Here is a 144179-nt window from a genome sequence, read left to right as displayed (position 1 = left end):
ATGCTAGACCCGTCGTGTGCAATTTTAAAACTAAACTGGTCTTTTGACATAAACCTGACTATAGCCTAAGTGAATTAATTACTAGATGGGGTTTTTAACCTATTGAAGGTTTCAATCATGTTGAATTGTGTTTTTTGTTTAGATTTTAATTATATTTGATGTGGGTTTGACAGTTTTATTAGATGGAAGCGTGTTTATGATGGGATTGTTTATTGTCGTTGAATGTGATGTCTTTGCTTTTTATATGTTGTATGCTGCTTTGAGTCCCGATGCGAGAGAAAAGTGGCATAGAAATAAATAAATAAAGTGAAAAAAGATGGCACCATGAGATGAGATTCCTAAATCAGAAGGCATTCAACAAGCTACCAAGGAAGAAGCAAGAACAAGTGCAAGTAGTGCTGCGGCAACTGGACTCATCTGAAAGGATGTTCAGAGGTGAACAGAAAGTCCAAAGCAGCACAGCACATACAGTACATATAAACATTGCAAAACCTGGGAAGTGTATGCTAAAGTGGATGGAAATGGGGCATTTTGAGTCAGAAAATTATACAGTGTTATACTCAGAAAGTGAAAATCTAAAAAGAAAAGGGGTGGCATGAATTATGAGGAAAGATCTAGCAAAAGCAGTAAAAGGCTATAATGCAAAGTCTGTTTGAATAATATCAGTCAGACTTCAGGGAAAGCTCATATGTACTGTATAATGATATCGTCCAACCACAGAAGTAGAAGAGGAAGAAACCAAAAAGTTCAATGCTGGAGTCCAGAAGATTATAAATTACACACAAAATAGGTAGGTAATCAGATGATTTGAGCTTAAAAGCTGTTAATAGAGAAGGACCAAACATTGTAGGCAACTTGGCTTAGGATTAAGAAATGAAACAGAAGTACAACTGATGGATTTTGTGATGGTCTCTTATTTATAGGGTCACTATAAGTCTAAGTCAATTTGATAGCAGCTGAATACAGTTAATTATATAAATGTTACTTAGGTTCATAGCTTTTAAAATATATAAGCATACTTCCACTACCTAACTTATAACTATTAAAAATAATTCACCAGTTTCCTATTTCTCAAAAGTAAATATAATGCTTATTTTTAGTTACTTTGAAATTTATATCTAAATGCTAAGAGTTGCTAGCCTGTGATGCACTAAATACAGTCCCTGCCTATTTATCTTTTGTTGTCAGTTCAGCACTTACAAAAAAGGTACAAGCAAAAGCATGGGGCATAACACTGAACTAATGCTGCACCACATGAAATTTATCTCTCTACTATTTAGAGTCCTTTCACATTACAGAGTTATTACAGAACTATAATTCTACTTTATTGGCATGGTTCTTGGATTTTGTAGTTTTCAGATTTATTTGCAATAATAAAATAATCACAGTTACATTGCAAAAAGAGTGAAGTTGCAATAGAGATATTAGTAATGTAGCTATTCCTGAGCTCTTTCAAAAAGGTTTTAATCTCAAGTCACCAACTCTTTCTAATTAGTTGATTCCAAGCCCAAATGAAGATGTAAACTGTGTATGTTGCATTCACATAGAAAATGGCAATGTGTTGGAAAAAGTGGACGTGGAATGTTAATAAAATCGGCAACATAGTATCACTTGATGTTATCGATCTTTGGAGCTTACATTAAACATGTAGGCTCCAAAGAGTTACTTTAGGAGTATTAATGCCCAGTGAGACTTTGAAAACTTTGAACGGACATCTATAAAATATAGCAAGATGCTTTTGAAAGCTATTGTATCTCAGTTTCAAAAGGGGTTTGCCACGTGGTGTGAGGACTGCAGATTAATGATTAGGAAACAAAATTCAGATCTTTCTTGGACATTGCAACTAGTTGCAGAATCCTTTACAGACCTGGGATGTGGGGGATATTAAGGATATGGATTTCAATGCAAATCACATAACAAATATCATATATATTGGAAATCTCCCCAGATGCCTGGCACCGATGAGAAAATGCAAATGCTACAGCACATTGTGTCTTTGAAGATAGCTTTTTAAAAATGCTGTAGGGGAGGAATGCAAAATAGTGTTGAACGTGATGTTATATGAACTGAATCAGGAACCAGGAATGTAAAAACATCTCTGTGCTCGATAATTTATTTTCACCTCTTTAAATTAAGATGAAACATTTTTTTCAAGCTGTGAACAGAACTGGCCCTGCCATCAGGCAGGCAACTGTTCCAGAAAGCAAATGCTCTCAATGGCAACATTCTCTCTGTTTTAAATTCATAGAACTAGAAAGAATCCTAAGGGCTATCCAGCCATATAGGAATCCACTATTAAGGCATCTCTGAGAGACGGCTGTGTTTTAAAAAAAGAAGTGAGAGTTGTCCTCAAAGGTAGTTTATTCCGCTGTTGAACAGCTCCCACGATTGAGACATTTTCCTAATGTTTAGTTGGAATCTTTTTTCCTGTAGTTTGCAGTTTGGATCCATTGGTTTGAATCTTCTCTTCTGGAACTGCAGAAGACAATCTGACTCCATCCTCCCCACAATAGCCCTTTGGATGTATGAAGATGGCTCTTTTATCACCTCTGAATCTTCTTTTCTCCAGGCTAATTCCTCCAGCAATTCCTCATAAGGCTTGATTTCCAGACCTTGTACTATTTTGATTGGACTCCTCTGCATAGTACCGGCTTGCTAATGTGCTTTTTAAACTGTATTTGCATAAGGTACCATGTTCAGAACTCCATTGCTTCTATTGTTCATCAGCAGGGTTATAATAAATTTTAGTTATTTTTCCAATCAGATTTTGCTTACGTTGCTTGCAGAAAATAGCAAAGGTTTTATATGACTATTGATAAAAATGAAATAAAGTGCAAAATTATGTTTATGGTTAAATATTAAGAAAACAAAAATAATTATCATAGGTGATTTACATAACATTAAGGTGGGTGATGAATATATTGAAGTACAATAGAGTCTCACTTATCCAACATAAACGGGCCGGCAGAATGTTGGATAAGCGAATATGTTGGATAATAAGGAGGCATTAAGGAAAAGCCTATTAAACATCAAATTAGGTTATGATTTTACAAATGAAGCACCAAAACATCATGTTAGACAACAAATTTGGCAGAAAAAGTAGCTCAATACGCAGTAATGCTATGTAGTAATTACTGTATTTATGAATTTAGCACCAAAATATCATGATATATTGAAAACATTGACTACAAAAATGCATTGGATAATCCAGAACGTTGGATAAGTGAGTGTTGGATAAGTGAGACTCTACTGTAGTACTATATTTTTAATACTTTGATCAAAATTGAGGCTGCAGTCAAGAAATCAAAAGAAGACTCAGACATAGAAGAGCAGCTATCATGGAAGTAAACAATATCCTCAAGTCTAAATTTACATAGTTTAATACTGAAGTTAGAATCCTCCATGCCACAGTACATTTCTGATTTCAATGCATTGGTGTGGAAACTGCAAAGTGAAGAAAGCTGACAAGGAGGAAAACAACTAATTCAAAATGGGGTGCTAGAAGAGAGTACTATGGGTGCTATAGTCTGCTAGAAAGATAAATTTTGGGGCCCTAGAATCAAGCCCCAGTAGATACCAAGGGCCTACTGTATAATAAAAGCAATAAACATATTGCCTTTATTATATTACATTTTGATTGCTTCTGTAACCCCTCTTTTATTTGGTTCTTGGCACTAAGATGTTTTAAAACTTTCCCAATTGCATGATGACATAAATCACACCTAAATTCGCTTGTTAACGCAGCCCCAACAACATGGCCATTTTCTTGTCATTGGAGAACAGCAGGATCAATATAGATGCATCCAGTCATTTTGCTGTGGCTGGACATGCTGCAAAGATGTCATCAGCAGGGACTGGGGGGTGGGACAGGGTAGTAGCCTCCATGCCACATGTACATCTGTAGATGCAGGATTCCACTCGTTTAAAAAATTGTAGTATCAAAATAGCCTTGTTCAATTTGTGATGGTAGTGGATGATCTTGCTTTGATTTACACCCATACACCTTCTCCTTCTGGTCATAGAGCAATTTCTAGTCATTGCCCAACAACAAATTCCTCTTACTTCAACAACTGGGACTTTCAAGTGGGTTATTTTAGCTGTATTTTAAACTAAGCTTGGAAGATTGCAACTGGAAATTTGCTGTCAACTATATCTGCACAGATGTGTTTTAAGTAGTGTTGTCACATCATGATTTGCCTTTAACCCATAGTGGGCCTTATGGATCTGCACAACCTGGCTCCATGATTTCTGGTTATCATGTCTTGTTCTGCCCTATAATGGCAATGACATGAACATTAACACACTGAAGCATGAACATTCACATCACCACCATTTAATAATATAGAACATGATCATCCACTTTTTTTGTACCAGTGATGGCTCCTGAAAGCAAACCGCCACAGATACAATGGACCCATTGCACAGTGAGAATGTGGTTGCTATGTCTCTCAAGCAGCCTTTCTATGATCGTCTTTACCTTCCTTCTTTGCCAGTTTAGCTAGTAGAATTCTACAATTCTACTACATTATGAAAGAGGAATTCATTTCTTTAGATGGAAACATCAGTGCTTTAGACTCTTGTGAGCATAGGTGTTGTGTTTCATATATAAGGATTTTCGGTGCTCTCATAACTCCCAGCAACTGTTTGCATTCTTTTCCAGAAGTACTTCTTATGCACACAAAGGTTTTATTTCTTCTTTATGTGACGCTGCTTTCTTTTAACACTTTAGTTATGATGTCACCAGTGAAGAAAATAACTTGTTTTGTGAAGATGTTTTGGAACCAATAGTTAAACAAAAATATGAGTGAACCCCAGGCCCTGGACTTGATGGTGTTCAAAGGCACTATGGTTATAGCACTACGACCCTACTTTTGCTGCAAAGCCTGCACCATATGGCATTCTGGGAGTTTATTTGGTGGGGCACTAGAGAACTCTGGCTAAGAATTGTAACTTGCCTTCCTAAACTACAAATCCCAGGGTTCTATAGGATAGAACCATGACAGTTACAGTGATTTCGTAGCACTATATGATGTGAAAGGACATCAGAAGATTACAGCTGGAAGGAAATGGTATATGATATGGCAGTGTGTTGTTTTTCTTGCCCAAGGGGATTTCTAAAGATTTCAGGAGAATCAAAACACATACTGAGAAACGAAGGAGTAGATTAAGGAGGAGCCACAGGTTCCCCAGAGGGTGTGTTTTTTCATATCATCCTCTGAATCCTATCTAGAAGCAGTGCCTCTGCCCCCTCTACTGGACAGCTATAACTCTGCATTTAGGAACAGTTGGTAGGGTTACTCTTAAGATCTTCCGAATGCCGATCTCACCCATGATAGTTGTCTTGTTCCATCTGGGTCAGTTTATGTGGCCATCTAATGCACTGTTGTCTACTGGCAGCAGAATCCAGTTACTGGGGCAGAGACAAAATTCTATTTGATGCTGTAAGATTCTTAAATTTGGAGTCTTCTAAATGCAAAGTATGCACCTTGTTATTAGTTGCCATAATCCTTGAATTTGCAGTGGTATAGTAAAATGATGGCCTGTATATAAAGTAGCAAAATCAAGAGTTCCTGTTTTGATTTTTTTCTGGGGGAAGGGGAGAAGGATACTTTCAAGCTGTGGATATTTGAATATATCGATACAGAATCTCTGGATATGGAGAGCTGACTTTATATCTAGCTAGATGTAACTGTCATTCATTTAATGACATTGCTCCTAGATAACTGTGTGTGTATGTTCATTTAAGGATTGCACTGTATATCAAGTTAGATTTACTTCCAAGCAAATGCATATAGGATAGATCTCAACCTTATATTCCTTTGCATGGCAGCTTGTTAGTGCAGCATTCCACTTAGAAGAGCTGACAGGCTGACTTTGATACATATTTATGAAATGCCCAGATTTGAAATCTCTTGTGAATTCAAAGAGCTTTAAGTAGCTCAGATTTCTCCCTCTCCTGTTCTCTTTCTCCTTATTTCCCTCTCTTCCTTCTCTGTCTGAAGCATTTGGGCACATACAGGAGCACTGAAGCATTTAATTGAAGAATTATTCAGGATTTACAACAATATAAAGAAAATTGGATCTTTTTGGCTTTCTACCAATCCTGCCACCATCTCTTTCGGTTAAGTGTGTCTAGTCATCAGCATTGCTACCATAAAGAAATCTATCCATTCTAACATGTTCACAATTTGACAGAAGTTGATTTTTATCAACAAAAAACCCCCAAATAAAATGGATGTATGTGCAATTTTCTGACTTCAAAGGAGATGCAATGGTTATCAATAGTTCTTTGGACCAAGAGGCTCACAACATACCAAGACACACACATACTTACACATCATTTGCCACAGAATTTGAATTTGTTAGTAAGTACAATCTAGGAGTGACTCTAGTTTGAGTATTGAATTAGGACACTGTGTTTGAATCCTGAAGCCAGAGTCTGAATCACCACTCAACCATGGAAACCTCCTAGACCACCTTGGGCAAGGCATATTCTCTCAATCTCAGATGAAGGTAATGACAAAGCTCTCTCCTCTGAATAAATCTTGCCAAGAAAACCCAATTTCTGGTTCACCTTCAGGCCACCATAAGTCAGAAATAAAGTGAAGGCACACACAATAGCACTACAATCCAACAATATATTTTTTTCTACTTGAGACAAAAAACAGGATAGCATATTTTCCCCATCTGTGTCCAAAACCAAATTGGATGGGCAATTTAATCTTTTTTTCAGTTCTGGCTATGGCTCAGTGTCCTCCTTACTCCTTGAAGGTAGCAGGATAGTTTAGGAAGTTCAGGGAAAGTGACATGGCAGACATACCTGTATTCTCTAACAGAGATGAATGGTTGCATGATTGCCTTTGCCACCCCTTCAGCATCTGCCACTTAAGTTGGTGGCATAAGTGTTTAACATGATAGAATTGTCCTTGCTCCTTGCCAGTGGTATTTTTATTCAGTCCCACTGATTTCAGAGTTTAATCCTCCCCCTGAAACCAGTTGATGGGTGGCTTTTGCCCATCATAGTTGGTGGCTCTGCTTTAATGCTTGAAAATTTTAGCATTCAAACAGTCCCTTCAATTCTTGATCTGCACTGCAGTGATTACTGAGAGTGAGTACTGTTCCTTGCAAAGCCAATTTTGGGAAGAAGTAGCCAAACAGACTAGCTTGGAAAGGTTTCCAAAATACACTTTTTTCTACACTAAGCAGCAGGATTCAACCCCTTCAATATTAAGGAATTTTAAAGACATATCCTGTCTGATATCTCTCTCCTTGTATTGTATTATTTTGTTCCCAGGAAGTGGTGGTTTGCAGGGGGAGTGAGAACACTGGTGGGTTGGAGTTCGAAGTGCTTCATCCTTGCTACCATGAGCTCTTTGAAACAAGAAAATAAGGCTTTTAAGACTTGCTGTGGAAGAAGCAGATGGGTTGCCTGGCAGTGCCCACTCTTGTCCTCAAGCTAAGGGCAAAAAGATGGAAGGGAAAGAGGTGGGATGCAGGACACGTGGACCACAGCATGCTTAAAGATTTCCATGAAAGCATCCTCTGGTATAACAGTTTGAATGCTTAATTGGGACTGAGGAGACTTGCAGTGAAATCCTCACTGTACTGTGAATTTCTCTGTAGTTTGTTGCAGCTAATCAGGGGTGTTGTAAAGGCAAGAATGGGAAAAGGAAGAATGACCTTGTAAACTCATTCAAGGGAGCTTTCTTTCCCCCCTTTCTTTTATTACTTTATTTATATAATTTTAAAATGCTGTCAGGACAATGGATAATAAATAGGCAATAATTATCACAGAGCAAAACTATAAAACTGTTGAAGAGAATTTAAAAAACAAACAAACCATACACTGGATTGACAAATCTAAAATGCCTCAGGCAAACAGAAAGGCTTGGGCAGAATGCCAACATGATTGTAAGATTGACAGCTGTTAAATCTTCATAGGAAAGGAGTTTTACAAATTAGGTGCTGTTAACAGAGAAGGTGGATTTCTTAGTGGACGTACACTGAATGAAATACATTGTGATAGTGTAATAGCTAGAATGTTAAATGCTTCTGTCTTACCACACCTGTCAACATTTTAGCAGGCACATTATACACTAGTTGAAGCTTTGAGGTCACCTTCAAGGGTAAATAATGCAATACTATAGTCCAATGGAGAAGTTACAAGGACAAGCAGAATAGTCTCCATCCAGGAGTGGATGTAGCTGGCAAACCAGCTGCTACTGGTAAGAGGCTTGCTGAGTCCTTAATGATAATACTGCATCCACATGTAACTCCCAAGGTATATTTATTTTCAAATGCTGTATGACCCTCCCAAATACAAGTGGCACATGTAGTTTATGGATGTGAGAACTGCCTATCTCAGAAAAATGGTTTTCTTGTTGAGATCCACATAAGAGGTAAACTGAAATTCTAATTTTCTTCAGGACCACCTCTACTATAGTTGTCCTGAATTGTGGATTTAATTTTTGCAGATTCATGAATTTAATCAATATGCATTCTCTAGAAATCTCTAGGTCTTCCAGTGCAACTTTATGGTCAACTTTCAGCTGGAGGAACTAGGTATTTCTAGAGAGAACACTTCTCTAGTCTTTATAGATCTTCTAGGACAATTTGATAGCAAGTTGATCATAAAGTTGCATTGAAGGCCCTAGAGATTCCTAGAGATGTGTTCTTTTATGTGAGAAAGTGCTTTTTTATTCACTTTTTTTAACTTTCACCCACTACAATAAATGTGATGATTGTATTAGGCAGAGTGAGACCCCCAAACCATAAAAGATTTAGGCTGACATGAAAGAGCAACCCATGGGTTTTTTATTTTATTTATTTATTCATGTTGTCATTTTCTTTTTTACTGTACTGGGTGCAGAAAGTTGGTTGTGGGACATTTTCAAAGGCATGACCTGCCTCTACAAACTGTTTTTACCATAATTTTGGTGGATGCAGAGACTTTTCTGAGGCAGACAAATCTCTGAGACAGACTTTTTTCTCTTCAGCTTTTCCTCCTCGCCCCCATCTAATTTCTCCTGTTTGTGTGCCCCATCATTACAACTCCTGCAACAGGGGCCTGTCTTTTGCTCTGCAAAAGTGACTCTGCAAAGTACCTGGCGCAATAATGCTGCTATAAATAATAATGACAACAATGTATGGACATTTTCTGGAAATACATTGTCTGAAAGTGGGATTATTTTGCCATGATGCACAATTGAGGGAAACAGATGCAAACTCTTCCCCAGGGAGTCCCACCTCCCACTTTGCAAACCACTGAGCTCAGGTTTAAAGATGTTTATGGAGTGATTTTTCCCTCCACATCTGTTGCTGCATTGCTTTCCTAAAATGGATAATTCTGCTGCCGCTCAATGCAGAATTGGAAGTTATTATGAAGTAGCATGAAGTGCCCTACAGGAAATGAAGATACAAAATGTTTTGTGTTTTCCTTTCTTTTCCCCTTTTTTGGTTAAAGTTCAATTTGGAGTTTTACCCAGTAGTTTCTGTAAATAACAATGAGCTTTCCTTGGTGAAGTCATGTATCCCAAGCAAATGCCTGCATGTTAACTTGTTTTTTTGCCATTTCAGGATCCAAGCTGTCACATATGTTTTGCTGTTTTGTGAGATGGTGCTTTCAACTTCCATAGACCTTGTTTTGGAGTCATTACTTTTGGGTCCCTCTTGATTGCAGGAAGGTGAGGGGGAGAATGTTAATCTGAGAGAATCCAGGTGAAGAAACATCAGAAAAATATGAGAACAAATTTCATCTGCTTCTCCATATAGCTGCCTTTCTTGAAAGGCCCTGGATGCTAAGCATTAGACTTGTACACAGTGCCGGATCCATTTTAGCAATTTTACTTCAGCCAAACTGGCTTCTTCTGCTCTGCCGGGTGGCCATAATGGCTAGTGACCAGCCATCACATGTTCTTGTCTGTAATGGAACTACGTGGCAACTGATCACGGCTCCTCCTTCCCTATTTGGCACCACAATTGCATCCTGGCTTCAGTGTATTTAGTTACCTCTCCTCTAGAGTAGAAAGTAGAAACAGCTTTAAGAAAGCATTAAACCTGAAGCAGAAAGGTGTGAGGAGGAAAAAGGCAGGCAGGGCCTGCAGTGCAAATCAAAAGAAAAGAGAGGGCTTTTAAAAGGAAGCCCAGGGGATAGCTCCAGGTCATCGCTCTTCCTTCCCAGTGGGAACTGGGAAGCCTCATTAAAATGCCTTAATGGAAAATTGTGTGCTGGGAGAATGTGTGCGCTGTCACCTGTCTCCTATAGAGTAGAAACAGCTTTAATAAAGCATTAAACCCAGATCTATACTACAGACCAAAGGGAAAGAATTGCAGAAAGAGTGGTATTTTAACTCTGATGCTTTTAAATCCAGGTCTTAATGAAGGATATAAGGACAAATGATGCCATTGCCTAAAATGACAGGAAGGGGAGCCCGTGGAGCCCCCTCCCCCATCGCCACCAATGGGCCAGATCTAGCTGCATTTTTCGGCTGTGGTCCTAAACTTCATCCGGCTGTGCAAAAACGGATATGGAGATCTACTGGTATCTGGGCAGCAGAAACGGATCGAGGTTCAGCCGAAATGCACAAGTGTAGTAAGCATAACTATCAGTCCATGAAAACACATAATGTCAATAAAAACCCTTCTTCACTTGAATCTAGATTCTTGACAAATCTCTAAAATTGATTTTCAGGAGAAAAAAACTTCATATAACTGGTGTATCCTCTAATTTTCCCTGTCTTGCAAGGAGAATCCAGATTAATCTCCCACCATCTCACTTTTCATCTGCTTTCAAAATGTCTAAGTTTCTCCTTCCACTTTCCTCATTTGTCATAAACATAGTTCACTTGCTATAATGTGAGTTCACATACAAAGTAGTTTTTTCTCAATGCAGCAGGGGGAAAAGAGACAAGGGGATATAATATTGCCATTCCCCATTGGCTCAGGCAAAAGTAAACTGCTGCAACCTCACCGAGTTTGTGGCTTCTTCCTCACTGATAACATTACCAACTTGACCACACTCAGATCTTGCTTTACCACCCAAGTTGAAATGTTTTGGCAGCATGAAATAGCAGCCCCTGAACTTGGAGATACATCAGTAAATAAGAGCTTCTGGAAGACTATGTTCCAGGTCTGCCTGCTTGTCTATCTATGTGCTTGTCTGTCTGCCTGCCTGTCTGTTTGTCTGATTGTTTTTATTTAGGGATTTGATTCTATTTATAACAACTGCTGAGCAGCAAGATCTCAACAAGCACGTCCTGCATTGGTGCTTTGTGGGATGCATAGAACTTTAGGAGAATGTATACATTCTGAGTTTAATATATTATTGTCAGTTTTTAAAAACATGTATATAAATCTGCAAATTGTTTAAGATTTTGTAATTGTATTTGCAAAATCCACTTATTAGTGTCCCATAGAACCCAAGGAAGTGGTACAGAATTGGTGCCCAATGTGTGGTTAATGAGAGATTACAAATTCAAAATTGCTATAAAGGAAGTATGTAGAAAGTTGAGTTGTGAGCAGCACAAACTTTGTAGTTCACTGATATGGATGATGGAGATAATGCTGAAGGAGGGTTGCCTGATATCAGGGCCCGACCCTGAGTCTTCTGTTTTCATGGGCCATCTTCAAGTGGGAAGTTAGGGTGCAACGTTTCCAGTTTTGGTGGAAAGCCTGTGCCCAAATCTCTGCTAATACAGCACCATCTTGCTGTAAATTTGCAAGGATTCATTCATTTGTTGCTACAATTGCAAAGACTCTCTAGGAGGGAGGGGAGGGAGGGAGGGGGGGAAGGAGGGAGGGGGGGAAGGAGGGAGTACAAAATATATACAAATACTGTAAATAATTCCAGAACAACCATAAGAAATTTACCTTTTCAGTCCCTCTTAAATTCATAAGTTAAAATTATTGTAACTCATTCAAAATAATAAGAGGCTATTATCCTTGGCAAATGCAGGTACTCTCCTCTCCAGCTCTCTCTTTTTCTGGACCAAATTAGAAAATACAGCTACTTCTTTAGGATTTTCCACATCAATCAGGCCCAACTAATCATGAGAGTTACATTACCTCTGGGATTTGGGAAATTGTAATCCAAAAGTGACATTTTCCAAGCTCTGCTGTATTCCAATAAAGCAGGACTATATAAACTGTCAGTCATGTTCTTCACCTGAAAACATGTCAAGTTATAGGATTGACAAAAACTTTGATTTGAACAGCTGTCAATCAACAGCACCAGACAACTGTGGGCTAGTTGGACTGTTGATCTGACTCATGATAAGGTAGCTGGGATACTGTATCTATGGGGAGCTACTCAGAGGCTATATTAGATAATAGACAAATGAGAACCTACAGATGACTCATCATATGACTCCCTCCAGGGTAGTGGCAATAAAATTCCGGTGCACCAATGTTTAATTGATCTCTCAGCAAGCTCTTGAATGATTTATTATCTGAGTGTGATCCCGCCTGATTATTCCTCTCATCCACCATATATCAGACTCTGTGCTTTGCTTTGAAGAGAGTGCAGTTCATCATAGGTGCTATTATTCCTCAGAAGAAATGTATGAATTCTTCTCATCTGCCCAACACAGAGACCATTTTCTGCAAAAGCAAAAGAGAAAGACTTGGGTTAATGAAAATAATAAATCTGTCTTGTGCATATTTTATACTATTGTGACTACTAATTAGGGGTGCGTGTGTTGTTGTTTTTTTTAAAAAAAATCCTTTAGAAATAAGGTTGCTTTCTTTTGCCTTTTGCTAAAGTTTTGTGCTCAGATTAGGGGACTACAGTATTTGAAGGACTAGTATGAATTTAATGTCTGGTTTAGTGCTCCTGGGTTGCCAAGCCCAATATAGTGTATGTCTGGAAATTCTGGTGTAGACAAGAAATCACAAAGATATGCTAGATATGTCTGGCAATTATGGTTCCCAATAATTTTATTAAGCATTTTCAAATTTTAAAAAATCACACTCAGGGAATTTGGGGGGGGGGATTTGAGGGAAAATGAAAATAAAATAATAATAATATGGGGATAATAGAGTTGTTATTGATTAGTTAGACCTTTACAAATATCTAATATGTCACAAAAAAGCACAAGAAAGGAGAGGTTGTAGGGACGTGGGGGGGGGGGGGTTCTTATACAAATTATCAGTTTTTCATCTACATTTTCATCTTTATTCTCTTGACACACATTACATAAGATATTGAAAATTCTAAAAAATGTAATTTTAAATCCAATAATTGTATCTCCTTGTTCCTTCTTATATTGTCTCATGTTCTTATTTTATATTCCAGCTCTTCTTTATTGAAGATTAATCTTGATTATTCATGACATATTGTTTCATTTAAATCTTTTCTCTAATTATTAATTATTATCTAAAAAGAAAATTCTACAAATTTCATTTTAACTGTTAGTAGATTAGTGTTTATACATATAAATATATATGTATGTATGTGTGTATGTATATATATATATATATATATATATATATATATATCATTATATCATGCTTCTTCTCTTTTTGGATTACACCAGTGTCCTGCTCACTTCAAAGGATCAGTCTGAACGCAGATCAGAGATAGCTGCTCTCAAATCCAATCTTTATTGAAGAACACATGACTTTGGAAAAGTCAAGAATGACCCAATGTTTACATACAATCATTTTTATCACCTCTGATGCTACGTAACACCACACGTAAATATCATCATCAATTCCCACCCCCAATATCACATTACTACCATTTTCACACACTAGACCAATTATAATTGTTTATATTTTCAACCCCAAGTTCCCAGGCATATTCTATCTTCTTCTGCCAGGTGCTTCTAGGATTGTTTATGTTATGACTCCCAGTTCAGGGCTTGGTAATTCGGCCCTGTAACTGGGTTCCATGACATGGTGCCCTCCTTTTCTTCGTCCTCCTCTTCGGTTCTTCTTTCATCACAAATCTGAAACAAACCAAACAATAATTCTATGTGTCCATTTTGTCCAAAGTACCCCTATACTTTTTCAGTAAGCTACGATGGAATACAGGGTGTATTTTCCCTAAACCTTTTGGCAATGCCAACTGGAAAGTCACCTCGTTGATAACACCCTGTATTCTGAATGGTCCAATATATTTAGGGCCCAATTTTTTCGAAGGTAGCCCCAATTTGATGTTTTGGGTACTTAACCATACTAGATCTCCTTTCTCCAATTTATCGCCTTCCACCCTTTTTCTGTCTGCGAACGTTTTATACTTTTTGTGTGCTTCCTTTAATGATGCAGTCACTTGATCCCAGCATTCTAACATTTGATTTTTCCATTTCCCTGCCCCTGTTTCCTCATTCTCTGTCCATTTTGGCAACTGGGGCAGAGGTTGTATTTCATACCCGTAAACTATTTCAAAGGGAGTTTTATTTGTTGCTGAATGTATAGTCGAATTAAAAGCTAGTTCCGCAAAAGCCAACCACCTAGACCAGTCATTTTGTCTCATGTTAGAATACATTCGAAGGAACTGCCCAAGTGTCTGCTGAGTACGTTCCACTGCTCCGTTTGTCATGGGGTGGAAAGCAGAACTTAGACTCCTTTCTGCTCCCAGCATTTCCAAAAATTTTTCCCAAAATCTGGCTGTGAATTGAACTCCTCTGTCACTGACCACTCTACTGGGACATCCATGAAGTTTGTAAATATGATTTATGTATAATTCAGCTAGTTTCTCCGCTGATGGTAATTTCGTCAGTGGTATAAAGTGGGCCTGTTTAGAAAATAAATCTAATACTGTCCAAATATAACGATGTCCTTTGCTGACCGGCAGTTCCCCTACAAAGTCCATAGCTACACATTCCCAAGGTCTGGTAGGTTCCACTACTGTTTGTAACAATCCCATTGGCTTCCCTCCTCTCGATTTATTTCTGGCACAATCATCACATTGAACAACATGATTCTTTATATCCTTCCTCATTCCTGGCCACCAACAATGTTTTGCTATTGCCTTTGTTGTTTTTGTGATTCCCGGATGACCAGCGCTCTGGTTATTGTGAAAACGCTCCAAAATTTTAATCCTTAATATTGCTGGGATATATAGTTTCTTGTTCACGAACCAAAACCCCTTCTTCTGCTCCCCCTTTTCCGAATTGGATGCGATCCACTGATCTCCCTCATAAGACTGTTTCAGTTCTTTTCCCCAATTATTTTCCCCGTCGAGTTCAAGAATAGCAGTGTTCTCTTTTTGTGTTTGCGCTCTTGTCCTGACCGCTAAACCCCATTGTTTATCAGAGAATATTGTCCCCTCTTTTGCTGCGGCCAGGCTTTCGTGTTGAGGCATGCGTGAAAGAGCATCTGCCAAGACATTTTGCTTTCCCTGGAAAAACTTTAATTGGAAATCGAACCTGCTGAAGTATTGCGCCCATCTAATTTGTTTGGGGGACAATTTTCGAGGAGATTTTAAATACTGGAGATTCTTATGGTCAGACCAAATTTCAAATGGGATTCCGCTCCCTTCGAGGAAGTGTCGCCAGCATTCTAAGGCTTTTAATATGGCTAATGCCTCTTTTTCCCATATGGGCCAACATTTTTCAGTTTCACTGAACTTCCGGGACAAATATCCACAAGGTTTTAAGTTCCCATTTTGATCCTTTTGCAATAGTACTGCCCCGTATGCACAGTCTGAAGCATCGCAATGGATTATGAAAGGGCTTTTGATATCGGGGTGTTTTAGGATGGGTTCTTCTGTGAAGCATCCTTTTAGGGTTTCAAATGCCTTTTGGCATTCTGGCGTCCAACTCAGTTTGGCGCCAGGAGCTTTCACTTTGGCTGTCTCCCCTTTTCCTTTTGTTTTTAAAAGTTCAGTAAGTGGCGCGGTTATTTGTGCGAAGCCTTTTATAAAGGATCGATAAAAATTTGCAAATCCCAGAAACGATTGCAACTGCCTCCTTGTTTGAGGTACTCCCCATTCTTTTAGGTCTGATACTTTAGACGGGTCCATAGCTAATCCTTCTGGAGATATCCGATATCCCAGAAAGTCAATTTGAGTCTTATTAAATTCACACTTGGATAATTTTGCATACAGCTTCGCTTCCCTTAGTCTTTGTAAAACTTCCCGGACCAATTCTACGTGCTTTTCTTTATCTTCAGTTACGATCAAGATATCATCAAGAAATATGAATACCCCTCGATATAATAATGGGTGCAGTATTTCATTTATGAGCTGCATAAAGCAACCGCCGCCATTTTTTAATCCGAATGGCAAAATTTTATATTCAAAATGGCCGAATGCGCAGGAAAATGCAGTTTTCCAAGTATCCTCAGGTTTGATTCTTAATTTATGATATGCTTCAATTAAATCAAGTTTAGTAAATATGCTCCCTTTCTTCAATACGGTAATTAGATCCTTTACTAAGGGCATAGGGTATTTATTGTCCTTAGTAATTGCATTTAAATTTCTATAGTCAATGCACAATCTTAGGGAGTTGTCTTTCTTTCTCCTAAATAACACTGGGGCTCCGAGAGGAGAATTGGATGGCTTAATGAAGCCTCGCGCCAGGTTCTTATCGATATATTTCCTCAATTCCTCCTTCTCCTGAACAGACATGGGATATACTTTTGGTTTCGGTAAGGTTGCTCCTGGGGTTATTTCAATTTCTACTTCTACATTCCTCTTGGGGGGTAATTTACTCGCCTCTTTCTGATTGAAAACATCCACAAAGTCTCTGTATTCTGGCGGCAATAGCTGTGGGTCTATTTCGCCTGCTTCATCTCCCTCGTCCTCCTCTCCTGCTAATCTACTTATCTCCCATCGCGTCTGTTGTTCTTTAAACGCCAGGCTCTTCCCTCTCCAATCTACTTCAGGGTTTGCCTGTTCAAGCCACGGTATCCCTAGTATCACGTGGTATGAGGCAATAGGGGCTATCACAAAGGATATTCTCCCTTCCCATTTGCCTATTTTACATGGGACCCCTTGCATTTCCTTTGTAGATACTTCCCCAGCAGCAACTGATCCATCTAGCTGCGAAAATGCAATTGGGGAGTCAAGTTCAGTTCAGATGATTCCCCTCCGTATTCCAGTTTGAGATCTTCCCTCCTTTGCATCCATTCTACGGCCCGCTGCTGCTGTCTGGGAGGCATGGGGAAGGGTTGCATCGGGTTTCCTTGGACGGCTCCTTTTAACACGCCGCGCCCCACTCCGGCGGTCGTCCTGCGTGGCTCCCGAAATTCTGCCGCTGCTGTCGGTCCTTCCACCCACCCGAACTCGGGCCTCGCTGTAGCCCCCACATCTCGCCGTTCCTCGCCGTACGGCACATTCTCCTCCCCTTCCTGGATCTCCGGCTCCTCTCCGCCTTCATCTGCTAATCCACTGGACCCAATTCCTCGCCCCAGTGGTCTTTCCACCCCGACGCCCATCCGGGGGGTTGGAAGCTGGACAGGAAGTTCTATTGGAGTCGGTGGTCTCAGAGTTCCCCGAGCGTGCTGGTGCTCCACTTCGCGCGCCATTCTGTCCCGGAACTCCAGTTCCTGCCAGTATTCTTCATCCTCTTCACTCCTCGCCGCCATGGGACTCTGCGTTGAGGCGCGCTGGCCTCTTTGGCTCCAAACTCCTTCCTTACGTGGCTCTGTCTCGGTGCCATATCGGGTGGGTTCCTTCTGGAGATTTTCTTCCAACAGTGGCACCAACCTCCCCACGGTTTCCGACAGCCTGGATAAATTCGTTTCCAGGATGGATAACCGCAGGGCCACGGTCTCCGGCATGCTTCCTCCAGATCCCCAACTGGTTTCCGCCGCCGCCGGAACGCCTCTTCCTCCTCTGGGAATCCTCTGGGTCACGCCGTCCGGCTTGGGGTACCCCGTAGAGGAAGCTATGGCTTGCAACGTCTCTTCCGCCAACGGCCGAGCTCCTAGCAAAGGCCTCTCTGCTCCGTCATGGCTTTGATCTCCTTCTCCACTCATTATCACTTCACTGCGAATTCGCAGGAGGGTGAGAACGGGATTCTTGACTTAATTGTCCTGCTCACTTCAAAGGATCAGTCTGAACGCAGATCAGAGATAGCTGCTCTCAAATCCAATCTTTATTGAAGAACACATGACTTTGGAAAAGTCAAGAATGACCCAATGTTTACATACAATCATTTTTATCACCTCTGATGCTACGTAACACCACACGTAAATATCATCATCAATTCCCACCCCCAATATCACATTACTACCATTTTCACACACTAGACCAATTATAATTGTTTATATTTTCAACCCCAAGTTCCCAGGCATATTCTATCTTCTTCTGCCAGGTGCTTCTAGGATTGTTTATGTTATGACTCCCAGTTCAGGGCTTGGTAATTCGGCCCTGTAACTGGGTTCCATGACACACCAGACTTACATAATCCTGTATCACCAATCAGTTTTTATGTAAACCATCCCAATCTTAATAATTAATGCTAACTTATCCATAACATTTTTATTTTTGTATATTTGTATATGTTAAATTCTGTGCTAATGCTTTTATGCCAGGCTGCTTTGAGTCCCCTTTGAGGAAATAAAGTGGGGCATAATAGTAATAATAATAATAATAATAATAATAATAATAATAATAATAATAATAATTCAAAATTTCTTAAATTATAGATGGGTACTTAATACAAGAGAAAGGCTGAGCAAAGGAAGATAGATGCTTTTGAACTGTGGTGTTGGAGGAAAATTCTGAGAGTGCCTTGGACCACAAGAAGATCAAACCAGTCAATCCTCCAGGAAATAAAGCCCAACTGCTCACTGGAGGGAAGGATATTAGAGGCAAAGATGAAGTACTTAGTCCACATCATGAGGAGACAGGAAAGCTTGGAGAAGATAATGATGCTGGGGAAAATGGAGGAGAAAAGGAAGAGAGGCCGACCAAGGGTAAGGTGGGTAGATGGTATCCTTGAAGTGACTGGCTTGACCTTGAAGGAGCAGGGGGTGACAATGGCCGACAGGGAGCTATGGCGTGGGCTGGCAAATGAGGTCATGAAGAGTCAGAAGCGACTGAATGAATAAACAACAACAAATCTAATACAAAATACAAGTGTATATATGAATAATAACATTTTCCATCTTGGATTCCCTGGTCTTTAGATATATATTTTTGGTTAAAAGCCAAATTTCCATGCCTCAAATGTTTGGACCAAATTTAATTTGTTAAATTTGACCATTTCAAAAACTCTAATAACCTAACTAAAATTGCTCAGTATTATAGGTTCTATATAGTCAATTTTTGTAGACTCTACCAGATAATTTCTGAAGATCAAGTCTCGCAAACTTCTCATGTCTGGAGATATAGTCACTTCTGTAGGAATTTTGTTCCTTCTAACCTATTCAGTATTTCCCTCCAGCATCTGATTCATCTACTTCTTCACCACTGGTTCCCGAGTTGTGTGTTCTGCAATTTGGTTCCAAATCTTTCTCATATTTTTGGCACCATCTAAGGGCCTTTGTAGATGAACTAATTATTTTGACTGTATATTTTCTTGCAAGTCTTTTGATTGAAGATGCAGTAGTTGTTATTTCAATTGTATGCTTTCTTACAGTCTGTTCTCCATGCCATCCAGCTTTATTGTCATTCCAGTTAATTCCTTCTTCACAATTCCCTCTGAAGTCTCATGTTGTGCGCTCTCTGTGTTAAACTTTCTAATTTGTAATCCACAGTTTCAATCATATTCGATATATCTTGTAATCTGTTCAGCTGTATTGAAAGCTTTGTTCAAAATTCTAAGCTGTTGGCTTAATTCATGTCTCCAATATTTTCTTCCGTTTCATTTTTGTTCTAGGTCTTTGTAAACAGTCATCCTTTGATTTATCTTGTCCTTCTCCTGTAGAATTAAACGTATTAGTCTATAGTTCTTTAAACCACTTAATGTCATATTTTTGTTATATTTCTGCTATGTCTGACAATTATGGAGGCTAGAGTTTGAAAACCCAGAGAAGAAATTGTTCAGAACTCAGAAAACCTTTTTCAATCCAGATGCCAGAAGTCCCTCGTGTCAGAATGCATAGTACCTGGTGCCATTAATATTATTTTGGCACATGAGGCAGAAATGTCTCCTTGACAATAAAAAAACTTGAATACCAAATTAAACCAACAATTTGCCATCATTTCATGATACCCAAAACTGATTCTACACCTTTCAACATCTCAAAAATGAAAATTAGGACACATGTGGCCAAGTAACATCAGAGTTTGGGTAAGATACCAAAAGTTGTTAATGAGGGAAAGCATGTAAGTTTTGAAAGACTGCAGCAGTTTCCTTTTGCCTAAGTCTACTGGGAAAGGCTAAATTCCCTCCCTCTTCTCCCCTTTGCTGAACTGTGCAAAATAGTTGTGTGTGTTCAACCCAGTCTGCAGCAGTTGACAACTACAGAAAATGAAAGGTGAAAGTAAGAGGAAAAGCAAGAAATCAGTGGATTTTAAAAGGAGATGAAAAAATGGGAGGGCAAAGTGTTAATCAGGATGGTCACAGCCAGATTGAGACAGCTAGAGAGTATGTGACTGCCTAAAGTGACTGTTGAATGATACCCCAATTTTAGTGCTTGAAAGGTTACTTTTTTGGCCTACAGCCCCCAAGAAAGCAAGAACGATGGCTTTACCAATTACAAAATTATTGGAGCTCAAAAAAGTAACTTTTGTGCATTCTGACCTATGCTGTACTATCCAGAATTGATTTGGAGCATGAGAGAGGTGTTAACCAAGTCTTCCCATCTTTAGCAGGATTCTTCCCAGTGGAGGGTTTATTTGGAGCTCTGATAGCAGCAAGTGAGCTTGAAATCGAGCTAAAATTTGGAGGTCCCCTCCCGATAGAGAGGGACCTGAAACTCTTTCAAAAGGGTCCATTTTCCCCTGGCAAGAAAGAGAGAGAGCCGCTAAGAATCAGAGTTTACCAGTCCTAAATCGGCCAGGGCTTCGTGGCTGTTTCTCCTCGGAAGGAGAGGTAAACCCGCGTGTGGAGGAAAGCGGTGTAGCCTCCGAGGAGAAACAGCCACGAAGCCCTGGCCGATTCTGGCTGTTTGAAAAGAAGCGAGAGCGAGCGGGTTTCCTCCTCCCTCCTGCATTCATTCTTCAGCTGGCTGAGCTTCTGGATGTGGCGGGAAACTGCAAAGGGAAGAAAGTTTGCAAACCCATTAATAGTTCTGAAAAGGGCCTAATTTTGAATGGGTACTATGTTTAAAGGTACTACTGAAGTATGGCTTTTAACTGCATATAATAAATATTTTATCCTATACTTCATTAATTTTTAATTCCAAAACGTCACATATTTTCTGGATAGCCCTCATAAATCTCACCAGACAGCTGAAGAAAGAACCACCGAGTTTTTAATGCGATCCAGCTGGAAAGGATGTCAACCACAATCATTCACCAAGAAGACATGACATATAACGCAATACAGTACACTTTATAGCACAGAAATGGGGCGGTAAAGTTTGAATTTCCGGCCCTGCCTCCCTCAACCTGCTTCATGCTGATTGGCAGTCTTCATCAGCTGGAGCGGAGGCATGAACGCCTCACAAAATCATAGAGCCAGCAGCGCCTTGGCTCCTTAGCCAATCAGGAGAGAGAGGGCAGTCTGAGTAGAGAACAATGGGCTGTGGTGTAGAATCATGAGTGAATCAGTGGGTTTGATATGTACTTGATGGGCATCGATTACTTAGGAGTCCTCAAGATGCCCAGGGGTTATTTCCAGGAATGAAAATATACATATTGAGCCTGACGTGGCTTGTCAGATTCCAGTTTCTCAAAGGGCTGAATACTTAGCAGATGGGCGAGTTCTCTGTCAATGGGTTCAGCTGGGAAAATTGACAATAAGGAGAAACGGCTGGGCGATTTTGGCTTTCCAAAAGCTGATCGTCCCAGATCTGTATATGAGGAAAAAGCCAGGCGATCCATTTCCCTTCAAGTGGTCAGACTCCGAGACTCAAAGGGAAAGGCCAGTGTCTATTGTTCATGCAAATGTCTCTGATTGAGTCCTTTTTGTGGAGAGATTATTCTCCCCCCTTGGGAATGAGTGTAGCTTCCTGGCAGCCAGGTCACATAAAGGTGTCTTCTTAATATTTCATAATATAACTCACATATGAGGGACAAAAAGGGAAGGGAAACATACAAGGATACATGGGACATATTCAGAAATCATATCCACCCATCCCACCCCCCGGAAAGTCCAGGATAGACCCCAAGTTTCATAGGAAAGCATAAAACCCCAAGAAGGGAGGAACTGTCAGTAAATGTCCATGAGATACGGCCAAACTGGCCAAAATCCAGTTGGAAGGGTCAATGGGGCTGTGGTGGTAGCCTGAGGCATGAGGGGACCCTTGGATGACCCCCTCTTTGTGTCCATCCTGTAGTTCAAACTTCACAGGTTGAGGAACGGCTGCAAGGCAGGAACGTGGCAGGAAAGAGGCTCCGTTGACAATCAGCTGTTGCCTCTTTAAATGTATTTCTTATAGAAATAAAAATGATTCCCAGAGCAGAGGGGCCCAAGGTGCAAAGCAAGATAGCGGTTAGGCTTAGAATTAGTTCAGAATGATATGTGGTGAATTTGGTGACAATCCATTAACACACGATTTTGGGGGTCCTGCCAGCAATGCGGGAAAGAAAAGAGCACATGGTGGGAGGCTAGTTTTCAGCAGAAAAGGAAAAGTTCACAGGCTGGAGTCAAAGAAAGAGATACATTATAACACTACGAGAGGAGAGGGTTAGAATAAATTGATACTTTTATTAGGGATTAGTTACATTGTTTGGGTTGGTTAGAAAAAAGGGAAAGAAGAAGGAGTTCAGTCACGTTGAAACTGCTGCTGGATCACACATTTCATAGTTGGCTGGTTCAGCAGGGCTCTTCATTTGATCGGTGGAACTCCCTGCTGCAGGCCAGATTAGACTGAATGCAGGAAGACTATTTTGTTCGACCCCAAGCTAAGTGAAACACTGTTTATGGAGGCAAGGAAACTGCGAGAACGACAGGGGATGGGGTCTCTCTCTCTCTCTGAAATATAGCAACATAGCAAAAAGAAAGGTGTGCATGAGAAAGACAAATGAGGAATCTTGACTGGAAAGTGGAAGAATTCCTGCTTTTAAAAAGTTATTGTTTTCAGGCTTTTGAACAAAAGAGTGTAGAATACATTGACTTGCTGCCCAGAAAAAAAATCAATATTTAATTCTGGCCACATTGATTTGTGGTTTGCACGCTCCATTTATTTGGTTTGTTTTGAGTGGATTTCAAGGCCCTATATTAGAGAGGTTTTGCTCCTGGAGTACCATGTACTGGTTTTAAGAGACATCAAATATACTGAAAGTGGAAAAGACCTTTTCCTTAAATAAAATTAAAATATGAATTTGGAAAAAGGGAATGGGCTACTATGTGGAAGTGATTTTTATTTTGGATTTTGACCTTGCTTTTGGGAAACATAAATTTAATTTTTTTTTTGCATTTAAACTTCTTTGGGACCTTCAAATTTCCAATTGTGGGAAATGGTTCCTTAGGGTCATACAAATGGCTACAGCCTCACATGGGCTCACCTGCAGGACAGTGAAGGACACATCTAATATGTTTCCAGGATTGATCAGTAACTGTTAAGTTTCAAATTCAGGCCGTACAAATAAAAATAATAATTAAACCCCAAATAATTGAGGTAGTTTATAAACGAGTAGCCACTGCTTAATTAGGACTCACTTCAATTCTATGCTTGGGGAGGGAGGGCAAACATTGTAATGATAGGATTCAGAATCAATGTTTGTTTATTGGCATTCTTGAACAGATCCTTTTCTCAAAGGCAAAAGACAGACAGATAAGAACTGAAGTGAAAGATCAGAGGCTCATGATAAAGCCAGCATAAGGTGGACTCCTGTTAAAGGAAAAGTATTCTGAATCAAAGAGAAATTTGGAACCTGTTGAGTATTTTAATTATGCTCTGAGGAATCTCAAGGAAAAACAGATTAAGCACTACTATCTTTGACTAAATGGCACTTTCCACTAATAAGAATAACAACCTAAAATGAAAGGAAAAGGTTCAACATAAATAGATTTTACGTGCAACTTGCTTAGTACATTTCCATTAAGGCTTAATGAGTGTTGTTTCATGACTGGCTAATATATCTGCAGTATTCTCCACTGAGCTAACTATAAGTTGCTGTATGCTGTTGCTAGGTTGATTTTCCAGAACTGCTATAAATGGTAAGGTGTAGGTTTGCTTCATTGCAAGATTGTTTGGAGAAATAAATAAACCACTGCCTTCAATTTAGTATGCCTCTATTCTTAATACACATTGGGGCAAGTTTTACCTTCATTTGTGATAATCATAAAAGGACATGGAACCCCAAAACTGGAGGCACATTTACACTGGCCCATTATCCTGAAAGAACAAGGATGACTCGACTCCATAATTGCTGAATGACACAGGGAGCTGATTTGGGTTAACATGACCTTGAACTGTGTCAAAAAAAAAGCCCAGGTTGTTCTGAAATCTGAATCAAACCACAACCTTGGGTTCATGTAAGCAGTTGGGCCAGTTCTGAAACAGAACCAGCTGTTTACCTGACCATCTCATATTTCCAGGGCTCATCACACAACACATGGCAGGTCCCACCCACATTCCTCCCAAAGTGGAGGTAGCACCAAAAGGCACTTTCTCTCCCACTGCAGGAAGGAAAGTATAGTTTGGGTAGTTCTGATGGAGCTACCCACACTTGTGTGATGGGAGAAAGGGGTACACACGTTGCTGCCATTTCTGCCATCTGATGGGGAGGGAAAGGGTCCCAAGGCATCCTTTCCTGTTCCCACCATGTAATGAGGGAAAGAGGGAGGGCACATGGGGTGCCACGAGCCAAACCCATACACCTTCCCTTTTGCTGGCAATTGCTGGCAAAACGACATGGCCTGAAAGGGCCGTGTGAAGAGGTTCCAAGATTGCTTGCCTGTCTACATATATGACCTAAATAGATACAGATTCTCCTTTCTCCAAAGGTGAGTAAATAAAAAAGCAGAAAAAAACAGTAATAACAAGCTTAGGTGTTAATTGTCAATAAATGTGGACCCCAAAGAGGCCCCATGTGGGATAAATTAATATGAAATTAACATAAAAATCCAAGGTGTGAGGGAAAGGAATGGGGCAATCTAAACAAAGCCATGCTTGGCTGGTTGGTAGCAATTTGATCAAGAGCAATAATACCCTCATAAAAACGTATTAACGGGTTCTTATTCTGTCCTAGCAGTTTGGAAATGAGATATAATCAACTATTTATTAAAAGTAGAAGACTGAATCAGGCAAACTATATTCCTGTTCTAGGGCTTGAAAACAATTTTAGACAAACATTGTTTGAATTCCCCAACAAGAATTATTTGAGAGCATCTGAAAAATAGAGTCAATAAAGAATTTTTTCCTAACTGCCTTGTTGAGCTGTTCTGCCCATTAAGGTAGTGTGGAGGCAGGGGGAGGGTTCCTGTCCTGATGAAGAGATTAGTCTTTTCTTTTCCACTTGAAATATTCCATCATCATCATCATCATCTCACTTTTATCTCAGATGAGATGAATGTAGTGAGCAGGAGAGTGTGAAGGATTCTTCTATGAGTGTTTTGGCTGAACATGCAAAGATGTCTCCCTGATAAATGGAGTTCTCTATCATGGGAAGATTTTGAAGCATGTTGGAAAAGCCCCCCCCCCCCCCCCACACACACACACACACATCTTACTGCTCAATCTGGGAAGGTCAGAGTAGCATGGGAAGGATGCAGAACCAGCATGAGGTGGTTTCTTGAGCAAGAAGGGCATTCTTGGTGGTAATTCCTGGGCTCTAAAGTCCCCCTTCCTCTCCTTCTGTTGATAGGCTGAAACTTTTTTATTTTTACATAATACCTTCAAGAATAGAACAGTTTTAATAGGATGTTGTGCTGCTTTTAATTGCACTGCTTTTTGTTATTTTTAATTGCATGTTTGAGATTGTTTTCAAGGCTATTGACAGTTTAATTACATTTTAATGGTAACCTTTAGTATGTTTTAGTTATACAGTATTTGTTTTATTTTATGAGCCGTGTTGGAGTGGGGGAAGGCAGACAATAAAGTTAACAAGTTAACAAAAGCAAATAATGATGTGGCTTCTTCTATACAGCTACAATTTCCTGTTCAGGTATAATGCCTCAATGGGGTGTGTGCACTTGTTTTTCAATTAAGCTGAGCTTTGAGAACAAATGAAATGCATAATGTTAGCTGGGGAAAGAGAGGGATAAGTTAATAGAAGTTTATAGCAAAGCTTATGGAGATGAAATTAGGGTTCTGAATATATGTAATATATCCTTATCTCCAATCCATCTTACACTTTATAGCAGTGTTTTTCAATCTCAGGTTTACTCAGTATTTCAGACCTCAACTCCCAAAATGTTAGCTAGAATGGATAATGAGCAACAATTCTGGTGGCTGAAGTTCCAAGTATCTGGAAGACCAAAAATTTGAAAATGACTGCATACCGTCCAACTTTCTTGATTTGCCAGAAACAGTTTTGGTTACTGGTAGTTTTCTATCAATGCACTTTTTCAGCCTTTTTGAAATGTCCTGGTTTTTTTTCCTTCCTCCCACTTTCCCCTCTTTTCCCTCAGCTTACTTTAGCTGATGCTAATGGACTTAAAAGTGCAAAGGACATTTGCACTCGAGCAGTAAGGCAATAAAGAGAAGAGAAGCAGAATCTTGACCTTTCAATAGGCTCTAGAGAAAGCATAAGAATCATCATCATCATTTCCATCATCATCATCATCATCATCATCATCAACCTCTTCAATTTTATCCTGCCACCATCTCCCCGAAGGGACTCGGGGTGGCTTAAAAGTTACTCCAAGGTGGTTATAATTTCTAAAATAATTTTTTTTTAAACTCACTCTAAGGTGCACGTATAACATACAACAGGTAAAAATGGTGCAAAAGTATAAAACAAGTTACATAAGATTATAACAACACCCGTAAACACATAGAGCATAAAATTAAAAAAAATAGTTTTAAAACAACAGTAGATAACTGCCATCAATTCACAAAATGCCAACAGTCAGCTACATATGGGCCCATTCAGCTTACTTATGGCCAAAGGCCTTTCTGAGCAACCATGTTTTCAGACTGGAAGGATTGAAAGGTGGGGGCTAATCTAATATCTTTTGAGAGGGTTTTCCAGAGCCAGGGGGGGACCACAGAGAAGGTCCTCTCTCTTGTCTCCATCAACCGCACTTGAGATGGTGGTGGGACCTCCCCTGTTGATCTCAGAGCCCACAACAGTTCATAGAAAGAGATGCGGTCACAAAGATAGGTTGGATCCAAAGCATATAAAGCTTTATAGGTAATAACTTGCACCTTAAATTGAGCCCAGAAACTTGTTGTAAGCCAGTGGAACAGCTTCAGCAGGGGTGTGGTATGTTCCCTGTAGCTAGCTCCAGTTAGTAATCTGGCAGCCGACCTTTGCACTAGCTGCAGTTTCTGAACCGTCTTCAAAGGCAGGCCCACGTAGAATGCATTACAGTAGTCCATTCTGGATGTAACTAAGGCATGGACCAGCATGACCAAGTGAGGCTTTTTGAGGTACGGTCGTAGCTGGTGTACAGGTTTTAACTGTGCGAAGGCCCTCCCAGCCACCGCATACTGCTGCAGCTTCTCTTAGCTTGTCTGTTTTTCCCTGTCAATAAATGTTGCCAACTTGACCCCAATCTGATGGTGATTGGCCATATTTCTCCTGGTTTTCATCTGTGAAATGTTGGAAAGGATGATATAGAGAGGAAAGGGGAAAGAACATATTTTCAGGTGTCCAGAGTACTTTAATTTTTTAAAATTTATTTACAGTATCTGTTATGAGTCAGACGCCAGCCAATATAAATAACTCAGTTTATTGCAACAAAACAAAACAAAACAACAACACAAAAGAGCCTAAGAAGCAACCAAAAAAGGGCTCAAAACACTTTCTCTTCAGTGTGAAGTAACAATGTCCAAAAAGAACATGAAAAACCCAAATTCAGGATATAATCTGGATTATCCTGGGAAATAATCCATATTAAAACAAACTTAGTTGAAAAGGCTGGGAACTTGCTCCACCTGCTGGTTGGAGCTAAACAACACACAGGAAAGCTACCAGCAATTACCCACAGTGACCAATGGCCACACAATGCCCCAAAACGTAGTTAAAGCTAAACCGCATCGTAAAGGAGAAGTCACAGCAGCCACATCTGGTCCGCGTTGTTAGGAAGAAGTCACAGGCATTGAGTTCCAGTCCAAGTTGTCAGGGAGAAGTCACGGTCATCGAGTTCCAGTCCAAGTCGTCAGGGAGAATCACAGTCACCGAATTCCAGTCCAAGGTAAACACAAAGAGCCAAAGCGATGGAGGCAAGCCGGCAGCTAATGCATAAAACCAACACAGGACAACCCAGCACAAACCCACACAATGCCAGCCCCCGTTGCCACTAAAAATCCAGGTTAACACTTACATCCCAAAGCAGTCTTCCAGACACGTCTTCTGAAACAGAGATCCCGAAAGCACCCAACAAATACCTTGCCGATTGCAAGGCCGCATTAACTTACTTTTATTTATAAGTCCTCCTCAGAACTTGAGCCAGCTAACGCCCCATCCACAGCTGAACCTTGGTGCTGCAAATCCTCATCAGAGCTGGAACCGCCCAACGTCCCATCTCCAGCTGCTGCCCCTCTACAATCTCTCCAGCCAGTCCACCTTCTATCCAAACCCATAACTCCCCAGGATCCATCTGTATCTTCTCTGTGCCATCCCTCAAATGTACCACTGCTTGTGGGTTCCTCAAGAATCTCCCGGATCTCCTGAACCATAGTCTAATCCATCACTTCACTCCCAGAGTCTGACATCCTATCCTCCTGACTCCCAGCCCCATAATCTCCTTCATCATCAGTGGGCTCCATAAGTATTTCCCAGATTCTCTTCCTTTGTTGCTCCTCATCAGAGTCTTGCTCACGAGCAGTTTTCCTGCCTCTTCTAATACAACTAGTAGGATCTCTACTCGAAGACTCCATCACAACAGTATTTATATTCTGCCCTTCTCACCCCAAAGGGGACTCAGGGCATATCACAATGTACACATACAAGACAAACATTCAATACCATATGAACATAGAGACAGAGACAGACACAGAGGCAATTTGTCACGACCCAGGCTGCAGAGCACCAATAACCATACACAGAGGCCAGAATCTAACTAATATCTTATTATGGAAATATATAAGGTTAATAAAAGCAAGTGTAGGAAATAGTTCAGGAGTAGACCTTTCAGGGAAGGTCAAAATTAGTCCAAAGAAACAATGTCCAATATGAAATATTAAGGTCCAAAGTTGTAATCCAATAACCGAAACACTCACTTCGCCAAGCGAAGTGAGGGGAGATGACAAGGTCCTTTAGTCCATGAAACTTGAGCAAGGCTAGGTAATAACTTGATACTTGGAACACAAGGCTTGAACAAGGCAACAAGAAACGAGGAGCAAAACCAAGATCCGTGGAAATTACTTGGCAAGGTCCGGGAAGCAAGGCAAGATCCGTGGAAGTAAACAAGGCTGGGAACGAAGGCTTGGAAACAGGAACAAGGCTTGGAAACAGGAACGAGGCTTGGAAACGGAGTAGCTGTCCACACACGCTACTCCAGTAGCTGACGAATTGACTCCGCAAGATTCCAAAAGGGGCAAGGAACCTAAATAGGGCCTCGTTTCCCACCAGAGAACACTTTTCTGGGGAAACCAGAAACGAAAGTCAATCTCTGTGTCCAGATGTATGACTCCCTAAAATTTCTCATGGGAGCAGGCTTAATCATCAGAATGCTTTGCTGCGATTCTCAGGCTTCGGCGATTAGCCTGCTGAACTCCTTTTTGTTGTAGATAATAATTACGGCGAGAAAATGAGGGAGATTTTGACTCAGGGCTTGTTTGGCAGATTTCTGGAATACAAACCTCCTGCAGGTGCAAGGGCTCTAATTCAGGCTGGGAAAGTTCCCTTTCTGGCTGAAATGGTGGAAAACCCAAGTTTTCCTCTTCATCTGTCACAACAGCACTAGGAACGGGACTACATGGCCCATGAGTCATCACACTATCCCCCTCCTCAAGCCCCCTCTCAAACTGGTACTCTCTCCCCGAGGCGCGAGGCCGCGGCTTGGCGGGATAGGTCTGATGGAAACGGCGGGTTAAATCTAGGGCATGGACTGTGGAAGCGTCTTCCCAAGAGCGTTCCTCGGGACCAAAACCCACCCAGTCAATGAGATATTGAAGGCGGCGGCGGTGAAAGCGAGAATCCAAAATGTCCTGAACCTCGAATTCCTCCTCCCCATCCACCAAAATAGGAGTGGGGGCCGGCCGGTCTACATCAGGGCGCACACCTTCCGCCGGAAGGAGCAGAGAGCGATGAAACACTGGATGAATGCGCATAGAGCGTGGGAGTTGGAGTTTGAAAGTCACGGGGTTAAGTTGCGCCACCACTGGATAGGGACCAATGAAACGGGCATCTAACTTCCGGCAAGGGCGATGGGAGGGCAAAAAGCGAGTGGACAGAAGAACCCGGTCTCCTACCTTGATTTCGGGGCCCGGCTGGCGATGTTTGTCCGCGTGACGTTTATAGTCCTCCTTGGCTTGGTCTAGTTGCTGGAGCAAAAGTTGTTGCACCGCTGTGAGTTCCTGCAGCCAGTCTTCGGCTGCGGGAACTTCTGAGGTTTCAATGACAGGAGGAAAGAAACGTGGATGGAAGCCGTAGTTTGCAAAGAACGGGGTTTCTTTAGTCGAGGCCTGGACACCATTGTTATAGGCAAATTCTGACAGCGGTAACAGGGAAGCCCAATTGTCCTGCTGGTAGTTCACATAACAGCGAAGGTATTGTTCCAGAGTGGCATTGGTGCGCTCAGTTTGCCCATCCGTTTGGGGATGGTGAGCCGAAGATAAACGAGAGTCTATGCCCAATAGTTTTTGTAGTGCCTTCCAGAAACGAGAGGTGAATTGGGACCCACGGTCTGTGACCAAACTCTTGGGCAATCCATGCAATCTGAAAACATGTTGAAGGAATAAATCTGCAGTCTCTTTGGCCGTGGGAAGGCCATCGCAGGGAATGAAATGGGCTAACTTGGTAAAAAGGTCCACCACCACTAGGATTGTGGTGAATCCACAAGAAGGTGGTAGATCAGTGATAAAATCCGCAGAGATTATTTCCCATGGGCGAGATGGGGTAGGGAGGGGATGCAGAAGCCCTGAGGGCTTTTCCCTTCTTGTCTTGGAGCGCTGGCATACTGGGCAGGTGTTGACATATTTTTCCACATCCTTGCGGATCTTGGGCCACCAGAAATCTCTTATGATCAAATGCATGGTTTTAAATAGTCCGTAGTGCCCTGCTGGCTTGCAGTCATGACACAGACGAAGTGCTTTTTCCCTGCCCGGTCCTGGAGGAATGTAGACATGATTTCTATAGCAAAGTAGCCCATCCTTAAGCGAAAAGGGGAAATGTAGTCCTTGGCGAAGTTGGTCCTGTGCCCAGGCATCTGCTTGCTGACTAGCCCTGATTTCCTGAGCACAAAGGGGCCCTGGAGTAGAGGGAGTTGATTCAATGGGAGTGGATTTGGTGTTTCCCACTGTGAGCGTGGCAAAGTTCTCGGGCTGTAGCAGCTGGGACTCAAAGGTCTCTTTGCGCCCTGCAGCATATTCCGGTTTCCGTGACAGAGCATCTGCTTGCTTGGTCTGGGCTGGGGTTACATAATGGATTTGGAAGTTAAAACGTTCAAAGAATAAAGCCCAGCGTTGTTGCCTCTGATTTAGCTTGCAGGCAGTTCTTAGATGCTCTAGGTTCCGATGATCAGTATGGACTTCAATGGGAAATTTGGCCCCTTCTAACCAATGTCTCCAAGTTTCAAAGGCTGCCTTTATGGCCAAAAGTTCCTTTTCCCAAATAGTGTAATTCCTCTCTGGTGCGGTCAATTGACGGGAATAGAAGGCACAAGGGTGAAGATGATCTCCCACTGGTTGTAGGAGTACAGCCCCAATCGCCACATCGGAGGCGTCCGCCTGCACGACAAAAGGGGTTTCAGGATCTGGGTGCTTAAGGATTGGCTGGGACGTGAATAATTTCTTTAGTTGCTGGAACCCTTTCTCTGCTTGATCTGTCCAGCGGAAGGGCTGTTTCCCACGGATGCAGCTGGTGATTGGATCAGACCAGCGGGCAAAGTCTGGAAAGAACTTGCGGTAGTAGTTCGCGAACCCCAAGAAACGTTGCACCTCTTTCTTGTTGGTTGGCGCCCGCCATTCCAATACTGCTGCAACCTTTGCCGGGTCCATGGTGAGCCCTAGTGGCGAGACACGATATCCCAGGAAATCTACCTCTTGTAGATCAAAAGCGCATTTTTCCAGCTTGGCATAAAGTCCATGGTCCCGCAATCGTTGCAACACCATTCTGACGTGGTTCTCATGTTCTGATTGTGATCTAGAAAACACCAAAAAATCGTCCAGGTAGATAATCAAGAACCGGTCTAGATAATCCTGAAAGATATCGTTGACAAAATGCTGGAACGTTGCGGGAGCTCCACATAAACCGAAATTCATGACCAGGGTTTCGAATAAACCGAATTTAGTCTGGAAGGCAGTCTTCCACTCGTCCCCTTCCCTGATGCGAACTAGATTATAAGCTCCTCGTAGATCCAGTTTGGTGTAAACCTTAGCCCCTCGAAGCCGGTCTAAGAGGTCCGAGATCAAAGGCAGGGGATACCGGTTTCGCTTAGTGATATTGTTCAATGCTCTATAGTCCACCACCAAGCGTAGGTCCCCTGACTTCTTTTTCACAAACATCACCGGGGAAGCGGCTGGGGATTGAGAGGGTCTGATAAACCCCTTGCGGAGGTTTGTCTCTAAGAACTCCCTGAGAGCTTCTTGCTCTGGTTCAGTCAGGGAGTAGAGGTGTCCTCGCGGGATCGGGGCCCCCTCCACCAAGTCAATGGCACAGTCATAAGGTCTATGTGGGGGTAGTCTCTCGGCTTCTTTTTCATTGAATACATCCCAATATTCTGAGTACTTCTTGGGCAAGGTGATGATGGGTTCAGCGTCTGTGGCATGGCAGACCTTGGCTACAAGGCAATGGTTTTGGCAATATTTTGAAGCAAACTGCAGTTCTCTATTGGACCAGGAGATGTTTGGGTCGTGGAGTGTCAGCCATGGAATTCCCAAAATCACAGGGAAGTGGGGAACCTCGGTAACAAAGAAGGAAATCTCTTCCATGTGTTCCCTTATCCACATTCTGGTGGGCTCCGACCACTGGCTTACTGGACCTGTCTTGAGGGGGCGGCCATCGATGGCTTGCACCACACGGGCGTTCTTGAAGTCGTGATATTGTAATCCCAGAGAGTCGGCATACTCTCTATCAATGAAGTTGTTTGTGGCTCCTGAGTCTATCATGGCATGGACCATGACGGGTCCTTTTTTCACTGACCACAAGGTGACCACTAGAAGAAATAGGACCCCGGTTGGCGGCTCTTGTGTGGGGTTTTTGACCGGGTTGGCGAGCCTCTCTACGCCCGGTCGCTGGCTTCCCCCGCCGGCTGTGCGCCAGCCGCCTCAGACGTCTTCGTCTCCGTGGAGGACGCCGGCGCCAGACGAGCGGTGGGCTTCCCTTTGGCTGGACACTCTCTGGCAAAGTGGCCCCCGTTTCCGCAGTACCAACAGAGATTTAGGCGTTGGCGGCGGGCCTTCTCGGCGGCATCTAATCTGGGACGCACATTGCCCAACTGCATCGGCACCTCCTCGCTTCCTCTGGGGTATGGGGCTGGTGGCGGGGGTCTCCACACTGGACGCGGCTGGACGCCGGTGGGAGCGGGAGGTCTCGCTCCGGTCCTACCGCTCTGGCCTCGGATCCATTGTCTTCTGTTGGCAATCATGACTTCAGCTCGTAAACATTGATCAATGAGTGCTTCAAGAGAGTGTGGAGGATCCACCTTGGAGATTTCCTCCAGCATCTCGATATTGAGACCCTCCCGAAATTGTCCTCTGAGGGCTATATCGTTCCATCCGGTGTTATGGGCCAGCACTCGGAACTCGGCTATGTACTGGGACATGGGTCTGTCCCCTTGGGAGAGGCGCCGGAGTTTGTGGCCGGCTGCCTCCAAATTGTCCTCAATCCCCCAAGTCGCCTTAATGTGATCTAAGAATTGTTGCGCTGATCTTAGATGTGGGGAGTCTTGGTCGAACAGTGCCGTCGCCCAGTTGGCCGCTGGCCCGTCTAGGAGACTGTAGATCCACGCCACCTTGATGTCTTCTTGGGGAAACTCGGCATTACGGGCCTCTAGATAAGCCTGGCATTGGCGACGGAAAACATGAACCTTAGAAGCTTCTCCAGTAAACTTGGTTGGCAACGCCAGGGCCGGGAGACGGATTCCGCGTTCCTTCAATCCCCTTATTTCTCCCTCCTGCGCATTGAGCTTATCACGGATGCGGTCCACTTCATCCTTGTCGATGGTGTAGCTGAGTGGTTGGGCCCCCGGTCCGGCTCCGGTAGACATTCTGGCCTAGGTTAATTGGTGCTTAGGGCGGCGGAGTCAAACTGTCACGACCCAGGCTGCAGAGCACCAATAACCATACACAGAGGCCAGAATCTAACTAATATCTTATTATGGAAATATATAAGGTTAATAAAAGCAAGTGTAGGAAATAGTTCAGGAGTAGACCTTTCAGGGAAGGTCAAAATTAGTCCAAAGAAACAATGTCCAATATGAAATATTAAGGTCCAAAGTTGTAATCCAATAACCGAAACACTCACTTCGCCAAGCGAAGTGAGGGGAGATGACAAGGTCCTTTAGTCCATGAAACTTGAGCAAGGCTAGGTAATAACTTGATACTTGGAACACAAGGCTTGAACAAGGCAACAAGAAACGAGGAGCAAAACCAAGATCCGTGGAAATTACTTGGCAAGGTCCGGGAAGCAAGGCAAGATCCGTGGAAGTAAACAAGGCTGGGAACGAAGGCTTGGAAACAGGAACAAGGCTTGGAAACAGGAACGAGGCTTGGAAACGGAGTAGCTGTCCACACACGCTACTCCAGTAGCTGACGAATTGACTCCGCAAGATTCCAAAAGGGGCAAGGAACCTAAATAGGGCCTCGTTTCCCACCAGAGAACACTTTTCTGGGGAAACCAGAAACGAAAGTCAATCTCTGTGTCCAGATGTATGACTCCCTAAAATTTCTCATGGGAGCAGGCTTAATCATCAGAATGCTTTGCTGCGATTCTCAGGCTTCGGCGATTAGCCTGCTGAACTCCTTTTTGTTGTAGATAATAATTACGGCGAGAAAATGAGGGAGATTTTGACTCAGGGCTTGTTTGGCAGATTTCTGGAATACAAACCTCCTGCAGGTGCAAGGGCTCTAATTCAGGCTGGGAAAGTTCCCTTTCTGGCTGAAATGGTGGAAAACCCAAGTTTTCCTCTTCATCTGTCACAACAGCACTAGGAACGGGACTACATGGCCCATGAGTCATCACACAATTTAACATTCTCCAGCTTCCAGCTTCCTGAGGCTATGCTCGATTCTAGCCACAGGGGGACCAGCTGCTTCATCATCCACAGTGATTCCGACTTCCTCATTCTAAACGGTGCTGGACAATTTTTTTATGGTGTCATAAATTAGTTAAATTAGCCTCCCCACATAGTGGTGCCTAAATTTCCTACTTGATAGATGCAACTAACTTTCGGGTTGCTTCGGTCAACAATGAGCAGGGCTATTTTTTATTGTAATGGCCAGGTGCTCACTCCGCCATAGTCTGGCCTCGAACTCATGACCTCTTGGTCATAGTAATTTATTACAGCTGGCTACTAACCAGCCTGCACCACAGCCCAGAAATGAGAGTAGTCTCATTTCACACTGTGTAAATACAACATGCCTAAGTTTTCAGACTGGACGACTGTAATACCTTATAGCACAGCAAGAGAAAGTCTTGTGGTGAGAAGGGGTGAGGGAAATACTAACCTTTATTTATTCAGCAAGACTAAGAAAGCCAGAATTGCAATAAATCAACAATGAACACCATCAATAGTATTTGTTTATTAGCAAATAATAAAAATTAACTATACATAGTTCTAGAAACATTTAAATCATCCCTCTCTCCCAGACATTACAAAACACCAGAAGTGTTTTCTTAAAGAAAAAAAAACAACCCATTATGAGAAATGTAGTGTGTATGACACCTCACTGATCTGCCAGACCTTTTCATTTTACTGTATCTCTAAGCAACTTGGCTTCTCCTCACAACACTTTGGGTGTTGCTATAGCTGCTGCTGCTATGTTCAGCATATGAAGGGCAGAGAGTTGAGACATTGCTCTATAGATACGTGAGTAGATTGATGTAGAAGAAATCTAAGACCTCTTCTAATGTGCTAATTACCAAGCCACTCCTTCTGTCCTTTATGAAATGTAGGAAAATGGTGGTGCATCTACTGGCACATGGATACATGGATACTTCTGGATGGTCATAGCTGGACCCAAGACAGGTGACAATGGGAAAAGGTGTGGTCAGTACTTCTGTATGAAGACATCTGAAGGCTTTACCACACTGTGCTGTAGTATTAGTCACTTCAGAACCTTACTAAAGTTTGGATGTACAACAACCTGAATTAAGGGATTCTGCTTGCCATCCTTTATGAGAATTCTGAAAGTCCATAACGGCAAATGCATTAAGTGAAAATCTGTAGATGTATCAAAAAGAGGAAAGATTGCTGCGATGAGTATGATTGATTCAGTGTTGTGATAGTGTCATCAACAGCCAGACAAAGAACCAAATATGACACATATATTCTATAGGAAGGAATCTGTTACCCTGCCATCAGTTTGTTTGGCAGCCCTTTAAATTGTGGATGCCTTTCTGAGATCCTCTCAGAGGGCTATCCATATAAGAAGGCAAAATGGGCCTTATAGCTGCCCGTTGACACTACCATGTAGAAAGGCTGTAATTCTTCACTAGTTTTCTTTTTCCTCCAAGGAAGCAACAAGTAATTTTTAGCAATTTTCTTCTTGATGCAAGAAAGATTTCAAAAGCTGCACAGCTTTCGAAAACCATTACAGATTTAAAACTTCACATGTGGTTGTTTCGCAGAGGAGAAAAAAGCATGCATAGCAAATGTTTTCTGCAAAAACAAAACATCCCCCCCCCCCAATCATTTGCAAATGTTGTATAGATCAGGTCTCCAAATACAGCATTTTCTGCATGGAAGATACTATTTTCTGCTCAGAAAACAATATTTCTGCATTACCATGAGGTCATTTTATGCAAATGTGTTCCCGTTTTAGTCCTTCCTCTTCATTTTGGTGATACATTTCCTTGACGCCACAAGAATTAACACCTATGTCCAAAGCCATTTCAGTTAGCTAATAGAGAAAGAGACCTTACCCATCAAAGTGCTACCTGCTGAAGTTCCCACATACAGAAGCTAGCACTTGATGTTCTAAAATGATGTTTTAGTGGGCTGCTGGTTAAAAAGGGGTAATTTTGCTTATGTTGTCTGTGGGAATGTTTGGTTGGAAGGTCTGTGCCTTGTGTATGTATTTATTTGGCTGTGTAGGTGTAGTTTGTGTGAATGCAAAGCCTTTATTCTAAACATTTGCAGAGGATGCAACTACATGTACATTTGCACACGAGGAGATGTTACTTAAGTATACATATGCATCTATAAGCCACAGGAATTGTGTGGGCAGGAACACTGCTCTTCCCCCAGCTCCATCTATATGTCACATTTCTCCCGTTCCATTTCTTTGCAAGGAGGGGGAGTAGACAAAGCCCCTGCGTGGAAGCTGATCGAAGCAGATTAATATAATTATAATATTGCCAGCCTCACTCTCACTTTCCCCACTCGTTACCTAATGGTGATTATTATACTTATTATGTTCTCAGCCTCCAATGCTTATTGATTTACTCTCTTGCAGTGTTTTTAATCAGGCTTCTGAAACACACTATTATTGGTTCTGGGTGGGGGTCACCATTGAGCAAATGAAGGCGGGAATGACTGAACAATGAAAAGATCAAAAATAAAACACTAGCAGGGAAATCAAACTATGAAAGGAACCACTTGTTCTGCAGCCTGCTGTGAGATGCTGCTTTCCCCCAGACCACGTGAGTAGTAGGAACCGGATCTTGAGACCAAGTCTCCTGTATAGCTGTTGGAGGCTTAGCCCTCTGGAACTACTGGATTAGTAATTAATTTTGTCATAAGTTATACCTTTTGGCTTGGAAAGCAGAACAACACTGAGAAGGAAAATAAAGAATCAGCAGTTCAAAACCAGCTCTGAGTGAATTCCAAATTATATCCATTGGGGTATCAAGAACCTGCGTTCGACATCTTCCCTTCTTTCTGGGAGTTTCCTATCATTCATTTCACATTGACTAGAGAAAAGCAATGTTTGAATTGGGTGGGGGTGGAGTGGGGGTGGGGATGAATGATTCATCAAGTTCTTCCTTTCACTGATGTTATTATTTTAAAAAATCTAGTGTGGTAAATACTAATAAGCTAGCATTAATTTAACAGAAAAGAGTTTTATTGGGTTTGGGAGAAAGCTTTCCTGCACTCAAGTTTATTAGTGTTGAAACATATCCTTTTTATGGTTTGGGGCACTTGCCTGAATCAAAATCATAATGTTTAGACATTGTTTCATGAATTTTATTCTCTCCACTGCTTTTGACAACATCAATTCGCATCTTTGGGATCTGTTTTCGGTTTCATCTGTTATCACTTTTGGCTAGCCAAGGAAATCCTTATCACTTCATGGATGTTGTCACAGTTCTAGATGTAATATTATAGTGACATAGACAATGAATGTGGGTCACAGAAGCCAATGAAACTGAGTGGTGATGAAAAATGAGGTTGTAATGTATTTGAAAACACAAACAAAGTTTAAAAAACAACAACTTGGCATGATACTAAATGTCATTTGGCTAGTAGCTGGCCAGATTATTTGAGGAAAAATAGCTCATTTGAAATGTGATGCTAAAGAAGAGTTCTGATGATTAAAACAATATATTCACAGTAATTGCGAATGTATTGTTTTTAAATGTTTTAATTGTTTTAATGTATTTTATAATTTTTTAACGTTCATTTGAATTGTGCACTGTTTTTAAGGCATCGAATAGTTTCCTATATGTAAGCCGCCTTGAGTCCCCTTCAGGGTTGAGAAAGGCGGGGTAGAAATGTCGTAAATAAATAAATAAAATAAATGATACTACTAAAAAGACAAATAGATAGTGGTTCCTAGAGTATATCAAATCTGAACTCTCTCTATAAGCCAAGATGGATAAACTGAGGCTGTCATACTTTGGCCATATCGTGACTCACTAGAAAAGACAATAAAGCTTGGCAATTTAGAAGGTAGCAGGAGAAGAGGAAGACAGATGGCTATTAAAGATAAACAGACTCAATCAAAGAAGCCATAGCCTTATGTCTGCAATATGTACACAGGGCTGTTAAGCATAGGATGACATGGAGGTCTCTCATTCATAAGGCCATGATATGTTGAAATTAAATTGAAGGCAGCTAACAGCAACAAGACCTTTGTGGCGTGGATCTTGAGTTGTCCCTGCTCACATATATTCCTCCTTGCTATTTTCCTTTATCTCTCATTTACCACTGAGTCACCAAAAAGCTATCATGCAATTATAGGAAACATTCTAATTGCAGAGAGAATGCAGAAAGAAGGCTAGTTCTGAAAGTGCTGTTTTCAGTTAGAATCACCCACATGCATATTTATAACCTGCACCCCACATTGAAAAAGTGGTCTTCAGCAGCAGGCTGGCAACCAGGAGGCAGAGAACAATTGCAGAGCCGGAATATGGAATTCAGCTCTGGAAGGCGGAGGAGGAAGAAGAACCTTCTCCCACCCTTCCCCATGCAGCAAAGTAATCATTTTGCCACCACCTTGAAAAAGAAAGTTGCTGGGTGACTTAAATGGCTTTGTTTTCTTTCCTATTCTTGCAATAGAATTTTGTAAATAATACAAAGTGAAAATAGAATTCAAAGATATGTTAGTCTAGAACTTCAGTATGCAAAGGGATTTTATAGCACCTTAGAGACCGAGAGAAGAAAGTGGATAACATAAGCTTTCATAAACGTAAGTCTGCCTCCCCAGATGCACCTGTATCTTTATCCTCTCAGTTTGTCTCTAAGATCTCTGTATACAAAGTGAATTAAAAAAAACATATAAATCTAAATGCAAGGAATCCTGCACAGTCATTTCAAGATACATAAAATCCTTAGTAGAGAAAGAAAGTAAAACGGAACGAAGGAAGGGGAAGCATAAACATAAGAGCACACAGTGTTCTTATTTGAACAGATTTCTGTTGAGGAACAGTTCCATTAATAAAAAGTGGGCTATAATAATGCCCAAAAACTTTATATTCATTGAAGCTAGAACAAGTTGATCCAAAATTTCTTTAATTGTGTTATAGGTTTGTATATAGAAAAGTCTTCATGAGCAAAACATGAATGTATGCTAGATCTTAATAAATTTGTTGTCACTATTATATCTTCTTTGTTTTTTCATTGTGCAAGTTAATTTCCACACCCTTTGGTAGAGAGATGGCTTTTTCTAATAGTTATCTCTTCTCTCAAGCCAACGTTCCAAACTCCCACCATTCCTCACCATTAACTATGTTGGTGCAAGTTGCTGAAAGTTGTAGTTCCACAACATTTGGAGAATTGGGAGGACCACATGATCCTCACCCCTTTGCTGTATCCAATAGACCTTAGTTCTAAGTTGGATAGATTTCTCTTTCAACAGCCTTGATTGGTTGCTATTATTTATTTCAAAACCCGTGCATGGTTTTTGCCAGCTGGGTGGCTAAAGGAAGCAGAGGGAAGAAAGCCATCAGGATGAATGTGAAGATGGGGATTGGTATCTGTGGTATAATCTAGTTTAGGGTACCTTTGCACTCCTACTGCCAATGCTCATTATCAGGACAGTATGTGCAGTCTGGGCAGAATTGATCCTCTGATAAATCAATAATTCAAAAGCACAATGTGTGTGCATGTATATGTTCTCGCATATTTTTTATTGATGTGGCTGTGGAATATTGTCCCAAGTCTTTTACTTCTGAACACCTTCTCCAATCAACAATCCAACGAGCAGATAGCTTACATAATTTAAAGATACTGGGCCCCATTTTTCTTTTAAATCTTTGATTTGTGTTTGCTGCTTCTTCTTCTTTTGATTGATCTAACCTGTTTCATGTAGTCTTCTAGGCTAGCCATTTCTATATACTTCAATGACTGGCATGAATTCCAGCTTTGCACTCACTTCTCACATTCAAATTTCAGAGCCAAAATCCAATTGTGAGTCCTACTTAAGTTAGACCCACGGAATCAATGGGATGTATGTTGTTTTACTATGCTCCCAAGGATTTCGTAGTCTAGTTAGGACTATAGGCCTACAAGGGCATATTTTGAACTCTCATGGGTTACTTTGATTCCATGGGTTTCCACTGCTCAAAGCAAGCAACCCTCAAAACAACCAGAACCAGAAGAGGAAAAAATTATTTGAGTATGTGAAGTGACATTATTCATTATTATTATCTTATTCATTTTTATTCTGTTTCCTCCCCTCATATTGGGACTCAAGGCAGCTTGCAAAATATTAGAATCAATGCAGATGAAAATATAAAAAATAATGGATACACATGAAAGATATTTTAAAATACAATTAAATTATCAGTGTAATCAAAGCTTTTGAAGAAGTTCTTTAGAAGGCTGAATATAAAAATCAATAACCAGGCCACCATTAAAAGGCCATTGAAGATAGATAGAAAAATAGAGAAAGAAAGATATAAGACAGGTAGATATGCCATTTTATATGTATAAATGTAAGGGAAAAATCTGCTTTTTCAAGATGCAAAGTGGTGAAGGGAGAAATTGCACTACAGACCAATAACTACATTTTTGTCAGGGTTTGGGAGGAAGGAAGGAAGGAAGGAAGGAAGGAAGGAAGGGAGGGAGGGAGGGAGGGAGGGAGGGAGAGAGGAAGGAGACTGTATGTGTGTGGGGTGTGTGTATGTGTATGTGTATGTGTATGTGTATGGAGTCTTAACTTTAAAAAGGCTGGATTAATCAATATCCCATGGTAACTGGAACACTGGAATACCATCATAACCAAACAATACATTTTTCCCCCAGAATCAAAGAAAGTATGCACATTAGTTACTAGAGTACATTACTGGGGATGATGCTACTTCTTTCCCCTACTTGTTGACAAATTTGAGACAGTAAGCTCCTTTAGGGTAATAATACATCATCTTGTACTTTATAAATATCACTGACATTGATATGTCTCCTGTGACAGTCTTGAAGACAAGCTGATAAAGCTTGAAGTAGATGATGCCACAGGGAAATGGAATTGAGCAGCAGCTGGTTGATAGACTGAGTGCAAGGAGAACTCACCAATGATTCCTTGTCATCCTGGAGAGAAAACAATGAAGGTGGGTGCTGTCCTGAGTCCAGTTTTCTTCAACAGCTTAATGCATAACTTTGATGAAGGAAAAAAGAGGAACCCTCATAAAATTTGCTGATAGTACCATATGGGGGGGATGACTAATACTGTATACACTCACGTATAATTTGGCCTCACATAGAAATTGAGGGCCAATATTGGGGCCAAAATTATGGATTCTGTGATTTGTGGAGAAGTTAAGGATCATTCCATAGAGAGGGGAAAGCACCAGCATTGACTCAGGGGGACAGTTGCATCTTACCACTACAATTTTCCTGCCCGAAAAGGACAGAAACGGTACCACAGTGGAGAGAGTAAAGGAGTTTGGTGCTTCTTTTAGGTGCGCCAGAGATGGATTAAACCCACATCCTTCACTACTTGAGTCCCCCCAGGGCTGAGAAAAGCGGTATAGAAATGCAGATAATAATAATAATAATAATAATAATAATAATAATAATAATAATAATAATAATAATGCAAGTGGTCCCGGTGGTGATAGGCACACTGGGTGCCGTGCCAAAAGATCTCAGCCAGCATTTGGAAACAATAGACATTGACAAAATTACGATCTGTCAACTGCAAAAGGCCACCCTACTGGGATCTGCACGCATCATCCGAAAATACATCACACAGTCCTAGACACTTGGGAAGTGTTCGACTTGTGATTTTGTGAAACGAAATCCAGCATATCTATCTTGTTTGCTGTGTCATACAATAAAATTATTATTATTATTATTATTATTATTATTATTATTATTATTATTATTATTATTCAGCCACTATCAGGACCTCAAGATTAAACTTCAAAGTCTCTGGTAGAAACCAGTACAGGTGGTCCCGGTGGTGATGGACACACTGGGTGCCGTGCCAAAATATCTCAGCCAGCATTTGGAAACAATAAACATTGACAAAATTACGATCTGCCAACTGCAAAAGACCACCTTACTGGGATCTGCGCGCATCATCCGAAAATACATCACACAGTCCTAAACGCTTAATTGTTTTATAGTCGTGTTACTGATATTGATTGTTTTATCGGGCTAGGCCCCATGTAAGCCGCCCCGAGTCCCTTCGGGGAGATGGGGCGGGGTATAAAAATAAAGTTATTATTATTATTATTATTATTATTATTATTATTATTATTATTATTATTATTATTATTATTATTATTATTACTATGTTGTTGTGTCAACAACAACAACAACAATAAATCTACCCAGATATGGTTCCTTTTTTTGACGAGAATAAAGATACAGTACTTACATTGACCCATGGTTATTTTCTGTTAATTTTAGCTTGAAATTTCTAGATTTAAGTATCTCAAAATATGATGGACTCTCTTTTGTTAAAGGTTTTTAAACCCAAGCCTGAAGGTCATTTTCTAAGGCTTTTTTCGCTGTGATTTTTTGCATTAGAAAAGGACTGCGCCGGAAGACTTGGGGTTCCTCCTTATCATCCAATTCTATGATTCATTTCCATGTGCTTTAGTGTATGAATTTTTAATCTTGATTGTGGGCTGAGGTTTGTGCTTTTACAACAGCAGTGTGTCATGGAATCTAAATAAAAAGCAAATTGGTACCTGCAGACATGCAACATTGTAGTGATACTTCCATAGAGACTCTCCTGTATGTGGGGTTGTCTATATATTTGTATGTGTACATGTTTGTATATGTGTATTGTAAGTGTATTATAATACTAAAATAAAATTACTTTTAAAATACTAAAAACTAAATAATTTTCTTCAATATTCTTAGACATTCAACTTTGAAAGTGATTTGCAAATCTCTTGTTTGATACTTATTTTCTCTGTCCATTATGCAGATAAATGCATGTTCTCATCTCTGCAATATACTTCCCACATAAATCTCTTACTTTGTGGCTATTAAACATCATAGAAGATTTTAGAAAATAGTCACATCCTGGTAGAAATCTCTAATCTCAGTAATAATACTCTTGTGCAACCAGGAGTCCTCTGGTTCATTCCTGAAGAATTCATTTATACTTATTAGTATTACCATGCAAGGAAGGGATCATAGACAGAACACATGTTTTGCATGTAGAAGGTCAGAAACTTAATCCTCTGTGTCTTCATTAAAATAATAATATGTGTCTTTTTGGACCATGTAACAACTGATGCAACAAGTTTTGAATATCAGAGTATGTGGAATAGCTGGGCAATACTGGTAGAGCTTGAACGAGACTTTTTGGGGTTCCAGACTCCATTAAGGCCTCCCTTCCAACAGTTCTTTATGCTTCAAAACTGGGCAGATTTAGAAATAAAGGAGATTTTAAAATAGAGGATAGTTTTTTGTAATGCAGGACACACCACCACCTTGGTATTGAGTTGGGGTTGAGTCAGTTTAACATGTATTATATATAGAACTAATCATAATCCCAAAGGAAATAATTTTAGAACCCCAATTTTTGTCCTGGGCCAATACACAGATCAACTTTTGTATCATGATGGAAATGTGTGAATGTGTGGTTTGTTATTAAATATTCATTTTAGACCACAGAGAATGAAGGGGAGGGAAAACAAGGTAGCAAGCGGAAGCCATTTGGTGTGTGCAAGGACTACTAATATGCTGGGAGGCCATGCCAGCTCTTTGAGAAAGTGTTTGCACTGCACAGCTGAGAAAAGCTATCCGGGATGAGCTACATAAAATGCTTACTTACTGCATTTGCAACTGGCAAGTCAGAGGGGGCAAGAGAAGTGAAAGACAAAGGACCCTTCTTTCCTTCCCCACTGCCAGTTTAACTGTGAAACTACAATCAAAGGGGAAGCACATAATTCATATCAATGGGTTTGTGTCCTTGGCTATCCTTGGCAAATCGTTGAGAAGAGTTCCCTTCTGCCAGCAGTTGGTTCTTTCCTGAGTAAGAATCCACAGAGAGAAGTAGCAAACAGGCAGAAGAAACGTGAGCAGTACTGGGTAGAGACTTGACTGTACAAACCACTAAGGTCCCTTTTAAATAAAATAATTTGTAGAACTATAAGAGCAATTCTGGCAGGGAACAAGCCCATGTGTTATCAAGCGACGGTAACCCCCCCCCCCCCCCACACACACACACACAGGATATATAGTTCACCAAGGGCTCAGAAATAAATATATGATTTTCCCTTTTAAAATACCCTTTCCAAACTTGTGCAGGCTCAAAGCATCAGAAGATCAGGAACAAACCAGCAACAGCTATCACATCTAACCCTTTAATAAATTGTACCTGTTCCCCATGATTTTCTATAAAGGTATTTTATGTAGTTTCTAACATTTGATAATATGTATGAGTCACTGATCTTAATTTTTAGATATTCCAATTTAAATTGAATATATATGTCATATTTCAAAATGACATATCTCTTATTCTAAACATTTTAATAAAATTTGAACACAATTATAGATTTTATTATGTAGTTTAATTTGTTTTTATCAATGTAATTATCTTTAATAGTTTTTAAAATACTATTTAAAAATACCTGAAAGTAATCACATCACTCCTCTCTTACTCTCCCCCTTTTTTCTGTAAGCACTAAATTACCAAAGAAGAGTCATTTCCAGATGTTTTTTAAGACTTGAAACTTGTAACTAAAGTAGAAATTTGATTAAGTCTATATAAAATATGAAATGAATCATATAATTTAAATTATTTGTGTTATGGACCTACTCATCATAATTAGCTAAAAAATGTTTCAACCCCCCCCCCCTCCAATTTTTTTCTGGCTATGGGCCTGCCTGACATCCAAACCTATTTGTCTAGCTATATGGTTTACTTGAAGCAGAGAGATTGTTGACTACAAAAACAGGGGCTTATAATGTGCATGCGTTAAACCTCTTCGTTGAAAACCAAGCTTTTGAGTACCCAAGCAACATCTCTGTTTTGGACCTTTGTTTGACATAAAACTAGACATTGGAGATCCTCAGAGACCCATCCTAATATCTTTGTTTCCCAGACTGTGCTCTCCCAGGGGGGTGTCTCTGCAGCACGGTGGTCCTCCACTCTAACCAATCCCTGGCTGTCATTCCCCCGTCAACCAATTCTGGCATATATCCTAGTCAGCCTCTTTTCTGGCCAATCAGGGGAGGAGGTGGGAAGTCAGAATAGCTATCCGAACTGTATAAGATATTTTGTATTATTCTGTATATTTATGTGTGTACATTTTGAAGCAAAATTGTTGTACATGCATCCCCTTTTGGTCAAATTAAATAAATCTCTGTGGCTTGTCTTCAACTTGGTGAGTTGGTTTCTCTGTCCTGTTCTATCTGGTTTTTAACATAGGGCTCACCAGGCACAGATCCTCTTCAACTGCGGTCCTAGCTCCAAATTCGACAACACAGGCAGATTGTTGGCTTTTCTTCTGAAAAGTAGTGCTCAAGAAAAATGGACAAGCATCGATCAGAGAAGCTTTAGCTGAAGCACATCTTCTCCTGTATTCAGTGATACATAGGCAGGGGAGAGGGAGGAGATGGACTGCAACCAGAGGCGGTCCAACCGTCAGGCAATCTAGGCATTTGCCTGTAACGCCACCCCCCCCCCGGGGCGCCGTCGAGGCCCCCGGGGGGGGTGGCGCCACCCTCCACCTCCTTTACCTTCGGCACAGGCCTTCCAACCGCGGCCTGGCCCTTGTTGCCCCGGCCTGACTGCCTGGGCCTTGCCGTCATGCAGCCATGCTGTGCAGGAGGCGTAGCCACGCCTCCACGCTGCCTGGCCACACCTCCCACACCATGTGGCCTACCATGCCGAGACACCACCTTCCAGGGCAGCAACGGATCGCCAGGCCATGCGGACGCCTATCCCAGCCTCCGCATGAGACAGGTAGCAGCCGCGCCCTCGCCTCCACCCCCTCCGTGGTTCAAAACAGCACCTCCTGCCTCCTTCTTCCCTCCTTCCTTCATTCCTTTCTCCCTTCCCTCCTTCCTTTTTTTCTCCCTTTCTTCTTTTCTCCCTCCCTCCCTTCCTTCCTGCTTCCTTCTTTTCTCCCTTCCCTCCCTCCTTCCTTCCTTCCATCCCTCCCTGCTTTCTTCTTTCCTTCCTTCCTTCCTTCCTTCCTTCCTTCCTTCCTTCCTTCCTTCCTTCCTTCCCTCCCTCCCTCCCTTCCTGCTTCCTTCTTTTCTCCCTTCCCTCCCTCCTTCCTTCCTTCCTTCCCTCCCTCCCTGCTTCCGTCTTTTCTCCCTTCCCTCCTTCTTTCCTTCCCTCCTTCCTTCCTTTCTACCTTTCTTCCTTTCTGGATTCCTTCGCTCTTTTTCCCCTTCCCTCTTCACTCCTGCCTTTCTTTCCCCGTTTCATTTTCCAGTCGACTCCTTTCTTTCTTCCCTCTCCTCGCTCTCCCCTTCCCTTCCTCCTCTTCCCCACTTTTAACTCCTTTACTTCAATGCTTTCATGGCCGGAATCACTGGCTCGCTATGACTTTTCCTGACTGTATGGCCACATTCCAGAAGCATTCTCTCTGTAAGTTTCCCCTTTATCTATGCCAGGTACCCTGGCTGAGGCAAGTGTGAATGTTTCAAATTGGCCAGATTGATTAACACCTCCCAACAAAGGATTCCCTCAGGCAGGAAATACCAGGCTTTCAAGCTGCAAGGCTTTTCAATGGCAACAGTCACACTGGCCTCTAACAGCCTCAAGCCCCTTCCTTCCCCCCCATAGCTATTTAAGCTAAGGGGTAAAACCTGGACACAGTATATTATTTGAGAACATAGAACTACTGGACCACTCTCACAACCACCATGTCAAACTACACAGAGAAGCCATTGAAATCCACAAGACGCATGTGGACAATTTCAACAGAAAGGAGGAAACCATGAAAATGAACAATATCTGGCTATCAGTATTTTAAAACTCTAAAATCAGTACAGTAAATAAAGATCAACATACACAAAAACAAGGAATTCCAGACATGAATCAATCAGGGGCAGCTCACACCTCCCAACAAAGGATTCCCTCAGGTAGGAAGCAGCCAGTCTTTGAAGCTGCAAGGCTATTCAGTGCTAATCAAGGTGGCCTATTGCAACATTCACACTTGCTTCCAACAGACAAGAGTTCTTTCTCTTCCAACCTGGACTTTCAACAAATATTTAAGCCCCACTTCCCTAGTTTCAAACAGACTTCACAACCACTGAGGATGCTTGCCATAGATGTGAGCAAAACATCAGGAGAGAATGCTTCTGAAACATGGCAATACAGACTGGGAAACCCACAGGAAACCAGTGATTCTGGCCATGAAAGCTTTTGACAACAGGTTCCAGAAGCATTCTCTCCTGACGCCTCACCCACATCTATGGCAGGCATTCTCAGAGGTTGTGAGGTCTGTTGGAATCTAGGCAAGTTGGGTTTCTATATCTGAAATGTTTAGGGTGGGAGAAAGAACTCTTGCCTGCCTGAGCTTAAATGGCTAAGGGGGAAAGGAAGGGGCTTGAGGCTGTTAGGAATTGTGGGAGTTGTAGTTCAAAACACTTGGAGGGCCAAAGTTTGCCCATGCCTGGTAGACAGGTGCACTTGCTGTCACATCTGTGCTGGAAAATAATTCTGTGTGCATTTAGAAAAGCATAAATACTACATATTTCAAGTAATGCATCATCATTTGATCATTTCATAGAATTCCAGCAGATTCTGAGGATGTGTAGGATGCATGGGAGTGGGAATTTATGAGTGGCTGTCACATAGCCATATAACCCAGAATACCAAGGCAGAATAACCCACAATATCTGCTTTGAACTGGGTTATCTAAGTCCATAATGCCCTATATCCCTGTTCAATGTTTGGTGCTAAATTTGCAAATATAGTAATTCCTACATAACATTGGAGCCCTGGTGGCGAAGTGTGTTAAATCACTGAGCTGCTGAACTTGCAGACCGAAAGGTAGCAGGTTCAAATCCCGGGAGCAGAGTGAGTGCCCGCTGTTAGCTCCAGCTCCTGCCAACCTAGCAGTTCGAAAACATGCAAATGTGAGTAGATCAATAGGTACCGCTCCGGCAGGAAGGTAACGGCGCTCCATGCAGTCATGCCGGCCACATGACCTTGGAGGTGTCTATGGACAATGCCGGCTTTTCGGCTTAGAAATGGAGATGAGCACCAACCCCCAGAATCAGACATGACTGGACTTAATGTCAGGGGAAACCTTTACCTTTACCTTTTACATAACATTACTATGCATTGAACTGCTTTTTTCTGTTGATTTGTTGTAAAACATGATGTTTTGATGCTTAATTTGTATAATCTTAATGTAATTTGATGTTTAATAGACTTTTCCTTAATCCCTCCTTATTATCCAACATTTTCGCTTATCCAACGCTTTTATTTTTCAGTGAATGTTTTTTTTTGGGGGGGGGCGCCAAAATTCTGTTCGCCTACACTTAAAAATTACCTAGGGCCGGCTCTAACTGCAACAGAAATAGCTAAACTTCCTACATTTTGGGTGTTGTGCTGTTTGTAGAACAGTGAGTTGTGGTAAGAACAGACTGCCAATTACAGTTCTTTGGGACCAGAAAATGGCACTTGCTAACATTCCCTAACAGAACCATAGCTCAGTGTTACAGCCCATACAAAAATCCCAGGTTCGATTCTTGCCTCTTTCAAACATGGCCAGGGGTGTGAAAGATTCTTTTCTGAAACTGATAGCTATATGTCTGGGAGTGTGGCTGTCCAGATCTTATTTTGAATCATGATGCAAATGACTGAGTTGCTATCATCCCTCACTATGGGCTTTGCCAACATTTTCTGCAAGGAGTTGCAGTCGAACCACATTTGCCACTGATGCCAGGTCTCATCTTGCATTCAGTGGGTTAGGAAGTTTACAAAGTTAAGGCAAACTTCTAAATTTCTGTTTTGCCACCACTGAAGGAAGACGGTTGTTGGGATGTTGAGTGACTATGGAGAAGAACCCTTGATGCAATATGATGCTTTGGAAACTGATGATAAATTCATCTGATCAGAAATAGTGAGAACATTCTCACATCGTAGCAGTCTTAGAAACTTGTGCCATTTCCTTTCCCATTGTTCAAAGTGACAGAGGACTTCCCAGCCTGATAGTGAAGCTTTTAATAGCAACTTATTGTTGTATGCCTTCAAGTTGTTTGAATTATGGCACCCATAAGTGAACCTATCATGGGATTTTCCTATCAAAGTTTGTTCAGAAGTTTGCTTTTGCATTCCTCTAATCTTAAGAGAGTGAGACTTGCCTAAAGTCACTCAGTGAGTCTCAATAATGATTGCTCAACTCAGACCACTACATTACAGATTGGCTTTGGATAGCAACTACTGGTAAGAAATAGATGATCTCATCTCCAGTATGGAGACAGGATGGTGGAAAAGAATCATTAACATGGAAAACTAAGGATCTACTGTCTCTCCCAAACCTCCCATTAGTTTTAGTACTAGAAGACTCAATATTTGAAATCCAATCATGTCATTTCATGCATTAATTGGCAGTTCAGGATGATATATCCTAACACCGTTCTTATAAATTACCCATTCCCCATGGAAACACAAGCATTTCTGGGTGGAATGTAGCCATTATTCAATGCTGATTTGAATAAATGATAAAAAGTGTGCTGTCTTCAGTGACAGCATCTGGAGAACGTTAGGTAGGTGGAAGGTAATTACATAAATTAGAATGAGGGATAATTATTCACAACCCACATGTTGTCCTACCTTTGGGAAATCCTTTTCATAAAATTCTTGCCAACTAGATCTGCCCCCAGAGAACAAGAGTCTTGTACCTTTAATTCTAAGTCCATGCACAAATCTAGACTTTTTCCAAAAAAAGTAGGGGTGTACTCTGTCTCACACTATAATAAAGAATTCTGACTCTGTAGTGTGTGTCACAAAAGGCATCTAAAATGTGTGGGTCTTGCAAACTAATGATAAAAACTCGTAATTAGCATTACTCAAACATTATTCCCATAATATTTATTTATGACAGGGCTGGACAACCTGTGGTCCTTCAGGTGCTGTTGTACCTCCTATGAGCTATAGCCAGCATAGATTGGGGAACATCAGATGGAAAGGGCCAATGGATGATTCAAGTGTTGGACTGTCATGGAACCAAATCCCAGGGCTGAATTTCCAAGCCCTGGACTTGGAGTCATAACATAAATAACCCTGAATGTCTCATGAAAGCACCTGGCAGAAGAAGATAGAAGAGCATGGGAACTCGGGGTTGAAAGTATAAACAATTATAATTGGTAGACTGTGTGGGAATAGTAGTAATGTGATACAGGGGGTGGGGTTTTGATGATGACATTTACGTGTGGTGTGACGTTGCAACAAAGGTGATAAAAATGATTGTATGTAAACATTAGGTCATTCTCGACTTTTTCCAAGTCGTGTGTTCTTCAATAAAGATTGGGTTTGAGAGCAGCTATCTTTGATCTGCGTTCAGGCTGGTCCTTTGAAGTGAGCGCGACATTTAAGTCGAGAATCCCATTCTCACCCTCCTGCGGAATCGCAGTGAAGTGAAAATGAGTGGAGGGGGCGATCAAAGCCCGAAAGGAGCAGGGAGGCCCTTGCCAGAGGCCCGGCCGCTGGGAGAGGAAACGCTACAAGCTATCGCTTCCTCTACGGGGTACCCCAGACCGAACAGAGTTACCCAGAGGATCCCTAGAGGAGGGAGAGGTGTCTCAGCAGCCGCAGAGACCAGTTGGGGGTCTGGAGGAAGCATGCCGGAGACCGTGGCCCTACGGTTATCTATCTTGGAGACCAACCTCTCCAGGCTGTCGGAGACCGTGGGAAGATTGGTGCCGCTGTTGGAGGAGAATCTCCAGAAGGAGCCCACTCGATACGGTGCCGAAAGAGAGCCGAGTAAGGACGAGGCTTGGAGCCAGAGGGGCCAGCGCGCATCGACGCAGAGCCCAGCGGCGGCAGGCGGCGACGGGGACGAGGAGTACTGGCAGGAGCTGGAGTTCCGAGACAGAATGGCACGCGAGGTGGAGCGCCAGCAAGCACTGGGAACTCTGAGGCCGCCAACTCCAACAGGACTCCCAACCCCCCGAATGGGCGTCGGGGTTGAAAGGCCACTGGGACCAGGGATCGGGTCCAGTGGGTTGGCGGAGGAAGGCGAAGAGGAGCCGGAGATCCATGAAGGGGAGGAGGATGTGCCGTATGACGAAGGAAGGCGAGGTGCGGGAGCTACAGCGAGGCCCGCATTCGGATGGGTGGAAGGGCCGACAGCAGCGGCAGAATTTCGGGAGCCGCGGGGAACGACCGCCGGGATGGGACGCGGCGTGTTCAAAGGGGCAGCCCAAGGGAACCCGATGCAACCCTTCCACAGACCTCCCATACAGCAGCAACGGGCCGTAGAATGGATGCCTAGGAGAGAAGAGCTCAAACTGGAATACGGAGGGGAATCATCCGAACTGAACTTTTTCCTCATTGGCATCAGAGGATACATGGAGGACAATGCACACACATTCCCCTCCGAAGGAAGCATGGTTCGGGCCATCGGCAACACGCTAAAGAGGGGAGCAGCCAGCTGGTATGTGCAATTACATGCCAGACGCGACCCGTGCTTGAGGTCAGTGCCCCGCTTCCTCGCCGCACTGGAAAACCGGTTTAGAGACCAGCTAGAGCAATTGAGGGCTCGAGACCAGCTTAAAGGAATAAAGCAGAGGGACAAAACAGTGCCCGAGTATGCAGAGGAATTCCTCCATCTCGCAGAAAGGGTGCCAGAGTGGTCTGAAGTGACCAAAGTGGAGATATTCAAAGAGGGACTACGCCCCGAGGTTTTTAGTTGGGCGGCGCACAGAGATGACCCAGAAACACTAAAGGGTTGGATCCAACTGGCAGGGCGCGTCGAATCCACCTTGGCCCAAGTAAAGCGCTTCCGGAGCGGCGGCGGCGGCGGCCAGCAGAGGCCGGTAGCGAGGGGTCGAGGAGAAACGAGGAAGCAGGAAAGACCCGGAGGGAGGCCGGGGATCCCCTTCAAAGGAGATGACAACAGACCTAAGCCGGGATGCTTTGTATGTGGGAAGACGGGCCATCGAGCAGCAGAATGTTGGGCCCGGAAAGGGGAGCCGCCAAAAGCCTCGAAGCCCAAGCCAGCAGCCGGGAGACGAGCGGAGGAGGAGGTGCGAGCCCCAGAATCTCCAGAGAGGCTGGTGAGTCAAGACAAACGCATGCTGGTAGTGCCGATCTGCCTGTCGGGGTTAGAGAATTGGGCCACCTGCAGGGCATTCGTGGATTGCGGTTGTTCTAGGAACATTATAACTCCGGAATTAGCAGGGGCACTAAAATGCCGGCAGACGCTGCTTGACTCCCCAATTGCATTTTCGCAGCTAGATGGATCAGTTGCTGCTGGGGAAGTATCTACGAAGGAAATACAGGGGGTCCCATGTAAAATAGGCAAATGGGAAGGAAGAATATCCTTTGTGATAGCCCCTATTGCCACATACAATGTCATACTAGGGATCCCATGGCTCGAACAGGCTAACCCCAAAGTAGATTGGAAGGGAAAGAGCCTAGCATTTAAAGAGCAACAAACACAATTGGAGATAAGCAAAATAGCAGAAGAAGAGAACGAGGGAAATGAAGCAGGGGAAATAGACCAACAGCTATTGCCCCCTGAATACAGGGACTTTGTGGATGTTTTCAATCAGAAAGAAGCAAGTAAATTACCTCCCAAAAGGAAGATAGAAGTAGAAATTGAAATAACCCCAGGAGCAAACTTAACAAAACCAAAAGTGTATCCTATGTCTGTTCAGGAGAAAGAAGAATTGAGGAAATATATTGATAAGAACCTGGCGCGAGGCTTTATTAAGCAATCCAACTCCCCTCTGGGAGCCCCAGTGTTATTTAGAAGAAAGAAAGACAACTCTTTAAGACTGTGCATTGACTATCGAAATTTAAATGCAATTACTAAGGACAATAAATACCCTATGCCCTTAGTAAAGGATTTGATTACAGTATTGAAGAAAGGGAGCGTATTTACTAAACTGGATTTAATTGAAGCGTATCATAAATTAAGAATCAAACCCGAGGATACTTGGAAAACTGCATTTTCCTGCGCATTCGGCCATTTTGAATATTTAATTTTACCTTTTGGATTAAAAAATGGCAGCGCTTGCTTTATGCAGCTTATAAATGAAATACTGCACCCACTGTTGTACCGGGGAGTATTCATATTTCTGGATGACATCCTGATCGTGAGCGAAGATAAAGAAAAGCACGTGGAATTGGTCCGGGAAGTTTTGCAAAGACTAAGGGAAGCAAAGCTGTATGCAAAACTGTCCAAATGTGAATTCAATAAAACTCAAATTGACTTTCTGGGGTATCGGATATCTCCGGACGGATTAGCTATGGACCCATCTAAAGTATCAGACGTAAAAGAATGGGGAGTACCTCAAACAAGGAGGCAGTTGCAATCATTTCTAGGATTTGCAATTTTTTATAGATCGTTCATAAAAGGATTTGCACAAATAACCGCACCCCTTACCGAACTTTTAAAAACAAAAGGGAAAGGGGAGACAGCAAAAGTGAAAGCCCCTGGCGCCAAACTGAGTTGGACGCCAGAATGCCAAAAGGCTTTTGAAACCCTAAAAGGACGCTTTACAGAAGAACCTGTCCTAAAACACCCCGACATCCGGAGCCCTTTCATAATTCATTGCGATGCTTCAGACTGTGCGTACGGGGCAGTACTATTGCAAAAAGATCAAAATGGGAACTTAAAACCTTGTGGATATTTGTCTCGGAAGTTCAGTGAAACTGAAAAATGTTGGCCCATATGGGAAAAAGAAGCATTAGCAATATTAAAAGCCTTAGAATGCTGGCGACACTTCCTCGAAGGGAGTGGAATCCCATTTGAAATTTGGTCTGATCATAAGAACCTCCAGTATTTAAAATCTCCTCGAAAATTATCCCCCAAGCAAATTAGATGGGCACAATACTTTAGCAGGTTCGATTTCCAATTAAAGTTTTTCCAAGGGAAACAGAATGTATTGGCAGATGCTCTTTCACGCATGCCTCAACACGAGGGCATAACTACAACAAAAGAGGGAACATTATTTTCCGATAGACAATGGGGTTTGGCTGTCAGTACAAGAGCGCAGGCCCAAAAAGCGAGCGCGGCTACTATCAAATTTGACGAAGAAGATAGTTGGGGAAAAGAACTGAGACAGTCATATGAAGGAGATCAGTGGATCGCATCCAACGCAGAAAAAGGGGAGCAGAAGGGGGGATTTTGGTTCGTGAAAAAGAAACTGTATATCCCAACGATATTGAGGATTAAAATTTTGCATCGTTTCCATAATAACCAGAGCGCTGGTCATACAGGGATTACAAAAACAATAAAGGCGATAGCAAAACACTGTTGGTGGCCAGGGATGAGAAAGGACATAAAAAATCATGTTATTCAATGTGATGACTGTGCCAGAAATAAATCGAGAGGAGGGAAGCCAATGGGACTATTACAAACAGTAGCAGAACCTACAAGGCCTTGGGAATGTGTAGCTATGGACTTTGTGGGAGAGCTGCCGGTTAGCAAGGGATATCGCTATATTTGGACAGTATTAGACCTGTTTTCTAAACAGGCCCACTTTATAGCACTGACGAAACTACCATCAGCAGAGAAACTGGCTGAATTATACATAAACCACATTTACAAACTTCATGGATGTCCCAGTAGGGTGGTCAGTGATAGGGGTGTTCAGTTCACAGCAAAATTTTGGGACAAATTCTTGGAAATGCTAGGAGCAGAAAGGAGCCTAAGTTCTGCTTTTCACCCCATGACAAATGGGGCAGTAGAACGTATTCAACAGACACTTGGGCAATTCCTTCGCATGTACTCTAATTTGAGACAAAATGACTGGTCTAAGTGGCTAGCCTTCGCTGAACTAGCTTTTAATTCGACTATACACTCCGCTACGAATAAAACCCCCTTTGAAGTAGTTTACGGGTATGAAATACAGCCTCTGCCCCAATTGCCAAGATGGGCAGAGAATGAAGAAACAGGGGCAGGGAAATGGAAAACCCAAATGCTTGAATGTTGGAGTCAAGTGACTGCATCCTTAAAAGAAGCACACAAAAAGTATAAGACATTTGCAGACAGAAAAAGGATAGAAGGCGATAAATTGGAGAAAGGGGATTTAGTGTGGTTAAGTACACAAAACATCAAATTGGGGCTACCTTCAAGAAAACTGGGCCCCAAATATATTGGACCATTCAGGATACAGGGTGTGATAAACGAAGTGACTTTCCAATTGGCCTTGCCAAAAAGTTTGGGGAAAATACATCCAGTATTCCATCGCAGTTTATTGAAAAAGTATATGGGTACTTTGGACAAAATGGACACCTAGAATTATTGTTTGATTTATTTCAGAATTGTGATGAAAGAAGCACAGAAGAAGAGGACGAAGAAAAGGGGGGCGCCATGTCATGGAACCAAATCCCAGGGCTGAATTTCCAAGCCCTGGACTTGGAGTCATAACATAAATAACCCTGAATGTCTCATGAAAGCACCTGGCAGAAGAAGATAGAAGAGCATGGGAACTCGGGGTTGAAAGTATAAACAATTATAATTGGTAGACTGTGTGGGAATAGTAGTAATGTGATACAGGGGGTGGGGTTTTGATGATGACATTTACGTGTGGTGTGACGTTGCAACAAAGGTGATAAAAATGATTGTATGTAAACATTAGGTCATTCTCGACTTTTTCCAAGTCGTGTGTTCTTCAATAAAGATTGGGTTTGAGAGCAGCTATCTTTGATCTTCGTTCAGGCTGGTCCTTTGAAGTGAGCGCGACATTGGACTATGACTTTGGAGACCCCACTCGGCTGTGTAACCCACTGGGTAACCTTGGGCAAGTCACATTCAACCTCAAAGAAATGCAATGGTAAATCTCTTCTGAAAAGGTATTGTCAAGAAAACCCAATGATAGGTTCACTTTAGGGTCACCACAAGTCAAAAAGGATCTGAAGGTACACAACAGCAACAACATAAGATGCAGAGTTGAACTTATGTCCTGCTTCTGGGACTCTTAGAACTTCTTCACCTGACCAGGCCTCAGGGGCCATGCCGTTGCGCCAGTAGTCGGTGGCAAAAAGAAAGGCACGCAGGGTGCCTTGTGGTGCCCCGCACGCCCTTTCTCCTTTCCCCATCACATGATAGGGACAGGATATGGTGCATTGGCACTCTGTCCTTATCCACATCAGATGGGAGGAAGGGCGACAACACACATTGCCCTGCCGCCCTTTCCCTCATCATATGGGGAAAAGGGGAGGGAAATGTGGGTAGCTCCATCTGGTGCTTCCCCATCACTTCAGGAGGAATGTGGGCAGGGCCTACCATGCGCTGTCTGATGGCACTCAGCAGGCCCCATCCAAGTCGTGGCTAAAAATGGCAAAACGGGGCTATTTTGCCCCATGTGAAGAGGTCCCTATAAACATCTAGCTGATGCTTGTGGCCAGAATTTTGGACTAGCTAAATCTGTATGATCTTGCCAGGATTCTCTTTCTGTTTTATGGCTTGTACTGCAGCTGATCAAAAAAACAGCAAGGCAATGCTTTGCTTCTCTCAGCCTCTATTTTACTTTTCAGCTGAGCAAAGCATGATATATGGTGGTGTCACTAAACCTGTCCAGCATCACTGTGAAGCTGCTTGTGGAGAGGCTGGTTCTTTAGTGACCGTGTCATCATCTGGTGGCAGCATTCCCATCAATTGTATCTTCTAAGATGAATTACCCTGATGTCCAGGCAGCCAAAGATGTCATAGCGATGAACAGTAATGATGGAGAGACTTTTAACTATTGTCATGTTGTGGCCTGTGCAGGAGTAAAACGATCAACCGTGGCCTACATTTTTAACACCTTGCCTGCTATGATCAGACTCCAGTGCTTATTAACTACTAATTAAGTAATTGAAAAAAAGTGCTGCCACTTTTTATCCCTCTCTTCCCCTGCCCCCAGCTCCTAAGTCATGCAGAATCAAACCTATTCAGAAAAGAAGAAGAAAATTCCTAAAATATAATAATTAATTAATTAATAAGCTGCCTTGAGTCCCCTTGGGTGAGAAAGGCGGGGTAAAAATGTTGTAAATAAATAAATAAATAATTCGGCACTTTTTGGACAGAAGCAATTGAATCCCCAAGGGCTGCTAGAATTATATTCCAGATCTTGACAACAGTAAGGTTTTGAATGACAACTCCCAGAATCTACCATGCTGGCTGAGAGAATCCCGATATTTTAGTCCACATAGTAATTCTTCCAAGCTCTGTGCTTTCCAGAAAAAAAAAACAGTTTTGCAAATAAAACCTTTTTGCAAGTAAACATGCATGGCATTTCTTGGTAAGAAGACTACCATATGCCATATGCAATGGGCTGCATAATGAGCTTGTGGCAGGGCTGCTCTCTGGGCTCTCATTATGAAGTGTCTTTTAAAAAGCCTATTAATAAGCATAGCATAAGAGTTACACTGAGAGCCAGCATGGTGTAGTGGTTTGTGTGTTGAACTAGGACTCTGACAGACCGGGGTTTGATTAGCTGCTCAGCCATGGAAACCCACTGGGTGATCTTGGGCAAGTCACATGCTTTAGAGGAAGCCAAAGGCAAACCTCTGCTAAACAAAAACAAAAACAAAAAAGCCAAGAAAATCCTATAATTCATCTTTGGATTGCTATAAGACTCACAACAACAAAATAACAAGAGAGACATTGAATGTGAATGTGTATGAACAATATCATCAAAAGAAAAGCAGTGGTCCACATTTGGCTGCTTGACATTGCATGTGCATATGTGCCTTGAAGCTGCCTGTCAAATTGTGGCAATCCCATGAATTTCATAGGATTATGAAAGGGAAATTTTCTAGGTCAGGCAAACCACAGCATGAGCAGAACAGATACTATTCAAAAAGCTCCATACGTACTTCATCTGTGCCTAAGGCTGTAAGGAATTTATTTTTCTCTTCTGTTTTGTTTATATGTATTATTATATTTTTATTTTTTAATATTATTCACGCAAATCTACCATTTGCCAAAATATGCAATCCTGTGCTTTTCTTTTCCATTTCTGTCCAAATTTGCATGAAGCCCAATCCAGTTGATCAACGACAAATCGGATAGGATAGGAAAATATTATTATTACAATATTTATATTTATTTATATCCTGCCTTTCCCTCTATTTCGGACTTAAGATGTTTTAGACAAGTCAAAATAGAACTAGTGTAAAATTCTCACATCAGTTAAAACATAAGACATGCTTTTGAAAAAATAAATAAAATGTGTATTATAGAAAACTTGTTCCTCCTTAAAAGTTCATTTGCAAAGTCTTGTTGGGATGGAATTTCACCTGTGTAGAAAGATAGTTCTTGGAGGAGGGGTGGGTACCAGTATAACCTCTCTGGGAAAGGAGTTCCAGAGCCTGGGAGCAGCCACTGGGAAGATTCTCCCATGTGTTTTCACCAGATGTATCTCTGAGGATAGTAGGACGAAGAGAAGTAACTTCTCAGAAGCTCACAAAACACAGGCCAGTTCATATGGAAGAATGTGGCTCTTTGAATCTGATTATTTGGTCTTTTTAAAAAGTTCCCATTAAGAAAGGCCAATATGTATAAGATATATTCATGTGCAGACTAAGTAATATGCAGTCTAAGCTCTGGCTGATAGATTACATTAAACAACATATTCAAAAAAGATAATTCTATTAGGGGAGCTGTAAAAAGTGGTACAATCACCCCCCTTCCCCCCTTTCATGAGTTTCTCTTTTGAAGATTTGATTATTCACAATTTTGTAGCTGCTGCTTAGCTAGCTTGACTTTCTTTTCCCCCTCAAGTCCCTTCCTCTTTTCCTATCTTGCCTACAACACTAGCCCATTGCTCTTTTCCAACCTTGGCAACATGATCCCTTAGAGAATTTTCAAAGTGTATCCACCTCCCTAGGACGTTGAACCCAATTCTAGAAGCTAGCAACTGCCCCTCTTCTCCTCTACTATTGCTTCTTCTTTCTGTTCTTTTTAGTCGTCCTTTTGCCCCTACTCCTATGGTTTGCCCTCTGTATTTGTGGGAGTTGGGGGCACGGGCTCCCCACTAAAGTGTAAAAAAAAGTCAGTATCATAGCACCCCCCCCCCCCAAAAAAATAACATATTACAGACCCTTTTCTTGACAAAAGCTACAACCCCTACCTCCCTTTCCTGCCTTGGCAAGATTTTCAAAGTCCTGCCACTTCCTTAGAGTACTGAAACCAATTTTATTAGTTGGTGGTTGTTCAGCCTCCTCTGTTTCTCCTGTCCTATTTGTGTCCTACAGACATGGTTAGAGGATTCAACTTGCTGACCTACATTCTAGTGGAAACTGTTTTTAGATTATCTCAGAAAGAGATTCTTGGTCTGGAGTTATTCACCTCTACATCTATGCAAGAATATTGTTCTGAACAATAACAGGTATTTCCCGGAAAAGCCCTGATCATGGGGAAAGGGGATGAATGGATGGGGGGCACTGACCACTTCCTGCAATAATACTTGACTATTTTAGGGGGTTTGTTTTGTTTTTCTTGCTGCCTGCGCTATTTGAGATCACACATTGGAAATCACTATCATCTTGCTTACATGTTGGGGGTATATGGTGTTGCCATGCATATGCCCAAAGACCAACCAGCAAGTGTTGGTTCTCTCTCTTTCTAGGCAGACAATTGGGGACATCATGGTCACCAATTCTTCAGCCTGAGTGGGTGGTATTGCCAAAGTCAACGTCATTCCTTACTAAAGTGGGAGCATGGCAAGAAGTGGCAGTCTTCCCAAGAGCAAAGGAAATGTGGTGGGAAGGTACAATATTGCCAAGGATGCTGAGAGTATAGGGGGAAAATGCTGGGAATACAATGGAAGGTGAAAGGATTGTCAAGAATGCTACAGTCTGGAGGAAAGTGCCAATCATGTCAAAGGCACCAGTGTGGTGGGAAGTGATCATGTTGCTAGGAATAATAATAATAATAATAATAATAATAATAATAATAATAATAATAATAATAGTGCGGTTTTCTGGCATTGTATATTTCTGCCGCTTCTGTGACTGTTCATTTGTATTTTGAATCCGTAGCCCACTTGTCGATGGATGTCCAGAATCAGCAGCATCCACTGCGGTCCTTTTTATCCTGGACAACGATCGAGCCAGTCTTCAGCTGCTGTAAGAAAATCGCACAGACAGACTACAATGGGTGCCGTGCCAAAAGATCTCAGCCGACATTTGGAAACAATAGACATTGACAAAATTACGATCTGCCAACTGCAAAAGGCCACCCTACTGGGATCTGTGCACATCATCTGAAAATACATCACACAGTCCTAAACACTTGGGAAGTGTTCGACTTGTGATTTTGTGATATGAAATCCAGCATATCTGTCTTGTTTGCTGTGTTATACAATGTCGTTATGTCAATAATAATAATAATAATAATAATAATAATAATAATAATAATAATAACAACTTTATTTGTATTATGCATTATCTCCCCAAGGGGACTCAGGGAGGATTCCAACAAACAGAAACACAAAGCCAAACATTCAGTGCCTTAGTACAGCCATAGACATAACTACATTAAACAACCCAACCCGAATTCCAAAGTAACTCGACATTTATTTATTTATTTATTTCCAACATTTATATCCCGCCCTTCTCACCCGAAGGGACTCAGGGCGGCGTACAAAATTGGCAACAATTCGATGCCTACACATAATTAAACCAGCAATGAAAATCCAATAAAACAATTAAAACAATATAAAGATATAAAACATATGATTAAAATCCATTCCTCCCAAATCCTCATGCTGTAGCCGTAAATCAGTCCGGGTCGTCTTTATCATTTAATCTTCGAAAGCCTGGGCACATAGCCACGTATTCAGGGCTTTTCTAAAACTCAAAAGGTTTGGGGCTTGCCGTATTTCTCTGGGGAGGGTGTTCCACAGCCGGGGAGACACCCCCAAGAAGGCCCTGTCCCTTGTCCCCACCAGCCGCGCCTGTGAGGCAGGCGGGAACGAGAGCAGGGCCTCATCAGATGACCTTAGGGATCTTCCTGGCTCATAGGAGGAGATACGTTCGGACAAGTAGATTGGGCCAGAACCGTTTAGGGCTTTATAGGTCAAAACCAGCACTTTGAATTGGGCTCGGTAGCATATCGGCAGCCAGTGGAGCTGGCTAAGTAGGAAGGTGGTACGCTCCCTATAAGCCGCCCCAGTTATTAATCTGGCTGCCGCCCGTTGTACTAATTGGAGCTTCCGGGCTGTCTTCAAAGGCAACCCCACGTAGAGAGCGTTGCAGTAGTCCAAACAGGATGTAACCAGAGCGTGGACCACAGTGGCCAAGTCAGACCTCCCAAGGAACGGGCGCAGCTGGCGCACAAGTCTGAGTTGTGCGAAGGCTCCCCTGGCTACCGCCTAATATATAACAGGGTTTTTATATACAGATAAAATACTATATAAGAAATATAAAAAATACTATGCAGTAAAGCAGATGATCAGACTGCTATGCCTCTTGTAAGTGAGTAAATTTTAACTCAGGGCCTGAATGACAATAATGTTAGTGCCAATCAAATTTCTACAGTGGGGGCATGTGAAAATTGAGAAGGCTAGCTAGCTGTTCTAACTACTATGTTTCCCATGGCTTGAAGGGTATGCCATTATTTTTCAACTTGCTTTATACGAGTAGTCTGCACACTAAAAATACAAAATCAGGTGTTGCTCATGCTATCTGCACATAAAGCAAATATGTGCCTATTTATTTATAATACATTAGTTATTTTTCTTCTGCCTATAATAAAGGAAAACCAGGAAACTATTCTGTATATGGAACACCTGCATATTCTGTAAATGATCATGTCTACGTTTGTATTCACAGGAGTTAGAATCTTGCTTTGGTTATGTTTGTTTTTCTTTCTTTAAATTGGCTCAGAATCTCAGGATACTGCCCTGCACCTTATACCAGCTCCTTTTCAAGTAGTGCCTAGCCAAAGCCGTGTTCGAACTCAGGCAAAGGATTTTAAAGAAAGGACAGTATTTTGAGAATCCAGCAATGTGACAACCATGAGAGCTTACGTTACCCAGGGATTTGTAAGAGAAGCAGGCCCGCCAGACTTCTGCCAACTGCTGCACGCAATTGCTACTTGCGTTTGCCTCTCTAGCTTATTTTTTCTGCTACCCAGCAGAGGCTTTATGGATTATTTGCAGGTTGCAGGTGGTATAAATTGAAACTCTGCCTGAACTGCAGGACAGCCCCCTGGGGTCCAGTTCAGAAGAATGCCCCTGACATCTGCTGCCTCCATAGATAGCATTGATTTCTTGGTATTATAGATAGCAAAGCACCGCAGAAAAATACAAAGTGATGAAGTAGAGGCAAGCTATTCTGCCAGTACTTTCTCTGCGCTTATTTGCTTCTTAGGGGCTCGAGTTTGCTGCAAGAATCCCCCAGTGGGGATCTACAAGGCCAGCTTCTTGCTTTGAAAGGGCACAATAATGGGTTAGGTAAAGATAAGGTATCTATTTCTTTTGTGTGTGGCAACCCAGGAAAGAGTGGAGGACCTCTGGAGGCTGGAAACAAAAGGTAAAGTTTGAAACTGGGACCATCCATCTCAGAATTAATCTACAGAAGCTAAATTATTTGCCTTTACCTCAATTCTAGTACGGTTGGAATGAATGATATTCCTATCTATCCAGTTTGTTTTTATGTAACATTTGTCTTAGCATTGCTCTTCTTTTTATCAATGGTGTTTAGTCTCTAAATAATGTGACAGGCCAATCTTTAAATGTTCTATTTATATATTTTGCACAAATATGCCAGTTCCTTTGAAAACATTGTATTGATTTATTTTTTTTAAGAATACACATCAGTTTATACAATTCCTTGCAATTCCTTCATTTCTTAGTATAATTGCCCATCCCTTATAGATTTCACCATATTTTTCACAATAGTAGTAACAATGGAGCTATGACCTCATCACATTGGGGCTTAAATGGCCCCTTTTGCCTCTTTTGGAAGGGGCCTGCCAATGCCATCAGATGATGCTGGTTACCCCAGACGCGTCCTCTGCCACCATGGGGAGGAAAATGTATTTTTGGTAGCTCCAACAGACCTACTCACATTTTGTTTCCCTTCCCTCTATTTGGTGGGGGAAAAGGCAACATGACAACGTGTGGTGCCGCACTTTCACCCATGTGGTGGGGACAGGGATACAAAATACACCCTGTCACATCCCCACCATGTGGACGAAACAGCACAACCCCAGGGGCCATGTGTAGAGGTCCTGGCGTGATATAATGGTCTGAATATTGCACTCAGACTCAGGAAAAGTGTGAATCACCCATGGCCAAGCGAGGAGCCACATTCTGGTCTCGAGAGCCATAGTTCAATGTTCAGACCACTAACCACCCAGCTTATACATTGCAAGTCAGACAGTAGTTTCAGGACCCTCCAAATGATGTCTCCAAATGACACCTCTGGTAAAAGAGGATTAATCCAGGACAAAGCAGGCAAATCCTGCTTTGTCCTGAATTAATTTGATACCCCGTTAGGTCCAGGCCTTCCTAAAAGTCCTGGGTTTAATGGGGTATGGGCCCTGTGGGGACTGACTCCTTGGTAGTTTTGTGACTACCAAGGGGTCAGTCCCCACAACCCATCTCGATTTTTGGCCCCATGAGCCTGGAGAACCGAGGAGGGCACCCCCCCCTCCACACACCCCCAAAGCCCTTAAAATAAGAAAAAAAAACTTACCAGGTTGTCATGATTCCTCTCCAGAGGCCTGCAGGGACATAGAAATGAGGTCGAGGGGGGGGGGGCAAATTGAACCTCCCCCCCCCCCCCCCAGTGTATCCTTTCTATGTGCCAGGATGCCTTCGGAGAGGCATCATGGCAGCCTGGTAAGTTTTCTTCTTATTTTAAGGTCATTTTGGGGAGTTGGGGTGGCCCCATGACATCATGGTACTTACCGTGATGGCATGGGGACAGTCACCTGGGAAAGCCTGGATTTTTGAGGGAGGTGTGGGGACAGAAATGTTTTTAAAACCCACTTTGGCATGCATTTCTGTGAAGTCAGGAAGCACCCTCAGATATAGTAGAGAGCATATTCTACCACTGTCAAAGTTGAAATAAGCTGACAATCCAGTCTGCTTCTATATGTGAAAGGAAAGAATGAGTAATTTGCTTTGCCTCAGGCAGTACAATATATTGAGCCACACCATTCCATAGTGTCAAAATGACCTCTACGTAGTGTGTCTTACATTCCTGCGAGCTCTGCAGAGGATATAAAATATAATGTCAGTCAGAGAGCAATCTTAAATAAGCTCTAGTCTCTGTCCCAGTGGCTCTTTCTGTAGCTGCTGCCCTCACAGGAATTGCTATGGAAAGCTGTGACTCTTTCAGCAGATGTCTCAGGTCACTTGCTATGTCACCCTTGACTGCATCCATGGGAACATGCCAGACAGAGGTGCAATGGGCTGCCTGCTGTCTGGTTTGTTCGTACTCTTAGATGAAGCACATGTGTTTATAAAACACTTCATTTTTCTGTACACATACCTCAGTATCCCCAGTGTAGAAATTCTTACTGACATGGTCATATCGTTTCAGTACCAAAATAACTAAAGACATCAGATTTCATCTGATCTCAGGAACTAAACTGTGTCAGCCCTGGTTAGTAATTGGAGGGGAGACTGCTCATGAATACCAAGTTCTAAAGGCTATATTTCAGAGGAAGGAACTGGCAAAGCCATCTCTGAGTATTTCTTGCCTAAGAAAACTATACAAATTTCATGGTGTTGTCATATGTTAACAACTGACTTGAAGGCACATATGCTTGCTGCACACATGCAGTAATTTCAAAATGTTTGAGTCTATATCAGGAGAACGTTGGAATACAAATTAAGAAGATAAAATAAAATAAAAGGTAAACTAATCACAAAGAGCTTTAATGATTTCCATAGATGAGGCTTTAATTTTTCTTAAGACCCTTACACATAACTTATGTAAAATCTGTTGTCAGGGTAGAATGGGAATGGAAAGGAGACATTTGTAATGCAAATGAACATCCTGGCCAAGGTAGGTGCTTTGCATTTATGTTATTGTTTATATTTATATTAGAGCCTGTCTGAAGCAAGAGAAACCCATGTATATTTAATGTAGAGAAATAACCTGATCCTGAATATCCTGAACTGGTTTGAGGGACATATATTTCAACAATCCAAATTTTGTTTAATTTTTGCTGGGGGTTTCCTTGGTTGTTTGTGAAGCACATGTGGTTGATTTGCTGTAACAGAAGCTGTAATGTTGTTTCAGATACTGACACATAAATTCAGACTGCTGTCATGAGCCACATGTCAGTTCAGTGCTATAAATAATTACCAACAGTACTTCATCCTAGTCACCACAAGGTAAGGAGGTAGGGTTTGGACTTTGTCCCTGGACTTTGTTGGCCACAGTGTCTCATTTTAAAGGCAATCTTTATCTTGTGGGTTTTTCATTAGGTTACCAGAATATGAAATTCTGTCTTATTGTTCCTACTCTAGCAGGGGTTCATGCTTATATTAAACTGTATAGAGTTTAGGTAGTTTCAAGCCCCTTCTACAGTGCCATATACAATCCAGATTATTATTAGGCTGGGCGGTGGTGCAGGCTGGTTAGCAGCCAGCTGCAACAAATCACTCTGACCAAGAGGTCATGAGTTCAAGGCCAGCCCATGCCTTCATCTGTCTCTGTTCTATGTTATGGCATTGAATGTTTGCCTTATATGTGTGCAATGTGATTCGCCCTGAGTCCCCTTCGGGGTGAGAAGGGTGGAATATAAATACTGCAAATAAATAAATAAATAAATAGTCTGCTTTGAACTGGGATATATGGCAGTGTTGACCAATATAATCCAGTTCAAAGCAGATAATCTGGTTTTTATATGATAGTGTAGATGGGGCCTGAATCTATCCCGAGAGGCCATCATTTATGGTTTTTTCCTCATCCAATCATTGATTTTAATTTGATTAGGATTTCCAACTTATTTCAGTTAGGTTCATTGGACATGCACTTCTAGACATTGCAGGCTTTGAGCAATGAAGGCGAAATGATACTTCCAGGCTCTATTTGTTACCCAACAAAAACACCCATGCTTATTTCTCCTATTCCTTTTACAAATGCCACTGCTAATTATTCATCCATCATTCTGAAAATATGTTTTCCCAGCTGTACATCAATTGTGATAAATAAACAAATAACAATACCAACAGAAGTGGAATATTTATTTACCTCAATAAATCGAGGTAGAATATTAGGAGACACTGATTAGACTGGCTCGTTTTCAATCTGGATAGACTAGGGAAATACAGAGGAGGAAAATTTAACCACAATCTTCCCATTGTTTCATTGTCCTTCTCCTTATCAAAATTCAAACTTTAAACTAGGCACAAGCTTTCTGAGGCATCAGTCTACATCTCTGAGCCACACTTCTTGAGATAGCAGAAAATTTACCTTCCCAAGAACACACAATCAACAACCGATAAAAGGATTGAGATCTTCCTTAATGCCAAAATACAGCTCCTCTGCAAATGTCAAACAGAAAATGATCTTTCATATACCAACACCACATCCCACCTTTTGCTCTGGTTAGCAATTTTGCTCTTCCTGTTTCCTTTGTACAGTCTTGTGGTTCCTCCTGTTCCTGGGATCCCCCTCCCTTTGCACTGCTGTGTATGCTGCAAGCACAGAGGCAGATGTGTGGAGGACATGGGTTCCACCTCATTCGTTTCCCCTCTCCCTGGTGCATTTCCTCTCTGCCCATAAACAGTCTCTCCTTTCACATTTCATACAACTCTCTTCTCCCTCATTTTCTCTCAAGGTCACCTTCCATGCCTGGACTGGATTTTTATGTATTGATTACTTTTATCTTGAACAGCCTGCTTCTCAGTGAGGTTCCAGGGTCATGCCAGCTTGGCATACCACTGCTCTTACAAGAACAGCATGCCCCTATCCAGGTGCCCTACATCTCTCAGACTACAGTTTCTATTCCATGTTCTCTATTTATTGGGAAATGTGCAATATTGAAAGTTAGGAGAAAAACCTCCAGTTCTTAGCAGCAAAGCTAGTTTCATGCTCCATTACATGGCAGAACATCTTAATACTGAACATGAACGGAGAATCTGGATTATAATTGCCATCTTTACAGAAAAGCCTAAGGGAGGCATTTCCCCTGATCTAGGGGGCAATTTATTCACCATTCAGGAACAGAATATGCATGCTCACATGTATCTACTGATAAAGATATCCAAATTCATAACTCATAGAAACCAACTAATCACTAACCTCAGTACTCAGTACCCTCTTTTGTCTGCTCTTTCCTGTCTTTTCTATTGCCACCTTTTTTGAGAGTACTTTCTCTTCCTCCATCCAGTCTGTCTCTCTGTTTCTTCATTCCCCTTTATCAGGCATTAGAACTCTCTTTACAACTGCTAGAAAAATGTCAGGAGCCCTACAAAGGGAAATATGTGGAGCTGCCTAAACAGTAAACACCCTTTGAAAAAATAAACATCATTCCGTTTAGTTGCTAGGGAAGGTTAGAGAAATCTGCCACTTGGTGACTAAAGATGGCATTGCGGACTTTAGATAGATGTTAATTAACTGGAATTCCTTTTCCACCCAGCACAACCGAACTGAACCGAATGGAACATAAACACACCTTTGTGTCCACTTTGTGCCAGGAGAGGACAATCTGTGCTCTTATGACAAATGAAGAGAGAAGATGTCATCATATTGGGTCTAGCATAAACACTTATACTTCCTGGACATCCAGATGGATGCTGCCTTCTCTCTTTTCTGAACTGTGAAAATTCAATTGGATGCTTCCTAGGCAATCCCTCAAATGTCACCGAGTTCCAGAAAGACACATAGGCACATAATTTCTTTTAGGGCTGGGCTGTGGCACAGCTGGTTAGTAGCCAGCAGCAATAAATCACCACTGCCCGAGAGGTTGCTGGTTTGAAGCCCGGGTCGGAGTTAAACTCCCAACCATTAATTGCCTAGCTTGCTCTCCACCTAAGCAGCTCAAAAACAACTGTGTATGTAAGTAGAGAATTCTAGGTACCGTTTAATGTGGGGAGGCTAATTTAACTTAATTTATGACACCATAAAACTGCTGGTGGCGTGCAAAAAACATGAGGAAGTGCTACCATCAAAAAGGACTTGGCATCACAGCTCCTCCTGTGGCTGGAATTGAGCCTACCCTCATGAAGCTAGAAGCTGGACAATGTTAAATAGCCTCTACTGTCTGTCTGTATATGTGGTATGTCTGATAATTGCATTGAATGCTTTTCTGTTCTGTCCTGTCTGTCCAAACGGCATTGAATGTTTGCCATGTATGTGTACTGTGATCTGAGTCCCCTTGGGGAGATAGGGCAGAATATAAATAAAGTGTTGTTGTTGTTGTTGTTGTTGTTGTTGTTGTTGTTGTAATAGAATAATCCAAGTGTACTTGATACTGCCTAATTCCTAAAGCCACACTTCATGAGGTTGAATAATGCCTTGAAAAGTATATATTCAGTTCTTAAGATATATTTGATGGACTACACTGGACACAAGTGTATTCATATTGTAAATATTTCCCATTCATATCATGCTTTTCTCTCTCCCGCCCTCCTCTCCTTGTCTTGGTATATCTCTGAGATAAATGTTGAAGCTCAAATGCCTTGGCCTCATCCATCCATCCATCCATCCCTTGCTGAGGTGTTATTGCTCTCTTGAGCCTCTTTACCAGAGCTCTGTCCAGTTTAATTTGAACTCTCTGAAATGAGTCAGCTTCCCCTACTTCCCCAGGGAAAGGCTGTTCTATAAACTAATAGCTTTCATGGCAACTCAGCAAATGGCTGCTGAAGCGTTACTTTTCTCTTTGCTTCTTGTTGTGTGCTACTTGTTTGTTCCTGGATGCTTTCCCTTGCATACTCAAGCATCTATCTATGCCAAATCAGCTGAACCACACCCTCACCAGAAACTAGGCCAGTCTCTGGAGATTGTTTTTCTGATCCTTTTTCATATATAAAGCTCTGTCTAATAGTCCTCTCTATAAAGTGCTGACCTTCCTTGGGTTTCTATACATTGCGGCCTTCCTGCGTGATATGTCCTTGAGTAAACTGCTGAGATACATAGCTGCTACTGTATCCAAGCCTCTGTATAATATGGCAGCCACAGGAGCATACCTTCCACTACAATGTTAGTGCTACTTGACACAATCTGTCAAAGCTCTGAAAAGTTATTGTTTGGTAATATGGCTTTCTAAATCCTCAGTCATCATAGCTAGAATTTTCTACTAAGGAGCTATAGTCCATTATTATGAACTACAATTCCCAAAGCACCCTAAGTACCTATCTACACTATAGAAGTAAATTGATTTCATCTTCAGCTCCTCCAGTCTTGAGATAACTCATGCCTTCAAAGTATCTCACCAAACTTCATGCCCCAAAATCTCTCAAGATGGTGCTGTGACATAGTGAGATGTGAAACTGATATAACTATGTAGTACAGCCGCATATCTGAAGCCACAAATCTATGCCTAGATTTATTTGAATACACCCTGTGTTTGAAGGTCTTTCCAGTCCAAGTAAAAGCCAATAAAATGGGAGAAAAGGGTCCTTGATATGTTCATCCTATTCAGTAAACAGCCTTCTATAGTATGGACTTGCAAAACAAAGATGTGCAAATAGGCTTAGGAACAAATAGAAAAACTGAGATTATTGACGCATGTGTCTAGAGTTTGGGAAAGCTCATGTTTTGGATTACAATTAAAACAATTTCACATCCAGAATGGCTAATTGCCATGCTGGTTTGAGAATTCTATGGTTTGTAAGCCAGAAAGGAACATTTTCCCACTCAGAGTCCCTATTTGCAATGATGAGGCCAAGTACCACTCTACTAATTGATGGGCAGGCTGTGTGCCCATCTGGTCATGGCAACAGCACTGAGTAAAGCTCTAGGCCAATGCAGCTAAAATTATATAATTAAGATGGTGGGACCATTTCAGCTATATTAGTCTAATGTTCCACTATAGCATGTATGGGCAAACTTGGGCCCTCCAGGTGTTTTGGACTTCAACTCCCACAATTCCTAACAGCCTGCTGTTATATGATATGATCTCACAAATATTCCCAGTGTATATGCAGTGGAGGTGAAGAATAGATTTCAGGGACTAGATTTAATAAATAGAGTCCCAGATGAACTATGGACAGAAGTCCACAACATTGTTCAGGAGGCAGCAACAAATTACGTCCCAAAGAAAAAGAAAACCAAGAAGGCAAGATGGTTGTCTGTTGAGACACTGGAAGTAGTCCAAGAAAGAAGGAAGGCGAAAAGAAACAGCGATAGGGGGAGAAACACCCAATTAAATGCACAATTCCAGAGGCTAGCCAGAAGAGACAAGGAACTATTTTTGAACAAGCAATGCATGGAAGTGGAAGAAGACAACAGAATAGGCAGGACAAGAGACCTCTTCCAGAAAATCAGAAACATCGGAGGCAAACAACAAGGCAGCAGGAGATGACGGGATCCCAGCTGAGATGTTTAAAATCTTGGAAGATGATGCTGTCAAGGTGATGCATGCCATATGCCAGCAAATATGGAAAACACAAGATTGCCCATCAGATTGGAAAAAATCAATTTATATCCCCATACCCAAAAAGGCAACTTCCGTACAGTGGCCCTTATTTCCCATGCCAGTAAGGTAATGCTCAAGATCCTACAAGGCAGACTCCAGCAATACATGGAGCGAGAGTTGCCAGATGTCCAAGCTTTGTTCAGAAAAGGCAGAGGAATGAGAGACCAAATTGCCAATATCCACTGAATAATGGAGGAAGCCAGGGAGTTTCAGAAAAACATCTACTTCTGCTTTATTGACTATTCTAAAGCCTTTGACTGTGTGGATCATGATAAACTATGGCATGTTCTTGGTGTTATGGGGATACCATGTCACCTTGTCTGTCTCCTGAGAAATCTGTATAAAGACCAAGTAGCCACAGTAAGAACAGATCACGGAACAACAGACTGGTTCAAGATTGGGAAAGGAGTATGGCAGGGCTGCATACTTTCACCCTCCCTATTCAACTTGTATGCAGAACACATCATGCGACATGTGGGGCTTGAGGAATCCAAGGCCGGAGTTAAAATTGCTGGAAGGAACATTAACAACCTTAGGTATGCAGATGATACCACTCTGATGGCCGAAAGCGAGGAGGAGCTGAGGAGCCTTATCACCAAGGTGAAAGAAGAAAGTGCAAAAGCTGGGTTGCAGTTAAACATCAAGAAAACCAAGATCATGGCAACGACACCTATTGATAACTGGCAAATAGAGGGAGAAAACGTGGAGGCAGTGACAGACTTTATATTTCTAGGCACGAAGATCACAGCAGATCCAGACTGCAGCCAGGAATTCAGAAGACGTTTACTTCTTGGGAGGAGAGCAATGGCCAACCTTGACAAAATAGTGAAGAGCAGAGACATCACAATGGCAACAATGGTCCGCATAGTCAAAGCAATGGTATTCCCCATAGTAACCTATGGATGTGAGAGCTGGACCATAAGGAAGGCTGAGCGAAGGAAGATAGATGCTTTTGAACTCTGGTGCTGGAGGAAAATCCTGACAGTGCCTTGGACCGCAAGAAGATCCAACCAGTCCATCCTCCAGGAAATAATGCCCAGCTGCTCACTGAAGGGAAGGATACTAGAGGCAAAGTTAAAGTATTTTGGCCACATCATGAGAAGGCAGGAAAGCTTGGAAAAGATCATGATACTGGGGAAAATGGAAGGAAAAAGGAAGAGAGGTCGACCAAGGGCAAGATGGATGGACGGTATCCTTGAAGTGGCTTGACCTTGGAACTGGGGGCGGTGACAGCTGACAGGGAGCTCTGGCATGGACTGGTCCATGGGGTCACGAAGAGTCGGAGATGACTAAATGACTGAGCAGCAGCAGAAGTTCAAAGCACTTGGAGGGCCCAAGTTTGCTCATGCCTGTATTATAGAGCACCCAAGAATTCAGATGATTCAACAACAAAAATAAAGGCCCTTGCTACAAGGACTTTCAAGGACTTGGCGAATAAAATCACATTCACTATTCTGTTTATGGAAATACAAGCCTCTTTTTCCTGGCAACAATCATTTCACTATTAACCCAAATACTTTTCCGTCAGAGCAAGAAATAGCATTTATCCACTCCTAATGTCCAAGTATATAGTACCCAGCACTAACCAAGTTTTATTTGTACCTGAGGTCAAAAATCCCACAAGCACCTCTATAAATCCCTAACAGCAAAACACAACAACAATGTGATAAGTATGACTAACCATTTGCTGTTATTTCAGGACAACCCAAAATTTGCTGCCTTAAGCAATCCCCTCGTCTACAGGAGAGCTGATATTTGCTTCATCCCATTTCTTTAATGCCTCATATCTCCGCCACCTTTATCCTACTGAGTATTATTCAATCCACAAGACAGGGAAGACATTGTTCAGAAATCCTTCTTTGCTACCATTTTACCCCAGGTTTCCTTTGGCTCTACTTCTCTTCTCCTCCTGTGACACTAGCTCCAGTCAAACTGTGGGTTTCCCAGCAACCAGCAAGCAGGATATCGACGATGCTGTTAACTCAAGGGCATGGACTCATGAATCTCATTGATTGAGATAATCAGTTTTAAATGTTAAAACAGCAGCAGAAGGGAGATAAAACTCTAACAGCAGAGATTAAGAAAGCAGTTTACACAGAATTGGAAGAGTGTTTTGATAGCATTCATTTGCTCCACCTTGTGGCTCAAAACAGGAATGCAAATCTCGACTCTCTCAAGGAATTAATCAGCCCCGGGTTTTTCTGTATGAGGATGCAATGCTTTTCATCCTTTGTAGATCCTCAATACTGAGGGCGGAAATCCCATTGCTCTGTTCAATAAATATAGATATACAATATTCAAATAATATGTTTTTAACATAGTTTATCTGGAACAGGAAAAGGCTTAGGTGGATTTGCTGCTGTTACGTATTTCTTTCAGAGGAAGGGGAATGGAATAAAATTTGAGGATTTAAGGCAAGATCTGACCCCTGTAAATCCATCCATTACCAAAAAAAAAAACCCTGTTCCTCCATAATCCCCAACTTAATGTTTCTCCTCAGCCTAGTTCTTAACTCTCCTTTCTTTACAGTCAGTAGTACAATGGGGCAGTTAAATGGCAGTTTCACTAAGGAGATTTGGTTGCTGTAGATTAGAAACCCACTTAAAGTGGATTTATGTTGTCACCATTGCCCCCATGTCCTTTCAAGGTCATGGAGAAAAAAATGAATGCATTAGGCAGCACAGCTGTGTGTGTTTCTTATCTACTACTCAGTCAGCAGTGTTTTTGTACAGCAGAGTCTCTTGGCTGGATAATGGAAGATACGGGTTTTCAGGCACAGGTAGGGATTGCTGAGCAGAATCCCTGGAACAGAAGGAAACAGCACCACGTTTTCTTCCTTTCCTTTTTCTCCATTGCTTCCTAGAGGCTGCAGTGTTCAAGAAAAGGAACTACATTTTCTTCTGCATAATTTCTATCTCACTGAATTTAGTAGAAGGTTGGAGCTGATACAGATTTGGACTTGTTGTTTCCTTAGGCACTAGTCTAACCGAGATACATTAATTTTTAAAGAACTGCTTATAACAAAGAAAAATAAAGATCTGATTGCATGTCATCTTGGACTTCAGTGCTCTGACAAAATAACTTGAAAACAAGAGACTATTTCTCCACAAGTTTATCAGGATTGTTCTTAAAGCAGCCTCTGCAGGAGTCATCTTATTTATTAATGCTCAGAGCCTGGGCAAATTATTTTTTTGAACTCCATCTCACAAGCCTAAATCCAACACTAGCTCTGCAACATTCTAATCTTAAACCAGTCATACACAAATATATTGAACACACTCACATGCACACTGGTTAAGATCCTGCATCTATATGTGCACTAACACAGATGCACTTGGCTGTGGTTTCCATACATGTTCACACACACACTGACAATTTAATAGTACGAGGCACTTGGGCAGCATTTAGTTGCCCATGTGCAGCCTGCACAAAACAGCAATGGTCGCCCTCCCATGTCTCTGGATACTGTTTCTTCTTGGCTGCAGTTGGATATTATCTAGGTATCCTTCAGTTTCCCTGAGACACTAAATGGCTCTTTGAACCTTTCCCCAGCCATTAAATAGCCAAGAAAGTACTCCTCTGCCTATTGAAGCAGGCTTTAGGCAAGTGTGCCAGACAGCCCCTCTGCAATGTCCTTAAAAAAGATATACACAATCATTAGTTACTTTAAAAATGTACTTATACATGATGTTACCCCATTATGGTGAGCAAAAGGGTTTAGAACTATGATGATAACTAATGTCTTATTAAAAGTATTTTTCCTAGTTCCAGTCCTATACATATTTGGTCTTGGAAAAGCTCCAGCTATCCCCTACACAGCAAACCTTGGTGTGCATTGTTGTTATTGCACAACGGAACTTGTAGGTGGGAATAAAGAGGGCAAAAGGTCAGGAACTAGACAGAACCACTATTATGGGCAATCACTTGCTGTCGAGTATGATTGTCTTCTAGAGGTAGAGTCTTGTTGGTGGATCTGTAAATGACTATGAAGACCTATTCTGAATCCACATTGTTAGTTTTTATCTTGGAAGATGCCTGTATATACATTTGATTTATATACAGCAACCAACACATAATCTTCACAAAAAAAGGTTCTTATCTAATGGCATGGATACCACAACAATTGGTGGTCTTTTATCTGTTGCAGATTTGTCTGATTTCACAGCCATTGTAACATGCACCATATTATCATCCTCACCAGATCATCACCTTGTCATAGTGAGTGGGCTTATACATTCCAGTGAACCTATGAAAGAAGGCCACAGAGAAACCAAACAAAGAGTAATCCAAAAAAGTCTTCAATGGCAGGACAGAATCACTACAAAGCTGTGATGTTAGAAGTAGTAGCAGCAGCAGATACATAATTTGCGGTATTGTAGAATGAAGTGGACAAATATTAGGACATGGAGATGTATCTGCAGTGAACCATCGTTGTATAGAAGGAACAACAGGTTGATTATTCCTTATCTGGAATGTTTGGTATCAGAAATGTTTTGGATTTTGGATCACCCGCCCCCAGGTTTTGAACTATCTGTATTTAGGCATATAACAAAATTGGGTATTTCCAAAATGGGCCCCCACTCTGAGCATGCAATTATGTTTTATAGACAACTTATACATGTAGCTTGGATGCAATTGTATAGAATATTATAAATAATGTTGTGCATGAAGCCAAGTTTAGGTATACCAAATCATCAGGAAACAAAGGGGTCACTATCTCAACCCACACATGTAGGTGATTTTGAAGTATTACAGATTTTGGAATTCTGGATAAGGGGTATTCATCTTGTAGTAAGGATAGATCCAGTGCAAGGAACCTTTATTAATGTGTAGCAAATAATGTGTCTTGATAGACACATTAGGATTTTGAAAAATAATAATCATAGAGTGAATGCTTCCATCTGACATTTTATTTAATTAACACTACCTTTATATTTGTCCATTTTTGTTCCAAGAAGGACTGGTGGTGTTTATGCATTCTAGTCCTAGATATTCCTACATAAAGGAGGCTAAGGTGGGAAAGGGAGGAAAGAGAAAGGGCTCAAAAATTAATTCAGCAACATCAAAATCTGCCTGGCTGGGAAATGAATGTCAGTGTCTCATCCTGTGGCTTTGGTTGCAATCTATCCGCTATGCTTCCTGCCCTGGCCTTACTTCAATAGAAGCGGCCTGTAGGCAGGCGAGGCAGACAGAAATAAGCATTGGGGTAGAGGCTCAGGTTGATGGGATTGCCATCCAAACGGATGTCCTCTAGGGCTCTGCGGATATGGCTGTGGTCTTGGCCATCACAGAATGTGTCTTCATGCAGAGTCTGGATATGGTTGTTCTAGGCAAGGAAACAAAAGGGGAGAAGATAATTCCCAAAGGAAAAAAGCAAGCATGACAATGCTTAGACCTAACATTCACAGCTAAATCTGCTTCAGGTATGTACAAACCAATGGGTGGAAAAGATTGAATGAGTCAAGTGACTGTACATCAAGATTGCAGAAGCTGTTCCCTCCTATATCCTCTTTCATTAAGTATTTTTCCCCTCAGAAGGGCTGTATTTCTTGTATTAATGATGGTGGGTTTGGCAATGGGAGAGAGGCTCATGAAGAGGATTGAGCAAAGTGCACCCATTGGGATACATGCAGTACCATGGCCAGGAGTGGGGTCTCTATGGTTTTTCAATTCTTGATGCACTACCTAGGCAGATTTTAATGTGTACAATTATCCACACACACATACACATTTTCCTAGATGCTTCTTAATCAGTGGTTTTTGTATTGGGAATGTAAGATTTTACAGACTACCTTCATCCCAGCTCACAGTTTAAAAAGAGAGAGCACTGGGCACTTGAATTTCTCTCTCTTTTTAAGCATTTTGGGGTCTGGTATAGCATGTAGAAAGTACAGTAGGAGAAAATTTGATCTTTGAGCTTTGATTTAGGGAGCAGAGAAACACTTATGCACTCCCTTTGTTCCTTAAACTTTGTTCCTTTACATGTCAATCTCCTATATGATGATGATGGCAAATTCATCTACCCTTCTCACACCTTTCATTCCAAAGAAAAGCCATATGCAAAGTTCGATAGAAGCATTATAGAATGATGAGACTTTGGTGCTAGCTTGCCACCTCATGTTTCCCAAAAAAAAGATAAGCTTTTAATAGCAGTCCCTCCAGTGTTGGAACAACCACCAAGACTGGCAACTTCTGGCAATCTCTTCTGCACCTCCATTTTCAGACAATAGGCAGCTTCAAAGTTGAGGATTAAGCAGAGTTAAAGCAGAATATTTCAACAGATGTTTGAGTCTGGCTTGTTGATTCACAACTTGAAGTTGGGCTAAGAGGATGCAGAAGGTGTCTCTTTACTCTGTTTTTTTTTTTCTGAATGCACTACCATTGGCCAAGGAGTCAAGTCTGAAAACCTTGGTGTGAGCTTGGAAGGCTAACTAAAGGGAACTTCCATCCATGTCTGATCAATTGATGTAGGGTAGAAGAACATTGTTTGGGCTTTTAATTTCTCCAGGCTCATAGGTAGCTGGTGGCTTTTCTGCTTTAAGGAGATGAATCCACATTGGACTTTCCAGGAGCAGTCCATAAGAGATATCTAAGGTCCTAAATGTTTGCACCAAATATGTTCAACTCTCAGCATCAAAGTCATGCTAGATAGGGAAATCTGGGAGTTGCAGTTCTTATGGGTAATTTGTCAAGTGCTAGTGCAAGACTGTTGCAGAGAGAATAGACCTAAAATTTGGAAACAGAGTATAGAAAATTATTATTATTATTATTATTATTATTATTATTATTATTATTATTTATTATATTTATAACCCGCTTTATCTCTCCCAAAGGATACTCAAAGCAGCTTTGTGGAATAGGAGCAAATCCTAACTAAGTACAAATGCAAGAATTGACACCAACCACCATTATACCTCACCTTATCTAACAGATCCATTTCTTCTCTTTAATAATACTCCAAAAGGAAAGGGATGAAAAGGGCTATTTTATGAATCCATCTTTTACCTGAGGGTGTACAGTTTCTATATTTAAGGGTCAATATCACAATATCACTCACCTGTAGATGCAAAGACCTCAGTCCTTCAGGCAGGGGCACTGGAATATATTCCAATTTATTATCAGACAGATGAAGAAACTGCAACCTTTTCAAATCCTGAAAACAGAAGGAAAAGCCAGTGCTTTACTTTCTTTCACTTTCAAGTCAGGCTTCCTTAAATCTTTAATGCAACCATTAATGTTTCAAAGGAATTTGGCTTGATTCTGCCTAGCATGATGAAATCTAGTCAAAACAGGTACCACAAGAGAAGCTGTTGAGAGTCTTCATCATTACCAGTGAGCAATTTCATTCTCGGTAAATTTCAAATGACTAATTCCGTTTCTCATGGTTAATTTTTCTATAGCAAAGGTAAAAAAAAGTTTTTAAAAACCCCAAATGATTTTTTGTGAAAGCTTAAAAATGATAACTCTCAAACAAATGAGGCTATGGGTTGTAGTGACTCAACAATATAGTATGAAAAGTTTAAATAGTAGTTTTGTTAAAAGGTTGGTTCAAAATACAGCAGCCAGATTGGTTTCGGTTATATCCAGGAGTGAACATACAGGATCGCCCTCTCCTATACAATCCACCCCACACACTTTGGTCTTCTGGGAGGCATCTGCTCCAACCAGGCAGAACCTGACTGGCAACCACCACCCAGAAGACCTTTTCATCGGTTGCCCCAAGACTGTGAAACAACCTACTACTGGTAGAGTTCTGACAGAAAACACAAGTGAATACCTATCTCTTCTGCAGACCTACCCAGACAATTTCAATGACAAATTTTAAACTTCTACTCTATGCCTATCTTTTGTTTTGTGTATTTTAATATGTATTTCATGGAAATATGTTTTAAATATGTGTATTTTACGGAGTATTTTTAAATGATTATGTGTTTTGATTATGTGTTTTAGCAATGTTGTTACCTGCCTTGAGCCATGAGGAGAGGTGGGTAAAAATAAAATTATTATTATTATTATTATTATTATTATTATGTCCCATGGAATTTACTATAAAATATTTTGATAATACTTGACAAATAACTTCAATAACTGGAGGTTATGGATATCTTTAAACGGTGCTTGCTGTAAGTTTTTCAATTGTTTTATTTGATATGTTAATTGGGTTTTTATATCAGGATATGATGTTTTAACTGATTATGTATTGTGGTTGGATGTATTTGTATGAATTTTATATGTTGTATGCTGCTTTAAATCCCACCCACAGGAGAAAAGGTGGGATATAAATAAATAAATAAATAAATAAATAAATAATAATAATTGCATTGGAGGACCTCAGTAATTCCTAGATAGGATATCTCTAGGTAGTTTAATGTCATTCAGTTGTTTCCATGGTTTCACATAATTGTGGTCTGGCCAGGAATGTATTCCCCATGAATTTGGAGGTCTTACTATATGATTTTTTTAATCTGTTGTAAGCTATCTTAAATTCTGAACTGGAAGAAACATTCATCATCATCATCATCATCATCATCATCATCATCATCATCATCATCAGTGAAATCACTATTACAACACTTGGTCTTGACATACATACATTACACAGTAATAATGAAGCAGCCAAACAGAGTGATGGATCTTAATCTCTAGATCAGAGCTTTTCAAACATTTTATGTTATTGATACACTTTTTAGACTTGCATCCTTTCGCAACACAATAGTTCCATTTTACTGTCAATCAGAGTTTAAACCAATAATTTATAAGAGATACGGACACATGCGTAAATTCTAATAATAAATTGTATAGTGACACAACATACTGTATCTCATGAAAACCTTTCATTTCTATATTCTTAAATATATATGATGTATTGCTTATTTTGCATGGACTCAAAGGTTTCTTGTTACACCTACACACTACAGCGATACACTAAGGTGTTGCAATACACAGTTTGGAAAGCTCTGCTCTAGATAGTTTTAAAAGAGGGATGTTCACCTTGAAGGCTTCAGGTTGAATGCCTGAACTCTGTATCATGTTAAACCGGGCATCCAGTTGTACAAGGGTTTTGGGCAACTCAGGCAAGGAAGTCAATTTGTTTTCTGGGAGGACAAGCTCTTGCAAGGAGGGCAGCAGGCGGAAAGAATCTTCATCCACCGAGGAAATAAAGTTGCTTGTTAAGTCAATTCGTTTCAGTTTTGCTAGGAAAAGAATTTTGAGATGCAATCACACACATGTTTTCCAGAACCACTTGGAAATTAGTAAATGTGTATTATTTCTGTTTATAAGTCATGCATTAACTGTTTTAAATCAGACAACACTACCTTTGAAAGAGAGCAGAAGAAGATACTGTTCAATTTGCCCACTTCAACACTATTGCCTTGGGTACATAATGGGATGCAATCTTTGTAAAATCAGGGTTGAGAGTGTCTTGGATCACAAGAAGATCAAACCAGTCCATACTCCAGGAAATAATGCCTGACTGCTCACTGGGGGGAAGGATATTATAGGCAAAGATGAAGTACTTTGGCCACATAATGAGAAGACAGGAAAACCTGGAGAGGATAATGATGCTGGGGAAAATGGAAGGAGAAAGGAAGAAGGGCCGAACAAGGGCAAGATGGATGAATGGATGGTATCCTTGAAGTGACTGGCTTGACCTTGAAGGAGCTGGGGAAGGCCATGGCCAAAAGGGAGCTCTAATGTGGGCTGGTCCATAAAGTCATGAAGAGTCAGAAGCGACTGAACGTATGTACAACTAGAAGTATCATAACCTTCCTCATTTTCGTTTGGCCCCTTCTGTTGATCTTTGGTAACATACATAATTATTGAGAAGCTTTGCTGGTTTAAGAGAGGTTCTCTACTGTCAGTTAAAATATCAGAGAAAGAAAAATATTCCAAAATATTCAACCAATGGTTGAAAGGGGATTTCTAAGTGTTGGTCCTTTTTTGCATGACAAACCCCACATTGGGGAATTTGAGTACAGAAATCTTGGTTTGCAGGCAGAAGTCTTGAAAACACATTTTCTGGCCAGAAAACAAGATGTCTACATATAAAATGTCCTGAATTATGCATAGTTTTTGAAAAACTGCATAGTTTTCAAACACTTTCTCACAGCAGGAAGAGAAAAAAATAACTTTTTAAAAAGTATGAATTCGGAAAAAATTGAAACTGGCAGATTTGTCTGTTCTTAACTGGAGAACATAGTTATTCTTTTGAAGAAGAAGGAAATAGTTAGGAAAATATGCCAGTGAATCAATGTTTGCTAATCAAAATAAATACATTCAGGGTTGCAGAATATATTCATTTCATACTATTTGGGAGATCTGGCTAGAAGCAGAGGTCTCTAGGGTCCAGCACTCTAGAGAAAATTCACTACAAAATAGGATTATTTCCACCTTTTGATGCATTTTAGTTGTATTAGCTATTCTAACTGATGTTTTAGAACATCTCTGGTTTTGACTCTCTGCCTGAAATGTCTACAGCCCAATGGCAGGCTTGGTGAAAATAAAATGTTTCTTCTACCAGTTTCCCCTAGTATTAAACCACATTATATCCCAATCAAATGACAGCCCCTTATTTTGGGATTGGTGCAGATTCTTCAAAGGTGAAAAACATACTGCCTTTGAGGTTTCCCAAATGGCTGAGGATGGCATATTATGAGCTTTCAAATGTGAATGTGTTTGTCAGAAACAGGTCAAAATTGATTTCCACATCCAAAAACATTCAAGTAGGATTTTTCAAAATATTGTTTTGATCAGACATGCAAAGGGTTTTTCACATGACATCTTGAATATATGGAAACATTATGTGACATATAAGAATCCTCTATAGATCTGGGAGGATGTGTGTGTGTGCATGCATCTGAATGCAGAAACGAATGCTGCTGTTGTCTCACCTTCCCCAGCTGCTAAGTGACTCTGTGTATGTTTGTGTGTTTATGGGTGGAGAGTGCACATGGGTACCATAAAGGTCAGTAGCATGTGCATGGATTGTTGTGTGATTATGGCATTGAATACCTGTTTTTCAGTGTTTTTAAAAGGACAAAGATAAGCATAATGCATGCATATGTCATCCACCAAATTGCAGTCTCTTTTATTTTCTGCACAGGTGTGATCAGTACATTAAACAGCTTGGGAAAATTATTTTTGGATTATAGCTTTGAGAATTTGGAATCTGTAATTCAAAAAGTAATGTTTCCAATATCAGGGTAACAATGAAGATCAACATAGCATAGATGGCAAATTAATTTCATGATGCACAAAAGAGACAGAGATATTGGGGGGGGGGGTTCACTTTAGTGATTCAAGGGTCTATTCACAGAATCAGATAAGATTTTTCCTATGCCTCTTGGTTGCATCTAGACTGAGTGCAGACATACAGTGAACATGTCTATGTACAAGTGCTTCACTACATGACTAGTTTTATATTACAACCTAGAGTTATCACATCGAACTATGTATTTTTATAATTTTTATGGGGCTACACAGTAAATTAAGTTCCAAATAAAATACATTGTAAACAGATAAAATGTTTCTTTCTTGAACTACATATTCCAGAATCCCAAAGCCAGCTGGTTAAGCAATCCTGGGAGTTTTAGTCAAGCAAGTAACAGCTGGAATTCAGTCACAGACCTACTAGAAATAGAACTGTGCAGTTTTTCAACATCCATCTTGAGCATGGAGTTTGCTGTGATGTTACTATGTAGGCCAATGCTAAACTGAACCAATGTACAATGGGGCCCATGTCCGTTGGAACACCAGCTTGGGACTGCAAGTGTGCATTAGGCTCTACTGATGCACATCATCCTAATCTTGACAGTGCCTTATTATTAGTCTTTGCAATTCACTAACATTATTTCTTTGTGTCTACGCTACATAGCTAAGTATACATAACATTATGTAATCTAGATCATCACTGAGCATTCCAGGCAACTTTCCCAAGCTCTGATGGGAATGCAATTACGCCCTGCTCTCCATGTGCCAGATTCTTCATACATTCCGATTATATTGTCTAGCACACTGAGAAGCTATTCACACACAGTCATTTAGTATTTAATAGCCATAGAAATAAACAGTTGGACTCCAGCCCATGGTATGCCAGCTGTTTGTTCATCTATCACCATGTGCTGGATTCAGTGTTTGACCTGTCAATGAACTTGCTGCAGAATTTGCTGTGGCATGCCAAAAGTTGGGCCTTTCCCCCTCTGCTATGATGTTCCTAGTAGTCACAAGAACAGTGCTTAATTTGGTCATGGACTTGATCCAAATTTAGGCATACACTGGATATACTCCAGGGACCTCATGTGCTTCCAGTTTTTAAAAAAAATCAATTTATGACATATGGGCTCCGCTGTGAAAAGAAACTCCAGAGTGAGACAAATGGATGCCCAATGCCCAGTGATTTCCCACTGAATTCAATTCCAAAATGCGTTGGGGGTGGGAGGATGGTGAGCAGGAGACTGTGTGTAGCAGATCAGATGAGGAGAAAATCAGGCTGCAAACTTCTAAGAATTGTGTTCTGAAGTCTTAAGAAGAAGAACATACCAAGTCCAGTGAAGTCAGAGGCCTCAATCTTGCTGATGTGATTGAAGCGGGCATAGAAATATGTGGTCTCCAGGGGCAAAGGTGGGATGTGTTCTAGATCGGTGTCATCACAGTACACAGAGGTGCTGATGCACACACAGATCAAGCAGGTGGGAAGACCTGATAGCAAGAAAGACACAGTCACCCAGTGCCTGGTAGATGCAACAGATGAGTTAGTAATAATTTTATATACAGTATGTCCCAAAAATTACAAGTTACTAGGGGAGCATGATGACCCCCTTTAAGTAGTCTCAACAGTTCTTTTCTGGTGCTCAGATTGTATACAGCTTCTTATAAAATCACAATTATGTCATTTTTAAAGTAGTGGAACCTTTCCTATGACTATCTTAGCTGACTTTTAGTGATGGATGTGCTGTGTTACATTATTTATTCCCACAACTAAATATCTTTGAAAACTATGCAATTTTCTATGATGTCCCATTGGAGTAGGGAGGTAGGATGCAGGGGGGATAACAGCTGAGGATATGAAAGGCTATATCCTTCCAGAACTCATTCTTGACTATACCATGCCTACTCATCATATGACATGGGGAGGCTGATCTACTTGAATACAGAGGGATGGGAGAGTGAGGCAAGAAAAAGGGCTTGAGAAGGATTCCCTTCATTGGGTGTTTTGAGCCCCCTTTGTGCATTCCCATTTTTAGCTGACTGGAATCTTCATATCCTGGGGCTCATTCACACTACATACTTATAGCACCATAGTTTCACTTTAATTGGCATACTTCCACCTGGGATTTGCAGTTTAGAGAGGAATATTTTGATTTCTCAGCCAGAGAGTTTTAGTATCTCACCAAACTATATATAAATTGGTGTGTAGGATTCTAGCTTGAAATGATAAAAAGAAAAATGAATCAATTCCAATTAAGAGATGATTCAAAGAGCTATTTAAAAATAAGTCCACTTCAGCAAAGTTCAATTTAGAGGAAGGCAATGCCTAATAAGCATATGAAATCACTTCAGGAGTTGTTTGTTGTCATTGTTGTGCTGTTGTGTGCTTTCAAATCATTTCCATTTTATGGTGACCTTAAGGTGAACCTATTCCAGGGTTTTCTTGGCAAGATTTTTAGAGAGGGTTTGCCTTTGCCTTCCCCTGAAGTTGTGAGTGTATAACTTGCCCAAGGTCACCCAGGGGGTTTCCATAGTTGAGCAGAGATTTGAACCCTGGTCTCCAGAGTCATAGTCCAATGATCAATCCATTACACCACACTGACTCACCCAGGGATTTGTTTGGCTTCTCATATTTAGAGAAACAAAATGGATGGAAATAGATTTATATTTGCACTGAGAAGCCATTGCTGCTATGTCTGCAGCCAACCATTCATTGTAGACTCAATGTGATGGTGGCAACATGACAAGATTCCAGACACCAATTAAAAATGCTTGGGTTATTTTTTTAAAGCACCCTCTGTTCAAAGAACTAACTAGACTTCAAATATATTTGTGGAGGAGTTCAAAGCAGAAAGGCAACAATTTCGTTCATCCAACTACTTAATTTGTCTCAGTTTGGAGTGACAGAAAACGAATAAAGATATTTATCCCTCACTACAGGATTTTAATTGTTTCTAATCTAATTGCTACTCTGTCCGATTGTTGCTGCATCTCTGCTCATTAAAATGTTGTTGCTTTGCTGGCGTTCTTTTTTTTTTTTAACTCCCAAGCAGCTTTTCTCACAAGTTCCTCTTATATATCAAAGGAGAAGCCCAGACATTTTTACACAAAGGCTGAGATCCATTAACTTAACTGGAGAAGCGTTAAATAGCAACGGCTGTTTTCTCCCTAATTATACAACAGCAACAGGAAAAGATGACTACAGGCTGACTGCAGGGGTGTACGTGAGTGGATTCTGACTGTGCTTATAAGCCCGTATCTCTCCATATGGACCTGTCTGAGTATGACAGTCTTTGTGGGAAGGTTTTTGTCCTACCATCCTTTTATGCTCATTTGATGATAACACTAGGCAGAGTCTTATTCAGGGCTGCTCCTGGGCTGCTGCTGTCATGATGGTGGTGGTGACGATGACGACGACGACGACGACAACGACGACGATGATGATAATGATGATGATGATGATGATGATGATGGCACTCCATTCCAAGGAAAATTTAACTTGCTCCCTATGTACTCTCTTTTCTAACATTAAAATAGAGGTCATACAAAAGGGTTGAATTTTTTTTGTTGTAATTGGATTGATAGTTTAATGTGTTTTTAACTTTTGTTTTCCATACTATTTTAGCTGTTAATTTTAATATGTTTTATAAGCGTCTTTGAGTCCCTTTTTAGAGACAGTCAGTGTAGAAACCAAATCAATGAAATTGTTCACCTAAGAAAGCAGATGCAGATCACACACATCTACCAGTCTTTTGAGGTTATTTAGCTGTTTATGTGTTACAAGGCTTTCTCGGTATCATCTGCAGAACTGTGGAATTCCCTGTCAAAGGAGGTCAGGCTGGCTCCATCCTTCCCTCATTTCTAGGGACCAGTGAAGACTTGCTATTTTGCTTAAATTTTGGTTCTTGTCATCAGGTCTGCTCTAACTTATTTCAAAATTGTTTGTTATTCATTTACTGTTTAAGAAGGGTTTTAATTGATTGGACATTATCTCATTGGTCCTGGTGGGCCAGGAGAAGATGAATAAATGCATTTAATGAAATCAGTTTATACAATCACTTTATTTACATCCCACATTTTATCTAAGACTACCACAAACACACACACACACACACACACACACACACACACATTTATGGATTTGCCTAAGCTGTAGTGGTTGTTCTGCAGAAAGCTAGGACAACAATTTCCAGTCCATTACAAGGTTGCTGCTGATAAGTCTCCAAGTTCATCAGTCCCTCCATCATGATCTAGGAAGGTTACTTCTATACTACAGTTTCCCAGATCTAATTCCAGCTAGAATTTCCCATCTGGAACTAGAACTTTTGTGAAAGGAAAAGCAGCAGCTACTGCCCATAATGGGCTGACTGCCTTCACTTGATTAAGTCTAAGAGTGTATGAGGGAAGATATCAAAACCTGTGCCAACAGCAGTACTTCCAATAAGTGGCACTAAAGAGAAAACCAAAACAATGCATTAACCCCAGCATATCAGCCTCATATATTGAGTGCTGGTTTGGTTATCCCATACCATGTGCATCTTTCCACTGTGTATGGCAGAGGAAGGCAATTTCCAGTGATCCATGGCCTTCTAGGGCCCCTTCCACACAGCTGTATAAAATTCACATTGAACTGGATTATATGGCAGTGTGGACTTGGATATTCCATTTCAAAGCAGATATTGTGGATCATCTGTTTTGATATTCTGGGTTATATGGCTGTATGGAAGGGCCCCGGGGCTCATTGTGGACTGCACTAGTCCCTCAAACAGAAGGTATTGGTACAATTCTACTTTGGTACAGTATAGTCTTCTTTTGCATATGAACAAAATCACTTGGAAACCTTGGGAAGTGGTAGGATTATCTTTCCCTGGATGGTATTTGGTAAAGGCTGGATGACCACCTGATCTCCCCACTTATTCACCACCAAGAAATAAGAGATATATCCCCAACAATGTCCATATGTTGCATGTTCCAAAGTTCATTTTTCTTTTTTGGCCACAAGGTGGTGACCCCTCTGGATGCGGCAGTCCAGTCAGGGATAAGAGAAGCCGACTATATATAGGACACCTTTTCTAGCCCACATGGGGAGCCATGTGGGGTGGGTAGAGTGGCTCCTAGAAAGGGCTGCTCAGTTGTGGATACAGCTGCTGAACTACTCAACTCAGACTTTGAGGTAGAATGACTGAATCCATATGCATCACCCATGTGCTAGTCTGTGTCTAGGAGCTTCCAGATTTCACAGTCCTGCCTGTTGCCACTTGCTGATCACCATGGGACTTTTTCTTGGTTTTGTTTTATTAGAAGACGCCTGTACATGAATTTGATTTATGTGTGGAAATTAGTGCGCAACCAATCAACACACAGTCTTCACAGAATGAGGTGTACATCCACTGGTATGATTAACCCGATGACCAGTGGCCTTCTTCCACCTACACAGCCATTGTAACATGTACAGTGTTATCATCTGCCTGCTCTGACATTGAGGACTTCATATTGTGCTTGGTCTAGTTCCTCTCCTGTAGCCTTGTCCCTGGGATCATATGACTCCAATGGTTTTGCCTGCAGGTTCACTGAAACACATAAGGCCCTTCACCACGACAAGGTGACAATTAATCAAAGGGAAAACAATGCAGCAGTGCCTGAATAGTGGAGCCTCCAGCTCTACAATCACCTTGCACTGGCAGGAAGCAGTATTTTTCTGGGAAAGCTGAGCCCAACAGGAAAGAAGCAGGACATGTGAACAGAGAGTAGTGGAGGTGTGGGGAGAAAAGCAGTATCTGTAGCAGAAAGTAGCCTGCAGTCGTGATGTGAAACAAGCTCTTCAGTGGATCAGTGTGGAAAAGCAGTGATTTGGACAGGGAACCTCATCCTGATACACTATCCACTCCCTTCCTACCACCAGAGGGAGTGGCCTCCATCCACCACTTACAGAATGAAGGCCTTTCCACACAGTCATATAACCCAGAATATCAAGGCAGAAAATCCCACAATATCTGCTTTGAACTGGGGTTATCTTAGTCCACAGTGCCATATATTACAATTCAAAGCAGATAATATGAGATTTTATTTAGTTATGTGGAAGAGGCCTGGGTTAGATGCACCAATATCCTTTACTTTTAAGAATGATATATTGAGGGAATGTTGTAGGCCATTAGTGAATCTGTCCTGCATGGCGATGAAAAAAGAAAGAAGCCAATGAAAGATGTATACACATTTTGAACATTCATAGGGAGATTAAATGTTGCCATTACCATTTGGAGTCTTTGTTTTTCTCATAGCTGCAAAAGGCTCTTTCACTTCACTTACCCTGATCTGTGATGGATCCAGACAGACCAGGTCCCTTTGATCTGTTTACTGGGGAAGTTGCTGAGCTCCTCTCTGGAGTTTCTGTTAGCACAGCTGCTGTGGTCAGAGGCTCTGTCATACTCTTGATGGGTGGAGCCAAGGTGCCAACTTCAATCTGTAAATAAAGCAAGGGCCAGGGATCTTCTTAGTTATTAGGCTCACAGTCAATGCCAACATTTTCAGTTTTCAGTCAGGTGAACTAATGTAAAAGCTTATATACATTCCCCCAGATTCCAGGATTTTTTCTACCTTTCTTGCTTTATAGTCTTGCTATTTGATAGCTGAGTCATGCTTTTTTGTGCAGAACTATTTCAAATATCCCTAGGTGGATAATGCAACATATAGGCCAGCTAATAGCCAAGAAACTGTTGTTAGACATTCTAAAGATCTCAGAGGACTCTGGTGGGAATTGTTCTCAGTTTGAAAGTGGTGTCTGGCTGTATTAGCAATGCGTTGATTCTCACAATACATTGTCCTTCGTCAATACCATAGATGCCCATTAATGACACTGGAACGGCTATATGTACATGGAAAGGACTATGTCAAAAAGCACTTGATGTGTAGTAACACAGATACAGTACCATATGCTCTGTTTACTCTTGTATAAGTTGACTTCATTAATATGTTGAACACAGGTTTTGGGGCCAAAATCATGGAATTTGCTATGCCCCATGGATACATTGAGGGTCATAGGAGAAAGCACCAATACTGCCTCAGAGGGCCAGTTATCCCTGGCTACTGGCACTGCCATTTCCCTTGTGCCATTCCCATACAGAAAGAAGAACACTTGGCCAGTGCTTGAGGAGCAATTCCTGCATTCCTCTGGTGACTTCCTTAATCAAAATGAACTCTTTACCCTGAACTGTGGGGCATAGGTTCCTTTTCCCTGCTCTAAGGACTTAAAAGTCGAATACGGAGAATAGGGTTCTTCAGGATTAATTCCTCCTATATCAAATCATATATTTAATTAGCACAAACCATTAAATGAACAGAGTAATATAAATAATGCATTATAATACTTCATGTAGGTATGGTTTTCAACTTAAAATGTAGTAATGCATTTGTTTATCTGACTTCACTCCGAACTACATCATGAACAGCTCCCTGCACTCGAACACCCTTCTCAGGTACAATTTGCCTTGAAAGAGAAACTCTCCTTGGTGCTATTCATGCTTATATGATGAAATTCCTAAGGACCATGGTCTCACTATATATTAGGGAAACTCTTTATATGGGTATCAGCAGAATCCATTGTTAAAAATTAGTATTCTTTCCAAGATCTATGACAGGGGTCCTCAAACTTTTAAAGCAGAGGGCCGGTCCACAATCCTTCAGACTGTTGAGGGGCTGAATTATCATTTGAAAAAAAAAAACCCGAACAAATTCCTATGCACACTGCACATATCTTATTTGTACTGCAAAACAACAACAATAACAATGAAAGAACAATACAATATTTAAAAATCAAAACAATTTTAACCAACATAAACATATCAGGATTTCAATAGGAAGTGTGGGCCTGTTTCTGGCCAATGAGATAGTCAGGTTAATTAGGATTGTTGTTGTTGTGTGCCTTTAAGTCATTTCAGACTCTGAAATTATTTATTTATTCATTTACTACATGTATTTACTACATTTATATCCCACCCTTCTCACCCCAAAGGGGACTCAGAGCAGCTGTATGTACATACGATATATTATATTATTAGCATAGCACAATATTAGCATTATATATTACTATATTGAACTATACCACTATACTGTAATATTATATGTAATATATAACATAATATTATTATATGGTATTATTATTAGTATTATATTGTATAAAATGATAATATTATTATCAATATCATATGTATATACAATATATTATATTATTAAAACTGATATAAAATATTATATTATAAATGAGGGCGGGGGCCAGGTAAATGACCTTGGAGGGCCGCATCCGGCCCCCGGGCCTTAGTTTGGGGACCCCTGATCTATGAGATCACTCTTTGGAAAACTATTTTACTCACAACATATGTGTCTGTGTGTGCCTTCAAACATACATAGCACTAATAGCATACCTTTGATGCCAGATCCCCATAATCATAGATCTCTTCATAATTGCTAAGATCAATGACCTCTCCATAGTTGTCCAGGTTGAGGTCATAATTGCCAAGGTCCAAATTGTCATAAACGGTGATGTCCATTGTCTTCTGCACCTCCTTCACCTCTTTTTCATCTTCCTGAGGCAGAGTAGGTAAAGCCAATGATAAAGTCAGAGCAGTTATTATTCCACCCACCAAGGCTGCAGTCTGCATGCTGTGCCTGAAGGGATGATAAAGAATAACAGCTTGTTTGTAACATCATATAATAGCATCATGTAGCATGAGTTCTGGGTATTTTTGGATACTAACTCTGCATCCATAAGTGAAAACAGGAGAATTTTTATGCTTCCAACCTTGTTTAATTTGTAGTAGTCTCTAGTAAGAAAGATTCTTAGAAAATCTAACAAAAAATATGAGTATAGTATAAATCTGAAGGTGAAGAAAATGTGGACTTTTAGCCACACGCAACTCCCAAACTCTACTTTTGTAACATTCCTTCCCAAAGTCCCCAGAGAGTGATGGTTATTTGAGGGGGGGGGGTCAATGGGAAACCACAAAACTATAAAAACAATTTAAATACATTATACTTTGTCTTTCCCCATATCCCAGAAAATCCAGTCATTCCAACCTGTTTCCTACCACCTCATCAGAGCTTGTTCTTACCTTTCAGGACAGAGCCTATTACACAACACATGTGTACTTCCAGTTGGGCTCTGTTCAGAAAGGAGCCTTCCCATGTTGTCTTACAAGCAATGGGGCAAAGCTGATCGGTGACACTTCCCTCCTTGGGATGAAGGCAAAGCCATGTTGCACAATGTGGGGTATGGAGTGACGGCTTCTCCAAGCCTTCAGCAGGGAGCCTATGGATTTGCCATGATGTGTGATGAATCCATGGGCCTTTGTGATTAGATTCTTAGGTAGCACATCAGCCAAAAATGACAACTCATGCCACATATGGAACACCAGAATGCACTGGCACATCATATGAGAAGGGCACAAGGCAAATATTGGTCCCTATGCTAGAATCTGTTTTGAATGTATCATCATCACTATTAATCTTTCTTTCTCATTTCCAAAATATGGTCAAAATGGCTATTTAAAAAAGGAAGAGAAATTATCAGTATTCACACATGAACTGAAATCTCCCTGCTAGGTAATCACTTACAGACAGCAAGAACTGGTTTACCTACAAAAAAAGAGGACATGGATTTGCATGCATTTTATTTGCTATTTCATGGACCTCTAGATTTATATTCAGGACCATAACAAAAATATTTAGAATGGGAAGGGAAGGAGTTTCTTTATGAGTATGTATAGTTTTCTATCACCATGAAAAATGCCACTACCTTGGTCCATGAAATAATTTAGTATTAGAAGGAAAGTGCCTCTTCCACTCAGCCTCAAACTGTAGAGTTTAAAACAGTAGTGGATAATCTCTCCCTCAATAAATTGATGGCTTTCAGCTTCTACTATCCCTCACCACAGATTATGTTGGCTAGGACTGATGAGAGCAGTAGTCCAACCATATCTGGAGGGCAATCTATTCATTACTTATTTTGCAGAGCCTGAACATTGCTATTTACTGGAAGAGAAGGACTAAAAAGTCTCTTTCTCAAGGTTGAACACAGTCTACAGCACAATCAGCTCCTAAGGAATCCCAGTATGCTTTTCTTCCCCATTAAGCCTTCTTTCCCACTATCATGTCTCTATCTATGTGTCAGTGACAATCTGACAGCTGGTCTTCGTACTGCAGCTTCTATGAACTCCTTATACCTTCCACTGCCTTCAGAGCTGTCCTGACCTTGCCCTGCAGCAGTTTCAAAAGAAGCTCCTCTGCAAGCTTCATAAAAAGACTTGGGGGCTTTACTTCACAGTAGTGAGAACAAATAGCTGAAGCTTCAAGTCCCAAGGGGGTTATTACTCCTTTTCTCCTTTCAGTCATTTTCATGCCTGAATGCTTGGCTGTGCTAGAGAGGCTCAGAGCAACTTCACCTCTTGCTCACCAAGCCAGCTTTATCTGTACTTCAAAAGACATTCAGGCTCAGGAATAGCAAAGCAAAAGGCATTTTCAGAACTAGGGAATTGAGGAGCGTACCACCAGCGGGAATGCCATTAGATTATTCACAATCTGGCGAATTACAGATGATAAGGGAAGGCTTATTGCTTAGGTCTTACCACACATTTTCATACACACCCAGAATGTCAAATAACTTGAACCCTGAAATTTTGTATTGCTCAAAGTGGAAGGTTATTTCTTTCTTTTGCTGGCAGCTGGGAACATATACTTGAACAGGAGATGCTATCTTATCATAGAATTGCTCCATCTTCCCCAGACAGCATTTCCGGGTGGAAGGTGGGATTGCCCCATTTCTATATACTCGAGTATAAGCCGATCCAAATATAAGCTGAGGCACCTAATTTTACCATAAAACTGGGAAAATTTATTGATTTGAGTATAAGACAAGGGTGGGAAATGCAGCAGCCACTGGTAAATTTCAAAAATGAAAATGAAAATAGATACCAATAAAATTACATTAATTGAGGCTAAATGTTTTTTAATATTTACATAAAACTGTAATTTAAGATAATAATAAGACTTTAATAAGATAAGACTGTCCAACTCTAAATATTTATAAATTCGAGTAAAAGCCAACCCGAATATAAGCCAGCCAGGACCTTCACTCGAATATAAACTGAGGGGAACTTTTTCAACCCTAAAAAAGGGCTGAAAACATGGCTTATACACAAATATATACGGTAGTAGGCCCTCTGTATCCACCAGTTCTGCATCCATGGATTCAACCAACCATGGCTTGAAAATATTAGAAAACAACAACTTCAGCACAGATTTTAGTTTGTCATTTTATATAAGGGATGCCATTTTTCTACAATGGTTTATATAATGGAACTTGAGCAGCCATGGTTTTTGAATCCTTGGGGTCCTGGAACAGAACCCCAGTGGATACGAAGAGTCTGCTGTACTTGTAGTTATGTTAAGGTCAAAGGAGTTGAAGATCTTTAGGTACCTGAGGCAGGGAAGGAAATGTCATCCATCTTCACACAAGTGCATAGTCCTCAAATGCAGTTGGGTTATTTTGGTCTGTGAGGCAGGAAATCTCCCATGCATTCCCAGAAGTAAATATGAGGTAACAACAGATCAAATAATTCACAATCTGGTGACTTTCATAGAGAAATGTGTATGACATGATTGGAGGGATGGTGAACTATGCCTGTTATGTAATCTGTGGATCACACTGGCCAATACACATTTTGGTGTCTCAAATCTTAGCCATGTTTATAGCTATATTTAATATGCTGATTCCAAAAATGGCACCAGTTTATTCCCATCAATTTGAGTTTTTGAGATACAGAACATATGCCATCTTCCAGTTGCCATCTGCTTGCCCATAGAAAACAAAGATAACCAAATTTAAGAAACTAGAGCTGATGTGGTCTATCCAATGCAATTTTCTGAATCAGCATACCAAGTAACCCTAGGAACAGGTCTTAAAAACCAAGAACACCAAGAACATTTGTTTTTTTTTTTAAGTAGGGCAGTGTCACTATTGCTTTCATGACATCTCAGGTCTGTACTCTTGAGCAAGACAAGCCCCAACATTGTAGAAAAACGTTATATGTAGTAGTTTAAAACATTACATAGTAGATCATGTTTAATCGAATCTCCTCCAAGTCATCTATATACTTACAGTATTTCCCTACTCTGGGAAATCAGGAATTTAGTTTCTAGTTGACCCTAAACTCGGCTCAGAAGAAACCCAGACTCCGGTTTCTTCTGACCCTACTTTCTTTGGAGAATCAAGGGCAGTGGCAGGATCCCTGTGAGTCTGATGCCTTCAGTTATTTGAAAGCATTTTTCTTTTCTTTTTTGAAAATAGGGGACATTTCAGTTAAATTATCTTTGTCCAAAACTCATTTGTTTATCCCATTATTTATACAGAATGGAGATCTTCTTAAGCAGTAGCCTTCAGGCTGAGTTTTGCCTCCATAAAACACCCAGCTTTTTCTAGAGCAGTGGTTCTCAACCTATGGGTTCCCAGGTGTTTTGAACTATAACTCCCAGAAATCCCAACCAATTTACCAGCTTTTAGGATGTCTGGGAGTTGAAGGCAAAAACATCTGGGGACCCACAGATTGAGAACCACTGTTCTAGAGTGCGTTGTTGAATTTTCACATCAGGATATAAAGAACTACAACATCTATCAGTAATGCTGATGAACTGTATTATACACAAAAACTGAATCTGCAATGGTGAAGATTTTCCAGGAAGTCAGTATCTATTACTTTAGTATGCAGTTAGGAGGTGCAGTTTTTTCACATGCGCACTAGCTGTATTCATACGTACACACATATGCACACATGTATCCACTTAACCATTAAGAATATTTTAATGGTAATAGCTATTAAAATTAACTGTCTCTGAAGAACCTGGACTCTCCTGCTATGGAGATCTTTAAACATAGGATGGATGGTCATATGTCCTGAGTGCTTTAACTGTACATTCTATATAGCAGGGGATCGGACTAGATGGGCCATATGACCCCCTTCCAAATATATGATTCCATAGAATACAACTAAATAATCCCAGCTGTTAGCATAATCTGGGAATCTAATCAATAATAAGTGAGAATCTGTAACTGACTACTGAAAGCAAGACTTAAAAGCTTCACAGTATGAAAATCAGTAAGAATCTAATGCATGATTTGGCCTCTGGACAATGTAAAGTCAGATTGAGCCATAAAATTTAAATTTGATTTGCATTTCTGGAAAGATGATGGCAATGCTTGGACAGCTGCCATGTTAGGATTGTTATGTGTTTGCCAAAGTGTTGATTCCATCTGTTCACATATTTATAATTATTAAAAGTTATTATTATGTACACGGTACAATTGGTTTATACTAAAGCACATGGAGAAACATTTGCAAATAATATAAAGATGCAGCACATATGTCTAATGCCATAAACAGACACACCTACATGAGTATACAAAGATATATATTATATAAGTCTTCCAGTTTACTTCAGGCACACTTTAAATGTTGATTTTAATGGTTATCTGAACCTGCCTAGTCTTTGAGATATACAAAAGGGATCCTTGTTCAAGCAACCCTGCTGGGAAGTAGTAATGGAGCCACCAGCTGCCTATGGACCTTATCACATTAGCTAGATAAAGCATCCCACTTCACTGCTGAATGGAGAGCCAGCAGGGCGAATCTGTTGCCTGACACACTGCTTCCCTCATGGTGACACTTCCCCATCACATGGGTGGAGCATTGTTTGAATGGCTCAGAAGCAGAACCAGCACAACATCAGAAGCCTCCCATGTTGCGAGGGAAGCGTGATATGACACTTCCACTCCAGTTGGGGAGGGGCCTCCTCTGGGAGTTCCATCACATCATGTGATGAGCAGCATGCCCATCCATCCTTTAGCTGGAGTGGAAGTGTTGTATGACGCTTCCACAGGTAAGCCTGATGAGATCATATGATTGTTGGAGGATAAAGCTATCGGTAGCTATTGACCATTATGTCTGCTTATAACCAGAAGTGCTCTGCTTCTACATATCATCTATTAAGAGACACAAACAAGAATGTTCCACTCCTGTGTTGCCTGTGTGCTCTTCATAAGTATCAAATTGAACATCATGACAGCAGAATACTGGTCCAGCTAGGCCTCTGTTCTTATTCATTTCATATGTCATTTTAGTCCAATTCAGTTACCAGTTGAAATCTGTGTTTTCTCTGATGGCTTTGATGGCTTTTAATATCTTTTATGGGTGATTTTGCTTTGCTGTGGCTATAGATTTTAAGCCAGATTGGATGCTGTTTTCTTTTTCCTCCTGTCTATATGTAAATAAAGAGCAAAATATGCACATCCTGATGCACTTATATATCTCTTCCTTTGAGTGTTGTTACATGTGTGCATATACATATCCACACAGGTAGCAATGCATACTTATATGATGCCCATAGAAGGAAACATGCAAACAAGCAGAAAGCACATGACCACAAACAAAACTTGGCATGCATACACATTAATTCATGTACATATTTCTAAAGGCATATGGTATTCTTTTGAATTTGTTCTCCCTTTCTGTGTATATCCAATCACACTTCTGAATACAACCTGCTCTTGCAAAGACCTCTAAAAAGTCATGGAACTGAGAATTATGAACCTTAGTCCCAATCCCACCCATCTAATAGTTCAGAAATGAAATCAACCAACAGCCATATAATAACCTGCTTCTGTGGCATACATGACAAGATGAGCTTGGGCATTATGTGTTAGCCCTAACAACCAGCTAGCTTTTTATACTCACAAGTTCTCTAAAGTGAGTATGAAAATGCTTGAGCTCAGCTTGTTAAGGGCAACAAGAAAGTTGGAAAATTGGAACAAATTGCAAATGTACCTACCACTTTGTTGCCTGTCTGCCTTCGGTTGAAAGGGCAACCTTTCAGTGTTGCTGTAGTACCGGTGCAATGAGACTGACAATTTTATAGTGAGAATCATGGTTGTAGAAAATGCACAATGATGCAGAAGTGATGAGTGGGCAGAGGCAAGACAGAAAGGGCAGCCAATCAGGGTGATGGTTGGTCACTCCATCTGTCACCATGCTACCCCCTCCCCTTTGACCCCCTACAGTGTCCCTTAGAAAAGTCCACCAGAAGTAAACAATCCTTTTCTCTGAGAGACTGGCCTCATTCTTGGGGCGAGAGAGAGACAGCCCAGGTCTGAGAATGTCTCAGACCTCTTACACAGACTTTGTAGTGCTTCTAGTCAGCTGTGGGAGGAAGATGGATAGGGTGTAAGCAGTCGCTCCAATTCAGCTCACAATGAACCTCTGCCTTCTTTCTGAACTATTTTAATGAAATCAGTCTCTGGAAAGTTTATATAGTTACTAAGGCTTGTATTACTCCAGTCCCTATGCAAGGCAGCTATGCAGATAAAGATTCCTCACAACTAACACACATAAAAGGGTTGTTAGAGCCTTGTTGTATTTCTAGATATTAGACATTATTCAGAGCAGTCCTTGGGAAACAGCAACCTCCCAGGCATTGACGGATTCAAATTCCCATGAGCTCCAATCAGCCTGGCCAATCATGGGGCTTGGTGGGAATATTAGTTCGTCAATGTCTGAAGAGCCCAAGATTCTCCAGCCCTGTCTAAAAGATGCAAATATATGATTAGTAAAAATGTTGGTAACTCTAGTATGATAACATTAGCACTGGTTTCCAAATACAGGAATTTCTTTACAAATGAGGAGCCAGCCTAGTTCTGTTTTAAAACACATATTTATATCCATGCTTCAATTCCAAAGGGTTCCCAGAGTCACTGTAATAAATAAAGAAAACCCCAAATGGATCATAATAAAATAATCACTAATTAATAGATTGAATATTCAAACTAAATTTTATTATTTATTTATTACAACATTTATATCCCGCCCTTCTCACCCGAGAGGGGACTCAGGGCGACTTACAATAAACACACATATAAAAATTATACAGTACACATAAATCAGATTAAAATTATTAATTTACATCAACATTCATAAAAACATTCTAAATATACATACAATTAACATACTTATACAAAGCAAATCTGTAGTTATTCTAAATGTGCATCACATTGGTCCTGATGTTCATTACACATTAGTGCACTTTGGGCACTCTTGTTGGTGTTTTGAAATTACTCGTAACTGATAAATTAGTTTCATAGTGCCTCTGTTACATAGCTAGGTACAGTGCAACCCCTGTATTTGGAGAGGATACATTCCAAGAATAGCACTGGAGGAGCTGGAGATGCCCACAAAGACTTCTGGGGGGAAAGGGATATTAGAAGTGTGGATAAGTGAAACCGTAGATATAAAATTTGTGGATTAGGGTGTCATGCTGTATACATAAGTGTCAGGCTCACTTCAAAGGACCAGTCTGAACGCAGATCAATGATAGCTGCTCTCAAATTCAATCTTTATTGAAGAATACATGACTTTGGAAAAGTCGAGAATGACCTAATGTTTACATACATCTAATTTTATCACTTCTGATGCAACGTAATATCACACGCAAATATCATCATCAAACCCCACCTTCGGGATCACATTTCTACCATGATTTCTATTCCCACACACTACAGCAATTATAATTGTTTATACTTTCAACTCTGAGTTCCCAGGCTCATTTTATCTCCTCCCGCCAGGTGCTTGCAGGGTTGTTTTATGTTATGAAGTCAGATTCAGGGCTTGGAAATTCAGCCCTGGGATCTGGCTCCATGACATGGCGCCCTCGTTTTCTTCGTCCTCCTCTTCGGTTCTTCTTTCATCATAGTTCGGAAACAAATCAAACAATAACTCTATGTGTCCATTTTGTCCAAAGTCCCCATATACTTTTTCAGTAAGCTGCGATGGAATACTGGGTGTATTTTCCCTAAACTTTTTGGCAATGCCAACTGGAAAGTCACTTCACTGATAACACCCTGTTTTCTGAATGGTCCAATATATTTGGGGCCCAGTTTTCTTGAAGGTAGCCCCAATTTGATGTTTTGGGTACTTAACCACACTAGATCTCCTTTATTTAATTTATCGCCTTCCACCCTCTTTCTGTCTGCGAACGCTTTATACTTTTTGTGTGCTTCCTTTAAGGATGCAGTCACTTGACTCCAACATTCTAGCATTTGCGTTTTCCACTTCCCTGCCTCTGTTTCCTCATTTTCTGTCCACCTTGGCAACTGGGGTAAAGGCTGTATTTCATACCCGTAAACTACTTCAAAGGGGGTTTTATTTGTTGCTGAATGTATAGTTGAATTAAAGGCTAGTTCCGCAAAAGCCAACCACCTAGACCAGTCATTTTGTCTCAAGTTAGAGTACATTCGAAGGAACTGCCCAAGCGTTTGCTGAGTACGTTCTACCGCCCCGTTTGTCATGGGGTGAAAAGCAGAACTTAGACTCCTTTCTGCTCCTAGCATTTCCAAGAATTTTTCCCAAAATTTTGCTGTGAACTGTACTCCTCTGTCACTGACTACTCTACTGGGACATCCATGTAGTTTGTAAATATGATTTATGTACAATTCAGCTAGTTTCTCAGCCGATGGTAGTTTCGTCAGCGCTATAAAGTGAGCCTGTTTAGAAAACAGGTCTAATACTGTCCAAATATAACGATGTCCTTTGCTAACCGGCAGTTCTCCCACAAAGTCCATAGCTACACATTCCCAAGGTCTGGTAGGTTCCGCTACTGTTTGTAACAATCCCATAGGCTTCCCTCCTCCCGATTTATTTCTGGCACAATCATCACATTGAACAACATGATTCTTTATGTCCTTCCTCATTCCTGGCCACCAACAATGTTTTACTATTGCCTTTGTTGTTTTTGTAATTCCTGTATGACCAGCGCTCTGGTTGTTGTGAAAACGATGCAGAATCTTAATCCTTAATATTGCTGGGATATACAGTTTCTTGTTCACAAACCAAAATCCCCCCTTCTGTTCCCCCTTTTCTGCGTTGGACGCGATCCATTGATCTCCTTCATAAGACTGTTTAAGTTCATTTCCCCAGTTTTCTTCCCCGCCGAGTTCAACAAAAGCCGTGTCCTCCTTTTGGGTTTGTGCTCTTGTCCTGACAGCTAAGCCCCATTGTTTGTCAGAGAATATTGTTCCCTCTTTTGCTGTGGTTATGCCTTCGTGTTGAGGCATGCGTGAAAGAGCATCTGCCAAGACGTTCTGCTTCCCTTGAAAAAACTTTAATTGGAAATCGAATCTGCTGAAGTATTGCGCCCATCTAATTTGTTTGGGGGACAATTTTCTAGGAGACTTTAAATATTGTAGGTTCTTATGGTCAGACCAAATTTCAAATGGGATTCCGCTTCCTTCGAGGAAGTGTCGCCAGCATTCTAAGGCTTTTAATATGGCTAATGCCTCTTTTTCCCATATTGGCCAACTTTTTTCAGTTTCGCTGAACTTCCGTGACAAATATCCACAGGGTTTTAAGTTCCCATTTTGATCTTTTTGCAATAGTACTGCCCCATACGCACAGTCTGAGGCATCGCAATGGATTATGAAAGGGCTCCTGATATCGGGGTGTTTTAGGATGGGTCCTTCAGTGAAGCATTCTTTTAAGGTTTCGAATGCCTTTTGGCATTCTGGCGTCCAACTCAGTTTGGCGCCAGGAGCTTTCACTTTTGCTGTCTCCCCTTTCCCTTTTGTTTTTAAAAGTTCTGTAAGGGGTGCGGTTATTTGCGCGAAACCTTTTATGAAGGGTCTGTAAAAATTTGCAAACCCCAGAAATGATTGTAATTGCCTCCTTGTTTGAGGCACTCCCCATTCTTTCACATCTGCTACTTTAGCTGGATCCATAGCTAACCCTTCTGGAGATATCCGATACCCCAGAAAGTCAATTTGAGTTTTATTGAATTCACATTTGGACAGTTTTGCGTACAGCTTTGCTTCTCTTAGTCTCTGCAAAACTTCCCGGACCAATTTTACGTGCTTTTCCTTATCTTCAGTTACAATCAAGATATCATCAAGAAATATGAATACCCCTCTGTACAATAACGGGTGTAGTATTTCATTTATAAGCTGCATAAAGCAGCCGCCTCCGTTTTTTAACCCGAAAGGCAAAATTTCGTATTCAAAATGGCCGAATGCGCAGGAAAATGCAGTTTTCCAAGTATCCTCCGGTTTGATCCTTAATTTATGATACGCTTCAATTAAATCCAGTTTAGTAAATATGCTCCCTTTCTTCAATACGGTAATTAAATCCTTGACTAAGGGCATAGGGTATTTATTGTCCTTAGTAATTGCGTTTAAATTTCGATAATCAATGCACAATCTTAGGGAGTTGTCTTTCTTTCTCCTAAATAACACTGGGGCCCCGAGAGGAGAATTGGATGGCTTAATGAAGCCTCGCGCCAGGTTTTTATCAATGTATTTCCTCAATTCCTCCTTCTCCTGCACAGACATGGGATACACTTTTGGTTTGGGTAAGTTTGCTCCTGGGGTTATTTCAATTTCTACTTCTATATTCCTTTTGGGAGGCAATTTACTGGCCTCTTTCTGATTGAAAACATCCACAAAGTCCCTGTATTCAGGTGGCAATAGCTGTGGGTCTATTTCCCCTGCTTCATCTTCCTCGTCCTCCTCTTCTGCAATTTTGCTTATCTCCCATTGCATCTGCTGTTCTTTGAATGCTAGGCTTTTTCCTCTCCAATCTACTTCAGTATTTGCCTGTTCGAGCCATGGTATCCCTAATATTACGTGGTATGTGGCAATAGGGGCTATCACAAAGGATATTCTTCCTTCCCATTTGCCTATTTTACATGGGATTCCTCGTATTTCCTTTGTAGATACTTCCCCAGCAGCGACTGATCCATCTAGCTGCGAAAATGCAATTGGGGAGTCAAGCGCCATCTGCTGGCATTTCAGCGCTCCTGCTAACTCCGGGGTTATAATATTTCTAGAACACCCACAATCCACAAATGCCTTGCAGGTGGCCCGATTTTCTAGCCCTGAGAGGCAGATTGGCACTACTATCATGCAGTTGTCCCGACTCACCAGTTTTTCTGAAGATTCTGGGGCCTGCACCTCCTCTTCCGCGCGCCTCCCGGTAGCTGGCTTGGGCTTTGGGGCTTTTGGCGGCTCCCCCTTCCGGGCCCAGCATTCTGCTGCTCGATGGCCCGTCTTCCCACATACAAAGCATCCCGGTTTAGGTTTGTTGTCGTCTCCTCTGGAGGGAATCCCCGGCCTCCCTCCGGGTCTTTCCTGCTTCCTCGTTTCTCCTCGACCCCTCGCCACCGGTCTTTGCTGGCCGCTGCCGCTCCTGAAGCGCTTTACTTGGGCCAGGGTGGATTCGACGCGCCCCGCTAGTTGAATCCATCCCTGGAGCGTTTCGGGGTCGTCTCTGTGCGCTGCCCAGCTGAAGATCTCGGGGCGCAGTCCCTCTTTAAATAACTCCACTTTGGTCACTTCAGACCATTCTGGTACCCTTTCCGCGAGGTGAAGGAATTCCTCTGCGTACTCGGGCACTGTTTTGTCCCTCTGCTTTATTCCTTTCAGCTGGTCTCGAGCCCTCAATTGCTCTAGCCGGTCTCTGAACCGGTTCTCCAGTGCGGCGAGGAAGCGGGGCACTGACCTCAGGCATGGGTCGCGTCTGGCATGAAGCTGCACATACCAGCTGGCTGCTCCTCGCTTTAGTGTGTTGCCGATGGCTCGAACCCTGCTTGCCTCGGAGGGGAATGTGTGTGCATTGTCTTCCATGTATCCTCTGATGCTAATTAGAAAAAAGTTCAGTTCATCTGATTCCCCTCCGTATTCTAGTTTGAGATCTTCCCTTCTAGGCATCCATTCTGCAGCCCGTTGATGCTGTCTGGGAGGCATGGGGAAGGGTTGCATCAGGTTTCCTCGGGCGGCTCCTTGGAACACGCCGCGCCCCACTCCGGTGGTCATTCTGCGCGGCTCCCGAAAGTCTGCCGCCGCTGTCGGCTCTTCCGCCCATCCGCATACTGGCCTTGCTGTAGCCCCCTCATCTCGCCTTTCCTCGTCGTACGGCACATCCTCCTCCTCTTCCTGGATCCCCCGCTCCTCTCCGCCTTCGTCTGCTAATCCACTGGACCCGATCCCTGGCCCCAGTGGCCTTTCCACCCCGACGCCCATTCGGGGGGTTGGGAGCTCTGTTGGAGATGGCGGCCTCAGAGTTCCCAGGGCTCGCTGACGCTCCACTTCTCGCGCCATTCTGTCCCGGAACTCCAGCTCCCGCCAGTATTCCTCATCTCCCTCGTCCCTTGCCGCCACGGGACTCTGCGTTGACGCTCGCTGGCCCCTCTGGCTCCAATCTCCTTCTTTACTTGGTTCTCTCTCGGCGCCATATCGGCTGGGCTCCTTTTGGAGATTCTCTTCCAATAATGGCACCAATCTCCCCACGGTTTCCGACAGCCTGGATAAATTAGTTTCCAGGATGGATAACCGCAGGGCCACGGTCTCCGGCATACTTCCTCCAGATCCCCAACTGGTTTCTGCAGCCGCAGAGACGCCTCTTCCTCCCCTGGGAATTCTCTGGGTCACGCCGTTCGGCCTGGGGTACCCCGTAGAGGAAGCTATGGCTTGCAGCGTTTCTTCTCTCTTCGGCCGGGCCCCTTGCAAAGGCCTCTCTGCCCCATTTGGGCTTTGATCTCCTTCTTCACTCATTATCACTTCACTGCGAATTCCGCAGGAGGGTGAGAAATGGATTCTCGACTTTAATGTCAGGCTCACTTCAAAGGACCAGTCTGAACGCAGATCAATGATAGCTGCTCTCAAATTCAATCTTTATTGAAGAATACATGACTTTGGAAAAGTCGAGAATGACCTAATGTTTACATACATCTAATTTTATCACTTCTGATGCAACGTAATATCACACGCAAATATCATCATCAAACCCCACCTTCGGGATCACATTTCTACCATGATTTCTATTCCCACACACTACAGCAATTATAATTGTTTATACTTTCAACTCTGAGTTCCCAGGCTCATTTTATCTCCTCCCGCCAGGTGCTTGCAGGGTTGTTTTATGTTATGAAGTCAGATTCAGGGCTTGGAAATTCAGCCCTGGGATCTGGCTCCATGACACATAAGATTATATAAATGTAACACGTCATACATGATCCCATCAAAAAAAATTACAGAAATGAAATATAGTTCATCCTAGCTGCGAAGGCTGTGGTCTGGCAGCCAAGTCTAACTCCATTCAAGTGATAATTCTTGATGGGTGACTGCAAGCCATCTGCTCTATCCAGGCATGGGTCTTTAAAGTGAAAATGTCTTAGACATATGTAAAGTAGGACACCTGGCTACCTCACCTGTGATGAATATTAAATCCCTCAAGTTGGTGGTGAAATAAAATTTATCTTAAGTTTAGTGGAAAGCTGACAAACTCTGTGTTTCTCTCACATCCTGGAGTTGGTCCCAAATACTTTTCTTTTACTGAAGCAGAAGCAACAGCACACAGAGAGAACAGGGCATCTCCTTTTATTAAGAGCCATTAAAGGGCCAGGCTTCAGTGTGACATTCAAGAAGGGGAAGAGGGGAGGAGATAAATAAGAGGGAAAATATAAAGCAGTGCATTTGCAATCCTAATGGACTATCACTGGGAAAATTCAGAACAGTGATGGATTCAGGTTTCAGTGTAATGCTGATATTAGAAATCAGAAGAGTTTGGAAATAACTTTAAATATGAACAGCATTATTATTATTATTATTATTATTATTATTATTATTATTATTATTATTAATATTCCGCCCTATCTCCCCAAGGGGACTCAGAGCAGATCACAGTACACATACATGGCAAACATTCAGGACAGAACAGAATAAGACAAACAGAAGGAGGTATGTAGTCTTGAACTCCAGTTTTATAGTGCTTTGGAGGTTGAGGTTGCACTCAGATTCAGTCACAGTGGGTGCTGTTGCTTCATTCTCTATGACGAAGAGCCATCAGGACTTCCTCCTTCCACCTTCCTCTCGGTCATCGCACTCTGGTCTTGTTATTTTATGGTGTCATAAAATACCTCCTCTGCAATTTGCGGTACCTAATTTCTCTACTTACAACTTATAAGCTGTTTTCTTTTCTTTAAATTTTTTTTGATTGAGCTTTGAATCTTGTAAAGTAGAATAAATTAACATCGAAAGAGTGAGAACATTTGTTTTAATAGAAAGTAGGAAAGTGAGAAGGAAAAAAACGTGGAAGAGAATGGCAATTTTTTTTTGAATAATATATGTATATCTAGGGGAGAAAAAAAGAAGAAGAAGAGAGAGAAAAAGTTTTTGACTTCCTTCTTACTTTGATAGCCCTATAGTCCATTTCCAGTCCATACTTTCTTGTTTTAATTATACTTCCCCGCTGTCGTCTTCTTATCCTTGAGATTGTATACTTTCAGCAAATGCTTATAAGCTGTTTTCGAACTGCTTAGGTAAACCGTGAGCTAGGCTTGAAGTTGAGCGCTCACCTCGACCGGGCTTTGAACTGGCCACCTTTCAGTTGGTAGATCTTATTACTGCTAGTGATTTACCAGCTGTGCTACAGCCCAGCTCAATCAGAGTATCCATCCACCTATTCATCTATCCATGCATCCAGCTAGCTAGCTACCACATCTTTCCACTTAAAAAATAGCCTGGTTTATTTAGAACCCAATTCTGGATCCAACAGGACCCTGTTGCTTTCTGACTATTTGGTAGTATAATGGGTTTTTTCCTCTGATTTCATTTTTCCCCAACACACTATTTGAGTCTACTAACCATCTCTTTCCAATCTATTGTTCCCAATTACTTGAGTGGCTGGCTGTCTTGATGGTGTCACTAAAATGTCCCCAGTTGTCCCTGCTTTGAACCAAACACAAACATGATGATTCCCTGTGTGATGTAGATTTGAGCATTATGAATTACTAAAAACTATAATTTCCAAATCAGGAAATGCAAAATGTGGCAGCAGCACCTGGCAATATATGGAAGCATGCCACAAATAGAACAAGTGCCCTTGCTGTCCACAGCAGAAACAGATACATCCGTCAGTCCCACTATTTGCCATATCTGAGCTTCCTTACTCTTCAGGTCTCTATGATATTCCAGATTTGGGCAAATTCCGCAAAAACAAGCTGAATCAAAATTTTCTTTCTTTTGAGGTGAACACCTTCAATAGGTGTATTTATTTCCAGTATGGAAATGATCATATTGAATCTGCCTGACTTCAAGTTGTTAAAAATTAGGAGGAAAAGTGACAACCATAATACAGCACTAATATGGTTGAAAATACAGAATTTTAAACACTCAAAGCCAGTATTTTTAAGCATTCAAAAGTCCTGGTTGTGACTCCACCAGTCTGTCAGCTTCAGCTTTTCTCCCACCCCAAACATGGTGAAAATTGTGAATTTTGATAAATTTTGATGAAAACAAATGGCAAAAATTCTCACCTCTCTTGAGTCTATCAAAAAGACTCAAATTCCTATAACTGACGAGGGTACATAGCGTGGTGTCATATTATTAACCCATTTCCATGTTTCCAAATAAGGTCATGAAATGTGTTCTGTTCATTCAAAATGGAATCTCAATGAACTGAACCCATTGTAAATGAGTATTACAAATCTGTCATTCACTACATCTGCTAGTGGGAGAGGAATTGGGGAAGTAAAACAAATCTTCATCAATAAATGCAGTCAGAACTCAGGAAGCTGTTGAGTTTTGCTTTAAATTGATCATTTTGACTAAACATTCCAGTACCTACTTCAGGAAATAAAGTGTTAGGAAAAAAATGCCGTAATTGAAAGGTTGTGAGGTTACAGTTTTAGTAAAGCCCTGCCCTCTTTTGTATTTTGCATGGAAATAAAGTTATAGGTAGACATTCCACTGCCTAAATATCTGCTTTAATAGCAGAAAGAGTGTGTGCCCTTATTCATTGCCTGGCTGAAAAATTGGGAAGTAATGGTGGAAAGACAGTTACAAGAGTTTTCCTCAGCATTTGTCCAATACTTTTAATCTCTGGAGTGTTTTTGGGAATGGTAAGGATGCTTTCTATGGATTTGGGGGGGGGGAGGCAAAATGGGGAAGGGGGCATGGAGGCTTGGCCATGTCCAGCTGTGTCCACCCAGTATCAGCTGGACTAGGCAGCATTTTGACCTGTCTGGATGGGGTTTTGTGTATTTTTGATCTGCAGAAAAGCATCTAAAAGATTTTACTGTGAAACTTTCTATGGCAGTTGTTCTCAACCTGTGGTCCCCCAGATGTTTTGACCTTCAACTCCCAGAAATCCTAACAGCTGGTAAACTGGCTAAGATTTCTGGGAGTTGTAGAGCTAAACACTTGGGGACCCATAGGTTGAGAACCACTGTTCTATGGGGTAAAATTAATATTATTGTCTGCTTGGGTCTTGTAAGGAAGTAAAATAGAACAAAGTATATATTTTGGGTACTTACTTAGGCGATCCCTCGTAGTTCAGGGATGATGGTCCTCTATTTCTTGGAAGATGCCTGTGTGTGATTTTTTAAAAATGTGTGGAGGTCGGTGCATGGCCGGTCAACATACAGTCTTCACAGATTGAGGTCCCAGCAGTGGTGTGATTAACACAACTAGAGTGGCTTCTCAGTCTGTTGCAGCCTTCTTCCTCCTTCACAGCCATTGTAACATGTACCATGTTATCCTCCGCCTGCTCCGCCATTGAGGTCTTAGGGTCTTCAGATTATTCTTGGTCTGGATCCTCCCCTGTGGCCACTCCTGGGAGTGCATGACTCCAGGGGGTTGTGCCCGCAGGTTCATAGGAACACGCAAGCCCCCTCACTACGGCAAGGTGACAATCCATCGAGGGGGATATATTTTGGGTGGTACTGGTGTGTATTCACATGTTTTAAGTAAATTAAACTGAAACATACAGAACATATTTTATTATGCTATAAACAGAAATCAGCAAACCATATTCCAAGTGTTACAAGCATAAATCCCGAGTAATTCAACAAATATTAATGGCATTATGCTAATTTACACTGGTGTAACAGAATGCCAGATAAGGCTTGTCAGATAGACAGATTAAATTAAAAGCAAGTTTCATGCCTGCATTACTGTTAAAATAAGTGATCCCAAGCATGCCCAACCCCAACATGGGTACCAGTGGGATATGCTGAGTTTTGTCGTGAAATATGTCCTGTGGACTGAGGTTGTTTGGTCACAAGGGGCAAAATCCAGCATCCCCTATTGATGTGCAAGGGTTTTGATTTAAGGGTACAGCCAAGCAATTGGTTGGAAATGGGCAGAAATTGGAAATACAAGCTGGAAGACTGTGTGCTGAATTTGTGTTTACTACAGAGCTCCACAGTATGCTTCCATATTGGTTTGGTAGAACTTGAAACAGGAGATAAAAAGGGAAAATATGGAAAATTTTGAGAAGGATACTTATGAAATTTCAAGTCAAGACAATAAAGAAACAGTAAAGTAGGAAGGGTAAAAGCAAGGGGAATAGAGAGAAGAAGGGAGAGATAGCATGAATCTTTCAATGAAAGACATTTCTAATATGTACCCTCTTGTTTGCTTTTTCAAGAAAAGAAGAACAGATAAGATCAAAGCAACTTCTATTGATATTTTGCCCTTCACCTGGGAGAGACAGCATATCGTTAGCAGTTTGATCATTTTGATTAATATAATATAAACATCCTTAAGTGGTTAGGAACTTGAGCAAAATATCTATAATTACTGTGTTTCATCCAGATGATTTGTATAACCTTTGGAAGAGAATATGTTCATCAAAGTTTGGGAAGGTGACCATATCTATGTGATGTTAACAAAACTGTTTGAATATGGTTTTGTCATATGAATTCCGAGAGAGATGTGTGGAGCAGGAAAATAGAAGAAGACTTTGGAGCTATGATCTGGGGTGTATCAATAGTGCAAAATTATAGCAGTTTGAAAGTACTATAAGTGTTATTATTCTATTCTAATGTACCTTAGAATTTGCAGTTTTGCAAGCCTTCTTTGTGAGAGTATTGACACCTGGCAAAACTACAAATCCCAGGATTCTGTAGGATGGAGCAATGGCATTTAAAGTGATGCAATAATTCTGCACTGTGGATACACTTGGTTGAAGTGAAACTCTTCAAGGTGTAGAAGTTTGCTCTGTGGGATCAGATGCATGGATAAGTACATTTACTGCCTGCATTAGGAGATATCTACCTGCTTATATTATGAGCTCCTTGTATATTTGTAAAGCAAAAATTAAAATGATCTCATAGGTCTCTGCCATTCAAAGGACTCTAAAACACTGTTGTGCCACAACTCAGGGGTATTGAAAAAAAAACAATACACACAGAGCCATGCTGAAAAACCAGGGCGTGAAATCCTCACCTATTTCTGAGTCAGCGGACGTTCTTGTAAGCATGGGTTGAAATATGAAAACAAATATAAAGAGTAGGCTACAAATGTGAAAATTACATATGGATTTAGATCCCAGTTTCTTTTATGAAATCCAGAGTAAACTTAGTTTTATTCATCTCCATGATGATAAACAAAATATCCTGACTTGACTTAAAAATCATTTTATAACATACAGCAAGGACACAGGTTGCTGAGGCAGAGCAAATCTTGAGGCTTGACTCATGGAAGTGAGTTATGCAAATTTGATTGAGTAAATATCATGTGATTAGATTGTACCAAAAGGGAACCAGACTGTACATTGAAGGTGATTTATGCAAATCAGAATAGGAAAGGCTGGTACTGTTCCATTCCATTATCTGGGCGGGGGCCACAAGGAGGCATTAGAGAGAGAAGGATAGTCCATTTTACAGGAGGGAACTGAAGGAGGAAAACCAACCCCCCCATTTTCAATTGTTATTCCTCCTCCCCACTTTCCATGTTATAAACGAGGGTTATTCCCACAACGGAGACATGGGTAGGGGGAATAATAGGAAAACTGGGGGAAAAGGTTTTCCTCCTTCAACCCATCCTCCACTCCCATAAAATGGATTATCCTTCTCTCTCTAGCACCTCCTAGTGGCCTCCGTCCTGATAATGGAACAGGAACTGAAAGGCTTTGATTCTGCTAACTTGATGGGCATTTTAAATGAATTATTTAATTTCGTCCCTGGGAAAAAGTTATCTGGGGATTGTAACATTTACTGAATGGATATCTTAATCTCCAATGATTATCATGATTATGATTTTAAAGTCATGTACTCTTAATGGACGTGGATCTAAAAAGATAAGATAGATTACTTTGTTTTGTGCCTTCAAGTCAATTCTGACTTGTAGCAACACCATCTAAATATTTTCCTAATCTTCATTTAACATTTCAACATTGAAAATGCATGAGCAATCACTTGTCGATTTTGTCAACTGTCCTGGACAGTATGACTGTAAAGAGGACAGCATTTAACTTTCAATTTATGAGTAGAGTTTTTTCGAGTACAATACTGGACCCAAGCATTTTAAATTCAAATGTTTGTACTGTTGCCTTGGGTAAGCCCATATTTATTGGCCTCGATTCTTTCACCATAAAATAGAAAGAATAAACATTTGTCTCATAGGCTGGATGCAAAGTGAAATGAGGACTAAATTAAATATGTTTACATCTATCCTTATCACACTACACTTTTATTGTACTATGATTTCACTTCAATTGCCTTGGAAAAAATCCTTTGGGATTCTGTGGTTTGTAGTTTAGTGGGGACTGAGAGCTCTCTAGCTGATAGTTCTAAATATCCATTCCTAAACCTCAAAGCCATTTGTTGTATTCCAAAGTGGAAAATAATGCTATAAAAGAATCATGGAATATGCAGCACCCATGTTCTTTGTGCCTTTGTATGTCTTATGGCAAGAGGCTGTGTTACAGCTGATTGGACCTGTCCAAAATCACACACACAACCCCAAGCAGTTGCTAAGTCCCTTTCAGCTGCTACTAAGGTGGAAGGAAAATGTATCTAGAAACTGGAGAAATTAAGAAAATCCTACCCCACCACACCACACACACACACACACACACACACACACACACACACACACCACAATTCAATTTAGTTGGTGGTTTTCTTGTAATTAAATATCTTTACTTCTGTGCTGATTGTTGTGTGCTTGAAGCACACAATCCACAGCATAGGGGAAAACAAAGCACATATTCCATCAATTCAAGTGACTGCTGCCCAATTATGGAGGGGTTTGCACTCTTAAGCCATATGGAGACTCTGCTAATATCCACTCAATACTTATGTACATTTCAATGACTTTCCTCAGACTGTATTTTGAGCTATATTATAAGGAAGGGGGAAAACAGACTTTACCTTGAGTAGTTATAAAGGAGGGGGCATGTTCTGAATAATGAAGGAAAAGTTTAGTTTATAACATCTGGATCGACATCACTAGGTACAATGTTTTAAGGTTATTATCTTTTGTGTCACACATCAACTTTCATGCAAAGAAATATGGTACAGCATCAAGACCTCTGATGAGAAACAGATTGCATCAGAAAGTTCATAATGGGGCACATCATGCAGAAACAAAACAAAACAAAACAAAACATGAACCTATCTCTGAAAGTCACCAAGACAACAAAACTGTCTTTTACAGCTGTGTTACTCTGTGGCAATTTCTCTCTGCCATTGCAATTAAATCACACCAACCAATTGAAACCAGATGCCAAGACCCCCTATTGGATTAACATAAAATTCTGCTCATGCAGCATGACAATATGTTGTTCCTTTTATGGACCCCTCTCCATGGCCATTAAGTGACTGGTCAAGAGCAACGTGCACCAGAGAAGTGATTAACTGAGCTTCGAACCAGACACACAACGGGGACATAATTCCTCAGGATCTGAGAAGGAACAAGAGGAAATCTCAAAAGATGGCTTTGTCATCTGGCATCTGTCTATGCTCAGAAGCTTGACAAGTACTTATTTTTCTTACCAGCCATTAAAACCAACAGAAGGAAGGTAAGTCTAGCACAGCTGTTGGGCATTGTGTGAGGAAGGTACAATGATAAAAAAATACTGAGGCATAACTGAGTTACACTTTTGAATGTCATGGACAGGATGTCAGTCAGTATTAAATTGTTAAGGATGGCACCAGCAATGATTATCTTGTGAAACAGTGGCTCATAACAAGAGCTGGTAGTCACTTTTCCTTTGTTTAGAATTTTCCTAAAGGATGTTGTTGTATACAACCTCTACCACCTCAAAGAACAAAAACCGTAGGTTGTTCAGACACTATTCTTTGCACCCACAATGTTCAACAGTTTACAATCTGCTCTGTAGTTTGTGTATCCATCCCTATCTGCAACAGAACAGAATTCTTACTATCTACATTTATGACTGCCATGCATTCAATTATTTCTTTCTTCTTAGCTCAACTTTATGTTTAGACAAATAGTGCTTAACAAAGAAACCATTTAAATGTGCTTTGGTACATTCATCTTTCTGACAGTTATGATGGAGGTACCATTTACAATGCTGATATTGTTGTGAGGCCAATGACTATTTGAAGTTCTAGGCAGCAAGATGGGAATACACATGCTAGATGCTAGATGCAGATTCGTATGTTCTCTTCTATATATATTTGATAAAAGTAAGGGACAGTATAGCACAGGGATTGTACTCATTTTCTCATTCAAATGCTGTTGAACTGCAGTTCCTAATATTCTTCACCATTGGCTAAACCAGCTAGGGCTGCTGGAGTTGTAATTCAGCAATACCTGGAATATGATGTAATTTCCACCTGGTGTGGAGGATTCCAGTATTACAGTTGTGTAAATGTTGTGGATATCAAAGAAGAATCTGTGCAACACTCCTAGCAGAGCAGACTCTCAATAAGATGCTACATAAAATAAGAGTTACACCGAGAACACAGCTTCCTGCAGACAGAAAAAGAAGCAGCAGAATGGAGTAGCAAAGAGAAGGCACTGGGGAGGCAAGGTCAGGGTAGAGATGATAAGCTATATTTCCCCATGTCTAACATAGACTGGAATCAAGTCACTGCACAAAGTCAAGCTCCCAAAGAGTGGCAACTGCTGCGAGGCTTAGAATACGACAGATTGCAAGAGTCGGAAACACATCATCAGGTCCAAGGGGATCGGTGGCTTCAAATGGTTGCCATCTAGGCGCAGATAACGAAGGCGGGGAACGTTTTGAAGATCTGAAGATGGTTCTTGAAAAGTCATCAGAGATATGGGGCATATCTGGGTCCCGTTGATTTCTAAAGGAAGAAAAAATGGTAATAGATTAGGAGAGTGAGGATGGCCAAAGACAATGAGTTTTCCTTCTTTTTTTCCTTTTTTTTTGCACCCAGTGTGCAAAGGCATTTTAATCTATGAAAGCACATACTACTATTTCTTTCTCTCAGGTATTCTCAAAGGTGCTACAAAATCACTTTGCATACTGATATTTCAAACAGGGTTATGTTTTTGACTTCTTTCCACCCAGTGAGCCTTCCATATCCATCCATTGTCAGTTGCCAGAATTATTCTAAGTGCAAAGAGAGAACAAAGAAAAATGGAGCCCCATGAAGACAAACAAATGTAATATACCTTGATCTACCTACTTCCACTTGCCTTAAAGTAAGCTATACATGGTGCTTTGAAAGTGAATTTAAATTCAGTGGCCATTACAGAAACATTTTATCAATACCACAGCATTGCCACTGCTAATGTTTACAGTTGCTGAACATATATCTGAAGCTGAATATTACATTGGTGCCATCTGAAGAGATGATGGTGATTGAATCTGAACCAGTTATTCATCAAATTTTAAGGAGCTAACCAAGGTACTGAATCTACAGGTGAGAGGGGAAATCGAAATCCACATCTTCAATATCGCCTTTAAAGTTTGGACCAAAATCCCAGCTTGATTCACTGCTCCACTGGCATTGGAGCTATGATCTACAACTGCTTGCATGCTGTAATAAATATGTCCTGCCATAGTATGACACTTACATTGTTGTTATTTAATGCAACATAGATATGGCTGCCCCTTTGAAAATGGATTATATTTCTGCAGTGGTTCTTTTTGATCCTAGGATAGACATTGCTATCCTTTATGAGGAAATGGCAGAACTTCCATTGTGAACAACTCTGCCCTGATCGTTTCTCAATCCCAATGTGTTTTCAACTGTCATAGCACACTATTATCTATCTATCCCCTATCTATCCATCTATCTGGCGTTTTTCTAAGGCTGGCACTGTTACTGCTGTTTACCCACACTATCAAAGTAAAGCTAGTTATAAATGCAAGCAAAAACATAATGAGAATAGTATAAATCTAACATTCCACAGCTGCTTAGAATATAGATGAATATATCCCAACCTGGTATCCAGCTTACAATAGCATGAGTGTTTTGTGCTTATTAGCTTCACATTCTAATCCTCTTTTCTTTTTCTTTTTCTTCTTTTTCAATATCTATGCCATTCCTTAACTACTAAGACTGTATAGAATTTTGCAAGCCATAGGTTGCATTCCAATCTGTCATAGGGTATGATGAACATCTGAAGAGGAGAACAAGAATGAGAATGGCCCCACCCTCAACACACAGTCACCCTTGTTGCTATTTCTATTAACATACCCCCTCCATTTGCAGAAATCTTCCTGGAAAGTGAAAAAGATAATAGGATAAGAGAAAGAGTAAACATGCTTATCCTCACCCCCTCTTCATATGTTCATTATACCCAAAAGCAGAATGCCTGAACAGCTTGGTCATTTCTGTTCCTTTGTAATAACAACAAAGAACATAGGGCATGTATTCACCCTGAATGAAGGTCCAGTTGCTTACAAGAAAACATGATGGTAAAAAATATTCAGGTCTATTGAATTTATTATTAATATTCAAGATTTGTAAAGCAATAGAATTCCAGATCCATTCTTGGGAGTTCTGTTTTCCTACAAGTTGTTTCTGGCTTATGGAGACTACAAGGCAAGCAATCACAGGGTTTTCCTGTCAAGTTTTTTCAGAGAAGGCTTGCATTTGCCTTTCTCTGTGGCTGAAAGAGTGACTTGCCTAAGGACACCCAATAGGTTTCTATGATTGAGTAGGGATTTGAACCCTAGTCGCCAGAGACATAGGCAAACACTCAGACCATTACATCACACATATTAGCTCAGTGCAACCTCCTTGATTTGTTTACAGGTTCCTCTTCTAGTATCAGAAAACATTAAAAAGGGACACCAGGCAGACTCAAAGCATCAGATCACCTGGATATATATCCATTTTTAAAAGGCATTATAATAATTGTAACAAATATTGTATTGATAAGTTCTTCCCTCCAACTCAAACTACCAATGAGAGAGACTGCAAATGGGCAAGTTTTGCAATGATGGCCAGTGTCATCATTGGGATGCAATGGGATATTTTCAGTTTAATAGTTTTGTTATTATTTCCACATTTTACAGGCATTTTTAAATATACAAATACACTGCCACTGCTATTGCGACAAGAACTCAGAAAAAAGTTATTTTTAAAGATCCTCTCCTTGAAATAGTCACTGTCCATGCTGACTTATTATATGAATAGTAGTTGAAAATGTAGGGTCTAAGTACCCTGAAGATTTTAGTTATGATGTAATCTTGGAAACTTGGAAACCAAGTAGCATCAGTCCTGGTTAATACTTGGAAGGCAAATCTCCAATGAATACCAGATTTTCTAGGCTATATTATAGAGAAGGAACTGGCAAACCACCTCAGAGTGTTCCTTACCTCAGAATACCCTATGGATTTTCTGGGGTTGCCATAAGTTAACAAGCTAACTTTTCCAAGTGATAGACATATTTGGGTTTGCATGCTTCTCTAACTAAAATTAATAATGAAGTGACTATCATTCCTCTGACTGAAACACTTATGAGATCTCATTGCCAATTAATAAAATGTCTGAAGTCACAGATATCATGTCCCTGCTGTGAAAAATGTTTTTTTTTCTTACTGTACAGATAGAATAGCTCAGAAACACATGCATACATTTCAAAAGAAAAGTGAAGCCCTTTAGTCTGAACTCTGATAAAAGAATCCAAAGGGTTTTAAATTTTTTAAACTGCCTGTTAAAATATTGCCATCAAAAGCATGGAACAGGTGCCATTATATTACTCTAGTTATGTAGAAGCTGGTCATCATGCTGAATGCTGAAACATTTGAGGAAAAGTCCCCTTACACATCTCAGTTCATTCCCACCTTTCTACAATTCAGTCTCTAGCCTTTGTGCTTGCAAACAAAAGATTTAAAATGTAACCTTAGCCTTGATGCCCAAATCCAATTGTTCCTCTCAACTGAAGTGAGTCTGAATCAATGGTATCTTGGTAAGTTAACACATAAGTTTTAGACTCAATGGTTCTACTGTCACTGGGCCTAGCAATTTGATTTAGGACAGACTCCAAGACAAGAGCAAATTCGACTTATGGAATGAAACAACAACAACAAAAAGTATCTCATTATTTAGAAGCAGCTATCATCCATCTGTGAACCTGCCTGTGTGCTGTTTGCAGGAGTGATCAATTGTGCTTCAATGAAGTAGCCTGATTTAAAAGGAATGCTTTGCCTTGAGCTGCCAGATGTGAATAAAACTTCTCAAAATTTAACTAGAATTTCTATCTTTGGGTCCCATCATATAAGCAGAGTTTATTGGTCTCAGACTGCAGCCTTCTAGAGTGCTAGAAGTTTAAATCATAGTGTTTGTATGTGGAGGGGTGAATACAAGCTGGCTTGGCTTGTTTAAGTGTCATGACTTGTTATTTTCTCTGCTTGTTAAGCATTTCTGGAAGAAATTCTTCATTCTTGCACCCCTGCAGACGTTTTCAATCCAGGCAGCAGGTGGTGGGAGCCCCAGCAGTGCAAACATCTGGGGTAGGAAGGGGAAGTGGCTTTGTTATTCCCACCACTACGCTGGTGCATTCCTCAGAAGGACACCTATTGTATGAAATGACCTGAGCTTTTCCTAATGGGATAAATATTGCCAGACTCAAAGAAGAGACTTCACTCTTACTAGTTCATACTAACTGCAAATAGGGATATGATTGCATTCCCTTCTAACTGTATGCTACCTGGCAAACTAATATACGTTGATATTTATATAATACACACATGTATGAATTCTTCATCATTTTCAATGTGCATCTTGAAACAAACATTTCAATAAAATTGCATCATTAGATTTTTCTTTTTATATTTCTCTTGCTATTTTCTATATGTAATTGTTCATCCTTTAGTTAAATACAGAATGAGTCTCACTTATCCAAAATGCTTAGGATCAGAATTTTTGGGATTTATTCAGATTTTGGAATATCTCTACTTTTATAGGCATAATAATGAGGGGTAGGGGGAAATGGAGGGGGAGCAGAGTACTCATATATGTAGCATTCACTAAGTTTTTTCTCAAGGAGTTCCGATCAGGAAAAGGGGGAAAGGGAGGGGAGGAAAAACTCTGCTTACACATGGTCCCTGTAAAAACAGACATCTCAGATGCTTCCCTGACTGTCACCATACCTTTTCCCTGTTAGCAACATATCTGGGAAGAGAGAGGAAATTCGTTCTCTCAGGGCTGGACACAGGCAGTAGCCAATATGGTTGCTCGATGATCACCTTCACAGCCCATTTGAAGGGCATCTGCCCCATTCTGCACCACCATTGTTATTTATTTGTAACCTGCTTTCCTCCTGATAATTAGAATCAAGACAGCTAACAACATATTTTAAACAATACGAGTTAAAAGCAATACAAAAACCATACTAAACATTTAAGTTTACAACTAAAACAATGTAATAATTGTTCATTTAAAATTCAAAAAACACTAAAACACAATTGGAAAGTGCTGAATGTGTAACTAGCCTCCTTTGCCCAAAAACAAATACAGTAGAGTTTGGTGTTAAATTCGCAAATACAGTAGAGTCTCGCTTATCCAAGCTAAAGGGGCCGGCAGAAGATTGGATAAGCGAATATCTTGGATAATAAGGAGGGATTAAGGAAAAGCTTATTAAACATCAAATTAGGTTATGATTTTACAAATTAAGCACCAAAACATTGTGTGCTTAATTTACAACATTTACAACAAACTTGACAGAAAAAGCAGTTCAATACGCAGTAATGTTATGTTGTAATTACAGCATTTATGAATTTAGCACCAAAAAAATCACAATATATTGAAAACATTGACTACAAAAAAGGCTTGGATAATCCAGAAACTTGGATAAGCGAGGCTTGGATAAGTGAGACTCTACTGTAATATATTTTTTTAGTATTTCAGATTTTCAGATAGGGAAGATTCAATTTCTATTTAAAATTGATTTGCAGTGTTCTCTTTCAATGTAGAAAAAAATGCCTCTGCAGCACATGGTTACATAAGTTGTGGTTCCATCTTATGAAATCACAACTCTCTGCTAGATAATATAGGTTTACTTCTTTGTACTAAAATTTGCAAAATAGCTTAATTATCAACCCTACTGCTTTGTTCAGTGAAGTGCACTAAAAGCTCAAATACCTAACTGCACTAAAATTACTAGGATTCCTGAGGAAGGAATCATTACAATTAAAATGATATGAATTAATAAAGGGTATTCTTGCTGAGGCACATTTAGGTTCTCTACAGTTTTAAAGAAATAATTTAATCTAACACGGAAACTCCAGTACCAGAATGATAAGGAATAGCCAAAGAGTGTGATTCAAAAGTAGGGTATAAGAATAACTTTTCTTTTTAAATTTCATTCTTGTCCATTTGAAGATACAATGTAAATTAATTATTTTGGTTTTGATTGCAGATGGCTATTCTTGGCATTCCACCCAAGAAACAGTGATTTCCAATAGCCTTAACCAACTACTGAAATTGCAGTTGACTCACTTTCAATTGAATTGTCATTCAAGTAGAGATGTTCCAGTGTCTGGCTGATATAAGGGATGCTGGTCAGGTTGTTGTGTGCCAGGTGTAAGACCAACAAGTTTGTGAGATTGAAAGAATTCTTGGGTAGGCCTTTGTCAGAAAGCTTGTTATAGCTAAGTCTGAGGAAGGCCAAGTGGGAGAAATCTTTAAAGTAGTTGTTGGGGATGTTATCGATTTGGTTCTCATCTAGGAAAAGCTGGTGAACTGCTTTGGGAACTGATGGAGGCATCTTATGTAGCCTGTTGTGAGCCAGGTTCAGCTGCATAAGGTTCTTGAGTCCTCGGAAAGTATTCTTTTTGAAGTCTGCATCATTCAGTTCATTGCGGTGGAGGTCTAAGAGGAGGAGATGATCCAGCTTGTTGAATGCATTATCAGGGATTCGATTGATCCGGTTCCTACTCAAACGAAGCTGCTCCAGATTGGGGGGCAAATTAGGGGGCACTTCCTTAAGATGGTTCTTCTCCATGTATAGAAAGACCAGACTCTCTAGCTTCTCCAGCACTCGTGAGTCCACTGTTCCAATGCGGTTATTATCCAGATTGATCCACTTCAATTCTGTAGCATTCTTGAAGGATTCCTCAGAAAGCTTATCAATGAAGTTGTTCTGTAGATACGCATAGTGGATCCTGGGTGGGATTAAGGGCACTTTTCTCAAGTTGCGGCTGTCACAGTAAAGGGCTGAAGGGAAATCTGGAGGGCAGTAGCATTCTCTAGGGCAATCTGGGAAAACTGAGGGAGGTCCCGGTGGCAAAGGTGGAGGCAACTCTGTAGGTTCAACTGGTTCAAAGGGTGCTGGAGTAGGACGCTTCTTTGGAGGCCTGGGGCGCCGCTGTCCATTCACCTCACAGACCAGCACAAGAATGAGTGGGAAAATCAATTTGGCAACCCCCTTCATGGTCTAGATAGTTACCTAATAAGAAACAAGAAGGAAACATTAAAAATAGAACTATATATGTTTTGGATTTAACTCAACATTCTCCATCACACAGTGTTGCTATATTTACTCTAGCACTATGTTTACCTGAGAGTTATAGCAGGGATTTAAAAATAAAATAAAATAAAATCATCAACAACAATAACTACATAGATTATTTGGTTCACAATTTAGTCTCATTTTAGATGGTCTTGTTTAGTTATTTCATCTTTATTGGGGATTTTTTTGTGGAATTTTAGTTGATCCTAATAAAGGTGTTGTCCGCTTGCACATTTTGCATTCTATTTTATTTATTTATTTATTTATTTATTTATTTATTTATTTATTTATTTACAGCATTTATATTCCGCCCTTCTCACCCCGAAGGGGACTCAGGGCGGATCACATTACACATATAGGCAAACATTCAATGCCTTTTAACATAGAACAAGGACAAACAAACATAGGCTCCGAGCGGCCTCGAACTCATGACCTCCTGGTCAGAGTGATTCATTGCAGTTAATTGCAGCTGGCTTGCTCTCCCGCCTGCACCACAGCCCAGGCCCATAGCACACTGACAGATCTGAGCAATTCCACTGGGTAGAAGTGTATCTGAATACATTCCAGTCTGCTGGGTTTTATACCAGACTCTCAGCTAGCAGAACGTAATTATAGGATTGTGCTGTGAAACCCTCAGAAGTCTTATATGTGAACTGCTGAGAGGTTTTGGCCTTTTCATTTTTTCCTAGAGATGCAAAATCCTGGAAAAAGTGGAAGAATTCTTTGGAAAAAAAAACTTTTAAAAAGAGTAGTCCCGGCATGATTGTCCTGTGTCAAGCCACAGAGGTCCATTGTGCCTGAGACCCAGGAGATAGTGGGTGCCCTGTCTTCTATTCCAACTGCTACTGTTGTGGCTTTTGAGGGACAGAAGACTGACCAGCCAATAGGCTATCATGCCTGAGCCCTAATAAATAATGAGAAGGAAGAAGCTTCTATGCCTCCTTGTATAAAAGTTCTGTGAAAGCCATTAGAGAATGACATACGCTATCATATTGCCCCTGACTTTTACAGATGCCTCCCATTCTAAAAGCAACCCTCCCCTGCAGTCAAACTCAGGTAGGATGAAGAAAAGGTATTTTCTCTACACCAGGAGCAAATAGCTCTAACCATCCAGATGGTGTTGATTTGTAGCTCCTATTTGCCTTCACCAATGCCTTGTTTGAGAGCAATAGCTGGAATATCACAAGTTACCCAGTCTCAAGCTGCCTTGGTTAAAGAAAAAGTCTAGTTTGTGTTCAATTGCTTTCTGCTACTTAAATTTAGCAAACATAAAATCCCCTTATTTTCATTTTTCAAAATTCAGTTCCTCTTCCCCTAATATGCCATTTAGATTTTACATTAAAATGTAGAAATAATGAGTTTTGATAGGTGGAATAAATTACAGAATACACAATGTATTAAAAGGTACTGCCAGAAATAATCTGTCAGATGCTTCCCAATGTTAACTGTCGGAGACTGTCAAATATTACAAGTTATGTATCAAAAATTGACTTACTGCATATTAACAGCATGCATACAGCTGTTAAAAGCTTACATGCATCCGTTGCCAGAGAACTATCAAACATAGCAAAAAATCTGCACATCAGCTGTGACTTCAATGCATTTATTCAATATTTAGAAAACATGAATTCTTGCAGTGAATAAGTGGGAAACACTGGCTACCCAAATTTGTAAACATTAATTTTAATTTGGGAGGTGGTTGTATTGTTGTTGTCCTGTTTTTATTTATTTTATTTTTTTACAAATTTGCTTAGTTCTATTTCATGCTGCAGGGAGGTCTGAGTCTCTAATTGATCTACAGTCATGAGAAGGAGTATAGTCACGACCTCCAATCTGATGCTTTTCTGTAGTTCTCTCATCTAGCCATATCTCTTGCCTTGTGTACTAGGATAGAGATAGGAATCAAAACTGCTCCCCTATACAGCTGAGGAGTTAGGAAAAGGGGCATATATAATCTCCAAACTGTAACTTTACAATCCTACTAGTTCTGCTTTTGTTGACGTCATGAACTCAATATCATCTGTCACTATTTTTTTCTCAAAGTGATTTGTAATTTTATGAGAAAGCCTTTGGAAAATCACACAATTTATGAAGGTAAAAGGTAAAGTAAAGTTTCCCCTGACGTTAAGTCTAGTCATGTCTGACTCTGGGGGTTGGTGTTCATCTCCATTTCTAAGCTGAAGAGCTGGTGTTGTCCATAGACACCTTATGGGTCATGACTGCATAGAGTGTTGTTACCTTCCCGCCGGAGCAGTACCTATTGATCTACTCAAATTTGTATGTTTGCGAACTGCTAGGTTGACAGAAGCTGGGGCTAACAGCGGGAGCTCAAACCATTCCCCGGATTCAAACTGCCAACCTTTCGATCAGCAAGTGCAGCAGCTCAGCGGTTTAACCCACTGCGTAATTTTTGAAAGCTATTAACAATTCAGGCAAAATTTGTACATTATTCTTCTATGCAAAAAGCAGCATTTTCTGCATGGAAAATAATATTTCTATACAGAAATATTAATTCTTGTGCAGAAAATGTTTTGTTTTCTGTGCAGAAAATGCTGTTTTCTATATCAACCATGTACAAATTTTACACAGAATAAACCCACTTATACAATGTTTGTGTATGAATTAATATCGTGGCACTGATAAATTATTTTACATGCTATTTCCTATACAGAAAGTACTATTTTGTGCAAAAATCCCACTTGTGAATTTTGCATAGAATATGTCCCAAACTGTGAAGATTCTCATCATAGAATCATAGAACCTCCACCACCAAAAACAAGTTTGAGCATTTTACAAATATATTCAAATATTCTTTCCATCCCTATTTTTGCAGACGGAGATAAATAAAGCTACTTTGGGGGTCTACAATCCCCAAATTTCTCAACCACTGGTCATGATGACTAGGGCCTTTGTGAGGCTACAAGACAAAGAGTAAGTTTGCCAAGCTCTTCATTTCCAACTGTCAGCATTAGAGCCTTCCCTACATTGATTTGTTTCTTCATCTGTCTTTTTTATTTTTTCACTACAAAATCAGAGATCTGCATAACAAACACTGCATTTGAAAATCCTTTATGCTTGCTTAACTTGCTATTGTGTTTATATTTCTCTTTGTAAAATTTCTTGGGACAGCTTCCTAGTGTTAGAAAATTTACTGGATTCTTTTACAGTATCTTAACTGTCAAATTTTCTTTTGTGAAAAACGCTCTCCCTTTCCCTGCTACACACACACAATATTATTATTTTATGAATTGCTTTAAGCAGAACCAAATTCATTGTTATGGACACCTGATGAAAGAATTGAAATGCTGGAATTGTGTGTCTGCTCTCCAAATAAATTTTCCACCAAAGCAGTACCAGGAAGCAAAAAATATAAGGGAAGCAAAGACATCCATAATTTCTTTTAAAGTAAATACTCATTGTATAGTAAGATTGCATATAATTTCTTTCTTATTAATGGACAGTGATGATTAGCAGCTGTTCCAGAAATATGTACTTAATAGTGAAGGGATGTTTCTTTAGCTGCCAGCAATAGTGAGTGACTACTTTCCAGTCAGGGCCCATCTACCAACCATTAGGAGACTGGGACCAGTGATCTATAAAATGTGCCTGTATGTTGGGGAGAGAGGGAATCCCTGGAAGAGACAAAAATATTTGTTTATATATTTTATCTGTATACCACTCTCTACCTTGCAGGAAACTCACCATACATGGTTATCCTCTTTACATTTTAGCCATACAAGGATGTTTCAGCAGAAAACGGTGTTAATGCAGAGCAGTGTTAATGCAGATTTAACCAGTGCACTTGGGGTGAATGTTAGAACATTGCAAAAATATGTTCCTAGCAGAGATGAACAACCTGTGACTATTAGGGGTATGCAATTCTTCATTTTCAAATTGTAAGTTGTAAGTAATTTGTAAGTTTTGTATATATGAACAGACAAGGGCGAGGGCACCCATGCAAAAACTTAAGAATCAAAACTCAGCCAATACATTTTCATTTGAATTCTGTAATGCTCAGAAGTCGGTTTCATTTTCAGCACAAGTGAGGTAAAGCCAAAAAAGCTGCCATTCCTCATTAAATTAAGAAGAGATGGGGAGAGGAAAGCAGCAGGGTGGGATGGGCTGAGTGAGCTGGGAAAGAGACAGAGAGCACAGAATTCTTAGAAATGTAGTTTGGGAAAGCAATGAACCCTATGGCAGAGAATTTTACAGGCCCTGCCTTAAACTACATTTCCCAGAATTCTGCTCAGCATCAGAAAGCCCCAATTAAGATAGAAGAGTGATTTGTCCCTCCTACAGCAGCCAGAGTTCCAATAAATTGTTGAATCTGCAAACAGGAGGAATGACTGATACTTCAATACTAAGTAAATCTGTCCTGGGCTGGGAAGAAATCCCTAAACCGTAGTTCTATTTGTTAAAGACATTCAATGAGATAGCTGTTATGGGTTTGTTTGTTTTTTTTTTAAAAAAAAATCTTTTTCCAAAACTTTTTAAAATCCAAAAAAATCAGTAAATGTATGAATATTTCTGAAACTTGAGGGGAATGATCCCCTGTTATCTTGTGTCATTTTATAGCATTCAATGAGATAGTTCTTGTAGGTTTTTTTTTTAAAAAAAATGTTGTTTGAAAAACTTTGAAAATTCCCCAAAGATCTGTGGATGAGTGAAACGTTCTGAAACGTGATGGGCTAATAATGGTAAATGTGTTCTATAATCGTAGCAGGGTGTATGTCAATAGCTGTAACAATGAGATAAAAAGGAGCCCCTGAAGTTTTCCCATTGGCACAATTATTTAACAAAAAGTAACAAAAAAGTAGTTAACTCATTATAGTTATGATACGGACCCAGTCCAATTTCATAAACACTTTAGAAATGATTTTCCCCACCCTATAATTTCATAATGAGTATTAAAACTTTTTTTAAATTGTTCGCGCAGGCCTAGTATATACAGCCTTGAAGGTATCTGCTGATTTTTGACTTCATTTTAATGAAAGATTAATGTTCCCCGATAGTTCATGTATGAAGGAGAGGAGAGACTCAAGCAAATGGACTTGTGTACTGAAACTGAAGCAGTGTGCATGCACACAAACACACACTAAGTTTCAGCATCTGATAGCAGATTCAGCCATTCCCTCATCCTGCCTAGTTTAAATCCTGCACAAAAGAGAGGGGTAGTTTCTATCCAACTGCACATGCAAATAGTACAAAGCAGTAACAGTTGGTGGCTTCCATGTCTGTGGGGCTCTGCCCTATACTCCGAACATTCAATGAGCTTTCCTAACTGGTAAAAATAACCTTAAATCAGGTTCAGCATCTTGGATTGCTTCTTTAAAATGCTCCCATACTCTACTGACATGGGAGCAAAGGTGAACAATGTGGGGTGATCGGGAAAGAACACAGAAGGGATGAGTGGGAAGCAGGATGAAACAGAACTATCTTAAACCCAAGGAAACCAATGTACTTGGCATAACTTAATTCACAAGGGAAGCCTGAGTTAAAGAGAACTGAAAAAAGCAAGCCATGCAGAGAAAATGACTATGATATAATTGCCTTCACTGGCTCTCTCAGTTGTTCTCCATTTGGGATATGAAGTAATAATTACTCACAGGGTGTATCTAATTCTGGATGTCAATTATTTTGTCTGGTAATGCAGAAGGATGCATTGTCCACTTTCTTTTCTTAAAAGCATTGCCCAGCTAATTATTTAAGTAATCCTTTTTTCATGTTGAGAACTCAAGACAACGTTCATAGCAGCATGAATTCAAGTGGACTGAGATGAGGCAATTTTATGAATGAGCATTCCAAATAACCAAACAGAATCTAAAGTTGACCAAAAACTGATTCGTACCCCTTTTGGTACTAATGTTGGAGAGTGGTCCCTGGTAAAAGTGGTCCCTGGTCAAAAAACGGTTGTGAACCACTGACTTAGGATGCAAATTATGCATCTCTGAACTTTTCCTTTCTCCAAGACCTAGGGTGCTTCTCAATGTCATCTTCTCTATCTTTCTCAGTGGAAGGCAGAGGTAGAAGTAAACCAAAGTAACACAATTACTCCTATTTCTATATAAATATGCTTCATAACACAAGGCTTTTATATCACTCTGTAATGTATATGAGACAGTCAGCATGGTTTAGTGGTTTCAGCATTAGACTACACTTCTGGAGACCACAGTTCAATTCCCCACTTGACCATGGAAACTCACTGAGTGAGCTTGTGCAAATCTCATACTCTCAGCTCCACAAAACAGCATGATAAGTTTGCCTTAGGATTGTCATAAGTCAGAAATATCTGACTAAGTAACCTTCAAGTTACTTAGTCCACTACGCCATCTGGGGGCTCCACACAAAGGATCATGCTAAAATAATTATAACTTGGTCTTAAAGTTGTTTCCAGATTCTTTTTAACTCCCCTTCTCTTTAATACAGCAATTGCTTTGAAAACTGTTCTTGTTCAGGCATCAAAACAAGTGACAATTTTAACATGTGAAACACAGTATCATTTGTGACCAGAGTTTTAAAAAGAATGAAGTGCCTAACAGGTGTCTTGGAGCCATGCAGAGAAAATAGCTCAGTTTCTGTCCCACTGATTTTTTTAAAAAATGATTTTAGACAGTCTCATCAAGAGAACCAATGGCTGAGGTCCCAAGGTTGTGAATACTCCAACACAATCTATTTAGAAAACAATAATGCAAATCATAGGAACATATGGTGATGAAGAGGAAAGTATATTGCTTAATTGGGGTGTGATGAGGTGGGCGAGGTAACTTTCTTGGCTTTCCAGCATCCTCCTATCGTACTGAGTATATAGAAAAATCCTGGTGTTTTTGAACGTCAACATTTTCCCCCTTCGGCACAGATATTTTAACAGCACTGCCCCCAAGTGTTTGCAATAAAATTTGCATCACACTTTAAAAAATTTAAAAACCTATAAAAATATTAATGTAAAAATGCACAAGCAGAACCTAATTAATTTAGGAGGTTTAAACAGTGCCAAGGGCTTTTGAAGCAATTCAAAGTTCTGCCAAAATGGTTTATTGGCAGCAGCTCTGGAACAGCTTCAGTGGAAATACTGCCTTAGTTGATGTAAGTTTAACATGTAAGCTGACTCACAGCAGAATACTAGTGGTTTGCAACCATTAGCAAAACAGGAGTAGTTCTCCTTGAGGAAGAGAAGATATGGGTTTAGATCTGTTTTCTGTCACAGACTCCATTTATAATCAGTCCCACATCACTGTCCTGGGCAAGGCTTTCCAGCCTTCCTAGATAAAGTCACAATGAAATTTGGGGTGTATCCCCATTGTACAAGTGTAGCAATTTGATATTGCTTTAACTATCGCAGTGCCATCCTGTGGATTTTCTGCTAGAGTGCTCCAAAGACCTCATCAAAAAGGCCCATGGAGTCACCCTGCATTCGGGAGAATCCATGGGCTCCTGGTAGGGGACACGGAGAAGCCACCCCTCCATGCTCCACATCACCCGCCTTACCTTGCCCCGTATCCCATGGGACAGGGTCACCACCTGGCTTCCCCCCATTGCTGGGAAGGCTACACGGTAAGACCCCTGTGTTGCCATAGCAGCTTACACTCCTTCCTCTCCTTCTGAAGTGCCTCATGTTGTGTGAATGTGCTGAAAATTGAGGGGAAGCAGTGTCCGATTGGTAAATCGGCCCATAGCAAGTCACTCTGTTCAACCACCTCTTTTCAGCAAGTCACTCTGTTCAACCACCTCTTTTCAGTTTATCTTGGGATTCAGGGGAATTCATTGGCACTCTCTAGGACAGAGTTCCAATCATCCCATATCTCTGTGGGATGTAAGTAAGTAAAACTTTATTTATATACCGCCCTCTCTTCCCAAAGAGACTCAGGATGGTTTACAAGCATAAAAACAGCAACATACATTACAAGCAACACAATACACACATTATTAAACAAAATTAAAGACCTATACAACTCGTAAAACAGTGTAGGCATGATTATTAAAGAGTTATCAAATTGCTGTCAGTGTAATGTGGATGCACCTTTAGTCTAAGATATATGAGCATTCCAGGTATTTGTGCTGAGCTTACCCTGAATGATTTGTTAACACTGAGGGCAAGAAACAATTGGACAGGTCTACCTGGAGTTTTCTGTCACTGTATTTAGGTCTCTTAGGACCACAGACTGCATTTTTTCATTAGATGGTTGTGTTCAAATGTCATCTTGCTATCTCAAAGAAAAGGTGAACGATATATCACCAAAAAGAATGAAGGAAAGTGCAGATCTGCTTAACAGTTGTATATATACTTATTGACATAGATGATAATTTATTTAATATAATATGAAACTGCATTTTTTTTCTCCAATGAGCGGAAGATGGTTCATGGCTCATCTTCCTCCTAGTTTGTCCTCATAACCCTTCTGTGGGGGAAGGGGTTGATCCAAGGTTATTTACTGAGTTTTATCACTCATTGGCACAACAAACATAATTTCCTAAGTCCTAAACCAACAATCTAATCCTTAAACTACACTTTATCTCTCACTATAGGAGAGAACACCATGAACCATTCCCGTGCATACAGTATGACCCCAATTTCCATGGGGGATATGTTCCAAGACCCTCAATGGATACCTGAACCCAGGGCCGTAGCTGGGGGGGGGGGGTTAAAAGTTCAAATCCCCCCCCCCCCGAAATGTGTCAGGTTAAAAAAACCTGGTTTACTCATAAATTGGTTAACCAATTAAAATTCATGAGTAAACTAGGTTTGGGGGGGATTGAACCCTTTTGGGGGGGGGTTGAATCCTTAAACCCTTCCCTCCTCTGGCTATGGCCCTTCCTGAACCCATGAATAATACTGAACCATACCATAGAATCTAGAGCAGTGGTTCTCAACCTGTGAGTCCCCAGATGTTTTGGCCTTCAACTCCCAGAAATCCTAAGAGCTGATAAACTGGCTGGCATTTCTGGGAGTTGTAGGCCAAAACACCTGGGGACCCACAGGTCGAGAACCACTGATCTAGAGAGATCCTCAAGCACTTCAGGGAGAGAAGTTTTTTTGAAGTGTGAATAAGCAAATCTATGGATACTGGATCACTTGGTAAGGGGGTTGTACTGTATTTTTTAAATGTTGATGGAAATTTTCCCAGCCTCTCTGTGGTTCTTTCATCTTCAACCAGATTTGGATTGGACAGCTTCTCAAACAGAGGATTGTCATAAGTACATGACAAGCTAGCCATTAGAGTGCCACACAGGCTTGTCCTGTCATTTTAAAGTGTGGGGCTTTTTTCCAAGACAAGTAACTTGTGCCCATTGTTTCCTTGAGGTAGGGAGAATGATTTGCTGAGCTGTAGGGCTAGAAGCCAGTCACTTGTTACAACTCTTTGGTGTCTCCCTGCAGCTGTCACTTACAGACATCGTGCATTGGGGTGGAAACATTCAGAACAATACAGAATGTGTAAAGAATAGTGTCGGGAAACATTCAGTGCAGTGCATTAAATCCTTCTTAGAGTTTATCATGAGTTTAGCATCCATGTGGGAAAAACTACATGTGAAGTTGTCCATAAGGCACTTCTTTCAGTCCTTTTTTCCCAAAACATCCATGAAATGAAGTAATAAAAGGAAGTGGGAACGCTTAACCCTTCTCCTGCAAATTGCTTCTCCCCCTCCAAATCCTTCTTCTTTCTTACACAGCTGCTTGAATCCCCGCTGGGTTCAAGACTCAAGCTTGCCAAATAAACCCAGGTCCAAAACAATGGTAGGGATAAATGTAACTAAAGACTGGCAGAGGAAATATTTCCTTTCCTCCCCTCCCTTCTCAAGTGAGCATTCCCCCTCCTACACCTAAGGAACTTCACATGCTTGTAGCCTATTGGGACCTTTAAGGTTGTCTAATCCCACACTTCTTGGCTATTCACCCAGATGTTCAGGAATCACATTTCTAAGTGTGTATCTACACTAAATTTTAACTGCCATGGCTCCATCCCACATAACACTAGGGTGCATTGTTTTATAAGGTATGTACAATTTTATTCCTGACAGCTCTAACATTGTGATTCAGGAGAGTAGACTAGAACTCTAGCAGAAACTTCTAAATACCTTGCCAAATACCGAAGCAAGGATTCTATAGGATGGAGCCATGGCAGTAAAAGGGGTTTCAAAGATAACTAAGATAACTGGAGCGTAAATGTTTAAACCTAAACTGTGAAATTTCTCTGTTACAGGAAATTAGATCTTCCCTCATGGTCTTAAATGTCAGACCAAACCATTTTTTTCTAGCAAGCTTATGGTAAGGTAGACTTATTGTTGCTGCAAGTTGTGCTGTTTTGGTTGTTAGTTTAAGCTCATTGTATAATCATTTTTATTTATTTATTTATTTACAGCACTTTGACCCCGCCTTTCTCACCCAGCACTCTGAATTGGGCTCAGTAGCATATCAGCAGCCAGTGCTGGCTTAACAAGGGAGTAGTGCGCTCCCTGTATGCCGCTCCAGTTTTTAATCTGGCTTCCGCCTGTTGTACTAGTTGGAGCTTCCAGCCGTCTTCAAAGGCAGCCCTACGTAGAGTGCATTGCAGTAATCCAATTAATTATGCTGTGAATTGGGAAGGCAGGATGCAGAAACACTTTAATTAATTAAGATAATAATAAAACATATAATATATTTTTCTTAAATTTCAACAGCAAAAAGTACAGATTTTGTGGCCACCAATGAGGTTTCCTAGAGCCAAACCCCACCGTGGGCCCTTCCACACAGCCCCATATCCCAGAATATCAAGGCAGAATGGACTCAGAGTATGGACTCAGATAACACAGTTCAGATGTTGTGGGGTTTTCTGCCTTGATATTCTGGGATAAAGGGCTGTGTAGAAGGGCCCACGGTGGGGTTTGGCTCTAGGAAACCTCATTGATACCAAAATCTCAGGATGTTCAGGTCCCATTATATACAGCCACACTGTAAAATGGCATTCCTTATATAAAATGGTAAAATCAAGTTTGGTTTTTTGGATTTTTAAAAATTATTTCCAAGCAGTGGATGGGTGAATTCAGAGAGACAACTGCAGTATTAGAAGTGGATACGGTTTGATAGCTTGAACTGAACTTTCTAACCTGCCAGAATCATTGTAAAATTTCTTGGAGGAAGAGTTGTTTGTGGTTCTGTTGAAACTGAAGGCATGTCTCTAATCATTTCAATGTGATCAATTGTATGTTTTATTTTTAATTGGATTTTCCTCTCCTTGTAGTTTATTGATTTGTAAACTACTTTACAAACTTAGATACATAATGGCCAGAATCCTATTGATGAGAGCACATTTTTAGGGACATTATAGATGAAGGTATTCAATACATCCTTAAAACAACCATCTCTCCCACATGAGGAAGACAGCATCCACATATGTGGAAATGTAGCCTAGCATTCAGTGGCCGGGGGAAATTATTGTGTAAATGGCCATTGTTTAACTTCTGTTTTGCAGCTAAAAGATGAGAGGGGAGACAATCCACCCTGTATAATCAATGGAAACCTCAAAAAGTGACTTCACTTTTCATCCCCTGACTGCAAACTGCAGCTGACTGTATTTGGATACTTCTCAACCTTCCCACAGCCACGAAATAGTTTTGGAAATATACACCCATGCTGTGGATATTTCAGAATTGTACTGGTGGAGTCAATAACCCTGTAGGATCTCAACCTGTGCATAATATAATATGCATGGGATTCTGCAGTGCTGTGGATCTTCTACCTACTGCACTATGTAACACTATTTTTGCTCCTGGGTTATAAATGTCGTTTCCTAATTGGTTCTATCATAAAAACATGGAAAAAATTATTAAACTGTAAAAACTTTGTTTTTGTGGGACATCCTGCAGCACATTTTGCTATAGTTTTTCAACAAATATCTCTTACCACCTCATCATACTTACCTCAGCACTCCAGCTGCAAGTCGAATGGGCAAGCTGCCCATCAAACAATGCAGAGGAGCTTCCTGTGGAAGCTGTGGAAGCTCCTCCTCCAACTGGAGTGGAATTGTTGTTCGACACTTAACTCTCAACACTTTGTGCAGCCCAAGCAACACTCCCCCCATGTGAAGGAGGGAGGTCGCTATTAGTGAGCAGTGCGCGGGGTGACAGATTCGCCCCAGTTGATTTCCATTTCAATGGCTAAGCCAGGTGAAGCAGGACGTTATCATAAAAACATGGGAAAAGTTTATTCAACTGCAAAAACCTTGTTTTTGTAGGACATCCTGCACATTTTGTAGCACATTTTGCTATAGTTTTTCAATGAATATCTCATCGAGTCTCAGCTAATTCAGCACAATTTGTCACAGCCACAAAACTGGAGTATAGTTCTGGAGTATAACAACTACTTTCAAAGTAAATACTGCTCTATCTCTACAGTCTCCTGTAGGCATTCAGTTATTACTAAAACTAGGATTATATTCTCCACTTCCAACATGCTAGCTTTAATATGGTCATCATCAATACTTTGTGGACCCTTTGGCTTGTTCCTCTAGGGAACATTTTGCACTTCAGGTTTACTTCTACTAGAGTGTTCAAAACTGAACACACTTAATTTTATCAACTGTCCAGCAAACGGCTGGAAGTACAGCTGCTCAGGAAGCCATGTATGCAGCCAACCAGCCAGCTAGCTAGCAGGCCTCCATCAGACATCTTTTCTATTAACAAACAGGGCTGTCAGCTTTCCATTTGGTCTGCAGCATGGAAATGTCAACAGCATTAAACTAACAAGCAAACACTGCGGACTAATGGTAGACAGACAGAAGTCAAAAAATCTGTCTGAAAATTTTCTGGGAAATTGCGAGACCTATCAGTCAGCAGTTTGACAGAGTACTGTTTCTCCTATGGTTGCAGAGATCGTAGCAAGGGAAAGTCGCTTTCCTGCACTATAAATACTAGAATATTGGTCATACCAATCAGAAGAATCTGGAAAATGTAGTTAATACCCCTGCCCCCCCACACCTATTGAAGATAGTGCTTTGAGAACATTTATATAAGGACTGTGCTGAACTGCCATTGGAATATGCTGTGGAATCTTGGGATGTGTAGTTTAAGGAGGGTATTTAGAAATCTTGGTCACTGCTTTAGGACAGCTCTAGCATAACAACAAGGAACAAATCCCAGGATTTCATAGGATGAAGCCATGACAGTTAAAGTGGAATTATAGTTCTATAATTGTATAATGGGAAAGGTCTCCTGGTTGTTACTGCAGGGCATGATATTTAGTATTCTCTGTCAGAGATTTCTAGTGCCTCACCATACCACAGATCCTGAAATTCCACATACACAGCCACGACAGTGTACATGAAAGCATAGAACTCTAATTGTGTAGTGTGAAAGAACTCCTTGTTTCTTGTTTCATTATAACTGAATTATGATCTTATGGCCCAACTTCTATCTCCCCCCCCCCCCATATTTATACACACAGAGAGACAGAGAGAGCAGAATATTCTGGCAGTGACTGGAGAAAGTGAGGTGTGTGAAGGGTATACCACAGAGCTGTTGGCATATTGCATTTGAGGAAAGCTTGGCTCTTTTTGAAATATTTGAGCTCAACCAATCCAAGACATTCCTACACATTAAAGTAACAGAGTCTCTTCATAACAAGATTCTGTGTTTTCATTTATTTTTCTGTATTTCCTTACATCTGTCTCAAGATTCTGTCTCCCTGGTGGAGTAGTGGGTTAAAGCCTTGTAACTTGAAGGTTGGGTTGCTGACCTGAAGGCTGCCAGGTTCGAATCCCACCCGGGGAGAGCGCGGATGAGCTCCCTCTATCAGCTCCAGCTCCATGTGGGGACATGAGAGAAGCCTCCCACAAGGGTGGTAAAAACATCAAAACATCCGGGCGTCCCCTGGGCAACGTCCTTGCAGACGGCCAATTCTCTCACACCAGAAGCGACTCAGGTTGCTCCTGACACGAAAAAAAAATTGAATCATAGAACTCTTTGCTCCTGGCTGCTTCCAGTCAAACTCATGGCATTTGAGGCAGTTCAGAGGGAACAAAATGGGAAAAGTAGCCATTAATGAAGCAAAGACGTTGTAAAGCAAGTACCTTATGGGAGGACGTCAAACTAGTGAACATCTCAGAAATCTATTTCTTCAAAATCTTTTCTTCAGGCTAGTGGTCCAGTGGTACTGTGCATCAAGGGCTCTCAAGATGAAAGCAGCAGGACATTTTGATGTATAGGTTACCACTCCCCTGGGTTCTCTATTTCCTCAGGGTTCCCTTAACCCTTTGATGAAAAATGGTTTTGAGCTAAGCTTGCTTGTTGTGAGCAGGCACATAAAACTCATTGATTTTTACAAAAGACCTGCTTCTGATGGAGATAACTGCTAAAGCTAGTTTTGTTGCTATGGACTGATGTAGAATCAATGTTGATGCTATTGATTTTTCTGTGTGGTGCAGCTGTGGGACTCCTATCAAGAGAATCTGCACTTCAAAACTTAGTCACTATAGTCAGTCCTACACATTCACTGGAATTAGGGGTGCAGGCACGCCCACAAAATGAAAACACTACAAGTTAAATCAACCTCTCTTTTAAACTGACAGAACACATATCTAGATTTTTCAGTACAACTCAGCCTCTGCTGGACATTGACCATAGGATCATGCTGGTGGACCTACAGATGCCTACCAAAGTGACCTCTACCTGACCTCTAAGGCAGAAGTTGACCACAGAGTCATGCTGGAAACTTAAACATTTCTAGAAAGGACACATTAAACAAATCCATGGATAATCAAATCTGCCAGAATGAAACCCGTGAATTGGAGGGGCCAACTCTTTACTGCTGCTTTAGTTGTATATTTTCTTCTGCTAAGATCGCCATCTTTTCATTCTAACACTTCTCTTTTTGTACTTCTGTATGTTAGCACAGAATGAAACAGTACTCAAACCAATCCTCTTGTAAAACAACGGATTCAGATTCTGAGCAATGGTTCACAATAGTTGCATACAAACATGCACATTTCTTCTAGAGTTTTCCTAAGGGGCAGAAATCATAAAAACTGCCAGTCTGTTTCAAATTAGATTAGAGCTTTATAGTTGCTGATGACGTAACTTGTATGTCATTTGTTTCTATTTTTATGTAGTTGAACTTTCAACAATATAATTCACATTTGTTTACAAATTTAAGAAAGAAAGAACATATTGTCAGTAGAAATCACAAAAATAAGAGTGAGAAGACTGGAAACAAATTATCTATGTGTGAATGCATGCATCCACACACACACACACACACACACACACATACACAGTATTAAATTACTCATTCAAATAAGATCCAGCAAAAGTCATATCAAAGCCATCTGTGATTTAAGCGCAAGGGAACTCTAACCACAATGCTTTTTGTAATTAAAAATACTGAAAGCTGAACACAATTCTGTTTTGTTTTTGTCAAAGTTTTTGCTTTTGGCAAGTGTTCAGGCCATAAGAGAAGGTAGTAAAGCCCTTAACAACATCCACAGATTTCACATCCATTGCCATTTAGTCATGTTATGAACCCCATGCAGATTTGTTTAAAAAGCCAGTTCACGATTGTTCAAGGCCCTTAATTTTATGAGCCAAACTCTGAGACATAGGAATGGTCTCTGGTGAATGTCATTAAGGGTAATGCACTGAATACCAGCCACAGTTGCTCACAGCTTGACATCCACATTTTCACACATATAAATACCCCACCCTCAAATTTACGTTTCTATTTGGAAACTAAAACAGAAGTCTTAGATAAAGTTAGAAAGCCAGCGTTGTATAGTTGTGTGAGTATTTGATTACAAATCTGGAGACCAGGATTCAAAACCACATTCAGACATCATGGCATCATGTTTGCCTGCCTCATGCAATAAACATGCTATTTCCATTTTATAGAACGGACTGAGCTGATAAGCCCGAGGGTGGGAAGGAAGGCACTATAGCATGGCCAGCCAAAAAAATATCCAGAATGCTTAGTTGCAAAGGGTGTCTAGAAAATGAATCAGCATAGGATGGATCCAACTCATCACAATATAAAAGAAAGCAAAAAAAAAAATCTGGCAGGAACACTCAAAACATTAGATGGGAAGGAAAGCAATGTTTTTGTACACAGATATGCTTTCAGTTTGAACAGCATGTTTGTCTTGCAGAGGGATATAGGACATTATTCTATCCAGCACTATTGATGAGACTGAGACAGTGGTTTTGACTTTAACTAATAGGAAAGACTTTCCCATGATCATGTGGGGATAGACAGCTGAATAGGAATTAACATGTTTTACATGTCTACTTTTGCTGTCTTTGACAAAAGCAACTGACAGATACCTAAAGGGGGGGGGGGAGGGAGGGGAGGGGGAGGAGAGAAGGTGAATTAGAAGACATTATTTTCCTTCCTGCCTCACATTATATTGTTCAAACGTTTGTATTGATTAATCTTTGTCGTACAGCCTTTTTTAGAATGTCAAAACACGGATTTTGTTGGAGGTGCAATAAATATTATTTTATTTTATTTTATCAATCATTTACATTTTTATTCCTGTGAGTGGTTGGATAGACAGGGCCTAGTGCACTGTTTTGCCTGAGGGCATGTTTAGATGGCTCTGGTGGCAGCAAGGTCCAAAATTTTGAATTCAGAATAGGAATGGTATATAGAATGCTAATTTGCTATTAGAAAGCCAGTGTAATATATGAAGAAACAAATGTAAAAAGAACTGAGTGACCAAAAGGGAGAATAAGAAAACAAGACTTCAATGAGAAAGCTGCAGTTCTCCTACTGCAAGTCATGTTCTTGACTGATTAATTCCTTGCATCTATATCCAATTTATCCATTTGTTCCAGTGGGATTTACTTGCACACAATGTGTTTGAATTAAACAGTGTTGGTGCAGTGGGTAGTATGTTGGATTAAAATGAGAGAAATCTTGGTTTGAATGCTTAATCATCTATGAGTGACTACAAATAAATATATTTCACTGGATTCAATGGCTCGATGGGATTTAAACATGGATTTAGCAAGTCCCAGGCCAGCACATAACCAGCACATGACCACTATCATCATATGGATCCCCAGGGTCTTATTCTGAAGGAAACTATCAGCTATATAGACTAATAAAGTTTCCTCTGGCTGGCTGTAGAACTCTTGAACTTCATCCTTATCTGTAGATGCTGGAAAATGAACCCAGAACCTTCTAAGCAAAGCATGTGTTCTGCCATTGATTTAAAATATTTCCTACTAGCTGTGCCCGGCCACGCGTTGCTGTGGCTTAGTATGGTGGTATGGGAAATAAAGTATCTTCTATTATCTGCTTAGAACTGGATTATATGAGGCCCCTTCTACACAGCTGTATAAAATGCACACTGAAGTGGATTATATGGCAGTGTGGAGTCAAGATAATCCAGTGCAAAGAAGATAATATAAGATTATAAATGGGTTATATAGCTGTGTGGAAGGGCCTTGAGTCTGCACTGCCATATAATCCAGTTAAAATCAGATAATCTGTATTTTATAGACAGTGGGGAAGAGGCCTAAGTGAGGCCTAACTCTGCCTGTCCCGTGGGCTGAGTGGGTTGCTAGGAGACCAAGTGGGCGGAGCTTAGCCTTCTAACTGGCAGCAATTGGCTAAAAACAATTATTCCTCTCCCTCTGATTAGGACTTTAGTTTTCTTTTCTTTTTGTTGTATGAACGTAGAGGCATGGATGAGGGGTTGTGCTGCCAAGTTTAGTGTTTCTGGGATGTGTAGTTTTGTTGTTTTGTCCTAGGCCGAAATTTCATTACCCTTTTATATATATAGATATCCAGCATCCATTCACTCCTTTAACTGTGACCTCAGGGCATACTAAAACATAGAGATAACATTGTTGATTATATACAGCTTGGAAAAGCTTCCCCTTTTGCATTACATCTCCCAGCTTTCTCCAGTCAACATTACCAAAGACCATAGGCAACTGGGATTTGTCCAACAAGGATAACATTTCCAGGCTCTGGACTACAATTTGGCTAGTGCTCCTAATGTCTAAGGACTGGAGTTCCTAATTTATTCAGCACAGATTTGAGATTCTTCCCATAACTTTTAGGCTTTCACTGTTTATCTCTCTGCTTTCATACATCTTTTGCTTTCCATTGTTTATATGAGTCATAATTTTCCAGTCTATGACAAAAACATTCAAATTCTAGAGAGTGAGAGAGACTCTGTATTTGTGTGTATGAGAGAGAGAGTCACCAACAACCACAAACCGAACATGTGATGAAGCCAAAGTAAAGACTGAAACTCCCATGTGTTTGCTAGTATGTATAATCTCTAGTTGAAAAATGTTGCCTATTTGAGTGAGTGGTTTTTAGAGCTGCCTCCTGTCAGAAGAATTCCTACCTTATCATGCTTCCTCTTTTTGGTAGTTTGTATAGGGTGCAGCAGGAATCAATGGCAACAGGGAGGTTTTTATCCTTAGTAGAAAAGATGCTGAACAGTGGAAAAGTACTGCTAAAAACTACCTTCTCCCATGGGCCCTGGAAGGAGTGAAAAGCCAAGCAGGAGAGTTTTGCTTCTTCTAGGCTAGAGTCATCACATCATTCATTGATCCAAATTATATGGATGTGCATTGAGGAGCAAGGTTTGACTGCCACTGACTTTTCATTCAGACCAATGGGATATGTTCTTTGTCAAAAGTATCTGGAACAAACTTGCTAAATAATATTGCACACAGAGGGATTGCTAATTTTTAATATTCTTATCACTTGTGCTCTTTTTCATTCCTTCAAACTTACCATATGCCCCAGCAAGAACAACACAAAAATGCAAACATCATGCATTTATTTAATGCATGTACGATTTTCAGACAGGGTATATCATTATTGTGAAAAACCTGTCATTTGTATTTTCCCCATTCAGTTTCACAGTATAAAATGAAAACAAGTAACAATTCAAAACAAAGACACCTGCACTTTCTCCAGACACAGCACTACATGTATGTCTAGGTGGGAATTTTCTCCTTTATTGGGCCAGAGTTGTTGTAGACATAACCTGGGAGACACGACACATCCTAGGCAAAGACAATACAAATAACCTGTGATGCATCTTCTCTCACACACAATTCAGTGGCAAAAGCCTATTAGATAGCTTACACCCCACACCCTCCCCCCCATTCTCCAGCGTAATTGCCTGAGCCTATGAAGTTTCAAGCAACTTATATTTCTGCCATTTGCAATGCTGAAGTAGGTTTCCTAAAATCTGAGCTTAGAAATGTTACTTTTTTATTATGTCCTAGAACCTCTTTTCCAGTTTGGCCAAAAAAAGGTTACAGTGCCTACATTAGGTTTCCCCAACTTGATATGCCTGTTGATATGCTGGACTATGACACCCATCATTCCCAGTCAATAATTGAGAACAATAGAAGTAGTAACCCCACATATCTGGAGGGGCTCACACATCACACCAGGGCTTTAAAGTGGATAGCCCCGCATTTCTGCTGCCTGCAGAATTCTGGGAAATGTAGTTTAGGGCAGGGCCTTTTGAATTCTCAGTTACAGAGGCCCTTGCCTTCTCAAACCACATTTCCCAGAATTCTGCAGGTGGCTGAAATGTGGGGCTGGTTGCTTTAAAGCCCTGGTGTGATATTATCAAGTAAGGCTGGGCCTCTGAGAGGCATAGACAGAACTTTGAACAGTTACAATAAATAACTGTAATAAATTACACCAATATTCATATAGCTTAGATCACATGTATAATGCCTGACTTCAGTAATCTGCACAACCGCCTGATAAGGAAAATTAGTGCTCCAGGCTAAAGGACGTTCTTTGGGACTTGGATGGGATTTTAAAAGTGGGTATCTTAATCCACAGCTCACAACACTAGTCAATATAGTATATCACCTACTTTTGAAAAAGGTGCCATCCTATAAGACATAGGTATCTTATTCTTGCAAATGACTCGTCTTTCACACTTATTTGGTTGCAGTACTTGGGATGTTTTCCGTTGGTCTCAAAGGGCCCTTCCACACAGCCGTATAACCTAGAATATTAAGGCAGAAAATCCCACAATATCTGCTTTGAACAGGGTTATCTGAGTCCACATTGCCATATATCCCAGTTCAAAGCAGAAATATGGGATTTTATTCAGCTGTGTGGGGCCAAAGAGAAGTTAAGGCTTTCTAAAGGACTTACAGTCTACCTATATATCTAATGTATTTGCGCTATCTGTAAATCTGTCCTGCTGCTTGAACTTTCCCTCTACCTTCAGAAGATGAATAACTGCATAACTTTTTTTTATCATAATAGCTCATTTGCACCTCATATATCACACCCAGCTATTTGTTATTTTCTGCTGCCCTGCAGACTAGGATGCGGAACAATGGCTTCAAACTACAGGAAAGGAGATTCCACCTGAATATCAGGAAGAACTTCCTCACTGTGAGAGTTGTTTGGCAGTGGAACTCTCTGCCCCGGACTGTGGTGGAGGCTCCTTCCCTGGAGGCTTTTAAGCAGAGGCTGGATGGCCATCTGTCGGGGGTGCTTTGAATGCGATTTCCTGCTTCTTGGCAGGGGGTTGGACTAGATGGCCCATGAGGTCTCTCCCAACTATACTATTCTATGATTCTATGATTGTGCCCCTCTTCCTCCCCCCCCCCCCCCCTTAGTGGAGCATATTTCCCAACCTTTTTCCCCCTGTATATTTAATCTCTGTCAAAATCACATGAGTTAGATTTTATTCCAGTGGGAGTGTCACTGCAAAATGCACCATGCTGCTTAAAAGCAATTCTTCCCCTGGCAGGCACATGACTTTTTAAGCGCAGCAAGAACAAATTGAAAGGGGCATTTCAAAAATATCTTGCAAGCCAACTTCCAAGGGAGGTGTCTTCTACTGCAATGGGGAAATGTCAGATAATAGAGGAATGGTTGCTGAGATCATACGGGAAACAGAACTTCAGTGGAAATCTCTCAGTCACACATAAACTCAACCTACTTATTTAGATAAAGTTTGTACAAATGTATATTCTTAAAACAAAACTTGTAAATTTCACTGTTTTGAACTACAACTCCCAGTGGCCTGCTGGCCAGGGCATTCTGAGAATTGAAATCTGAAAAAAGGTTATGTTTTCAAGCTCTGACTTTAAATATGTTCTTTTATGTTTACCACCAGAGATTCAAAGCATGTTTTGTTCCCCCCCCCTCTCTCTCTCTCCACAGTCTCAACAGAAAATTTGGAAAAGACAGAATAAGCGGCTGAAACAACTTTCACAAAAGGAAAGAGTAATCTTGTTAAATATTTGTGTCTGTGTTTAGTATCCCAGGTGTATTCACTAAGAAGCTTTGAATTCAGTCTATAGATGTCTAAAATCAAACTATATAAACACTGTGCCAACTAACTTAAGAGTAAGCTCCTTGAAACTCAATTGGTATAGGATTGCACTGCATGTAACTGTGCTTTACTCAGACTTTCATTGTAGAGTTGGTAGTGAAACAGGAAAAGGTTTAAGGGCATGTTTACATATCCCTACTCTTAGGAACAAAAATTGATTGAAATCAATAAGATCTGTTTCAAAAATAAATATGTTGATGTTGGTGTGCAACCGTGAGACCCAATGCATCATGTAAGCCCTTCAGTGAGACATACTTAGGAAATGTGTACAGAACTGCAACACAAATATTTTTTCCATTAGGTACTGTATATAAAATATTTGGATATTGAAATTGAGGTTGTAGCTTTGTAGTATATGGATATTTGATTTTTCACTTTTGGAATATCCGCCAGTTAGGTAGCAGACACACAAATGCATTCCTTTGTTGTATCTTTAAATCTCTCACCTCCCAGAAATGAAAAGAATTTGAATCACTTCCTACTGAGAGGAAATAAACATCACAAGATCTTCTCAGATGTGGCTGAATCTTAATCATCAATTATTCAGCAACTATGAAACTTTTTTACCTCATTTTACAACCTCGAAACACTTTACAAACCTGACATGAAATCAGCAACCAAATGCATTACATACACTGCAAGCAGAATAAACAGATTGTCTTAATTATAAACTCATATCCTTGGAATATGCAACACATGCAAGGAAGGGGGTCCCCTAAATGCTTCTGCTCTGGAAACAATTTCAGCGCCTTAACCACTATTGTCACATGCAATCTTCCATCCTTTCATGTTTCAAGTTAAATGAAAACAACCTTTGAAGACTGACTAATTTCAAAATATCTGCTGAATGACAGAGGGAAAGGTAGAGAGTGGAAAGTCCCATCTGACCACTGGTTAAGGAAAAGCTAACTCCTTTAAGTCACCATTTATTTAACTAGTGAGGGCATCCCCAAACAGGTCACCTTTCCAGAGCTTACCTGTTGCCACCTGCCCTTCCTTCTCCTCCTCCCTGCCTGAACTTTAACTTCCAGGGCGCTTCCTCCCCTTCTTCCTTGAATATGTCTTCTTCTTTCTCCTCCTCCTCCTCCTCCTTACTCCAGTCTGGTTCTGATACAAATGAGCCACCTCCAAGCCCTGTGGCTTTGCTCTGGTTCTGTTCAGCAGAGATTCTCTCAGAGAGGGTGGGTGGGTGGGAGCAAGAGAAGGAGGAGAAAGTCACAACAATAACGTCTTTCTCTGGCAGCCAAACTCTTCAGAGTTTAATCCACACACATGTCCTGCCTGCCTGCCTGATGAAAGAATCATGCAAAATAATGTTTCTTTCTGCTGGGGCAAGACAACTCCTCGCCAGTGTTGTTAAACAAAGTGCACTTAAAAAAAAACCTCTGGGAACTTTAACTCCCTTTAAGTATGATGTCTTCTTCTAACTTTGTCTACATCCATATGTGTCAGCCTTTCAAGTATTGGGAAGGAAATGTGGGATTCTTGAGTTTTACAGTGAATCGCAGCAGTGCATACATGCCATAATCTTTTAAAAAGATGGTATTTTCCTCTTTTGATCTCACTGGGTTGCAATTATTCAGATTGGCAAATGTCAGGATTTTAACATTCAAGTGAATTGTCTGCTTGACTGCTAAAAGTACCTCCTTCCGCTTCGGGGAATGTTGTCAACTTAAAGGGTCAAAGGTTGCTCTGGGAACTGACTTAGTGATTGATAAGGCTTGGACACAAAAGGCACAATGGCCCAGGGCAAGGGTAGATCAGCTCTACTTTGTCAGACCTACATTTTTTTACTGGAACCCTAAAATCTAGAAGCATACGTGAAAGTCTACGTATATATGCCTCCAAGTTACATGTTAATTTATGGCCACCCCATGAA

The 144179-nt window shown here is 40.8% G+C and overlaps 2 protein-coding genes across 3 annotated transcripts; both read right to left on the bottom strand.

Moving 5' to 3' along the window:
* Positions 1–76911: 76911 nt before the first annotated feature.
* optc (opticin) lies at positions 76912–98302 on the bottom strand. 2 transcript variants are annotated; one of them, XM_003220371.4, is made up of 7 exons: positions 98096–98302; positions 91642–91885; positions 89531–89684; positions 84557–84715; positions 81008–81210; positions 79074–79169; positions 76912–77342 (listed from the first exon to the last, which is right to left on the bottom strand). In XM_003220371.4, the coding sequence occupies exons 2-7, from the start codon at positions 91876–91878 to the stop codon at positions 77172–77174; spliced, it is 1020 nt and encodes a 339-aa protein (XP_003220419.2). In that variant the 5' UTR covers positions 91879–91885; positions 98096–98302; the 3' UTR covers positions 76912–77171. The 2 variants fall into 2 exon arrangements, with proteins under 2 accessions (XP_003220419.2, XP_062834578.1); XM_062978508.1 differs by lacking the exon at positions 98096–98302 and adding an exon at positions 94692–94791.
* Positions 98303–109066: 10764 nt separating this feature from the next.
* On the bottom strand, positions 109067–143457 carry prelp (proline and arginine rich end leucine rich repeat protein). The gene is made up of 3 exons (XM_008109673.3): positions 143278–143457; positions 119981–120929; positions 109067–114367 (listed from the first exon to the last, which is right to left on the bottom strand). The coding sequence occupies exons 2-3, from the start codon at positions 120912–120914 to the stop codon at positions 114192–114194; spliced, it is 1110 nt and encodes a 369-aa protein (XP_008107880.1). The 5' UTR covers positions 120915–120929; positions 143278–143457; the 3' UTR covers positions 109067–114191.
* Positions 143458–144179: the final 722 nt, after the last annotated feature.

Source organism: Anolis carolinensis, chromosome 4 (genome assembly GCF_035594765.1).
Source record: "Anolis carolinensis isolate JA03-04 chromosome 4, rAnoCar3.1.pri, whole genome shotgun sequence".
NCBI lineage: Eukaryota > Metazoa > Chordata > Lepidosauria > Squamata > Dactyloidae > Anolis > Anolis carolinensis.
This window is presented reverse-complemented; position numbering and strand designations above follow the sequence as displayed.

Excerpts from the sequence above, each read along its gene's own strand:
- prelp (XM_008109673.3), bottom strand. The coding sequence starts at position 120,914 with ATGAAGGGGGTTGCCAAATTGATTTTCCCACTCATTCTTGTGCTGGTC. Across the intron at positions 114,368-119,980 it reads GAATGACAATTCAATTGAAA|AAATCAACGGGACCCAGATA; the intron begins GTGAGTCAACTG and ends TTCTTCCTTTAG.
- optc (XM_003220371.4), bottom strand. The coding sequence starts at position 91,878 with ATGCAGACTGCAGCCTTGGTGGGTGGAATAATAACTGCTCTGACTTTA. Across the intron at positions 89,685-91,641 it reads ATGGGGATCTGGCATCAAAG|ATTGAAGTTGGCACCTTGGC; the intron begins GTATGCTATTAG and ends CTTTATTTACAG. Across the intron at positions 79,170-81,007 it reads TTCAACCTGAAGCCTTCAAG|GATTTGAAAAGGTTGCAGTT; the intron begins GTGAACATCCCT and ends TTCTGTTTTCAG.